General features: G+C 45.8%; 1 pseudogene; it reads right to left on the bottom strand.

Annotated features, from left to right (window-relative positions):
• Positions 1–216: 216 nt before the first annotated feature.
• LOC139257698 (probable G-protein coupled receptor 139) lies at positions 217–8320 on the bottom strand (annotated as a pseudogene).
• Positions 8321–143613: the final 135293 nt, after the last annotated feature.

The raw sequence follows: 143613 nt of genomic DNA, 5'->3' as shown, positions 1-143613 counted from the left end.
AGAGTTCAGAGAGAATGCTCGTGTGGTACTTTCCCAAAAGACCAAGTAGGAATTTTCAATCAGAAATATTACCGTGTCCGACACAGAGTGCTTGCCCCACCACTGGCTGTATGATCAGAACACCAGCCATTCCTGGTGTAATTCAATGGAATGAATTCTGCTACTAAATATTAAATTCCTGGACTGCAAACACTGGGTCCCGCCTCTGGACAGCGATCAGTCGTTCTGTTTATTAATTAATTGTAAAATTGAGGTAACCGGATATTTCACTGCGCTCTTCAACTGCTCTCTGAACTTGGACTGGGTCACCCCGTAAATAAATGTGTTTGTGCAGCAACTTATATTCTGCAGTATGAATCCGACCTGTGTAAATTGATATAAAGAATCACTGTAATCACTGGGAATTATTCCTGTAATGCTATAATAAAATAAATCTATAACATATACCAGCCACAGCAGTATGAAGCTGCCGGATATGGTGAAGAGTAAAATGACAGACTTCCTCCTGCTCTCCATCTCGGGGTCACTGCCCTTCTCCCCCTTGCTCTCACCCCTCAGTCCTTTACGGACTCGACTGGCCACTAAAATGTGTCTGACTGTCAGAGCGTTGAGCAACAATATAACAGCGAATGGGAGCAGTGGGTTTAAAACCGTATCAAACCAGTCAAATCCCACCCATACGGGCTCAGTAAAATATGCTGGCATTGTGGAACAGTACCAGTGAACATTGTCGATTATATATACAGGTTCAATTGTAAAGTAGAAGGGAATGTTTTTTGAACAGAGCAGAATGCAGCTTGTGGCCAGAACCACAGCCGCAGTTCTCCCGGTGCAATATTTGGTTTTCAGCTTCTGCCAACAAACGGCCACAAATCGATCAAAGGTGAAAGTGACGGTGAACCAGACAGAACAGTCTGTGGCTGCACGGGCCAGGACATACATAACAGTACACACAGGGGTGATATGCAGCAAAGACCACGGGAAATAATACCAACTGATCCGGTACAGTATCACCTCAGTGATGACCACCAGTAGATCCGCCGCTGCCATGGCCACCAGTTAGCGAGTGGTGCTGGTGGACAGTCCGCACTTTCCCCGGGATAGGATCACAATCGCCACTAAATTCACTGTAATAAGCAGAATGGAAAAGAGACGGTCAATTATTGGTCACACATTCTCGGTGACTGAGCCCAGAGAGTAAGACCTGTCATTTAGCTCAAAAACGGCCGTGTGGACGTCGGGTCAGGGGTCAACATGTAAAGTATATCATCCAAACCGGGAGTATTGTGTCGAGTCCTAACGTGAGGAAGGACATTCTTGCTATTGAGCGAGTGCAGCGAAGGTTCACCAGACTGATTCCCGGGATGGCGGGACTGACCTATCAAGAAAGACTGGATCAACTCGGCTTGTATTCATTAGAGTTCAGAAGAATGAGAGGGGATCTCATAGCAACATATAAAATTCTGACGGGTTTAGACAGGTTAGATGCAGGATGAATGTTACCAATGTTGGGGAAGTCCAGAACCAGGGGTCACTGTCTAAGGATAAGGGGTAAGCCATTTAGGACCGAGATGAGGAGACACTTCTTCATCCAGAGAGTGGTGAACCTGTGAAATTCTCTACCACAGAAAGGCCAATTCACTAAATATATTCAAAAAGGAGTTAGATGTAGTCCTTACGACTGGGGGTAACAAGAGGTATGGCGAGAAAGCAGGAAGGGATACTGAAGTTGCATATTCAGCCATGAACTCATTGAATGGCGGTGCAGGCTCAAAAGGTCGAATGGCCTAATCCTGCACCTATTTTCTATGTTTTTAGGTTTCTGTAACCCAACCTACCTCCAAGCCACTGCTTCCGAGTTTAGCAGCGACGGGGCAGTGGGAAGGAACCGAGCAATCCCAGCGGGCGGGTGGCAATCTAAATGTACTAATGCGAATGGTAGCTTCTGATTTAAACTATTTTACGAGTTTAACTTATTTTACGGGTTTAACTGTGGTCGGCTGTGTTTCCCAGGCTTCGGGATACACGGCAGCTAAAGTGAGCCGAGGACAGCTTCAGGGACAATGGAAGTGCCTTCACAGCCCCGGTTGTGGGCCAGGAGCTGCAGGTGTTCCTTCCCCAAGGCTCCACACGCTCTCTCTCTCTCTCCCTCTGCTTAGACTACCCCCATACAAACGGTTGTAAATCTGATAAAATACAGAGTACGCTAAAAACACGCAGTATGCCAGGCAGCATCTGTGGAGAGAGAAACAGAGTTAACGTTTCAGGTGATAACCTTTCTTCAATACTGGAATCCGCGAGAGATGAACAGTTTTAAGGCAATGTTAGAGGCAGATAAAGTTGTGGTAGGAAGTGGAAAGAACAAAGTTGAATGTCTTTGATGGGACGGAGTGATTCAACGAGAAAAGGGATGATGGTGGAAGACAAATGGGACAACTAAAGGAACAGGAAATTAGTCCAGAGGAGATGTAAGTGGATAGAGCAGGATTACAGAGTTGGGCGGTGGGACGGGGGGGGGGGGGGTGGGGGGCGGTGGGGGGGGAGCAAGGATAATCAACCAGAGGGTGTGGGGGACCGGGGAACCATCCCACCACTGTAGACTCTCAGCCCGAGGTATTGACACAACTTTTCACTGTCTCCATGACTCTGCTTCGCCCCTCCTCTCCTACCCACTCCACGATAGGTTACAGGCTCACAGGATCATGACCACAGAGGATGGGTATTCTCAGCTCAGAAAAAGGAAGACATGTTGTAAGCACTTGTGTGGGAGGTGGCTTCATCGGAACAAATGAAACGCAGGCAGCAACATTTTTCGACTATAATAGAATCCGTCCAGCAAGCTGGGTGAGAAGTCATATAATCAAGTTAGCTGTCAGAGTCGGCCGCTTTGTGGTTGACATTGGTCGAGAGCCAATCTTCGGAAATGGACTTAGAGATGTTGAGGAAGGGAAGGGAGTAATAGACGGAGCATGAGAAGGAGAGAGTGTGTCGCAAATTTAAAGCAAATTTGATCACATAATTATAATTATAATAATTATTATTAATAATTATATTTATAATAATTAATATTATTATAAATAATAATAACAATAACTTTTATTTATATCGCACGTTTAAACTAGTTAACCGTCCCAAGGTGCTTCAAAGCAGTTTTAACAGGACAACACAGATTCATATGACAACGAGACAAAAAAGAAGATATTAAGGCATATGACCATAAGCTTGCTAAAAGGGTTGATTTTAAGGAGCGTCTTTAAAATGGAAAGATGGTTAGAGAAGCTTAGATGTTCAGGGAGGGATTCCAGAGTTGAGGGCCCAAACAACTGAAGGTAATGCCACCGATGGTTCAGCAGTATAATGAGGGATGTTCGAGAGGGAAGCATTTGAAGAGCAGAGATATCTTGAGGGGTTGTGACGCTAAAAAAGAGTACAGTGGTACTGAGGTGCAAGGCCATGGAGAGATTTGTAAACAAGGATGCAAATTTTCAAAATCGTGGGGTTCTTTTACCGGGAGCCAATGTAGGACAGAGAGCATCAGGGTAAGGTGATGTGTGATCATGACTTTGTGCGATATAGGACATTTTCCAGTTCATGGCAAGAAAAGGAAATTGCGCGAACACAGTCATCAATGTACATGTATAATATTTGAAGGAGGGGACCGGAGTAGAATTGGAACAGCGAAGGTTCCTTTTATCCCAAGAAAAAGCAGCATAGCTAGGAACCATCTGAGCTCCCATACCGATACCATTGGAGTGTGGAGATGGAACATTTTTCAGACCAGAGGTCCAGCACTTGTATTTTCAGCAGGGGTAGTGCACTGGGGTCAGGATCAGGATCAGCAACCTGCAAGGGTTTTCATTCCCAGCCCAAACCCGGTGAGGGCGAGAGGACTTCAAGTGTGAATGGCGAGTGAATTAAATCGTAAATGGGGCACTCAGAATGTATTAGCGGGGATAGGCGCAGGGAAACTCGCCATCCGCTTTAGGTGAACTCGGGATTACTGGGCTATACACTGTACAATGTGGACCATTTTCCACACCTCGGGAGCCTACTGTCAACAAGGGCAGACTTTGATGGCAAAGTCCAAAACTGCTTTCAGTGTGCCAGTACAGCCTTCGGATGCCTGAGGAAGCAAGTGATTGAAGACCAGGACCTCACACCCCGGACCAAACTCATGGTCCACAAGGCAGGACTGATACCCGCCCTCCTATCTGTTTCAGAGACATGGAATATTTACAGCAGGCACCTCAAAGCACTAGAGAAGTACCAACGCTGCCTCCGTAATTTCCTCTAAATTAATTGGCCGGAGTGGTGCACCAACGTCAGTGTTCTCGGTTAGGCCAACATCCCCAGCATCGAAGCATTAACCACAGTCGTTCAGCTCTGTCGTCCGGCCACATCGTTGGTGTGCCTGACATGAGATTCAAAAAGCCAACGCTCTACTCGGTGATTCGTTATTGCAAACGAGCCACCGGTGGGCAGAGGAAACGCACAATGACACACTCAAAACCTCCTTGAATAATTGTAACGTCCCCACCGACACCTAGCAATCCCCTGGCTCAAACCAGCACAAATTGGAGGAAAAGAATCCGCATGGTGCAGAGCACCTCGAGTCTTATTGCCCAGAGCAAGCTGAAGCCAGGCGTAGATAGCAGAAGGAGCGCGCACCAAACCAAGCACCCAACACTTCCGTTCGTTCAACCACGGTCTGCCCCACCTGTGACAGAGAACGCAGGTCAAGCATTGGACTTTTCAGCAGTCAGGGAACTAATTTGTAGTGTGGAATCGAGGCATCCTCGATTCCGAGGTTACGCCTCAGAAGCGGAAGTACAAGAAATAGTGACCCACACTGAGTACATAGAAACGTATAATATTCTGACGGGTTCAGACAGGTTAGATGCAGGAAGAATGTTCCCAATGTTGGGAAGTCCAGAACCAGGGGTTACAGTCGAAGGATAGGGGTAAGCCATTTGGAGATGTGGAGAAACCTCTTCAACCAGAGAGTGGAGAACCTGTGCTATTATCTACCACAGATGTTATTGAGGCTAATTCACTAAATACATTCAAAAATGAGTTAGATGTCGTCCTTCCCACTCGGGGAATCAAGCGGCATGGCGAGAAAGCAGGAATGGGGTACTGAAGTTGCATGTTCAGCCATGAACTTATTGAATGGCGGTGCAGGATCGAAGGGCCGGATGGCCAAATCCTGCACCTATTTTCTATGTTTCCATGTTTCTACGACAGGACTGTGACCCCTGTGGGACTGGATTGTGACCCCTGTGGAACTGGATGTGATCTCTGTGGAACTGGACTGTGATCCCTGTGGGACTGTACTGTGACCCCTTTGGGATTGGACTGTGACCTCTGCGGGACTGGACTGTGATCTCTGTGGGATGTACTGTGATCCATGTGGGAATGGACTGTGACCCCTGTGGGACTGGACTTTGATCTCTGTGGGACTTGACTGTGATCCTTGTGGGACTGGACTGTGATCTCTGATGGACTGGACTGTGATACCTGTGGGTTTGTTCTGTGATCCCTGTGGGTCTGGACTGTGATCCCTGTGGAGCTGGACTGTGATCTATGTGGGCGGGGACTGTGACCCTGTGGGACTTCACTTTGATCCCTGTGGGACTGGACTGTGATCCATGTGGGACTGGACTGTTCTCCCTGAGGGTCTGGACTGTGACCCATGTGGGACTGGACTGTAGTCCCTGAGGGTCCGGACTGTGACCCCTGTGGGATTGGACTGTGACCCCTGTGGATTGCACTGTGTTCCCTGTGGGACTGGACTGTGATCCCTGTCGGACGTCACTGTGATCCCTGTGGGACTGGACTGTGACACCTGTGGGACTGGACTGTGATCCCTGTGGGACTGGACTGTGACGCCTGTGGGACTGGACAGGGATCCCTGTGGGACTGGACTGTGATCCCTGTGCGACAGGACTGTGATCCCTGCGGGACTGGACTGTGATCCCTTTGGGACTGTACTGTGATCCCTGTGTGACTGGACTGTGACCCCTGTGGGACTGGACTGTGATCCCTGTGGGACTGGACTGTGAACCCTGTGGGATTGGACTGTGATCTCTGTGGGACTGCACTGTGACCCCTGTGGGACTAGACTGTTATCCCTGTGGGACTCGACTGTGATCCCTGTGGGACTGGACTGTGATCCCTGTGGGACAGGAACGTGACACCTGTTGGGACTGGACTGTGATCCCTGTGGGACTGGAATGTGATCCCTGTGAGACAGGACTGTGATCCTTGTGCGACTGGACTATGATCCTTGTGGGACAGGGCTTTGAACCCTGTTGGATGGGACTGTGATCCGTGTGGGAAAGGGTTGAAATCCCTGTGGGACTGGACTGTTATCCCTGTGGGACAGGACTGTGATCCCTGTGGGACTGGACTGTGATCTCTGTGGGACTGGACTGTGATCCCTGTGCGACTGAATTGTGACCTCTGTGGGATTGGACTGTAATCCCTGTGGGACTGGACTGTGACCCCTGTGGGACTGGACTGTGATCCCTGTGGGACTGGACTGTGAATCCTGTGGGACTGTACTGCGACCTCTGTGGGATTGGACTGTGATCCCTGTGGGACTGGACTGTGATCCCTGTGGGACTTGACTGTGATCCCTGTGTGACAGGACAGTGATCCTTGTGCGACTGGACTGTGGTCCCTTTGGGACAGGACCGTGATCCCTGTGGGACTGGACTGTGATCCCTGTGGGACAGGGCTGTGATCCCTGTGGGACTGGACTGTGATCCCTGGGGGACTGGACTATGGTCACTTTGGGACTGGACTGTGATCCCTGTTGGACTGGACTGTGATCCCTGTGGGACCGGAGTTTGACCCCTGTGAGACTGAAATGCGACCGCTGTGGGACTGGACTGTGATCCCTGTGGGACTCGCCTGCGATCCCTGTGGACTGGTCTGTGATCCCCGTGTGACTGGACTGTGATCCCTGTGGGACTGGACTGTGATCCTTGTGGGACTGGACTGTAATCTCTGTGGGACTGGATTGTGATTCCTGTGGGACTTGACTGTGACCCCTGTCGGACTGGACTGTGATCCCTGTGGGACTGGACTGTGACACCTGTGGTACTGGACTTTGACCCCTGTGGGATTGGACTGTTATCGCTATGGGACTGCACTGTGATCCCTGTGGAACTGGACTGTGATCCCTGTGGGACTGGACTGTGATACCTGTGGGACTGGACTGTAATCTCTGTGGGACTGGATTGTGATTCCTGTGCGACTTGACTGTGACCCCTGTGGGACTGGACTGTGATCCCTGTGGGACTGGACTGTGACAACCGTGGTACTGGACTTTGACCCCTGTGGGATTGGACTGTGATCCCTATGGGACTGCACTGTGATCCCTGTGGAACTGGATTGTGATCCATGTGGGACAGGACTGTGATCCGTGTTGGACTGGACTGTGATCCCTGTGGGACTGGACTGAACTGCGACCACTGTGGGACTTGACTGTGATCCCTGTGGGACAGGGGTTTGATCCCCATGCGACAGGCCGGTAATCCCCGTGGACTGGACTGTATTCCGATAACTCCACAGGACCTGATGGACTTCATCCCAGAGTGCTTAAGGAGGTGGCCTTGGAAATAGCGGATGCATTGACAGTCATTTTCCAATATTCGCCAGACTCTGGATCAGTTCCGATCGAGTGGAGGGTCGCCAATGTAACCCCACTTTTAAAAAAAGGAGGGAGAGAGAATACAGGGAATTATCAACCGGTCAGTCAGGCCTCAGTAGTGGGTAAAATGAAGGATTCAATTATTAAGGATGTCATAACCGCGCATTTGGAAAGAGGTGACATGATAGGTCCAAATTTAGCATGGATTTGTGAAAGAGAAATCATGGTTGACAAAACTTCTGGAATTTTTTGAGGATGTTTCCAGTAGAGTGGGCAAGGGAGAACCAATTGATGTGGTGTATTTGGACTTTCAGATGACTTTCGACAAGGTCCCTCACAAGAGATTAATGTGCAAAGTTAAAGCACATGGGATTTGGTGTAGTGTGCTGACATGGATTGAGAACTGGTTGTCAGACAGGATGCAAAGAGTCGGTGCAAATAGGTACTTTTCAGAATGGCAGGCAGTGACTAGTGGTGTACCGCAAGGTTCTGTGCTGGGGCCTCAGCTGTTTACATTGTACATTAATGATGTCGACGAGATGATTAAATGTAGTATCTCCAAATTTGCGGATGACACAAAGTTGGTTGGCAGTATGAGCTGAGAGAAGGATGCAATGAGGCTGCAGAGTGACTTGGATAGTTTAGGTGAGTGGGCAAATGCATGGCAGATGAGGTATAATGTGCATAAATGTGAGTTTATCCACTTTGGTGGTAAAAACAGAGAGACAGACTATTATCTGAATGGTGACAGATTAGGAAAAGGAGAGCTGCAACGAGACCGGGGTGTCTTGGTGCATCAGTCATTGAAGGTTGGCATGCCGGTACAGCAGGCGGTTAAGAATTCAAATGGCATGTTGGCCTTCAAATCGAGGGGATTTGAGTACAGGGGCAGGGCTGTGTTACTACAGTTGTACAGGGCCTTGATGAGGCCACACCTGGAGTATTGTGTATAGTTTTGGTCTCCTAACTTGAAGAAGGATATTCTTGCTATTGAGGGAGTGTAGCGAAGGTTCACCAGACTGATTCCCGGGATGGCAGGACTGACATATCAAGAAAGACTGGAACAACTGGGCTTGTATTCACTGGAGTTCAGAAGAATGAGAGGGGACCTCATTGAAATGTTTAAAATTCTGATGGGTTTAGACAGGTTAGATGCAGCAAAAATGTTCCCAATGTTGGGGCAGTCCAGGACCAGGGGTCACAGGCTAAGTATAAGGGCTAAGCCATTTAGGACCGAGATGAGGAGAAACGTCTTCACCCAGAGAGTGGTGAACCTGTGAATTCTCCACCACAGAATGTTGTTAATGCCAATTGACTAAATATATTCAAAAAGGAGTTCGATGGAGTCCTTACTACTCGGGGGATCAAGGGGTATGGTGAGAAAACAGGACTGTGGTACTGAAATTGCATGTTCAGCCATGAACTTATTGAATGGCGGTGCAGGCTCGAAGGGCCGAATGGCCTAGTCCTGCACCTATTTTCTAAGTTTCTATGTTTCTGTGTTCCTATTCTTCAAAACTCCAGTGGATACAAGCCCAGTTGATCCTCATATGTCAGTCCTGCAATCGCGTGAATCAATCTGGTGAACTTTCGCTGTACTCCCTCAAAAGCAAGAAAATCCTTGCTAAGATAGGAGACCAAAACTGAACACAATATTCCAAGTGTGTCCTCAACAAGGCCCTGTACAACTGCAATAAGATCTTCCTGCTCCTACACTCAAATCCCCTCGCTTTGAAGGCCAACATGCCATTTTCCTCTTCACCGGCTGCTGTACCTGCATGCCAAATCTCAATGACTGATGTACCATGACACGCAGTTCTCGTTCCACCTCCCCTTTTCCTAATCTGTTACCATTCAGATAATATTCCGTCTTCCTGTTTTTGCCACCGAAGTGGATAACCTCACATTTATCCACATTATACTGCATCTGCCATGCATTTGCCCATTCAATTAACCTGTCCAAGTCTCCCTGCAGTCTCTCGCATCATCCTGACAGCTCACAGCGCCACCCAGCTTAGTGTCATCTGCAAATTTGGAGATATTCCATTCCATTCCTTCATCTCAATCATTGATTTACATTGTAAAAGGCTGGTGTCCCAGCACTGAATCCTCCGGCACCCCACTGGGCACTGCCTGCATTTCTGAAAAGGACCCGTTTATTCTGACTCGCTCCTTCCTGTCTGCCAACTAGTTCTCTATCCACGCCAATACATTACCCCCAATAAAATGTGATTTAATTTTACACGCTAGTTTCTTGTGTGGGACCTTGTCAAAATCCTTTTGAAAGTTTAAATACACCACATTCACTGGTTCTCCCTTTTCCACTCTACTAGTTACATCCTAAAAACATTCTAGAAGATTTGTCAAGCATGATTTCCCTTTCATAAATCCATGCTGACTGGGACCGTTCCAGCCACTGTTTCCAAAACGGCTGCTATTTCATCATTAATAATTGATTCCAACATTTTCCCCACCACCGATGTTTGCCAAACCGATCTATAATTTCACGTTTTCTCTCTCCCTCCTATTTTAAAAAGTGGTGTTGCATTAGCTACCCTCCAATTCATAGGAACTGATCCAGAGTCAATGGAATATTGAAAAATGATCACCAATGCATCCACTATTTCGAGTGCCACCTCCTTTATTACTCTGGGATACAGCCTATCAGGCCCTCGTGATTTATCGACCTTCAATCCTGTCAAATTCCCGAACATAATTTTCTGACTAATAAGGATTTCCTTTCCTTCCTCCTTTTCAATGGACCCTCGAAGCACTAGTATTTCTGGAAGGTTATTTCCGTCTTCGTTAGTCGAGACAGATCGAAAGTTTTTTTTCAATTGCTCTGTCATTTCTTTGTTCCCCATTATAACTTCATCTGATTCTGTCTGCAAAAGACCTACGTTGGTCGTCACTAATCTTTTTTCTCTCCACGCATCTATAGAAGCTTTTGCAGTCAGTTTTTATATTCCAAGCAAGCTTCCTCTCATGCACTATTGTAATACCCCTAATTAAACACTTTGTACTCTGATGAATTCTAAATTACACCCTGTCCTCAGGTTTACTGGTTATTCTCGCCAATTTATATGCCTCTTCCTTAGATTTAACAGGAACTCTAATTTCCCTTGTCAGTCACGGTTTTCTACCTTCCCCTATATTTTTACTCCAGACAGGGATGTACAATTGTTGAAGATCATCCATTTAATCTGTAAATGTCTGCCATTGCGTATCCACTGTCAAACCTTTAAGTATCATTTGCCAATCTATCCTAGCCAATCCACGTCTCATACCATCGAAGTAAACTTTCCTTAAATTCAGGACCCTCGTCTGTGAATTAATATTTCACTTTCCATCTTAAAAAGAATTCTACATTATTGTTGTCACCCTTCCAGGGGGCCTCGCACAACAAGATTACTGATTAATCCTCTCTCATTACACAACACCCAGTCTCGGTTGGCCAGCTCTCCAGTTGATTCCTCGACATATTGGTCTCTAAGGCTATCACTAATATACTCCAGGAATTCCTCCTCCACCGCATTGCTACCAGTTTGGTTAACCCAATCTATCTGTAGATTAAAGCCGCCCCTGTTAACTGCCGTACCTTTATTGCAAACATACCTAATTTCTTGTTTGATGCCATCTCCAACCTCGTTACTACTGTTTGGTTGTCTGGATACAACTCTCACTCGCGTTTTCTGTCCTTTGATATTCCGTAGCTATAACTATACAGATTCCACATCATTCAAGTTAATGTCCTTTCTTACTATTGCGCTTATTTTCTCTTTAACAAGCAACGCCAATCCATCTCCCTTTCCTTTCTGTCTGTGCTTCCTGAATGTTGAATACCCCTGGATGTTGAGTTCCCAGCCTTGGTCACCCTGGAGCCATGTTTCCGTGATCCCAAATATGTTATTATCATAAAGAGCTACCTGTGCAATTAATTTATCCACCTTATTCTGAATACTCCTCGCATTGAGGCACTGAGCCTTCTGACTTGTCTTTTTATCCCTCTTTTTCCATTTAGAATTTTTCTGTAATGTGGTCCTTTTTATTTTTGCCTTGGGTTTCTCTGCCCTCCACTTTTGCTATTCTCTTTTCTATCTTTTGCTTCTGCCCCCATTTTACTTCCCTCTGAAACCCTGCTTTGGTCCACATTCCCCTGCCATATTAGTTTAACCCCTCCTCAACAGCACGAGCAAACACTCCCCGTATGACATTGGTTCTGGTCCTGCCCAGGTGCAGACCATCCGGTTTGTACATGTTCCACCTCCCCCAGAACCGGTTCCAATATCCCAGGAATTTGAATCGCTCCCTCTTGCACCACTCCTTAAGCCACGGATTCATCTGAGCTATCCTGCGATTCCAACACTGACTACCACGTGGCACTGGTAGCAATCCTGAGGTCCTATTTTTAATTTGCTCCGAGCTCCCTAAATTCGTTTCATAGGACCTCATCCCGTTTTTTAGCTATATCATTGGTACCTATATGCACCACGACAACTAGCTTTTCACCCTCCCTCTTCAGAATGCCCTGCATCCGCTCTGAGACATCCTTGACCCTTGCACCAGGGAGGCAACACACCATCCTGGAGTCTTGGTTCACCTTACAATCAAATCCCCTATCACTATCGCTATGCCACTCTTTTTCCTGCCCTCCTGTGCAGCTGAGCCACCCACGGTGCCATGAACTTGGCTGCTGCGTCCTTCCCCTCGTGGTGCGATGACACACTCTTGCTTGTCCCTGGTCCATATGTGGAATGGTTCTGTGGTGGATGCCTTGACCGGGAGCACGGCTTACATTTCATCCTGCAGAAGGTGGAGCATGGTGACAAATCTTGAAGTGCAGCCGAATCTGAGGAGGACGCTCCATAAACCCTCATGGTTGACAGCGTTGGAGGCTTTCGTGAGTTTAAAATATGCCATGTTCAAGTATTGGTGTTATTTGCTGCATTTCTCTAGTATCTGCCGTGTGGTGAAGATGATATCCATTGTGCCAATTAGTGGGCGTAATCCACATTGCGAAACTGGGAGGAGTTCTTCAACCACAGGGAGAAGGTGGTTGAGAAGAATACTTGCGATGACTTTGCCTTTGGTTGAGAGCAGCGAGATTCCTCTGTCGTTACCGCAGTCAGACTCGTCACCTTTCTTCAAGATCATCGCAATTAAATCTACTCCGAGATCTCCTGGCATGATCTCCTCCTTCCAGTTAAGGTCATGAATACGTGCCATGAGTGCTTCGCCGCCAAGCTTCAGTAGTTCCAAGGGGATTCATTCTGCTCCATAGACCTTGTGGTTTTTCGTTGTCGGAAGGCCTTTGCAAATTCGTGCCGAGCTGCGCTTGTGCCAAGGAGGTGATGGTCGCATCTTGTGGGATGAAGTCAAGGACACTCACGTCGAAGTCGGATTCTTTGTTGCGATGATCCTCGAAGTGTTCTTTCCAACTAGCACCGGCAGCCTCACTGTCCTTGATGTGCAGTTTTCTGTTCTTGGCTTTCCGTGGAATAAGACCTTGGGCCACCTGTTCTACTCCACTGAAAAATCCACCCACTTCGTGATTGTCGGCTAGATGCTAAATCTCCTGCGATATTAATTATCTATTAGTTATAATTTCTTTATTACATTCACGTTCTCTATTAGTATGAGGGTCTATAATAGTTTGAGGGGCTGTATTAATTTGAATGTCTGTATTAGATTCAGTTTCTCTAATAGTTTGAGGTGTATTATTTTAGGTGGCTGTATTTGTTTGAGGTTCTCATATTGGTTGAGTTTCTTTCATAGTTTGAGGTTGTATATTAGCTTGAGTTTCTATAAATGGTGGAAATGTTACATTATTTGACGCTGCTGCATTTATTTGAGATTCTGTATTAATTTGAGGGTATCTGTTTCATGGGCTGAAGTATTTTGAGGTTCTCCAGTAGTTTGCGGTTATTTTTTAGTTTGAGGATCTTTATTGTTTTAGCGGCTGTATTTGTTTCACATTCTCTATTAGTTCTAAGGGCTGTATTAGTTTGATAGACTGATTTATCGGAAATGCTGTGTGAGTTTCAATGACTGTATGAATATAACTTTCTGTGTGTGGTAGAGTTGCAGTATTGGGTTTAGGTCCTCTATTAGCTTGAGGTTCTCTGTTAGTTTGACGTTCTCTATTTATTGTATTATTTTGAGGTTTTCTATTACTTTAAGGGTCTGCATTAATTAGATGTTCTCTATTAGTTTGAGGTTTTCTATTATGTTGAGTTCTCCATAGCTTCAACAATTACATTAGTTTGAGCTTCTCTATTGTTTTGAGGAAATATATTAATTTCTGCTTCTGGAAAAGTTTATATTCTTGTATTATTTTAAGCGGCTGTATTTGTCCAAGGTCCACTACAGTAAGTAGTACATCTATTAATTTGAGGTTCCTGTTTAGTTTTAGCAGCTGTATTAGTTTGAAGGTCTGTATTATGTTGAGGGGCTGTATTATTTTGTGGGGCTGTATTAGTTTGAGAGGCAGTATTTGTTTGAGGGACTATATTAGTTTGAGGGTCTGTATTAGTTTGAGATTCACGTTGAGTTTGAGGTTCTCTATTAGCTTGACGGACTGTATTAGATTGAGGGACTGTATTAGTTTGAGTTTCTCGATGAGTTTGAGGTTCTCTATTAGTTTGACGGTCTGTATTAGTTTGAGGGGTTGTATTAGTTTGAGGGGCTATATCAGTTTGAGGGGCTGTATTAGTTTGAAGGACTATATTAGTTTGAGTGGTTGTATTAGTTTGAGGGACTGTATTTGTTTGATGGACTATATTCGATTGAGGTTCTGTATTACTTTGATGGACTGTATTAGTTTGAGGGATTGCATTCGTTTGTGGGATTGTATTAGGTTAAGGGGCTGTATTAGTTTGAGGGTATGTATTAGTTTGTGGGGCTGTATTAGTTTGAGAGGCTTTATTAGTTTGAGGGAATGTATTAATTTGAGGGTCTGTATTAGTTTGAGATTCACGATGAGTTTGAGGTTCTCTATTAGGTTGACAGCTTGTATTAGTTTGAGGGATTGTATTAGTTTGAGATGCTATATTTGTTTGAGGGGCTGTATTAGTTTGAGAGACTATATTAGCTTGAGGGGCTGTATTAGTTTGACGGACTGTATTTGTTTGAGGGTCTGTATTAGTTTGAGAGAGTGTATTAGTTTGAGGGACATTATTAGTTTGGGGGGCTGTATTAGTTTTATTTTCTCCCTTAGCTTGAATATTTGGCTTATTTGATCCTCCCTATTAGTTTCTCCATTAGTTTGAGTGGATTATTTTGAGACTCCCTATAAGTTTAAGTTTATCAGTTTCAGATTCACTCTTAATTTGAATTTAAATATTAGTGTGAGTTTCATTAATAGTTTAAGTGTCTCGGTGTTTTTGAGGGTCTGTATTAGTTTCAGATTCATTATTATTTTGAGTGTCCATTTTATGTTGAGGTTATCTCGAGATTTATTAAAATTTAGTTTGATATTCTTTAATGGTTTCAGGTTCTGTATTACTTTGAGGTTCTCTTTTAGTTTGAGGTTATCTTTTAGTTTGAGGTGTTGTATTAGTTTTAGTATTAGTTTGAGGTACTTTGTAATATTAAAGTATTGTGTTAGTTTGAGGTTCTCTTGGTTTGTGGCGATGTACTAGTTTGAAGATCTCTATTAGTTTGATGTGCTGTATTATTTTCAGTGCCTGCATGATGAGAAATGCTGTATTAGTTTGCATTGTTTTTGCTGTATGAGTTTGTGGTGCTGTATTATGTTTAGGTAATCTACGAGCATAAGGCACCACATGTGTATGAGGTGATGTATGGGTATGAGAGGCTTAATGAATATGAGGGCCGATATTAGTTTGAGAACTATCATAGAAATTCATCACTTTAATTGTTTAACTGGATTTCCAAAGTTAAAGAGATCAGTCATTTCCTGGACCGCACGAAAACAGCGTTGAGAAGGACTTTCTATCATTTGTAATTTATGGACTGAATGCCTGCATTGAAAGGTGCAAACACGACCCCCTTTGTAGTACAGCAGCCCTGAGAGGGAAACTCGAACATTGTAAATGTAATTACTGAATAGCTACAGTTAAAGAAGGCAGCCACATCACAGAGTGCAGTAGAGCAGCCCTGAGAGGGAAACTCGAACATAGTAAATGTAATTACTGAATAGCTACAGTTAAAGAAGGCAGCCACATCACAGAGTGCAGTAGAGCAGCCCTGAGAGAGAAACTCTAACATTGGAAATGTAATTACTGAATAGCTACAGTTAAAGAAGGCAGCCACATCACAGAGTGCAGTAGAGCAGCCCTGAGAGAGAAACTCTAACATTGGAAATGTAATTACTGAATAGCTACAGTTAAAGAAGGCTGCCACATCACAGAGTGTAGTACAGCAGCCCTGAGAGGAAAACTCGAACATTGGGAATATAATTACTGAATAGCTACAGTTAAAGAAGGCAGCCACATCACAGATTGCAGTAGAGCAGCCCTGAGAGGGAAACTCGAACATTGGGAATGTAATTTCTGAATGAACACAGCAGTGCAAAAGATATTACCAGAAATTAGATTCGATCTCCAGTTGGCCTGATGGTTATTGAAACAACAACCCAATTGCTGGGAGAATACAGCTGGAAACATTCATTTGTTAATTAATGTGAGCAGAATTGGCCAGCCTTCGCAGTTTCAAATTTGAATCACAACAGGGACATAAATTGGCTGTCATAATCTGTTTGTTCAAGTTTTAACAATAACTATTTTGAGCGATGTTGCAACCTCAAAGTCCCCGTGGAGAGTCCGCAGTGTATAACTTAAAGGCGCTGGAATTGTACCGCCTGAGAGTATAATTCAGGGAGATTGCCTGCAGCACAAAAGGGCACATCTTTTCACTCAGAAAATGCTTCCAATTCAATATGCCCTGCGAATATGCTACATGATCATTGCCATCATTGGTGTTCCTGGTAAGTGACTAACTGCCGAACAGAACGCAGAGAGTCGGGATAAATGGATCCTTCTCAGGTCGGAAATCGGTGGTTAGTGGTGTGCCACAGGGATCGGTGCTGGCACCACAACTGTTTACAATATATATAGATGATCTGGAAGATGGGACAGAGTGTAGTGTTACAACATTTGCAGATGACACAAAAATTGGTGGGAAAGCGGACAAAGAGAGGCTGCAAAGAGATTTAGATAGGTTAGGCGAATGGGCTAAGGTTTGGCAGATCGAATACAAGGTCGGAAAATGTGAGGGCATCCACTTTGGAAAAAAAAACAATAAACGGGAATATTATTTGAATGGGGAAAAATTACATCATGCTGCGGTGCAGAGGGACCTGGGGGTCTTTGTGCATCAATCCCAAAAAGTTAGTTTGCAACTGTACAGGGAATTGGTGAGGCCGCACCTGGAGCACTGCGTGCAGTTTTGGTCACCTTTCTTAAGGAAAGATATACTAGCCTTGGAGGGGTTACAGTGACGATTCACTCAGCTGATTCTGGAGATGAGGGGGTTACCTTATGATGATAGATTGAGTAGACTGGGTCTTTACTCGTTGGAGTTCAGAAGGATGAGGGGTGATCTTAGAGAAACATTTTAAATAATGAAAGGGATAGACAAGATAGAGGCTGAGAGGTTGTTTCCACGGGTTGGGGAGACTAGAACTAGGGGGTAGAGCCTCAAAATACGCGGGAGCCAATTTAAAACCGAGTTGAGAGGAAATATCTTCTCCCAGAGGGTTGTGAATCTGTGGAAATCTCTGTCCAGGGAAGCAATTGAGGCGATCTCATTGAGTGTATTGAAATCTCAGATCGATAGATTTTTAACCAATAAGAGAATTAAGGGTTACGGGGAGTGGGCGGGTAAGTGGAGCTGAGTCCACGGCCAGATCAGCCATGATCTTGTTGAATGGTGGAGCAGGCTCGAGGGGCTAGATGGCCTACTCCTGTTCCTAAATCTTATGTTCTTATGTTCTTATGTTCTTATGTTTATATTTCAGTGATAACCACTTTGTGGAAGCGCAGTTTCCGAAGGCATGTGTGCTTGGTAAGTCGATGTAAGACCACTTCTCCCTGTAAATGGACTGTGTGTATGGTCTGGACCTCCTGCTCAGTCTGGCACGTCATACAGTGCACCTCTGCCTTATTCAGTTTCTTACTTTCTAATCTAGTGCTAAGCATACTCAGCAGCACACACTGGTTGGGCCGAATAGCCTGATTCTCTGCTCTATGTTCGATATAATATAACCCACTGAACTAGAGCTCAGCCCTTCCTGCCTACCTATTGTCGAGGCTCTCAATCTGAAAGATGCAATGTCTAGCTGCACTAAATAGCTGCAGTGACCCGAAGCAGAAGATTTCAGAGAGAATGCTCGTGTGCTACTTTCCCAAAAGACTATGAGGGAATTTTCAATCAGAAATATTGCCGTGTCCGACACACAGTGCTTTTCCCGCCATCGGGTTTATGATCAGATCACCAGCCATTCCTGGTGTAATTCAATGGAAGGGATTCTGCTGCTAAATATTACATTCCTGGTCTGCAAACACTGGAACCCGCCTCTGGGCTGCGGTCAGTCGTTCTGTTTATTAATTAATTGTACAATTGATGTAACCGGATATTTCATCGCGCTCTTCAACTGCTCTCTGAACTTGGACTGGTTCACCCCGTAAATAAATGTGTTTGTGTAGCAACTTAAATTCCGCAGTATAAATCCGACCTGTGTAAATTGATATAAAGAATCACTGTAATCACTGGGATTTATTCCCGTAATTCTATAATAAAATAAATCTATAACAATTACCAGCCACAGCAGTATGAAGCTGCCGGATATGGTGAAGAGTAAAATGATAGAGTTCCTCCTGCTCTCCATTTCTGGGTCACTGCCCTTGTCCCCCTTGCTCTCACACCTCAGTCTTTTACGGACTTGACTGGCCACTAAAATGTGTCTGACTGTCAGAGCGTTGAGCAACAAAATTACAGCGAATGGGAGCAGTGGGGTTAAAACCGTATCAAACCAGTCAAATCCCACCCATCTGGGCTCAGTATAATAGGCTGGGATTGGGACACAGTACCAGTGAACATTGTCGATTATATATCCAGGTTCTAATGTAAAGTAGAAGGGAATGTTTTTTGCAGAGAGCAGAATGCAGCTTGTGGCCAGAACCACAGCCGCAGTTCTCCCGGTGCATTATTTGGTTTTCAGCTTCTGCCAACAAATGGCCACAAATCGATCAAAGGTGAAAGTGACGGTGAACCAGACAGAACAGTCTGTGGCTACACGGGTCAGGAGATACATAACAGTACACACAGGGGTGATATCTAGGAAAGATCCCGGGAAATAATACCAACAGATCTTCCACAGTATGACGTCAGTGATGACCACCAGTAGATCCGCCGCTGCCATGGCCACCAGGTAGCGAGTGGTGCAGGTGGACAGCCGCACTTTCCCCGGGACAGGACCATAATCGCCACTAAATTCACTGTAATAAACAGAAGGGAAAAGAGACGGTAAATTATTGGTCACACATTGTCGGTGACTGAGCCCAGAAATTAAGACCTGTGATTTAGCACAACACTGGTCGGGTGTACGTCGGGTCAGGGGTGAATATGTAAAGTATATCATCCCAACCCAACCTAGACTCCAACCCGCTGCTTCCAAGTTTAGCAGCGACGGGACAGTGGGAGGGATGTCGAGCCATCCCAGCGGGCGGGTGGGCAATATAAATGTATTAATGCGGATGGCAGCTTCTGGTTTAAACTATTTTACGGGTTTAAGTTATTTTATGATTTAACTGTGGTTGGCTGTGTTTCCCAGGCCTCGGGATACCGGGCATTTAAAATGAGCCGAGGACAGTTTCGGGGACAATGGAAGTGCCTTCACGGCCCTGGTTGTGGGCCAGGAGATACAGGTGTGCCTTCCACAAGACTCCACACTCTCTCCCTCTCTCGCCCTCTGCTTAGACTACCCCCATACAAACGGTTGAAAATCTGATAAAATACAGAGTAAGCTAAAAACACTCAGTATGTCAGGCAGCATCTATGGTGAGAGAAACAGAGTTAACGTTTCAGGTGATAACCTTTCTTCAATACTGGAATCCGCGAGAGATGAACAGTTTTAAGGCAATGGCAGAGGCAGAGAAAGTTGTGGTGGGAGGAGGAAAGAACAAAGTTGAAGGTCTTTGATGGGATGGTGGGCAGGAGTGATTCAAAGACAAAAGGGATGATGGTGTAAGACAAATGAGACAACTAAAGGAACAGGAAATAGGTCCAGATTAGATGTAAATTGATAGAGCAGGATTACAGAGTGGGGCGGTAGGACCGTGGGGAGCAAGGTAAATATGGCAAAGATCAGAAGGCTCCCATGGCCCAGGAATGTGGCGGAGAAAGGTCAGTAGATCCAACGGGTGCGGACCTGCCCGCCTGCCGTACACCAAAAGTTAGTCCCAACCACCAGCTCACACCTCCTCCACTCCCAGTGGCTCTACTGAAGACATCCTTCATTACCAGCACATGCTGTCTGAGGAAACGGGAGCGGTCGTAATGATCTGAAAAGTTTCATCTCAGTTTTATGGCCGGGTTGCAATAAATGGATAATGGAAACATGTGGTGCTGTTCCCCATTGAGTTACAAAGGGGAACATTTTAGACTGTGGAAGGTGGAGATGTCAGACTGGGAGTGGGATGTAGAATTGAAGGTGCAAGTGAGCCGGGCAGTGTGAGACAGAGAGAGGGAGAGAGACACGTTTTCAAACACAATGGAGAAGTTCAGGAATATAATCACACAATCTCTGTTTAATCCTCCCCAATTTGCAGGAGACAGCATCGTGAACAGCAAATACAGTATACTACATTGGAAGAAATACAAGTCTATTACTGTTTCAGATTGATGGGCCTGGACGATGGAATGAATGGAGGTGAAAGGGCAGGTGTTGCACCTCGTAGGTTTTACATAGGAAGGTCCGGTGGTTGGGGAGAACTGTTGCGGGCGATTCAGGAGTGGTCCAGGTTGTCGTGGAGGGACTGATCCATTGGGAATGCTGAAAGGGGATATGTCTGGTGGTGGGACTAAGAAGGAAGGGACAGCAATTGAATGTGGGGGTTGGTTGAGACCAATTTGAGGACATGGGGACCCCATCATGGTTCTAGCAGGGACGATCATATGCGATGAAAGTAAGGCAGCAAATTGGATTGACACTGCGGTGTGCCTTGTCCACCACAGTGATGGTGAATCTTCGGTTGAGGATAAATGCGAGAAATTGGATTGAGGACCCTGTCCATAGAAACATAGAATATAGGTGCAGGATTAGGCCATTAGGCCCTTCGAGCCTGCAGCACCATTCAATAAAATCATGGCTGATCATTCCCTCAGAACCCCTGTCCTGCTTTCTATCCAGACCCCTTGGTCCCTTTAGCGTAAGAGACATAGCTAACACCCTCTTAAATACATCCAATGAACTGCATCAACAACTCTCTGCGGTAGGGAATTCCTCAGGTTAACAACTGTCTGAGTGAAGAGGTTTCTCTTCATCTTGATCCTAAATGGCTTACCCATGATCCTCAGACTATGTCGCCTGGTTCTGGACTTCCCCAACATCAGGAACATACTTTAACTCTATCCCCAAGTTCTAGATTTCCCCATGAGGGGAAACACCCTCTCTGCATCTACCCTGTCGAGCCACCTCAGAATCTTATACGTTTCAATATCATAAGTCAACACCTTCATCTCAGGAACCAGCCTGGTGAAACTTCTCTGAACAGGGCATGTTCACTGCAGGAAGATAATCAACCAGACGGTGTGGGGGACTGGGGAACCACCCCACTACTGTCGCCTCTCAGCCCGAGGTATTGACTCAACGGTTCACTGTCTCCATGACTCTTATTCCTCCCTCCTCTCCAACCCACTCCACGCTAGGTTACAGGCTCACAGGATCATGACTACTGAGGATGGGTATGCTCAGCTCAGTAAAAGGAAGACATGTTGTAAGCACTGGTGTGGGAGGTGGCTTCCTCGGAACAGATGCAACGCAGGCAGCGACATTTGGAGAGTATAATAGAGTCCTTGCAGCAAGCTGGGTGAGAGGTCATATAATCAAGCTATCTGTCAGAGTCGACCGCAGTATGATAGATATTGGTAGAGAGCCGATCCTCGGAAATGGACTCAGAGATGTTGCAGACGGGAAGGGAAGTGACAGACGGAGCATGAGAAGGAGAGAGAGTGGCGCAAATTAGAAGCAAGTTTGATCACATAATTAAAATTATAATTATAATTATAATTATTAATAATAATATTTATAATAATTAATATTATGATTATTAATCATTACAATAACTTTTAAATATATCGCACGTTTAACCAAGTTAAACGTCCCAAGGCGCTGCAAAGCAGTGTTAACAGGACAACACAGATAGATATGACACTGACAGAAAAATAATAAATTAAGGCATATTACCAAAAGCTTGCTAAAAGGGTTGATTTTTAGGATATTTTTAAAATGGAAAGATGGTTAGTGAAGCGGAGAGGTTCAGGAGGGATTCCAGAGTTTAGGTCCCAAACAGCTGACGATAAGGCCACCGATAGTTGAGCAGTATAATGAGGGATGTTCGAGTGGGCAGCATTTGAAGAGCGGAGATATCTTGAGGGGTTGTGAGGCTGAAAAAAATTATAGAGGTAGGGAGATGCAAAGCCATGGAGAGATTTGTAAACAAGGAGGAGAACTTTCAAAATCGTGGCGTTCTTTAACTGGGAGCTAATATTGTCAGAAACAAGGGTGAGGTGATCATTACTTTGTGCGAGTTAGGTCATTTTCCAGTTCATGGCTAGAAAAGGAAATTGCGGAAACACAGTCATCAATGTACCTGAACAATATGGGAAGGAGGGGACCGGAGTAGAATTGAAACATCGAAGGTTCCTCCTATCCCAAGAAAAGGCAGCATAGCTAGGGACCATCCGAGCTCCCATTGCAACACCATTTGAGTGTGGGGATACAACATTGTTCAGACCAGATATCCAGTACTTGTACTTTCAGCAAGGGCAGTGCACTGGGATCAGGATCAGCAATCTGCAATTTGCAACGGTTTACATCCCAGCCCAAAGCCGGTGAGGGCGAAAGGACTTCCAGTGTGAATAGTGAGTTAATTAAATTGTAAATGTAGCCCTCAGAATGTATCAGCGGCGATAGCTGGAGGGAAACTCGTCATCCGTTGTGAGTTCCAGGGGAGCTCGGGTTTACCTGGCTATACACTGTACAATGTGGACCATTTTCCGTACATCGGGAGCCTACTGTCAACAAGGGCAGACTTTGATGGCAAAGTATAACACTGCCTTCAGTGTGTCAGTGCAGCCTTCGGATGCCTGAGGAAGGAAGTGATTGATGACCAGGACCTCAAACCCCGGACCAAGCTCATGGTCTACAGCGCAGTAGTGATACTCACAACTCCTATAAGCTTCAGAGACATGGAATATTTACTCCAGGCACCTCAAAGCACTGGAGAAGTACCAACGCTGCCTCCTCAATTTCCTTTAAATTAATTGGCCGGAATGGCGCACCAACATCAGTGTTCTCGGTCAGGCAACATCCCCAGCATCGAAGCATCGTCGGCATGCCTGACATGAGATTCAAAAAGGAAACGCTCCACTCGGTGATTCGTTATTGCAAGCGAGCCACAGGTGCGCAGTGGAAACGTAACATGACACACACAAAACCTGCTTGAAGAAATGCAACGTCCCCACCTACACCTGGCAATCCCTGGCCCAAGCCAGCGCAAATTGGAGGAAACGCATCCGCACGGCGCAGAACACCTCCAGTATTGTCGCCGAGAGCAAACTAAAGCCAAGCGTAGATCGCGGAAGGAGGGCGCAGAAACCCAGGCACCCCACACTACCGTTCGTTCAACCACCGTCTGCCCCACCTGTGACAGAGAATGGAAGTCATGCATTGGACTCTTAAGCCCTCAGGGAACTAAGTTTTAGTGTGGAATCGAGTCATCCTTGATTCCGAGGGTGCGCCTCAGAAGGGGCAGGAGAAGTAATAAGGATAAGTGGTAAGTAATTTAGGACCGAGATGAGGAGAAACTTCACCCAGAGAGTGGTGAACCTGTGGAATTCTCTACCACAGAAAGTAGTTGAGGCCAATTCACTAAATTTATTCAAAAAGGATTTAGATGAAGTCCTTACTACTCGAGGGATCAAGGGGTATGGCGAAAAAGCAGGAATGGGGTACTGAAGTTGCATGTTCAGCCATGAACTCATTGAATGGCGGTGCAGACTAGAAGGGTCGAATGGCCTACTCCTGCACCTATTTTCTATATTTCTATGTTTCTCTGAACCACAGTCAGTTCATCCGACAGTGACAGAAACTCCCACTAATATATGATTACTGCGGTACTGTCTTCCACTCTGGTTAGTGACCCACGCTCAGTATATCCTACAGTGACACACACTCCCAGTTATACATGGTCACTGGTGTAGAGTGTTCCACACTGATTAGTCACCCACACTCAATCGATGATACAATGACAGACACTCCTAGTATACATTGTCACTGGGGCACGGTGTTCCACAACGGTTAGAGACCCACACTCAGTATTATGGACAGTGGCAGACACTCCCAGTAATACATGGTCACTGGGGTACGGTGTTTCACTCTCGCTAGTGACCCACACTGAGTATACCCTACAGTGACACACACTCCCAGTAATACATGGTCACTGGGGTACAGTGTTCCAGACAGGTTAGTTACCCACACTCAGTATATACTACAGTGAAACACACTCCTAGTAATACATGATTACTGCGGTACGGTCTTCCACTCTGGTTAGTGACCCACGCTCAGTATATCCTACAGTGACACACACTCACAGTAATACATGGCCACTGGGATACAGTGTTCCACAACGGTTAGTGACCCACACTCAGTATATCGGACAGTGGCAGATACTCCCAGTAATACTTGGTCACTAGGGTAAGGTAGTTCACTCGAGTTAGAGACCCATACTCAGTATATCATACCGTGACACACACTTCCAGTAATACATGGTCACTGGGCTACGGTGTTCCACAACGGTTAGTTACCCACACTCAATATATCCTACAGTGACACACACTCCCAGTAATGCATGGTCACTCGGATACAGTGTTCCACACCGGTTAGTGACCCACACTCAATATATCCGACAGTGAAATATACTCCCAGTCATACATGGTCACTAGGGTACGGTTTTCCACACCGGTTAGTGACCCACACTGAATATATCCTACAGTGAAACACACTCCCAGTAATACATGGTGACTCGGGCACAGTGTGCCACACAGGTTAGTGACCAACAGTCAGTACAGTTCTACAGTGACCAACACTCCCAGTAATACATGGTCACTGGGGTATCATGTTCCACGCTGGGTAGTGACTCACACTTAGTAAATCCTACTGTGACAAACATTCCTACTAATACCTTCTCTCAGATAATTGCGCGGAGTAAGGACTGATTGAAAAGTACACAACATTTCATTAAAGAAAATAGCTTGATAATACAATCAGCCAGTTGTTTAAACACACAATATATGTTCAGATGGATCAATTGAATCAAACTGCCGTGGTTATTCAGGCCGTTTGACTGAACGGAATGAATTCACCAATCATGCATCTATACCGGTGACCACGAATCCAGGATGTAACATTATCAGTCACAGAGCAAAACCAGAGACCAGCTCAAACACAGATTTGCAAAACTTCAATCGTTATAGTCACGTACCAGGAACACCAATGACGGCAATGAATGTGTAGCATATTTTCTTGGCATGTTGAATTGGAAAAATTTTCTGTGTGAAACGATGTGCCCCTTCGTGCTGTAGGTAATCTCCCTGAATTATACTCTGAGGCGGTACAATTACGGTGCCTTTAATTTATATCCTGCGGTCTCTCCGCGGGGACATTGAGGTTGCAACATCGATCAAAATAGTTATTTTTAAAACTTGAACAAACAGATTACGACAGCCGATTTAATTCCCAGTTTTGAACGAATATATTTACTGCAGCGATTCAAATTGGAAATCCCAAAGATTGGACAATTCTGCTCGCATTAATTAACTCTTGAACGTTTCCAGCTGTATTCTCCCCGCAATTGGATTGTTGTTTCAAAAACCATCAGGACAAACTGGAGATCGCATATTGTTTCGGGTGATGACCTTTACTCTGCTGTGGCCATTCTATAATTACATTCCCAATGTTGAGTTTCCCTCTGAGGGCTTGTCTACTGCTCTCTGTGATGTGGGTGTCTTCTTTAACTGTCGATATTCAGTAATTACATTCCCAATGTTAGAGTTTCTCTCTCAGGGCTGCTGTACCAGAATGGGGGTCGTGGCTGCCCTTTTAAACGCACGCATTCAGTACTTCAATTACAAAAGTTAGAATGTCCTACCCAAGGATCTTCTACTGCGGGCTAGGAAGTGGCTGATCTCTTTAACTACGGAAATCCAGTTAAACAATTAAGTGGGAAATGTCGATGATAGTCCTCAAACTAATACAGGCCCACATATTATTTAAGCCGCTCATACCCATACAGCATTTCATACACAGGCGGTGCCTCATACTCGTAGATTACCTAAAAATAATACAGCACCACAAACTCATACAGCAAAAACAATGCAAACTAATACAGCACTTCTCATCATACAGTCACTCAAAATAATACAGTGCATCAAACTAATAGAAAAACTCCAGCTAGTACAGCACCTCTAATCAATAGAACCTTAAACGAAAACAACCATTTAAAATTACATGGTACCTCAAACTAAAACTAAAACTAATACATCCCTCCAAACTAAAAACAACATCAAACTAAAAGAGAACCTCGAAGAAATAGGGAACCTCAAATGAGTAAAGAATATCAAACTAATGTTTAATAAATCTATAGAGAACATCAAAATAAAACGGACCCTCAACGTAATAAAGAAACTAAAACTAATACAGACCCTCAAACTAACAGAGACACTAAACTATTCGCGAAATTCACACTGATATTGAAATTCAACTCAGAGAGAAGCTGAAACTAATCTTCAAAAATAATAGGGGCCCTCACAATAATCCACTCTAACTAATAGAGAACCTTAAACTAATAGGGTGGCTCAAAATAATACAAATATTCAAACAAATAGAGAAACTCAAAGTAATACAGTCCCTTAAAGTAATAAAGAACATGAAACTAATATCAAACGTCAAAATAAGACAGCCCAATCAAAGGCAGCACCTCAGACTAACAGAGAAACTTAACCTAACACAGCCCATCAATTTAATACACTCCCTCAAGCTATTAGAGAAACTCAAATTAATAGAGAAACTAAAAATAATAGAGTAACCCAAACGAACAAAGAAACTCAAACGAATACAGAAACTCAAACTAATATAAAACCTCAAACAAATGCAGCCCCTCAAACTAATACAGTCCCTCAAACTAATACAACCCCTCAAACTAATACAGACTCTCAAACTAATACATTACCTCAAACTAATACATTCCCTCAAACTAATACAGCCCCTCAAGCTAATAAAATCCCTCAAACTAATACAGCCCCTAAAACTAATACAGTCCCTCAAACTAATACAGTACCTCAAACTAATACAGACCCTCAAACTAATACAGCCCTTCAAACTGATACAGACCCTCAAGATAATACAGTCCATCAAACTAATACATTCCCTCAAACTAATACATTCCCTCAAACTAATACTGTCCCTCGAACTATTACAGTCCCTCAAACTAATACAGGCCCTGGACCAAATACAGCCCCCGAAATAAAACAGTCCCTCAACCGAATACAGTCCCTCAAACTAATACAGACCCTCAATCTAATACAGTGCCTAAAACTAACATAGTCCCTCAAACTAATACATATCCTCAATCTAATGTAGTCGCAAAAACCCATACAGTCCCTCAAGCTAATACAGACCCTCAATTAATACAGTCCCTCAAACTAATACAGCCCCTCAAACCAATACAGTCACTCAAAATAATACGGACCCAGAAACTAATACAGCCCCTCCAAGTAATACAGTCCCTCAAACTAATACAGACCTTCAAACTAATGCAACCCCTCAAACTAATACAGCCCCTCAAACTAATACAGACCCTCAATCTAATACAGCTCCTCAAACTAATACAGCCCCTCAAACTAATACAGTCCCTCAAACTAATATAGACTCTGAATCTAATACAGTCCCTCAAACTAATACAGTCCCTACAAACTAATACAGTCCATCAAACCAATACAGCCCCTCAAACTAATACAGTCCCTCAAACTAATGCAGTCCCTGAAACTAATACAGCCTCTTCAACTAATACAGTCCCTCAAACTAATACAGACCTTCAAACGAATGCAGCCCCTCAAACTAATACAGCCCCTCAAACTAATACAGACCCTGAATCTAACACAGTCCCTCAAACTAATACAGCCACTCAAACCATTACAGTCCCTCAAACTAATACAATCCCTCAAACCAATACAGACCCTCAAAAAATACAAAACCTCAAACTAATACAGCTTCTCAAACTCATAGAAAACCTCTAATTAATGCAGACCCTAAAACTAATAGAGAACCTAAAAATAATACAATAAATAGAGTGCATCAAACTAACAGAAAACCTCAAGCTAATGGAGGACCTACAACTCATACAGCAAGTCCACCGCACACAGCAAGTTATATTGATACAGCCTTTGAAACTAACACAGTATTTCCGATAAAACAGACTATCAAACTAATACTGCCCCTGTAACTAAGAGTGAACGTGAAACAAATACAGCCCCTAAGACAATAAAGATCCTCAAACTAATAGGTAACCGCAAACTACTAGAGAACCTCAAAATACTACAGCCCCTCCAACTGATAAATACCCTCAAATTAATACAGACTCTGAAATAAATACAGCACCGTCAAATAATATAACATTTCCAACATTTATAGAAACTCAAGCTCATATGCAACCTCAAACTATGAAAGAAACTCAAACCAATATGAGAACCTCAAACAAATACAGCCACCTAAAATAATATACCTCAAACTATTACAGAAACTGAAACTAATACAGCCCTTCAAATTAATACAGTCCCTCAAACTATTATAGAACCTCATACTAATCGAGAACGTGAATGTAATAAAGAAACTACAACTAATAGACAATTAATAGCGCGGGAGATTTAGCATCTAATCGACAATCACGAAGTGGGTTGATTTTTCAGTGGAGTAGAACCGGTAGCCCAACGTCTTATTCCACTGAAAGCCAAGAACAGAGAACTGCTCATCAAGGACAGTGAGGCTGCCGGTGCTGGCTGGAAAGAACAATTCGAGGATCATCGCAACAAAGAATCCGACTTCGACGTGAGTGTCCTTGACTTCATCCCACAGCATGCAACCCATCACCTCCTTGGCACAATCACAGCTCGGCACGAGTTTGCAAAGGCCTTCCGACAACTAAAAACAACAAGGCCTGTGGAGCAGAATGAATCCCATTGGAAGTACTCAAGCTTGGCGGCGAAGCACTAATGGCACGAATTCATGACCTTATCTGGAAGGAGGAGATCATGCCAGGAGATCTCGGAGTAGATTTAATTGCGATGATCTTGAAGAGAGGTGACTGCGGTAACGAAAGAGGAATGTCGCTGCTCTCAGCCACAGGCAAAGTCATCGCAAGTATTCTTCTCAACCACCTTCTCCCTGTGGCTGAAGAACTCCTCCCAGATTCACAATGTGGATTCTGCCCACTCTTTGGCACAATGGATATCATCTTCACCACGCGGCAGATACTAGAGAAATGCAGCGAATAGCACCAATATTTGTACATGGCCTGTTTTAATCTCACGAAAGCATCCAACGCTGTCAAACATGAGTGTTTATGGAGCGTCCTCCTCAGATTCGGCTGCACTTCAAGGTTTGTCACCATGCGCCACCTTCTGCAGGATGAAATGCAAGCCATGCTCCCGGTCAAGGCATCCACCACAGATCCATTCCACAAACGGTCCGGGGTCAAGCAAGGCTGTGTCATCGCAGCACGAGTGGAAGACAGCAGCAACCAAGCAACCAAGCGCAACCACAAGAGGGCAGATTAAAAAGTGGAAGAGCTGCAGTGATAGGGGATTATATTGTAAGGGGAATAGATAGGCGTTTCTACGGTCGCAACCTAGACTCCAGGATCGTATGTTGCCTCCCTGGTGCAAGGGTCAAGGATGTCTCGGAGCGGATGCAGGGCATTCTGAAGAGGGAGAGTTAAAAGCTAGTTGTCGTGATGCATATAGGTACCCATGATATCGAAAAAAAAGGGATGAGGTCCAACGAGAAGAATTTAGGGAGCTCGGAGCAAATTAAAAAGTGGGACCTCAAAGCTAATAATCTCAGCATTGCTACTAGTGCCACGTGGTAGTCAGTTTCGGAATCGCAGGATAGCTCAGATGAATACGTGACTTGAGGAGTGGTGCTAGATGGAGCGACTCAAATTCCTGGGATATTGGAACCGGTTCTGGGGGAGGTGGGACCAGTACAAACCGGACGGTCTGCACCTGGGCAGGACCAGAAACAATGTCATGGTGGGGGTGTTTGCTCGTGCTGTTGGGGAGGGGTGAAACTAATATGGCGGGGGAATGGGGATCCAAACAGGGATTCAGAGGGAAGTAAAATGGAGGCAGAAGCAAAAGATAGAAAGGAGAATAGCAAAAGTGGAGGGCAGAGAAACCCAAGGCAAACATGAAAAGGGCCACATTACAGAAAAAATTCGAAATGGAAAAAGAGTGTTTAAAAGATAAGCCTGAAGGCTCTGTGCCTCAATGCGAGGTGTATTCGGAATAAGGTGGATGAATTAACTGCACAGGCAGCTATTAATGATTATGATATTATTGGGATTACGGAGATATGGCTCCAGGGTGACCAAGGCTGGGAACTCAACATCCAGGGGTATTGAACATTCAGGGAGCACAGACAGAACGGAAAGGGGGTGGATTGGCGTTGCTTGTTCAAGAGGAAATAAGCGCAATAGTAAGAAAGGATATTAACTTGAATGATGTGGAATCTGTATAGTTATAGCTACAGAATACCAAAGGACAGAAAACGCGAGTGAGAGTTGTGTCCAGACAACCAAACAGTAGTTACCAAGGTTGGAGATGGCATCAAACAAGAAATTAGGTATTTTGCAATAAAGATACGGCAGTTAACATGGGCGGCTTTAATCTACAGATAGATTGGGCTAACCAAACTGGTAGCAATGCGGTGGACGAGGAATCCTGGAGTTTATTAGTGATGGCTTTAGAGACCAATATGTCGAGAATTCAACGAGAGAGCTGGCCAACATAGACTGGGTGTTATGTAATGAGAGAGGACTAATCAGCAATCTTGTTGTGCGAGGCCCCCTGGAAGGGTGACCATAATATTGTAGAATTCTTTTTAAGATGGAGAGTGAAATGTTAATTCATAGACTAGGGTCCTGAATTTAAGGAAAGGTTACTTCGATGGGATGAGACGTGGATTGGCTAGGATAGACTGGCAAATGATACTTAAAGGGTTGACAGTGGATACGCAATGGCATACATTTATAGATTACATGGATGAACTTCAACAATTGTACATCCCTGTCTGGAGTAAAAATAAATAGGGGAAGTTGAACAACCGTGGCTAACAAAGGGAAATTAGAGATAGTGTTAAATCCAAGAAAGAGGCATATAAATTGCCGAGAATAACCAGCAAACCTGAGGATTGTTTGAAATTTAGAATTCATTAGAGGACAAGCGGTTTAATTAGGGGCATTACAATAGAGTATGAGAGGAAGCTTGCTGGGAATATAAAAACTGACTGCAAAAGCTTCTATAGATGCTTGGAGAGAAAAAAGATTAGTGACGACCAACGTAGGTCTTTTGCAGACAGAATCAGATGAAGTTATAATGGGGAACAAAGAAATGACAGAGCAATTAAACAAAAACTTTCGATCTGTCTCCACTAACGAAGACGCAAATAACGTTTCCGAAATACTAATGTTTCGAGGGTCGAGTGAAAAGGAGGAAGGGAAGGAAATCCTTATTAGTCAGGAAATTGTGTTAGGGAATTTGATCGGATTGAAGGACGATAAATCACCAGGGCCTGATAGGCTGCATCCCAGAGTAATAAAGGAAGTGGCACTCGAAATAGTGGATGCATTGGTGATCGTTTTTCAATATTCCATTGATTCTGGAACAGTTCCTATGAACTGGAGGGTAGCTAATGCAACACCACTTTTTAAAATAGGAGGGAGAGTGAAAAGGAGAAATTATAGATCGGTTTGCCTAACATCGGTGGTGGGGAAAATGTTGGAATCTATTATTGAAGATGAAATAGCAGCCGCTTTGGAAGCAGTGCCAGGATCGGTCCTAGTCAGCATGGAATTATGAAAGAGAAATCATGCTTGACAAATCTTCTAGAATGTTTTTAGTTTGTAACTGGTAGAGTGGAAAAGGGAGAACCAGTGGATGCGGTGTATTTGGATTTTCAAAAGGCTTTTGACAAGGTTCCACACAAGAAACTAGCGGGTAAAATTAAAGCACATTGTATTGAGGGTAATGTATTGACGTGGACAGAGAACGAGTTGGCAGGCAGGAAGGAGCGAGTCAGAATAAACGGGTCCTTTTCAGTAATGCAGGCAGTGGCCAGTGGGGTGCCGCAGAGTTCAGTGCTGGGACACCAGCCTTTTACGACGTAAATGAATGATTGAGATGAAGGAATTGAATGTAATATCTCCAAATTTTCAGATGATACTAAGCAAGGTGGCGGTGTGAGCTGTGAGAATGATGCGAAGAGACTGCAGGGAGACTTGGACAGGTTAACTGAGTGGGAAAATGCATGGCAGATGCAATATAATGTTGATAAATGTGAGGTTATCCACTTCGGTGGCAAAAACAGGAAGACGGAATATTATCTGAATGGTTACAGATTAGGAAAAGTGGAGGTGCAACGAGACCTGGGTGTCATGGTGCATCAGTCATTGAAGTTTGGCATGCAGGTACATCAGGTGGTGAAGAGGCAAATGTCATGTTGGCCTTCAGAGCAAGTGAATTTGAGTATAGGAGCAGGAAGGTCTTACGGCAGTTGTACAGGGCCTTGGTGAGGACACACCTGGAATATTGTGTTCAGTTTTGGTCTCCTATCTCAGCAAGGATGTTCTTGCTTTCGAGGGAGTAGAGCGAAAGTTCACCAGATTTATTCCTGCGATTGCAGGTCTGACATATGTGGATCAACTGGGCTTGTATCCACTGGAGTTTAGAAGAATAGAAACATAGAAACATAGAAATTTAGAAAATAGGTGCAGGATTAGGCCATTCAATGAGTTCATGGCTGAACATGCAACTTCAGTACCCCATTCCTGCTTTCTCGCTATACCCCTTGATCCCACTAGTAGTAAGGACTTCATCTAACTCCTTTTTGAATATATTTAGTGAGTTGGCATCAACAACTTCCTGTGGTAGAGAATTCCACAAGTTCACCACTCTCTGGGTGAAGAAGTTTCTCCTCATCTCGGTCCTAAATGGCTTACCCCTTGTCCTTCGACTGTGACCCCTGGTTCTGGACTTCTCCAATATTGGGAACATTCTTCCTGCATCTAACCTGTCCAAACCCATCAGAAATTTAACGTTTCTATGAGAGCCCTTGTCATTCTTCTGAACTCCAGTGAATACATGACCAATTGTTCCAGTCTTTCTTGATATGTCAGTCCTGCCATCCCGGTAATCAGTATGGTGAACCTCCGCTGCACTCCCTCAATAACAAGAATGTCCTTCCTCAAGTTAGGAACCAAAACTGTACACAATACTCCAGGTGTGGCCTCACCAAGGCCCTGTACAACTGTAGCAAGACCTCCCTGCCACTGTACTCAAATACCCTCGCTATGAAGGCTAACATGCCATTTGCATTCTTAACCGACTGCTGGACCTGCATGCCAACCTTCAATGACTGATGTACCATGACACCCAGGTCTCGTTCCACCTATTCTTTTCCTAAGCTGTCACCTTTCAGATAATAGTCTGTCTCTCTGTTTTGTACCACCAAAGTGGATAAACTCACATTTATCCACATTATACTTCATCTGCCATGCATTTGCCCACTCACCTAGCCTATCCAAGTCACTCTGCAGCCTCATAGCATCCTCCTCGCAGCTCACACTTCCACCCAACTTTGTGTCATCCGCAAATTTGGAGCTACTACATTTAATCTCCTACTCTAAATCATTAATGTACAGTGTTATCAGCTGGGGCCCCAGCACAGAACCTTGCGGTACCACATTAGTCACTGCCTGCCATTCTGAAAAGTAGCCATTTCCTCCTACTCTTTGCTTCCTGTCTGACAACCAGTTCTCTGTCCATGTCAGCACACTACCCCCAATCCCATGTGCTTTAATTTTGCACATTAATCTATTGTGTGGGACCTTGTCGAAAGTCTTCTGAAAGTCCAAATATACCACATCAACTGGTTCTCCCCTTGTCCACTCGACTGGAAACATCCTCAAAAATTCCAGAAGATTTGTCAAGCATGATTTCCCTTTCACAAATCCATACTGACTTGGACCTATCATATCACCTCTTTCCAAGTGCGCTGCGATGATATACTTAACAATTGATTCCATCCTTTTACGCACTACTGAGGTCAGGCTGACCGGTCTATTATCACTTTTTTTCTCTCTCACTCCTTTTTTAAAAAGTGACGTTACATTGGCTACCCTCCATTTCATCGGAATTGATCCAGAGTAGAGGGAATGTTGGAAAATGACTGTCAATGCATCCGCCATTTCCTTAAACACTCTGGGATGCAGTCCATTAGGCTCTGGGGATTTATCGGCCTACAGTCCAGTCTCACAGTGAACACAGACCTGTCCCACAGGCATCACAGCCCTGTCCCACAGGGATCACAGTCAAGTCCCAGAGGGGTCACAGTCCAGTCCAGTCACACAATGATCACAGTCCTGTCCCACAGGGATCACAGTCCAGTTCCACAGGGATCACAGTGCAGTCCCATAGGAATCACAGTGCAATCCCACAGGGGTCAAAGTCCAGTACCACAGGGGTCACAGTCCAGTCCCACAGGGATCACGGTCCAGTCCCACAGGGGTCACAGTCAAGACACACAGGGATCAAAATCCAGTCCCACAGAGATTGCCGTCCAGTCCTACAGGGATCAAAGAACGGTCCCACAGGGATCACAGTCAAGTCCCACAGGGGTCACAGTCCAGTCCCATAGGGGTCACAGTCCAGTCGCATAGGGATCACAGTCCATTCCCACAATGATCACAGTCCAGTCCCACAGGAATCACAATACAATCCACAGGGATCGGAGGCTAATCCCATAGGGGTCGCCGTTCAGTACCATACTGGTCAAACTCCGGTACCACAGGGATAGCAGTTCAGTCCCACAGCGGTCACAGTCCAGTCCCAAAGGGATCACAGTCCAGTCCCACAGGGATCACAGTCCAGTCCCAAAGGGATCACAATAACGTCCCTCAGCGATCACAGTCCAGTCCCACAGGGATCACAGTCCATTCCCACACGGATCACAGTCCAGTCCTACAGCAATCACAGTGCAGTCCCTCAGGGATCACAGTCCAGTCCCACAGAGATCACAGTCCAGTGCCACAGGAATCACAGTCCAGTCCCACAGGGATCACAGTCCATTCCCACACGGATCACAGTCCAGTCCGACAGGAATCACAGTGCAGTCCCTCAGGGATCACAGTCCAGTCCCTCAGCGATCACAGTCCAGTCCCACAGGGATCACAGTCCATTCCCACACGGATCACAGTCCAGTCCTACAGGAATCACAGTGCAGTCCCTCAGGGATCACAGTCCAGTCCCACAGAGATCACAGTCCAGTGCCACAGGAATCACAGTCCAGTCCCACAGGGATCACAGTCCTGTCCCACAGGGATCACAGTCCCGTCCCAGTGACTACAGTCCAGTCCAACCGGGATCATAGTTCAGTCCCACAGGAATCACAGTCCAGTCGCACAGGAATCACAGTCCAGTCGCACAGGAATCACAGTCCAGTCGCACAGGAATCACAGTCCAGTCGCACAGGAATCACAGTCAAGTCGCACAGGAATCACAGTCCAGTCGCACAGGAATCACAGTCCAGTCGCACAGGAATCACAGTCCAGTCGCACAGGGATCACAGTCCAGTCGCACAGGAATCACAGTCCAGTCGCACAGGGATCACAGTCCAGTCCCACAGGCGTCACAATCCAGTCGCACAGAGTCTACAGTCCAGTCCCACAGGGATCACAGTCCAGTTCCACGTGGATCCCAGTCCAGTCCCACAGAGATCACAGTCCAGTCCCACAGGGATCAAAGTCCAGTCCCACAGGGGTCACATTCCAGTACCACATGAATCACAGTCCAGTCCCACATGGATCACAGCACAGTCCCACAGGGATCACAGTCCAGTCACACAGTGATCAAAGTCCAGTCCCATTTGGATCACAGTCCAGTCCCACAGGTATCACAGTCCAGTCCCACACGCATCACGGTCCAGTCCCACAGGGGTCAGAGTCCTGAACCACAGCAGTCAGAATCCACCCCCACAGGGATCACAGTCCACTCCCACATGGTCACAGTTCAGTTCCACAAGGATCACAGTCCAGTTCTACAGAGATCACAGTCCAGTCGAACAGGGATCATTGTCCAGTCCCACTGGGATCACATTCCAGTCCCACAGGGGTAACAGTCCTGTCTCACAGTGGTCACAGTCCAGTCCCACAGGGATCACAGTCCAGTCTCACAGGGATCATAGTCCAGTCCCACACGCATCACGGTCCAGTCCAACAGGGGTCAGAGTTCTGACCCACAGCAGTCAGAATCCACCCCCACAGGGATCACAGTCCACTCCCACAGGGTCACAGTTCAGTTCCACAGGGATCACAGTCCAGTTCCACAGGGATCACAGTCCAGTCACAAAGGGATCATTGTCCTGTCCCACGGGGCACACAGTCCACACGCACAAGTATCACAGTCCTGTCCCACAGGGATCATATTCCAGTCCCATTGGGGTCACATTCCTATCCAACAGGGATCACAGTCCAGTCCCATAGGGATCACAGTCCAGTTCCACAGGGGTCACAGTCCAGTCTCACAGGGACGACAGTCCAGTCCCACAGGGTCACAGTCCTGTCATAGAAACATGGCATGGAAACATAGAAAATATGTGCAGGAGTAGGCCATTCGGCCCTTCTATACTGCACCACCATTGAATGAGTTCATGGCCGAACATGCAACTTCAGTACCTCATTCCTGCTTTCTCGCCATATACTAGATCCCCCTTGTAGTGAGGACGACATCTAACTCCTTTTTGAATATATTTCGTGTATTGGCCTCAACAACTTTCTGTGGTAGAGAATTCCACAGGTTCACCACTCTCTGGGTGAAAATGTTTCTCCTCACATCGGTCCGAAATGGCTTTCCCCTTATACTTAGAATGTGACCCCTGGTTCTGGACTTCCCCAACTTCGGGAACATTCTTCCTGCATCTAAGCTGTCTAAACCCATCAGAATTTTAAACGTTTCTATGAGATCCCCTCTCATTCATCTGAACTCCAGTGAATACAAGCCCAGTTGATCCAGTCATTCTTGATATGTCAGTCCCGCTATCCCGGGAATCAGTCTGGTGAGCCTCCACTGCACCCCGTCAATAGCAAGAATGTCCTTCCTCAAGTTAGGAGACCAAAACTGTACACAATACTCCAGGTGTGGCCTCACCAATGCCCTGTACAACTGCAGTAACACCTCCCTGCCCCTGTACTCAAATCCCCTCGCTATGAAGGCCAACATGATATTTGCTTTCTTAATCGCCTGCTGCACCTGAATGTCAACCTTCAATGACTGATGTACCATGACACCCATGTCTCGTTGCACCTCCCCTTTTCCAAATCTGTCACATTCAGATAATAATGTATCTCTCTGTTTTTACCACCAAAGTGGATAATCTCACATTTATCCTCATTATACTTCATCTGCCATGCATTTGCCCAATCATCTAACCTATTCAAGTCACTCTGCAGCCTCACAGCATTCTCTTTGCAGCTCACACTGCCACCCAACTTAGCGTCATCCGCAAATTTAGAGATATTACATTTAATCCCATTGTCTAAATCATTACTGTACAATGTAAATAGCTGGGACCCCAGCATAGAACCTTGCGGTACCCCACTAGTCACTGCCTGCCATTCTGAAATGGCCTGCCACTCCTACTTTTTGCTTCCTGTTTCACAACCAGTTCTCAATCCACGTCGGCACAGTACCCCCAAATTCCATTTCTGCTTTAACTTTGCACATTTATCTCTTGTGTGGGACCTTGTCGAAAGTCTTCTGTAAGGCCAAATAGACCACATCAACTGGTTCACCATTGTCCACTCTGCTGGAAACATCCTCAAAAAATTCCAGAAGCTTTCCCTTTCACAAATCCATGCAGAATTGGACATATCATTTCATCTCTTTCGAAATGCGCTGCTATGGCATCCTTAATAATTGATTCCATCATTTAACCCACTATCAGTGTCAGATTAACCGCTCTATAATTCCCTGTTTTCTCTCTCCCTCCTTTTTTAAAAAGTGGGTTTACATTGGCTACCCTCCACTCCATAGGAACTGATCCAGAAGCTATGGAATGTAGGAAAATGACTGTCAATGCATCCGCTATTTCCAAGGCCACCTCCTTAGCTACTCTGGGATGCAGTCCATCAGACCCTGGGGATTTATGGGCCTTCAATCCCATCAATTTCCCCAACACAATTTCCCGACTAATAAGGATTCACCTCAGTTCCTTTTCTCACTAGATCCTCTGACCCCTTTTATATCCGTAAGGTTGTTTGTGTCCTCCTTACTGATTACCGAAACAAAGTAATTTTTCAATTAGTCTGCCATTTCTTTGCTCCCTGTTATGACTTCCACTGATTCTGACTGCAGGGGACCTACATTTCTCTTTACTAACCTTTTTCTCTCTACATATCTATAGAAGCTTTTGCAATCCGTCTTAATGTTCCCTGCAAGCTTCCACTCATGCTCTATTTTCCCTGCCCTAATCAAATCCTTTGTCCTCCTCTGGTGAGTTCTAAATTTCTCCCAGTCCCCGGGTTCACTGCTATTTCTGGACAATGTGTATGCCACTTCCTTGGCTTTAATACTATCCCTGATTTCCCTTGATAGCACCGGTTGAGCCACCTTCCTTTTTTATTTTTTATGCCAGACAGGGATGTACAATGGTTGTAGTTCATCCATGCGGTCTCTAAATGTCTGCCATTGCCCATCCACTGTCAACCCCTTAAGTTTCATTCGCCAATCTATCCTAGCCAATTTACGCCTCATACCTTCAAAGTTATCCTTCTTTATGTTCTGGAACATGGTCTCTGAATTATTGACGGTTTCATTCCCCATCCTAATGTAGAATTCCACCATATTATGGTCACTCTTCCCCAAGGGGCCTCGCACAATGAGATTGCTAATTAATCCTCTCTCATTACACAACACCCATTCTAAGATGGCCTCCCCCCTAGTTGGTTCCTCGACATATTGGCCTAGAAAACCATCCCTTATGCACTCCAGGAAATCCTGCTCCATCGTATTGCTTCCAGTTTGGTTCGCCCAATCTCTATGCATGTTAAAGTCACCCATGTTAACTGCTGCACCTTTATTGCATGCACCCCTAATTTCCTGTTCGATGCCCTCCCAAACATCACTACTGCATTTTGCAGTTCTGTACACAACTGCCACTAACGTTTCTCGCCATATCCCAGTCGTAACATAAGAACATAGAACATAAGAATTAGGAATATGAGTAGGCCATCTAGACCCTCGAGCCTGCTTCGCCATTCAACAAGATCATGGCTGATTTGGCCGTGAACTCAGCTCCACTTACCCGCCCGCTCCCCATAACCCTTAATTCCCTTATTGGTTAAAAATCTATCTGACTTTGATTTGAATGCATTCAATGAGCTAGCCTCAACTGTGTCCTTGGGCAGAGAATTCCCCAGATTCACAGCCATCTGTGAGAAGAAATTCCTTCTCAACTCGGTTTCAAGTTGGCTCCCCAGTATTTCAAGGCTGTGCCCCCTAGTTCTAGTCTCCCCAACCAGTGGAAACAACCTCTCTGCCTCTATTTTGTCTATCCCTTTCATTATTTTAAATGTTTCTATAAGATCACACCTCATCCTCCTGAACTCCAACAAATAAAGACCCTGTCTACTCAATCTATCATCATAAGGTAACCCACTCATCTCCGGAATCAGCCTAGTGAATGGTCTCTGTACCCCCTCCAAAGCTCGTCTCTCCATTTTTAAGTAAGGTGACCAAAACTGCACACAGAACTCCAGGTGCGGCATCACCAATACGCTGTACAATTGCAGCAGGACCTCCCTGCTTTTTACGCCATCCCTCTCGCAATGAAGGACAACATTCCATTCGCCTTCCTGATTACCTGCTGCACCTGCAAACTAATTGTTGGGTTTCGTGCACAAGGAACCCAGGTCCGTCTGCACCGCAGCATGATGTAATTTCTCACCATTCAAATAATATTCCCTTTTACTGTTTTTATACCAAGGTGGATGGCCTTACATTTTGCGACAATGTATTCCATCTGCCAAACCCTAGCCCATTCGCTTAACCTATCTAAATCTCTTCGCAGCCTCTCTGTGTCCTCCACACAACCCGCATTCCACTAATCTTTGTGTCATCTGCAAATTTTGTTACACAATACTCTGTCACCTCTTCCAGGTCATCTCTGTACATGGTAAACAGTTGTTGTCTCAGCACCTATCCCTGTGGCACATCACTAACCACAGATTGTCAACCCGAAATGGACCCATTTATCCCGACTCTGTTAGCCGGCCATTTCTCGATCAAGCTAATACATTTCCTGTGACTCTGCGTATCTTTACCTTCGGCAGTAACCTTTTGTGTGGCACCTTATCGAATGCCTTTTGGAAATCTAAATACACCAGATCCATCGGTACACCTCTATCCACCAAGCTCGTTATATCCTCAATGAATTCCAGTAATAGTTAAACATGATTTCCCCTTCATGAATTCATGTTGCGTCTGCTTGATTGCACTATTCCTATCTCGATGTCCCGCGATTTCTTCCTGAATGATAGCTTGAAGCATTTTCCCCACTGCAGATGTTAAACTAACCGGCCTATAGTTACCTGCCTTTTGTCGATCCTCTTTTTTAAACAGAGGCGTTACATTAGCTGCTTTCCAATCTGATGGTACCTCCCCAGAATCCAGAGAATTTTGGAAGATTATAACGAATGCATCTGCTATAACTTCCGCCATCTCTTTTAATACCCTGAGATGCATTTCATCAGGACCCAGGGACTTGCCTACCTTGAGTCGCATTAGCCTGTCCAGTATTACCCCCTAGTGATAGTGATTATCTCAAGGTCCTTCCTTCCCACATTCCCGTGACCAGCAATTTTTGGCATGGTTTTTGTGTCTTCCACTGTGAAGACAGAAGAAAAATTATTGTTTAATGTCTCAGCCATTTCCATATTTCCCATTATTAAATCCCCCTTCTCATCTTCTAAGGGACCAACATTTTCTTTAGTCACTCTTTTCCATTTTATATATCTGTAAAAGCTTTTAGTATCTGTTTTTATGTTTTGCGCAAGTTTATTTTTGTAATCTATCTTTCCTTTCTTTATTGCTTTCTTCGTAATTCTTTGCTGTCGTTTAAAATGTTCCCAATCTTTTAGTTTCATACTAACCTTGGCCACCTTATACGCATTGGTTTTTAATTTGATACTCTCCTTTATTTCCTTGGTTATCCACGACTGGTTATCCCTTCTCTTACCACCCTTCATTTTCACCTAAATATATTTTTGCTGAGCACCATGAAATAGTTCCTTTAAAGTCCTCCAATGTTGCTCAATTGTGCCACAGTTTAATCTGTGTTGCCAGTCTACTTCAGCCAAATCTACCCTTTTCTCACTGTAGGCCCCTTTGTTTAAGCATAGTACGCTCGTTTGAGACACTACTTCCTCACCCTCTGGGCATTCGTTTCTTTAAAAAACTGTATCCTGAGCGTTGATGTCATAAAAATATGGTCGGGCGGTTAAATTAACTCTCAGCGTTAACTTGATGCCTAAACTAATGCTAGTAGTAAATGGGTAATAAATGGGTGATGAATGGAAGTTAGTTACCATTTGTGGGTAAATAGGAGATAAACAGGCGTTGTAACATCAGAGCTTTTAAATGGGAGGCAAGTGGTCGCTAACGGGCAGAAAGTAATGGGAAGTCTAGCTCTAAATCATTGATGTATAAAACAAACGCAAGGGACCTATTACTGAGCGCAGCCGAACCCCACTGGAGACAGTCTTGCAGTCACAAACACCCGTCAACCATTACCCGTTGCTTCCTGCCACTGGGACAGTTATGGATCCAACTTGACAGTTTCCTTTCGATCCCAAGGTTTCTAATTTTATTCCATGTGGGAGTTTATTTCAAGCAATGGATACAATCCATGCAGACGACATCTGACGCACTGCCCTCATAGATTCTCCTTGTTACCTCCTCAAAAAATGCAATCAAATTAGTTAGGCTTGTCTGTCCCTTAACAAATCCATGCTGACTGTCCTTGATTAATCCGTGCCTTTTCACATGATGATTAATACTGTACCTCAGACTTTTTTCCAATTATTTTCCCACTGTCTATGTTAGGCTAGATGAATACCTTTCTCCATTTTAAACAATGGTGCAACTTTAGCAATCCACCAGTGTTCCGGCACCACACCTTTACCCAGCGCGGATTGGAAATTGATGGTCAGAGCCTACGCTATTTCCTCCATTGATTATCTTAACAGCCTGGGATACATTTCTTCTGAGCCTCGTGAAGAATATTCTTTCATATATGATAAACTCCATAACATTTCCTTTTTCACTACGTTCATCTAATCGAATATTTCACACACCAACCTCTTAACTGATATGTCTGCATCGTGTCCGTTGTGAAGATTGCTGCAAATTATTAATTGAGGAACATTCCCACGTCTTCCAAATCCATACAAATGCTAGTTTTTTGGTCTCTAATAGACCATACACTTTCTTTAGCTCGGCTTTTGCCCTTTATGTATTTATAAAACATGTTTGTGTTAGCTTTGATTGCACTTGCCAATGTTTATTCATGCTTTCTCAATTTCCTTTTTAAATCCACGTTCTGCACTCCGCTGGGATTTCTGCAGTATTTAGATTTCTGTATCTGCCATAAGCTTCCTTTTTGCATTATCTTATTAATTGACTACAGGAGGCTCTAGATGTTGAGTCCCACGCTTTTTCATTATAGGAAGATATTTTCTCTGAACCCTCACTATTTCCTCATTGAATGCCTCACAATATTCCGATACTGGTTTACCTTCAGTAGTTTCCATTACACGTTCCATCAATCACATCCCACCTCAGTAAAATTGGCCATTCCCCAATAGGAAAATGACTCTCCTAGTCTATCTTTCTCCTTTTATATAACTACTATAAATCTTACTGAATTATGATCAATACCACCAAAATACTCTCAATCACCCACCCAACTTCATTCACTGAAACTAAGTTCAGAACTTCTCCCTGTCTTGTTTGTCTTGCTAAGTGCTGGCTAAAATTGCTCGCGTCAATATATTTTACAAATACCGCGCCCTTTATTCATTCACAATAATGCTATGCCAATTAATACCCCGGATTTTGAGGTTGGTGGCAAAGGAAAGCCTTCACCCCTGGCCAGAATTATTCTCTGCACAAGTATCTAGCAACCTCTGTGTCGAGAATTTCGAGTCCTAAGACGTGTAATACAAATCAGCGGATATAAGTGGGGAACCCTAGATTTTTTTATTCATTATGGTCATCGCAGGCAAAGCCAGCATTAATAGCCCATCGAGTAATTACCCTTGTGAAGGTGGTGGTTAAGCGTCTTCTGGAACTGTTGCTGTGTTGGTGACAAAAGTACTATTGGGGAGTGAGTTCCAGAATTTTGACTCTGCGACGATGGAGGAACGGCAAAATATTACCATATCAGGTTGCTGTGTAGCTTGGAGGGGGACTTCCAAGTGATGATGTTCCAATGCACCTGCGGCCCTTGTCCTTCCAACTGGTAGATGTTGCGGGGTTGCGAGGTGCTTTTGAAGAAGCCTCGGCGCGTTGCTGCAGTGCATCTTGTAGATGGCACACACTGCAGCCACGGTCCACTGGTCTTGGAGTGAGTGAATCTTTAGGTGGTGTCTGCTTTGCCAATCAAACTGGCTGCTTTTTCCTGAATGGTTTCGAGCTTTTTGAGTGTTGTTGAAGCTGCACTCATCCAGGGCAAGTGGAGCGTATTCCATCACACACATGTCATGTGCCTTGTAGATGGTAGTAAATCTGATTGAGGAGGTGTGAAACTCGCCAAGAATACCCAGCCTCCTACGTGCTGTTGTTGCCACATTATTTATGTAGCTGGCCAAGTTAAGTTTCTCCTCAATAGTGACCCCCAGGATTTGATAGTCGGGGAATCCGCTATGGTAATGCTGTTGAATGTCAAGGGAAGGTGGTTCGACTCTCTATTGTTGGAGGTTGACATTGCACGCCACTTTTGTGTTGCGAAAGGCCAGTCTGGCAACTATGACCTTCAAGACCCGTCCAGCACGGTAAATAATGGTGCTACTGAGCCACTCGTGGTGATGGTCATTCAAATCCCGTACCCAGATTACATTCTGTGCCCATTGTATGCTCAGTGCTTCTTCCAAGTGGTGTTCAACATGAAGAAGAATTGATTCATCAGCTGAGGGAGGGCGGTAATTGGTAATCAGCAGAAGGTTTTCTTCCCATTATTTGACCTGATGTAGTTGATTTTGTATCTATGGATGTTGCGAATGTATTCGACAAAGTGACACACCAGAGGTCCTTAAGAACATCGAAGCGCAGGGAGTTAAATGGAAAGTGACGGTATGCATGCAAAATTAGCTCAGTAACACCATCAATGTAGGGTGGTGCGTCGTTGTTTTTCAGACTGTGAGGTGGTTTACGTCGTGTTCCCCAGGTGCCAATTTTAGATCCATTATTTTTAAATTTTTATAAACGTCCTGTAGGAAAGGAATTGTAAACGTTACTGATAATACAAAACTTGGCAGAGTAATTTGTAGTGATGTCGATAGTTATAGGATGATTGAGATAGGATGTTGAAATGGGCAGACGCATGGCAGATGGACTTGAAATTGGGATACCCCTTGGGAACACGAATCTGGAAATATATTAAACTATCATTGGCACGACTTAGAAAATTCTAGATGAGCAACGAGACCTTGGTGTCCATATCCACAAATCCTTAAAGGTGGCAGAGAAAGTTCAGAAGTTGGTTAAAATGGATATCGGTTCCTTTGGTTTGTAAAGAAATGAATAGAATATAAAGGCAAACAGATCATGTTTTCAAGTATATATCCAATATCCTTTTGAAAGTTTGTATTGTATCTGCTTGCTCACCTTCTCAGGTGTTGTGTTCCAGATCAGCACAAGGCGATGCATAAAATCAATCCTCCTCATGTTCTTTCTGGATTTTGGGGAAATGTTACCTGCTGTAGCATCTTGCTACCGACCCTCCTTCCAGTGGAAGCAGTTTCTCCCTATCTAATCTATAAAAACGTTCATGATAGTGTCTTTCTTTGTCAAAACACGGCTTAAACTTATCTGCCGAAGGAGAACATTCCCAGTTCCTCTGATCTCTCCATACAAATGTCGTGCCTGGCAACAATTAAGGGTTTAAGACTGATGAGAATCCCCTTTAATTTGTGTTCCTGTTAGTCTGTCCTGGAAGTGGGATCATAACTGCAACATATTCCTGGGAGTGAGTTGTTTGCAGTGGTTCTGTGGAACAGTTTGTATATGCAGATGGGTTCTCAGGAATTGTGCCATAAATCCCGGAAGTCTCTTGAAATTGTAAATCTTTATTCAGATAACAATGATTGCATCACCATTTACAGGGATGAGGCACTTGGACACGTGTCGTGCAGGCTCCTGGATGTGTATCAACATTGGTGGGAAGCCCTCAGGGATGTTTTAATATTTAGAGCAGGTACATGTTCATATCTGACATTGTATAGGGTCAATGGTTGTACATTTCTGGGAACGATTCATCGGCATGGCTACAATTTCGTTATCGTCTCGAGGAGCGTGTCAGCATTTTAAGGGCTGTCGAAATAGGGCAATGTTCGCTATCGGTCATCAGAAACGATATAAAAATATTACCGGGGGTTCAACCACATAATCTGGTTTCACTGGCTAAACTTAAAGTGCACACTGAGAATTAGAGAGAAATGTTCTGAAATAACCGAACCACATTATAAAAGAATTAATCATAATCCTGAAGCAAACCTGTTCTCGACCACCCAGTGCTGTCGGACTGAAAATTTCACAAAGTCTTTTCTTCCTTAGACTTTGGGGAGATTTACTTTCCATCTGTGCAATATCTGACTAAATGTAAATGTGATATTGCAACATTTATTCTAAAAAGTGATGATGTTAATCTGTTTGTTTAGTCGCAGCAACTAATATCATTCTCCTTACATCCTAATGATATCAGTGGAGATTTATCCCGCCTGACACAAGGGCATTCACTCAATATGTTAACCCAAATTGTCTCTCGCAGTTTGGTCTGCAGAACAAACCGAAGCAGCGTTCTGCAGGTGTAGAACGAATGGATCGGAGTCAGTCAGTTGGATATAAGATATGGAGGATAATTAAACGTACACAGAAAATGTATTTTCCAGCCCTCGCTTTTACTGGTGTTCCTGGTAAGTCTCAGGTTCCAGATACTAATTCTGTCACCATTTTAATTGCATTCCGGTTTTAACGTTAAAATCCCAGTTTCTGTCGATGTTCCTTGCAAATTACCATATCTCTATTTCATTATGTAAATATATTTAACTGTAAACATTGTGTTCATTATAAAAGTCTCCATATACAACAATTCATTGTATTCAGTTTATTCCTCTTGTTATGTGAATGAAAGTATATTGTTCCCTCGACATTGTCACTGGGTGATTGACTTCATCAATAGTTCATCGTCTGCTGTCTACTCTGAGTCCTGGAAGCAGATTTGAATCGTTATCATCTTGGCGTTAAACGACAACTGATAAGGCCAGTGGAATCAAAAGGGAGTGGAGAATGATTTCCATAATATAGAAACATAGAAAATAGGTGCAGGAGTAGGACATTCGTCCATTCGAGCCTGCACCGCCATTCAATGAGTTCATGGCTGAACATCCAACTTCAGTACCCCATTCCTGCTTTCTCGCCACAATCTTGATCCCCCGAGATTTAAGGACGACATCTAACTCGTTTTTGAATATATTTAGTGAATTGGCCTCGACAACTTTCTGTGGTAGAGAAGTCCACAGGTTGACCAATCTCTGGTTGAAGAATGTTCTCCTCATCTCGGTCCTAAATGGCTTACCCCTCATCCTCAGACTGTGACCCCTGGTTCTGGACTTCCCCAACATTGGGAACATTCTTCCTGCATCTAACCTGTCTAAACCCGTCAGAATTGTAAACGTTTCTATGAGATCCCCTCTCATTCTTCTGAACTCCAGTGAATACAATCCCCATTGATCCAGTCTTTCTTGATATGTCAGTCCCGCCATCCCGGGAATCAGTCTGGAGAACCTTCCCTGCACTCCCTCAATAGCAAGAATCTCCTTCCTCAAGTTAGGAGAGCAAAACTGTACAAAATACTCCAGGTGTGGCCTCACCAAGGCCCTGTATAAATGTAGGAACACATCGATGCCCCTTTACTCAATGAAAGCCAACATACCATTTGTTTCTTAACCGCCTGCTGTACCTGCATGCCAACTTTCAATGACTGATGTACCATGACACACAGGTCTCGTTACACCTCCAATTTTCCTAATCTGTCACCATTCAGATAATAGTCCGTCCCTTTTATTAACCAGCCATAGTCCTTGCATTGAATTTAAAGGAAGGTGAATGGGAAGTGTTCTATTATTGCTGAGCGGTCTGTTCCCCGTCCGATTATCATTGGGTGCTCCGGACAGGGGTATTAATTGTTAGACAGTGAAAACTATATCACTTCAAATCAGACAGTTATTCATTCCTTTAAGGATATTGTTTTTATACCTACTGGGGAAACTGAATGATACAGCTCTGCAATTGGCCAAAAATCATTCCGCTTGATTTTACTTCCAATTGATTGTAAATGGAGTAATGTTTAGACTAAATTCCATTATGATTTAGTCGCTTTATATTCCATCGATCAACTTGTAACCCATTCCGTTATTACCCACAGTTGGAAAACAGCAGAATAGCATCGATCCGCTTCCATTCAGATACCTACTCAATTTCAAGTTGGAAGTTCACATTGTTAGTTTCACCCTCAGCCCAATCATAGTAACTGGCGTGACTAGCTTTGCGATATCAGTGGAAATTCTCATATTAAAGGAATTATTAGAAAGAGATAGATAGAGTTAAAGGGATGGGAAGAGAGATAGATAGACAGACAGACAGAGAGACAGACCGTCAGACAGATGCAGTTTTATTGACAGATTGACAGAGATACAGAAAGTGAGATAAGGAGGGAGAGACAGATATTTTTATCTATATGGACAGATAGATAGATATTTTATGGAGATAGAGACATGGAGATATAGAGAGATAGCGATTAATGCGGATATAGACAAACATTTAGACATACAGACAGACAGATTGTGCACAGCTCAGTAATTTCCTTTTCATTGATTTAAATGGGTAGCAAAACCGAGTAGAGTTTTAGAATCATTGGCTCATGCGAGAGCATCCGGTATACCTTTCGCCAAAGTTGAAAGGTTGCCCCAATGATCAATGACTGAAATGGGGCAAAGGAGAAACCCCTCAGTCAATCCACTACTGGCATTAAATAGCAAGGAGCAAAAGGGAAAATTCCGCTATTATTTCGAATACCCATTTTTTGAAATATGTCTCCCTCTTCCTGCCCCAAAGGATTTGAGACCTTTTTGAGTTTTCACAATAGACTTACCTCATGTGCCACAGGTGATTTCATAATATTCTCATTTGGTGCATTTTGCTGGTCTTATATCACACCCCAGATGTTTCTTGCCTCGAAAGACAACATTCAGCCTTACTCTGTCTATGCTGCTTGCTGGAGTTTGACCGCACAAACAGACCACTCACTCCTCATGGCCCGGTGTCCTCCTCTGTACTTTGTGCTGAAGTCTTTAGTTAGAAGTATATCCTCTGAGAATGATTAGCGCTCTCACCTATTTCGACCCATCTCATGGCTGATGTTTATTTTCAAATGTCTAAATAACAGTTTTAATTCACTCATTTTCTCTGACATTTCCATCTGATTTCAGATAAAACTTGAACCACAACATCCAGACGGGAACAAGGCGAATTCTGGTCGGACAAATTTTACAGGCCGGCCGCTTTGCTTCCCATTGAATTCAATGTTGTGTGCAATTGGATGGGGAGTAAAGCCGGTGTCAGACTTGATCCCGACCCATTCTCGCTGGCCGGGTGAGTTTAAATCGGAATTTAAACAGGTCCTTGCTTAATTTCGGATCCAAGGCCCACTCTGAAATTACCATTCTTAAAGTTTGAGGCGAGGCACCCGCTGTAACAGGTCCATCTGCCACGGCACTTAACCTTGCTGATCAAACATTTATCTGCTCGAACATTCAAACATTTTGCAGCAGAATGCTTTGCACACCGATCAGCATCAGCCCCCAAGTGATTAGCTCAATATTTCACAGCATCTCTGATCAGGACCAGGACAGAGGAGATTAGCCGAAAAATATTCTCGTGTCACTGATCAAGAGCAGGACCCAGGGGATTGACCAAATAAATACCAGCATCACTGATCAGGAGCAGGACCAAGAGGATTGCCCCAATATATACCAGCGTCACTGATCAGGGGCAGGACCCAGGGGATTGCCCCAATATATACCAGCATCACTGATCAGGAGCAGGACCCAGGGGATTGCCCCAATATATAACAGCATCACTGATCAGGAGCAGGACACAGGGGATTGCCCCAATATATACCAGCATCACTGATCAGGAGTAGGACTCAGGGGATTGCCCCAATAAATACCAGCATCACTGATCAGTGGCAGGACCCAGGGGATTGACCAAATATGTACCAGCATCACTGATCAGGGTCAGGACCCATGGGATTGCCCCAATATAACTCAACATCACTGATCAGGGGCAGGACCCAGGGGATTGCCCCAATATATCCCAGCATCACTGATCGGGGGCAGGACCCAGGGGATTGCCCCAATAATTACCAGCATCACAGATCAGTGCCATGACCCAGGGGATTACCCCTATATATACCAGCATTACTGATCATGGTCACGACCCAGGGGATGACCCCAATAACTACCAGAATCACTGATCAGGTGCTGGACACAGGGGATTACCCCAATATATACCAGCATTACTGATCAGGGGCATGACGCTGGGGATTACCCCAATATATACCAGAATCATGATCAGGGGCAGAACTCAGGGGATTGCCCCAATATATAACAGCATCAGTGATCAGTGGCAGGAACGAGGGGATTGCCACAATATATACCAGCATCACTGATCAGGAGTAGGTCCCAGGTAATGGCCCCAATATATACCATCATCACTGATCAGGAGCGGTATCCTGGGGAGTGCCCCAATATATACCAGCATCACAGATCAGGAGCAGGACCCAGGGTATTGCCCCAATATATACGAGCATCATTGATCAGGAGCAGGACACAGGGGATTACGCCAATATATCCCAAACTTCACTGATCAGGGTCAGGACCCAGGGGATTGCCCCAATATATACCAGCATCACTGATCAGGAGCAGGACCCAGGGGATTACGCCAATATAACCCCAAACTTTACTGATCAGGGTCAGGACCCAGGGGATTGCCCCAATATATACCAGCATCACTGATCAGGTGATGGACACAGGGGATTAGCCCAATATATCCCAAAATCACTAAGCAGGAGCAAGACCCAGGGGATTGCCCCAATATATACCAGCATCACTGATCAGGAGCAGCACGCAGGGGATTCCCCCAATATACAGCAGCATTTTTGATCAGGAGCAGGACGCAGGGGATTGCCCCAATATAGCCTAGCGTCATTGATCAGCGGTAGGACCCAGGGGATTGCCCAATATATACCAGTATCACTGATCAGGGGTAGGACCCAGGGGATTGCCCCAATATATAGCAGCATCACTGATATGGGGCAGGACGCAGGGGATTGCCCCAATATATACCAGCATCACTGATCAGGATCAGGACCAAGGGGATTGCATCAATATATACCAGCATCACTGATCAGGAGCAGGTCCCAGATGATTGCCCCGATATATTCCAGCATCACTGTTAAGGTGCAGGACCCAATGGATTGCCCCAATATATACCAACATCACTGATCAGGAGCAGGACCCAGGGCATTACCCCAATATATCCCAACATCACTGATCAGCAGCAGGACACAGGGGATTACCCCAATATATCCCAACATCACTGATCAGTGGTAGGACCCAGAGTATTGCCCCAATATATCCTAGCATCACTGATCATGGGGAGGAACCAGCGGAATGCCCATTATATCCCAGGATCACTGATCAGGAGCAGGACACAAGATATTACTCAAATTTATCCCAGCATCACTGATCAGGGGCAGGCCCCAGGACATTGCCACAATATATATCCCAGCTTCACTGATCAGAAGCAGGACCCAGGACATTGCTCAATATATCCCCGTGTCACTGAGCAGGAGCAGGACCCAGGGGATTGCCCCAAGATATACCAGCATCACTTTTCAGGTGCAGGACCCAAGGGGTTACCCCAATATATACCAGCATCACTGATCAGGAGCCGAACACAGGGGATTGCATCAATATATAGCAGCATCACTGATGAAGGGCACGATCCAGGGGATTGCCCCAATATATATCAGCATCACTGATCAGGATCAGGACCAAGGCGATTGCACCAATAAATATCAGCAACACTGATCATGGGCAAGACCCAGGTGATTGCTCCAATATATCCCTGATTCACTGATCAGGTGAAGGACCCAGGGGATTATCCCAATATATACCAGCATCACTCATCAGGAGCAGGACCCAGCGATTGCTGCAATATATACCCCTGAGCAGAAGCAGGTCCCAGGGGATAGCCCCAAGATATACCAGGATCACTGATCAGGGGCAGAACCCAGGTGATTACGCCAATATATACCAACATCACTGATCAGGAACAGGACCCAGGGGATTGCCCCAATATATCCGAAAATCGCTGATCAGTGGCAGGACCCAGGGGATAGCCCGAATATATCCCAGCATCACTGATCAGGGACAGGACCCAGGGGATTGCCCCAAATTATAGAAAACATCACTGATCAGGAACAGGACACAGGGCATTGCACCAATATATCCCCGTGTCGCTGATCAGGAGCAGGATCCAGGGGATCGCCCCAATATATCAAAGCATCACTGATCAGGAGCAGGACCCAGGGGATTACCCCAATATATAAGAGCATCACTCATCCGGAGCATTACCCAGCGCATTGCCCTAATATATACCAACATCACTGATCAGCAACAGGACCCAGAAGATTGCTCCAATATGTCCCCGTATCACTGTTCAGGTGCAGGACCCAAGTGATTGCCACAATATATACCAATATCACTGATGAGGAGCAGGAGCCAGGACAATTTCACAAGAAATCCCAACATCATTGATCAGGAGCAAACCCATGGGATTACCCCAATATATCCCAACATCACTGATCAGGGGAAGGACCTAATGGATTGCCCCAATATATACCAGCATCAATGATCAGGAGCAGGACCCAGGGGATTGCTACAATATATATCAGCATCACTGATCAGGAGCAGGACACAGGGGATTGACCAAATATATACTAACATCATTGATCAGGAGCAGGACACATGGAATTGCTCCAATATATACCAGCATCACTGATCAGGAGCAGGACCCAGGAGATTGCCACAATATATACCAGCATCACTGATCGGGAGCTGGACCCAGGTGATTGCCCCAATAGACACCAGGATCACGGTCAGGAGCAGGACACGAGGGAATGCCCCAATATATACAAGCATCACTGATAGGGAGCAGGAACCAGGTGATTGCCCCAATATATACCAGCATCACTGAGCAGTAGCATGGCCCAGGGGATTAACCCAATATATCCCAGCGTCACTGATCAGTGGCAGCACCCAGTGGATTACCCCAATATATACCAGCATCATTGATCAGGGGCAGGACCCAGTGGATTACACCAATATATACCAGCATCACTGATCAGGAGCAGGACCCAGCGCATTGCCAATATATACGAGCAACACTGATCAGGAACAGGACCCAGGGGATTGCCCGAAGATAATCCAGCATCACAGATCCGGAGCAGGACCCAGATGATTACCCCAAAATAGCCCAACATCACTGATCTGTGGCAGGTCCCACTGGATTGCACCAATAAATATCAGTATCACTGCTCAGGAGCAGTACCCAGGGAAATAACCCCAATATATCCCATCATCATTGATCAGGAGTAGGACCCAGAGGACTACCAAAATATATCCCAGCATCACTATGCAGGAGCAGGACCCAGACGATGACCACAATATATCCCACCATCACTGATCAGGAACAGGATCCAGGGAATTGCCCCAATATAAACCAGCATAAAATATCAGGTGCTGTGCCCAGGGGATTGCCCCAATATATACCAGCATCACTGATCAGGGACAGGACCCACGAGTTTGCCTCAATATGTCCCAACATCACTGATCAGCAGCAGGAACCAGGGGCTTGTCCCAATATGTGCCAGCATCACTGATCAGGAGCAGGACCCAGGGGATTGTCCCAATATATACCAGCATCACTGATCGTGAGCAGGACCCAGATGATTGCCCCAATATATTCCAGCATCACTGATCAGGAGCAGGACCAAAGGGACTGCCCCAATATATACCAGCATCACTGATAAGGAGCAGGACCCAGGTGATTGCCCCAATATATACCAGCATCACTGATCAGGAGCATGGCCCAGGGGATTACCCCAATATATCCCAGCATCACTGATCAGGGGCAGGACCCAGTGGATTACCCCAATATATACGAGCATTACTGATCAGGGGCAGGACCTAAAGGAATTCCCCAATATATACCAGCATCACTGATAAGGAGCAGGACCCAGTGGATTACCCAAATATATACCAGCATCACTGATCAGGGGCAGGACCCAGTGGATTACCCAAATATATACCAGCATCACTGATCAGGGTCAGGACACAGTGGATTACCCCAATATATACCAGCATCACTGATCAAGGGCAGGACCCAGTGGATTACCCCAATATATACAAGCGCCACTGATCAGGGTCAGGACCCAGTGGATTACCCCAATATCTACAAGCATCACTCATCATGAGCAGGATCCAGCGCATTGCCCCAATATATACCAGCATCACTGATCAGGAGCAGGACCCAGTGGATTGCCCCAATATATCCCAGCATCTCTGATCAGGAGCAGGACCCAGCTCATTGCCCCAATATATACCAGCATCACTGATCAGGGTCCGGACCCAGTGGATTAACCCAATATATACCAGCATCACTCATCAGGAGCAGGACCCAGCGCATTGCCCCAATATATACAGGAATGACTGATCAGGGTCAGGACCCATTGGATTACCCCAATATATACCAGATTCACTGATCAGGAGCAGGACCCAGCTCATTGCCCCAATATATACCAGCATCACTGATCAGGAGCTGGACACAGGGGATTGCCCCAATATATACCAGCATCACTGAGCAGGAACAGGACACAGTGTATTGCCCCAAGATATACCAGCATCACTGATCAGGTGCAGGACCGACGAGATTGACACAACATATCCCAACATCACTGATCTGGAGCAGGAACCAGGGGATTGTCCCAATATATCCCAGCATCACAGATCAGGAGCATGACCAAGGGGATTAACCCAATATAACCCAGCATCACTGATCAGGAGCAGGACCCAGAGAATTATCCCAATATATCCCAGCATCACCGATCAGAGGCAGGAGCCAGGGATTTCCCCAATATATACCAGCATCACTGATCAGGAGCTGGACACAGGGGATTGCCCCAATATATACCAGCATCACTGAGCAGGAACAGGACACAGTGTATTGCCCCAAGATATACCAGCATCACTGATCAGGTGCAGGACCGACGAGATTGACACAACATATCCCAACATCACTGATCTGGAGCAGGAACCAGGGGATTGTCCCAATATATCCCAGCATCACAGATCAGGAGCATGACCAAGGGGATTAACCCAATATAACCCAGCATCACTGATCAGGAGCAGGACCCAGAGAATTATCCCAATATATCCCAGCATCACCGATCAGAGGCAGGAGCCAGGGATTTCCCCAATATATCCCAGCATCACTCAACAGGAGCAGGACCCAGCGCATTGACCGAATATATACCAACATCATTGATCAGGAACAGGACCCAGGTGATTGCCCCAAGATATCCCAACGTCACTAATCAGGAGCAGGACCCAGGGGATTGCCCGAAGATATCCCTGCATCACTGATCCGGAGCAGGACCCAGGGGATTAACCCAATATATCCCAGCATCACTGATTAGTGGCAGGACCCAGTGCATTACCCCAATATATACCAGCATCACTGATCAGGGGCAGGACACAGTGGATTACACCAATATATACCAGCATCACTGATCAGGAGCAGGACCCAGCGCATTGCCCCAATATATACCAGCATCACTGATCAGGGGCAGGACCCAGTGGATTACCCCAATATATATCAGCATCACTGATCAGGAACAGGACCTAGTGTATTAAGCCAGTATATACCAGCATCACTGATCAGGGTCCGGACCCAGTGGATTACCCCAATATATACCAGCATCACTCATCAGGAGCACGACCAAGGGAATTAACCCAATATATACCAGCATCACTGATCAGGAGCTGGACCCAGGGGATCGCCCAAATATATACCAGCATCACTGAGCAGGAACAGGACACAGTGGATTGCCCCAAGATATACCAGCTTCACTGATCAGGAGCAGGACCCACGGAATTACCCCAATATATCCCAGCATCACTGATCAGAGGCAGGACCCAGGGATTTCCCCAATATATCCCAGCATCACTCATCAGGAGCTGGACCCAGGGGATTTCCCGAAGATATCCCAGCATCACTGATCCGGAGCAGGACCCAGGGGATTACCCCAAAATAGCCCAACATCACTGATCTGTGGCAGGGCCCAGTGGATTGCACCAATATATACCAGTATCACTGCTCAGGAGCAGTACCCAGGGAAATAACCCCAATAAACCCCATCATCATTGATCAGGAGTAGGACCCAGAGGACTACCACAATATATCCCAGCATCACTATGCAGGAGCAGGACCCAGGCGATGACCACAATATATCCCACCATCACTGATCAGGAACAGGATCCAGGGAATTGCCCAAATATAAACCAGCATAATATATCAGCTGCTGTGCCCAGGGGATTGCCCTAATATATACCAGCATCACTGATCAGGGAAAGGACCCAGGAGTTTGCCTCAATATGTCCCAACATCACTGACCAGGAGCAGGAACCAGGGGCTTGTCCCAATATGTGCCAGCATCACTGATCAGGGGCACGACCCAGGGAATTGCCCCAATATATACCAAAATCACTGATCAGGTGCAGGACACAGGGAATTGCTCCAATATATGCCAGCATCGCTAATCAGGGGCAGGACCTAGGGGTTTGCCCCAATATATCACAACATCACTGAACAGGAGTAGGACCCAGGGGATTAACCAATATATCCCAGCATCTCTGATCAGGAGCAAGACCCAGGTGATTGCCCCAATATATACCAGCATCACTGACCAGGGGCAGGCCCCAGATGATTGCCCCAATATATACCAGCATCATTGATCAAGAGCAGGACCCAAGGGAATGCCCCAATATATACCAGCATCACTGATACGGAGCAGGACCCAGGTGATTGCCCCAATATATACCAGCATCACTGATCAGGATCGTGCCCCAGGGGATTACCCCAATATATCCCAGCATCACTGATCAGGGGCACGACCCAGTGGATTACCCCAATATCTACCAACATCATTCATCAGGAGCAGGACCCAGCGCATTGCCCCAATATATACCAGCATCACTGATCAGGAGGAGGACCCAGTGGATTGCCCCAATATATCCCAGCATCTCTGATCAGGGGCAGGACCCAGCGGATTGCCCCAATATATACCAGCATCACTGATCAGGAGCAGGTCCCAGGAGATAGCCACAATCTATCCCAGCATCACAGATCAGGAGCAGGATCCAGGGGATTGCTCCAATATATCCCAGCATCACAGATTAGGAGCAGGGCCCAGGGAATTATCCCAATATATCCCAGCATCACTCATCAGGAGCAGGACCCAACGCATTGACCGAATATACACTAACATCACTGATCAGGAACAGGACCAAAGGGATAGCCCCACGATATCCCAGCATCACTGATCAGTAGCAGGGCAAAGGGGATTATCCCAATGTATCACAAAATCACTGATCTGTGGTAGGACCCATTGAATTGCACCAATATATACCAGCATCACTGATCAGGAGTAGGACCCAGAGGACTACCATAATATATCGCAGCATCACTAAGCAGGGGCAGGACCCAGGCGATGACCACAATATATCCCACCATCTCTGATCATGAACAGGATCCAGGCAGCTGCCCCAATATACACCAGCATCACGGATCATGGTCAGGACCCAGGAGTTTGCCACAATATATCCCAACATCACTGAGCAGGAGAAGGAACCAAGGGATTGTCCCAATATGTACCAGCATGACTGATCAGGAACAGGGTCCAGGGAATTGCCCCAATATATATAAGCATCACTGATCAGGAGCAGGAATCCTATGAATGCCCCAATATATCCCAGCATCACTGATCAGGAGCAGGACACAGTGGATTGCCCCAATAGAGACCAGCATCACTGATCAGGGGCAGGACCCAGTGGACTACCCCAATATATATCAGCATCACTGATCAGGAGCAGGACCCAGGTGATTGCCCCAATATATACCAGCATCACTGATCAGGAGCAGGACCCAGTGGATTGCCCCAATATATCCCAACATCACTGATCTGGAGCAGGAACCAGAGGATTGTCCCAATATATATCAGCATCACTGATCAGGTGCAGGAACCAGGACATTGCCACAATATAACCCAGCATCACAGATCAGGAGCAAATTCCAGGGGATTGCTGCAATACATCCCAGCATCACAGATTAGGAGCAGGACCCAGGGAATTACCCCAATATATCCCAGCATCACTCATCAGTCGCAGGACGCAGGGAATTATCCCAATATATCCCAGCATCACTCATCAAGAGCAGGACCCAGCCCATTGACCGAATATACACTAATATCACTGATCAGGAACAGGACCCAGGAGATAGCCCCACGATATCCCAGCATCACTGATCAGTAGCAGGACCCAGGGGATTATCCCAATATATACGAGCATCACTCATCAGGAGCAGGACCCAGCGCATTGTCCTAATATATACCAACATCACTGATCAGCAACAGAACCCAGGAGATTGCCCCAATATGTCCCCGTGTCAATGTTCAGGTGCTGGAACCAAGTGATTGCCACAATATATACCAACATCACTGATGAGGAGCAGGACCCAGGACACTGCCACAAGAAATCCCAACATCATTGATCAGGAGTAAACCCAGGGGATTACCACAATATATCCCAACATCACTGATCAGGGGCAGGAATTAGTGGATTGCCCCAATATATACCAGCATCAATGATCAGGAGCAGGACCCAGGGGATTGCCCCAAAATATACCAGCATCACTGATCAGGAGCAGGACCCAGGGGATTGACCCAATATATACCAACATCACTGATCAGGAGTAGGACTCAGGGGATTGTCCCAATATATACCAACATCACTGATCAGGAGCAGGACACAGGGAATTGCTCCAATATATACCAGCATCACTGATCAGGAGCAGGACTCAGGAGATTGCCCCAATATATCCCAACATCACTGATAAGGAGCAGGACCTAGGAGATTGCCACCATATATAACAGCATCACTGATCGGGAGCAGGACCCAGGTGATTGCCCTAATATATACCAGGAGCACTGGTCAGGAGCAGGACACAAGGGAATGCCCCAATATATACCAGCATCACTGATAGGGAGCAGGAACCAGGTGATTACCCCAATATATACCAGCATCACAGATCAGGAGCTTGACCAAGGGGATTAACCCAATATATCCCAGCATCACTGATCAGGAGCAGGACACACGGAATTACCCCAATATATCCCAGCATCACTGATCAGAGGCAGGACGCAGGGATTTCTCCAATATATCCCAGCATCACTCATCAGGAGCAGGACCCAGCGCATTGACCGAATATATACCAAAATCACTGATCAGGAACAGATCCCAGGTGATTGCCCGAAGATATCCAAACGTCACTAATCAGGAGCAGGACCCAGGGTATTGCCCGAAGATATCCCAGCATCACTGATCCGGAGCAGGACCTAGGGGATTACCCCAAAATAGCCCAACATCACTGATCTGTGGCAGGGCTCAGTGGATTGCACCAATATATACCAGTATCACTGCTCAGGAGCAGTACCCAGGGAAATAACCCCAATATATCCCATCATCCTTGATCAGGAGTAGGCCCAGAGGACTACCACAATATATCCCAGCATCACTATGCAGGAGAAGGACCCAGGCGATGACCGCAATATATTCCACCATCACTGATCAGGAACAGGATCTAGGGAATTGCCCCAATATAAACCAGCATAAAATAGCAGGTGCTGTGCCCAGGGGATTGCCCCAATATATACCAGCATCACTGATCAGGGACAGGGCCCAGGAGTTTGCCTCAATATGTCCCAACATCACTGATCAGGAGCAGGAACCAGGGGTTTGTCCCAATATGTGCCAGCATCACTGATCAGGGGCAGGACCTACGGAATTGCCCCAATATATACCAACATCACTGATCAGGAGCAGGAACCAGGGGTTTGTCCCAATATATGCCAGCATCGCTAATCAGGCGCAGGACCCAGAAGTTTGCCCCAATATATCCCAACATCACTGAACAGGAGTAGGAACCAGGGGATTAACCAATATATCCCAGAATCTCTGATCAGGAGCAGGACCCAGGGGATTGCCCCAATATATACCAGCATCACTGATCAGGAGCTAGACTCAGGAAATTGTCACAATATATCCCAACATCACTGATCGGGAGCAGGACCCAGATGATTGCCCCAATATATACCAGCATCATTGATCACGAGCAGGACCCAAGCGAATGCCCCAATATATACCAGCATCACTGATAAGGAGCAGGACCTAGGTGATTGCCCCAATATATACCAGCATCACTGATCAGGAGCATGGCCCAGGGGATTACCACAATATATACCAGCATCACTGATCAGGGGCAGGACCCAGTGGATTACCCCAATATATACCAGCATCACTGATCAGGGCAGGATCCAAGGGACTGCCCCAATATATACCAGCATCACTGATAAGGAGCAGGACCCAGGTGATTGCCCCAATATATACCAGCATCACTTATCAGGAGCATGCCCCAGGGGATTACCCCAATATATACCAGCATGAGTGATCAGTGGCACGATCCAGTGGATTACCCCAATATATACCAGCATCACTGATCAGGGGCAGGACCCAGTGGATTACCCCAATATATACCAGCATTACTGATCAAGGGCAGGACCCAGTGGATTACCCCAATATATACAAGCGTCATTGATCCGGGGCAGGACCCAGTGGATTACCCCAATATATACAAGCGTCATTGATCCGGGGCAGGACCCAGTGGATTAACCCAATATCTACCAGCATCAATCAACAGGAGCAGGCCCGGCGCATTGCCCCAATATATACCAGCATCACTGATTAGGAACAGGACCCAGGGGATTGTCGCAATATATACCAGCATCACTGATCAGGAGCAGGTCGCAGGAGATAGCCACAATATATCCCAACATCACTGATCTGGAGCAGGAACCAGCGGAGTGTCCCAATATATACCAGCATCACTGATCAGGTGCAGGAACCAGGACATTGCCACAATATATCCCAGTATCACAGATCAGGAGCAGGATCCAGGGGATTGCTCCAATATATCCCAGCATCACAGATTAGGAGCAGGACCCAGGGAATTACCCCAATATATCCCAGCATTACTCATCAGGAGCAGGACCCAGGGAATTATCCCAATATATCCCAGCATCACTCATCAGGAGCAGGACCCAGCGCATTGACCGAATATACACTAACATCACTGATCAGGAACAGGACCAAGGGGATAGCCCCACGATAGCCCAGCATCACTGATCAGTAGCAGGACACAGGGGATTACCTCAATATATCCCAAAATCACTGATCTGTGGCAGGACCCTTTGGATTGCACTAATATATACCAGCATCACTGATCAGGGGTAGGACCCAGAGGACTACCACAATATATCGCAGCATCACTAAGCAGGAGCAGGACCCAGGCGATGACCACAATATATCCCACCATCTCTGATCAGGAACAGGATCCAGGGAATTGCCCCAATATATACCAGCATCACTGATCAGGGTCAGGACCCAGGAGTTTGCCACAATATATCCCAACATCACTGATCAGGAGAAGGAACCAAGGGATTGTCCCAATATATGCCAGTATCACTGATCAGGGGCAGGACCCAGGGAATTGCCTCAATATATACCAGCATGTGTTGGGATATGTGATGGTCACTGGGTCAGTTTCTGGGTCTGCGGCAGGTTACATGTTGTGGGTTCGGTGATGGTCATTTTGTCAGTTTCTGGGTGGTGGGTCAGTTTACGTGTGCTGGGTTCGGTGATGGTCAATGGCCCACAGTCCCCTATTAATTTGGATGTGCCTTGCTTATTTGCAGGACCAATATTCTCTTACCTTCGGAGTCGTGGGATTAAGATGCTAATTGGCGGTTTGAGCTTTTGCTTATTAGCCTGACTTCAGAGGCGATCCCCAGCTCTAATTTGCTCGCAAAGATTTCAAGAAATTATTTATATCAATGCGATTCAACATCAGTTTCAGCGCATCTCTCCCTGACTCGAAGCCCTCTCCATCATCTCCCTGCTAAAGATCGAATTTGCTTTATTTTTACCCACAGCTCTGAGTCATTTCGGCTCATTTAGACATCGGGCTGTTGGCCGCTTCTTGATCTATTGGTGTGAGAAAACAAGGGCTAATTTGTATTGTATACACTTCTGGTTTCCAAGCATAAGGAAGGAAATAAGTGGCTTTAAATGGTGGGCAATCAGTATTGACCATGTTGATTCCTGTGATGTGGGGTCTGTCCTATGAGCAGAGACTACGTAAAATGTGCAAATATTCTGGATTTGAGAAGAATGAGAGCTGATGTGCTTGAATGAATAAAGGTCATAGCGGTCCTGAACATTCTGACTAAGAGGCGAGATCGCTCCCAGCAGAGCAATATCAAACAGATGGCGATTAAACAATATTTAAGTCAGTGGTGCACATTGCACCTCAGAAAGATCAATTCCTCTGCTTCGGGAGACGGAGAGTTTCATTAATTGTTAAAATCCACCTTGGTGTTTGCCGTCACCCTGTTCAAGTTCTCCCGATGTCTGTCTCCAGGACATTTTCGTGCGTTGTGTTCCTTTTGACACTTTGGAGCGGCTGCTCTGACACCATTCGTGGTGATAAATACAAGTGTCATTCAATTCTCTATCTCCCGTGGTCACTCAGACTGAGACCACCAGACAATCTCTTTAATGACAGCGGTTCCCCTGCACTTTCTCGAGGCCTCCTTGCCTGTAGCTGTTCACACAGCCAGAATTACACTTCTAGAATGTGCTCAAGATTCCCAGAATGACTTCTTGAACATTCAGTGTTAACTTTCCTTTCAGTAAATTAAACCTTCAAGGAAACTCAGCTCCATTAGCAGAACAATAATCCAGGATTCCATCCAATCTTTTTTTGTCCTTAAAAGCGGTATTGAAATGTTTAAAACCCTCTGGGAAAGCAGATAAAAGAATACAAATTATTGCAGGATTTGGTTCCAACATTGAGTCCGTCGACTGCGAGCAAGGCTCAAACCTGCCCGTGTAAACCAAGGCGGTGCTCAAATGTTACATTCTCAAATCTCTCACCCTGCATTGTGTGTTAAATCTCCTCAATGACTATTGCGCAGCTCTTGGTCGTGGGTTTATATCGTTGTCCAATTTCCAGCTCAGTAAGGAACAAATTTGGTTTATGTTCTCATTCCCTTACAATAAAAACTTAGGAATAAGAATCGGGATTTGGACACACGACACATCGAGCCTGTTCCCAGATTCAATGAGTTACTGGCTGATAATGGAATTCAACACCACTCTCCCGCCCAATCCCCCTACTCCTTAATTCGCTCCGAGTCTAGAAGCATGACATTTATAAGTCTGCCGACCTGACTGGCGCTAAAAGGATAATCCAACCTGAGCGTCTCTGTGCAGATTTCCTTTGTGTGCAAATTAGCCATCCAGTCAAGTGTTCTGCAGCTGTGCATGGAGCACATAAATCAGTACTTCTCACTGGGAAAGCAGCCAAAATGGATGGATATTGGGACTAAAGACGATTTCTACCTTAAGCAATCAAGCTCTCTGGTCAGTCAGTGTTTCAAACAATCTCTAACTGTGTAAATACTTATCGACGGTATGACGGTTTATGTCCCGTCTGTTTTATGGGTTCTACCCGATAGTTCTGAGCTGTTTCTTTCAGAGGATGGCAAAATGTTCGCGTGGTGGATAATTAACATGTGTTGTGTTTGGTGATGGTCACTTCGTCAGTTTCTGGGTGATAGATCAGTTTACTTGTGTTGGGTTATGTGAGCGTCAGTCGGTCAGTTTCTGGATGATGGGTCAGTTTACATGTTTTGGGTTATGTGATGGTCACTTGGTCAGTTTCTGGGTGATGTTTCAGTTTACATGTGTTTGGTTATGTGAGGGTCACTTGGTCAGTTTCTGGGTGATGGGTCAGTTTACATGTGATGCTTTTGGTGGCGGTCAATTGGTCAGTTTCTGGGTGATGCGTCAGTTTACATCTTTTGGGTTATGTGCGGGTCACTAGTTCAGTTTCTGGGTGATGGGTCAGTTTACATGTGTTGGGTTATGTGCGAGTCACTTGGTCAGTTACTGGGTGATGGGTCTGTTTACATGTGTTTGATTCGGTGATGGTCAATTGCCCAGTCTCCACTATTGGTTTGGGCCTGGCTGGCTTATTCGTTGTGGCAATATTCCCTTACTTTCAAAGATTCGTGGGATTAAGGTGCTGTTTGACGGTATGAGCTTTAGAAAATTAGGCTGATTTCACGGGCAATCCCCAGCTCTGAATTGCTGTGCAAAGATTTCCAGCGTGGTTATATATATCCGATTCAACATCAGTTTCATGGAACTTCTCATTGATGAGGTATCTCTTTTATCTCGCCGCTAAAGATTGAATTGGCTTTAATTTGACCCGCAGCTTGGTGTCATTTCGCTCGCTGTGACTTCGGACTGTCGATCCCTTCATGATCCATCGGTGCGAGAAAACAACAGAAAATTCTTACTTCTCTTCACCTAGCACAAGGAAATAAAATAAGTTCCTTCAGATAGTGTGCAATCTGTGTTCACCATATTGATTCCTGGGTTGTTGGGTCCGTCCTCTGACAGTATTACGTAAAATATGCCATATTCTGGATTTTAGAATATTGATAGTTGATGTGATTGAAATGAGTAATATTCATAGCGGGCTTACAGCCAATATTTGTGTCCTAACTCAGAGGCGAGTTCGATCGAAGAAAATCCATGGCAGACAGATGGTGCTTCAGGCAATATTTCAATCATTGTTGAAAGGCGAACTCCTCTGTTCGGGAGACGGAGAGTTTCATTACTTGTTAATATCCACCTTGGTGTTTGTCTTCACCCTCTTCAAGGTCTGCTCCCGATGTCTGCCTCCGGGACACTGCCCTGGGCTGATTTCCCTTTGTCACTTTGGAACGTCTGCTCTGACACCATTCCTGCTGACAGAAAGCAGTGTGTCTCAATTCTCTTTCCCCCATGGTTACACAGACTGACGCTACCAGACAGCGTCTGTTGCTGACAGCTGTTCCCCACGGTCTCTCGAGTCCTTCTTGCATGTAGCCTGAATAACACTTTGCGAATTTGGTCAAGATTCCCAGTATGCCTTCTTGAACAGTCAGCTTAACATTTCCTTTGTAGAAGTTAACCTTCAACTAACTCCAGCTCCATTTGTAGATCAGTAATGCAGATTACAGCCAATATTTTAGTATCCTTAACAGCAGTAATGAAATGGCTACAAAGCTACAATAGGAAGCGGATTAAAGAATACAAACTCTTGTCGGCATTCAGTCCAACAGTGAGCAGATCCGCTGAGAGGAAGTTTGAAACCTGCCCGGGTAAACAAAGGCAGTGCACAACATTAACTTTCTCAAATCGCAGACCCTGCACAATGTTTTAAATCTCCTCAATGACCATTGTACTGCAAATTTATCAAATCGCAAAGAATCGCAGCCATCAGTAAAATAATCTAACCACTCCGATATTTACCTGTTATATAACATAGAAACATAGAAAATAGGTGCAGGAGTAGGCCATTCGGCCCTTAGAGCCTGCACCACCATACAACAAGAACATTGCTGATTATTCACCTCAGTACCCCTTTCCTGCCTTCTCTCCATACACCTTGATTCCTTTTGCCGTAAGGGCCATATCTAACTCCCTCTTGAATATAGCCGACGAACTGGCATCAACAACTCACTGCTGTAGTGAATTCCACAGGTTAACAACTCTCTGAGTGAAGAAGTTTCTCTTCATCTCAGCCCTAAATGGGTTACCGCTTATCCTTAGTCGCTGACCGCTGGTTTTTGACTTCCACAACATCAGGAACATTCTTCCCACATCTAACCTGTCCAGTCCCGTCAGAATGTTATATGTTTCTATGAGATCTCCTCTCATCCTTCTAAACCCCAGTGAATAAAGTCCCAGGCAATCCAGTCTCTCCTCATGTCAGTCCTGTCATCCCTGGAATCAGTCTGTTGAACCTACGCTGCAGTCCCTCAATAGCAAGAACGTCCTTCCTCAGATTAGGAGCCGAGACCTGAAGGCAATATTCCAGGGGATACCTCAACAAGACCCTGTACAACAGCATAAGGCCTCCCTGCTCCTAAACACACATCCCGTAGCTATGAAGGCCAACAACCATTTGCCTTCTTCACCGCCTGCTGTACCTGCTCGCCAACTTTCAATGACTGATGAACCATGACACCCAGGTCCTGTTGCCCCTCCCCTTGTCCTCATCTGCCACCATTCAGATAATATTCTGCCTTCGTGTTTTTGCCACCAGAGTGGTTAACCTCACATTTAGCCACATAATACCGCATCTGCCATGCATTGCCAACAGAGCTAACCTGTCCAAGTCAACCAGTAGCCTCTTAGCATCCTCCTCACAGCTCACACCGCCACCCAGCTTAGTGCCTCTGCAAACCTGGAGATATTACATTCAATTCCTTCATCTAAATCATTGACGTATAATTTAAATAGCTGGCATCCCAGCAATGCAACCTGCGGCACCCGACTATTCACTACCTGCCATTCAGAAAATGACCTGTTTATCCAGACACTCTGCTTCCTATCTTCCAACCAGCTCTCTATCCACGTCAGTACATTACCCCAAATACCATCTGCTTTAATTTTGCACACCAATCTCTTGTGTGGAACCTTGTCAAAAGCCTTTTGAAAGTCCAGAAACACCACATCCACTGGTTCCCCCTTGCCGACTCTACTAGTTACATCCTCAAAAATCCCAGAAGGGTTGTCAAGCATAATTTCCCATTCATAAATCCATGCTGACTTGGACCGATCATGTAACTGCTTTCCAAATGCGCTGCTATTTCACCTTTAAGTATTGATTCAAATATGTTCCCCACTAATGATGTCAGGTTAACCGGTCTATTATTCCTTGTTTTTTCTCTCCCTCATGTTTTAAATAGAAGTGTTACATTAGCTACCCTACAATCTATTGGAACCGATCCAGAGTCTCTAGACTGCTGGAAAATTATCACGAATGCATCAACTATTTCTCGGGCCACTTCCTTAAGTAATCTGGGATGCAGACTATCAGGCACCGGGGATTTATCGGCCTCCTTCTCGCTAGATCCTCGGTCCCCTCGTATTTCTGGAAGGTTATTTTAATTTCCTTCGTGAAGATATGATGACATGATGAGAACAGTTGCATTTCGACTTTGCTTGTAATTCATATCTGATGCGATGTGAAATCCAGCACATCGATTTGTGGTACCTCTTTTTTATCCACAGGTACACAGATGAGAATCTATTTCCCTGTAATGAATGTACCTGACGCTGAGCTGGCAGCTTTCCAGCAGGAAAGGGTCTCCCTGCAGCTATTACTGGTGGGTTTAAATCGTTTTTTATTTTCAGCAAAATAAAGACTGAGTTTGGTTTAAGTTCTCATTCCCTGAGACATTAAGTACATAAGAACGTAAGAATTTGGAGCGGTAGTTGGTCATACGGCCCATCGAGGCTGCTCCTCCATTCAACAAGATTATGGCTTATCATCGAATTCAAACCCACATTCCTGCCCGATCACCATAATCATTCATTCACTTACAGTCCAAACATTACTTTTCTAAAGCTGTTTTAAAGAACTGTTCCAGAATTGCACAGATTTGAATCTTCATTACTGAGCCTGACTGTCGCGGGTAAACAGGTCAGGTTGCCTGTCGCAGTCTGATCTAAATCCCGTCGAGTTGTGCAGTCAGGGACTTTGAAGATTGAATGGATATTTATTAAATTATTGGATTGCTCTGAGTGGTCATGCTCATGATCTCTATTGAACTATATTCTATTCCATTGTAACCATGAAACGGAATAAAGTTTCACACTGCTGTGCCCAGCAGACTGGCACTAATAGGATAAATGTAAACTGAGGGTCTCAGTGCAGGTTCCCTTTGTTTGCAAATCAGGCATTCAGTCAAGCGATCAACAGCTGTCCATGAAGGATACAAAGCACCACTACTCACGGAGAATGAAGCCAGATCTGATGGATATTAGAACTCATGATGGTTTTTACCTTACACAATCAATTCTGTGGTCAGTCAATGTCTCAGAGCAATCTCTAACTGAGTAAATATGTATCTATGGTATGACGGTTGCTGTCCCGTCTGTTTGTGCGTTCCGCCCGATTGTTCTGAGCTTTTTCTTGCACAGGCCAAGCGCTGGCATCATAATCGGGTGGTGGATAAATAACATCTGTTGGGTTCAGTGAGGGTCACTTGATCAGTTTCTGGTTGATGGGTCAGTTTACATGTGTTGGGTTATGTGAGGGTCGCTTGGTCAGTTTCTGTGTGATGGGTCAGTTTACATGTGTTGAGCAATGTGATGGTCACTTGGTCACATTCTGGGGGATGGGTATGTTTACATGTGATGGGTTAAGTGAGGGTAACTTGGTCAGTGTCTGGGTGATGGATCAGTTTACATGTGTTGGGGTATGTGATGGTCATTTGGCCAGTTTCTGCGAGATAGTCAATGTCAAATATTTAAAGTTCAAATGGATGAACTTCAAAAATTGTACATCCCCGTCTGGAGTTAAATTATAACGGGGAACGAGGCTCAACCGTGACGAACAAGGCAAATTAAGGATAGTGTTAAATCCAAGGAAGAGGCATAATAATTTATCAGAAAAAGCAGTCAACCTGAGGACTGGGTGAAATTTAGAATTCAGCGGAGGAGGAAAAGGTTTTAATTGGGAATGGGAAAATAGAATATGAGAGAAAGCTTGCTGGGAACATAAAAACTGATTGCAAAATTCTGTAGATATGTGCAGAGGAAAAATAGTTAGACAAACGTTGGTCCCTTGCAGTCAGATTCAGGTGAATTTATAATGGGGATCAAAGAAATGGCAGACCAGTTGAAAAAAATACTTTGGTTCTGTCTTCAAGAAGGAATACCCAAATAATCTTCCAGAAATACTAGGGGTACTAGGGTCTAGAGAGAAGGGGGAACTGAAGGAAATCCGTATTAGGCAGGAAATTATTTCGGGTAATTGATGGTATTGAAGGCCAATAAATCCCCGGGGCCTGATATTCTGCATCCCAGAGTACTTACGAAAGTGGCCCTCGTAATAATGGAGGCATTGGTGATCATTTTCCAACAGTCTATAGAATATGGATCAGTTCCTATGTACTGGAGGGTAGCTAATGCAACACTTTAAAAAAAATGATGGAGAGAGAAAACGGGTAATTATAGACCGGTTAGGCTGACATCAGCAGTTGGGAAAATGTTGGAATCATTTGTTAAAAATGAAATGGCAGCGCATTTGGATTGCAGTGACAGGATCGGTCCAAGACAGCATGGTTTATGAAAGGGAAACCATGCTTGACAAATCTTCTGGAATTTTTTGAAGATGTAACTAGTAGAGTGGACAAGGGAGAACTAGTGGACGTGGTGTATTTGGACTTTCAAAAGGCTTTTGACAAAGTCCCACACAAGAGATTGGTGTGCAAAATTAAAGCACATGGTATAATCGGTAAGGTACTGATGTAGATAGAGAACTGGTTGGCAGACTGGAAGCAGAATGTCGAGATAAACGCGTCATTTTCAGAATGGCAGGCAGTGACTAGTTGGGTGCCACTGGTTGCATTGCTGGGACGCCAGCTATTTACAATATACATCACTGATTTAAATGAAGGAATTGAGTGAAATATCTCCAAGTCTGCAGATGACACTAAACTGGGTGGTTGTGTGAGCTGGGAGGAGGACGCTTAGAGGCTGCTGGGTGAGTGAGCAGGTTAGATGAGTGGGCAAATGCATGGCAGATGCAGTATAATGTGGATACATGTGAGGTTATCCATTTTGGGGGCAAAAACGCGAAGACATAATAATATCTGAATGGCGGCAGATTAGGAAAATATGAGGTGCAACGACATCTGGGTGTCATGGTACATCAGTCATTGAAAGTTGGCATGTAGGTACAGCCGGCGGTGAAGAAGGCAAATGGTATGTTGGCCTTCATAACTAGGGGATTTGACGATAGGAGCAGGCCGGTCTTACTGCAATTATACAGGGCCTTGGTGAGGCCTCACCTTTGATATTGTGTTTAGTTTTGTTCCCCTAATCTGAGGAACGATGTTCTTGCTATTGAGGCAGTGCAGCGAAGGTTCACCAGACTGATTCCCGGATGGCTTGACTGACATTTTATGAGCTACTGGATCGACATTGCCTGTATTCACTGGAGTTTAGAAGGATTAGAAGGGATCATATAGAAAGATAATAAAAACTCTGAGGCGACTGGACAGGTTAGATGCAGGTAGAATGTTTCTGATTTTGGGGAATTCCAGAACTAGGGGACACAGACTAAGGATAAGCAGTAAGCCATTTAGGACTGAGATGAGGAGATCTGCTTCTATCAGAGAGTTGTTATCCTCTGGAATTCCCTACCGCAGAGGGTTGTTGAGTCCAATTCATTGGATATGTTCAAGAGGGAATTCGATAAGGCCCGTACGGCTGAAGGGATCAAGGGATATGGAGCGAAAGCAGGAAACGGGTACCGAGATGAATGATCAGCCATGATCTTATTGAATGGTGGTGCAGGCTCGTAGGGCCGAATGGCCGACTCCTGCACTTATTTTCTTTGTGTCTATGGACTGGTTTGGAAAATGTAGATTGTCTGTGCCAATGGATTAAATGCTGTATTTCATAAAATCATAGAAATTTACTGCACAAAAGGATCCCATTTCGTGCCATCGTGTCCGCGCCGGCCGAACAGGAGCACTCCTGCCGAATCCCATTTTCCAGCTATTTGTCCGTAATCTTATTACGGCATTATTGCACATCCAAGAATTTTTGCAATGTTGTTGTGTTTTCTTCCTCTCCCATCCTTTCAGGCCGTGAGTTCTAGAACACCGTCACCATCTGGAAGACTATATTTCCCATCATATCTCCTCTAATACTCCACCTAATTACTTTCAATCTATGCTGTCTGGATGTTGATCCCTCTGACAAGGGAAACAGGTCCTTTTTATCCACTCTGTCCAGGACCTTCATATTTGTATACAGCTCAATCAATTCTCCCCTCAGCCTCCTCTGTTCCAAAGTACAAAGACCCAGCATCAACAATCTTATCTCATGGCTAACATTCTTGGAAATCTCCTCTACTCTTTTCGAGTGCAATCACATCTGTCCTGTGATGTAGCGACCAGAGTTTTAAACAGTTCAGTCTCAACTACCGTGCTCTTGTATTCATTGCCTGTACTAATAAAGGCAAGTATCCCATATGCCTTCTTAAACACCTGAATTACCTGGGCTGCTTTCGTACGGGTTCAGTGGAACTGAACTTCAAGTTCATAAGAAGAACAGAATAACATAGAAATAGGAGCAGGAATAGGCCGATTGGCAAGTCGAGCCTGCTCTGCCATTGAATAAGATCATGGCTGATCTGACAATGCACTCAGCTCCAGTTCCGTGCCCACTCCCCAGAACCCTTTATGTCCGTATCATTCAAAAATTTGTCTATCTCCGCCTTAAATATATTTAATGACCGGCCTGCACTGTTTTCTGGGGCAATGAAAACAACAGATTTGTTCCCTTTATCCCTTTGTTCCACTAAACTTCTCAGTGTCCTAAATTTAATGTGTATTCCTTTACATTGTTAGACCTCCCGAAATGCATTACCTCTTATTTCTCTGGAGTGAATATAATTTGCTACTGTTCTGCCAACCAGACAGTTACATTGATATGTACCTGCCGTCCGCAGCTTTCTTCTTAATTTTCAACCATGCAGCCTATTTTAGTGTCATCTCCAAACTTCGTAATCATACCGCCAACATTCAAGTCCATGTAATTGAATTACATCATAAAAAGCAAGGAACCCAAAACTGAGCCCTGCGCAACCCCACTGGATACAGATTTTCCGGAACACCAATCAACCATTGCTCTTTGCTTCCTGTCTCTGAGCGAATTTTGGATCTAACTTGCCACTTTTCCATGAATCCCTTGGGCAGTTACTTTCGTGACCAGTCTGCCTTATGGGACATTATCAAAAGCTTTTCTAAAATCCATATAAACCACATCATACGCGCTGCCCTCATCGCCCCTCCAGGTAACCTCCTCGAAAAATGCAATCAAGTTTGCATTTCAGAAATCTGTGCTGTCTTTCCTTGATTAATCCATGTCTTTCCAAATTAATATTTATACTCGCCATCATGTTTTTTCCAATAATTATCCAACCACTGAGATCAAGCTATAATTACTTGGTGTATCGCTTTCTTCCTTTTTCAACAAGTGTACAACATTAGCAGTCCTCCGCACCCTTGGCACCACAGCGTTAGCCAGAGAGCACTGCAAACTGAGGGTCAGAGCATCTGCAATTTGCTCGCTTGCTTCTCTTAAAAGCCTGGGATACATTCAGAAACATAGAAACAGAAACATAGAAAATAGCTGCAAGATTAGGCCATTCGGCCATTCGAGTCTGCACCGCAATTCAATAAGATCATGGCTGATCATTCCCTCAATACCTTTTTCCTGCTTTTTCTCCATATCTCTGATCCCCTTCACCGTAAGGGCCATATCTATCTCCATCTTGAATATATCCAATGAACTGGCATCAACAACTCTCTGCGGCAGCTAATTTCACCGGGTAACAACTCTCTGAGTCAAGAAGCTTCTCCTTATCTCATTCCTAAATGGCGTACCCTTTATCCGAAGACTGTGCACCCAGGTATGGACTTCCCCAACATCGGGAACAATCTATCCGCATGCAACCTATCCAGTCCCGTCAGAACTTTATACGTTTCTTTGAGATCCCCTCTCATCCTTCGAAACGCCAATGTATAAAGGCCCAGTTGATCCATTACCTCCTCATATGTCATTCCAGCCATCCCGGGAATCAGTTTGGTGAACTTTCGCTGCACTCCCTCAATACCAAGAACGTCTTTCCTCAGATTAGTAGACCAAAACTGAACACAATATTCCAGGTGAGGCCTCACCAAGGCCCTGTACACCTGCTGTACGACCTGCCTGCTCCTATACTCAAATCACCTAGCTATGAAGGCCAACATGCCATTTGCCTTCTTCACCACCTGCTGTTCCTGCATGCCAACTTTCAATGACTGATGTACAATGACACGCAGGTGTCGTTGCACATCCCTTTTCATAAACTGCTGCCATTTGGATAATATTCTGTCTTCGTGTTTTTGCCACCGAAGTGGATAACCTCACGTTTATCCAAATTTACTGCATCTGCCATGCATTTGCCCACTCACCTAACCTGTCCAAGTCAAACTGCAGCCTTTTGCGGCCCCCTCACAGCTCACACCGCCACCCAGTTTAGTGTCATCTGCAAACTTGTAAATATTCAACTCAGTTCATTCATTTAAATCATTGATGTATGTTGTAAAAGTTGGGGCCCCAGCACTGAGCCCTGTGAAACTCCACCCGTCACTGCCTGCCATTCTGAAAAAACGCGTTTATCCCGACTCTCTGCTTCCTGTCTGCCAAACAGTTCTCTAACCACGTCAGTATATTACCCTCAATACCATGTGCTTTGATTTGCACGCCAACCTCTTGTGTGGGACCTTGTCAAAAGCCTTTTGAACGTCCAAATACACCACATCCACTGGTTCTCCCTTGTCCACTCTACCAGTTACATTCTCAAAAAATTCTAGAAGATTTGCCAAGCATGATTTCCCTTTCATAAATCCATGCTGTCTTGGACCGAACTTCTGACTGCTTTCCAAATGCGCTGTTATTTCATCTTTATTATAATTGATTACAATATTTTCCAAACTACTGATGTCAGGCTAACCTGTCTATAATTACCCCTTTTCACTCTCCCTCCTTTCTGCTGTTTCTATAGTTATCCTTCAGTCCATAGGAACTGATCCAGATTCACTGGACTGTTGGAAAATGATCACCAATGCATCCACTATTTCTAGGACTACTTCTTTAAGTTCTCTGGGAGGCATACTATCAGGCCTCTGGGAATTATCGGCCTTCAATCGCATCAATTTCCCAAACACCATTTCCCACCTAATAAGGATTTCCTTCAGATCCTCCTTCTCACGAGACCCTGGGTCCCCTAGTATTTCCGGAAGTTTATTTGTGTCTTCCTTCGTGAAGACACAACTAAATTATTTATTCAACTGGTCTGCCATTTCTTTCTTCCCCATTATAAATTCACCCGAATCTGACTGCAAGGGACCTACGTGTCTTCACAAATCTTTTTCTCTTCACATATCTATAGAAGTTTTTGCAGTTAGTTTTAATGTTCACAGCAAGCTTCCTCTCATACTCTAGTTTACCCCTCCAAATTAAACCCTTTGTCCTCCTCTGCTAATTATAAAATTATCCCTGTCCTCAGGTTTGCTGCATTTTCTGCCAATGTATATGGCTTTTCCTTAGATTAAACACTTTCCTTTTTTTCCCTTGTTAGCCACGGTTGAGCGACCTTCCCCGTTTTATTTTTACTCCAGAGAATGAACGTTGTATCCAGAATATATTTTTTCTGTAGGTTAGCCAATCATCTGTGAATGTATATTACCCCCAGCCGCGTGAACTTTTATCTTGTGCAGGCACCTTGTTAAATGCCTTCTGGTAGTCCAAATAAACCACTTCCAGTGGCTCCCCTTTATCCACCCGATACGTTTCTTCTTAAAATAATTCAAGCAAATTGGTCAAACATGAATTCCCCTTCCCAAATCCATGCTGACCGTGCCTGACTGCATTATGCTTTTCCACATGTCCTGCTATTGCTGATTTAATAATGGATTCCACATTTTCCCAAACACCGATGTTATGATAACTGGTCTATACGTCCCTGCTTCTTATTCTGCCTTCTTTTTTAAATAGAGGCGTTAGTGTTTCCAGTTTTCCAATCTGCTGGGATTTCCCCAGAATCCAAGAAAGTTTGCTAAATTACAACCAAGGTACCCAGTATCCCTTCCCAGAATTCTCTACTGACCCTCGGATGGAAGGCATCAGGTCCATTTGATTTTTCCGCATTTAGTTCCATTATCTTACCTAGTACCACCTATTTAGTGATTGTGATTGTGTTAAGGCACACCCCCACCCCACCCTATAGCCCCTTGACGATCCACTGTTGGGATATTTTTAGTGTCCTCTACCATAAAGACTGATACCAAATATTTGTTCAAATTTTCTGCCATCTCCATGTTATTCATCATTATTTCCCGATCTCGTCCTCTCATCGATTAAAATTTACTTTAGCCACTCTTTTCCTTTTTATATACCTGTAGAGACTCTTGCTATCTGTTATTTGTATTTCCTGCTAGTTTAGTTTCATAGTCTATCCTGCCTTTCCTTGTTTACCTGCCTTTGTTTCAACCATGTCTAAGTAATAGCTATAATACCGGACTCCCAATTTTCTATCTATGGTCTCAGCTCATCTGCCTTATTCCTTTTAGTACATCCATTGACGTATATAACAGTTAGTTGTGTTTATTTTCCAGCTCTTGCTTCCTCTGTTTTCTAAATTCACTTTCTACTTTATTTCAGGCCAATTCAATATTTGCTTCTCTCCCCACTGATTCTATTTTCAGCTTCTACTCCCCCTGGGTTGTGTAGTAACTAGTGGCTATCTGTGCCCAAGTCAAACCTTTCTGCTTCTGTGCAGTAGCTGTCGGGATTGTGTCGTCGCACACTGGGCCTGTTTGTCTCTGCCGATTCGCTGTCTGCTTTATATAGTAGCTGTCTGTGGCCAAATAGGACCTGTCTGGGTCTGTGTACTAGCCCTATGTTTCTGTGTAGTAGCTGGCTGGTTTGTGTAGTTGATAGCTGCACCGATTTTCACCTGTCTGCGTCTATGGAATAGCTGTATTGGTCAGTGAGGTAGCGGCCTGGGCCCGAGTAGGTCCTGTGAAGATCTGTGTAGTAGTTGTCTGGGTCAGTTAATTGCTGTCTATTTCGTGTAAGACCTGTCTGTGTCTATGTCTTAGTTGGCTGGGACGATGCAGTTGTTGTATGGATCTGTGAAGTAGCTTTGTCCGTTGTGCAGTAGCTGTCTGGTCGCGAATAGGAGCAATCTGGATTAAGTACTTGTTGTTTGATTCTGTATAGTAGCAATATGGGTTGTTTATTAGTTGCCTGGGTCTGTATAGCTGTCTGGATCTGTGTGGTGGTTGTCTGTGTTTGTTTAGGGGTTTCCTGTTTGTGTGTCAGCTCTCTGGGAGCCAATAGTAGCGGTCTGTTTTGTGTAGTGTCTGTCTGGGACTGTGTCTGAGCTGTATGTTTATGTGCATTAATTTCTGGATCTATGCAGTAGCTGTCTGCGCCTCTTAATTATATGCCTAAGCCTGTTTGTTGTTGTCTGTGTCTGTGTAGTAGGTCTGTTTGTTTTGTAGTAGCTATCTGGCTCTGTGTAGTAATTTTCTGTGTTGACTTAGAACGTGCTTGGTTTGTCCAGCAGCTATCTGCCCCCGAGCAGGAGCTATCTGATCTGTGTCATTGTTATCTGCATTTGGGCATTAGTTCTTTGGGTCTGTATCCTAGTTGTATGGGTTGTGTAGTAGCTGCCTGGGTCCGAGTAGGACCTGTGTGAGATTGTTAAGTAGCGGTCTCGTTCTGTTTAGTAACTGATTGTTTTGTGTAGGAGCTCTCTCCCGTGTAGTAGATGTCGGGGCCTGATTACGACTTGTGTGGTTCTGTGAAGTAGATGGCTGGTCTGTTTAGCAGCTGTCTGTGTTGTGTAGGGGCTGCCTGTGTCTGTGTAGTTGATGTCTGGATGGTCCAGTTGATGCCTGCGCCCGAGGAGGCCCTGTCTGGGTCTGTGTGGGAACTATATGTTTCTGTGTTGTAGCTCGCTGCCTTGTGTAACAACTGTCTGTTCCCGAATAGGACCTGTCTGAGTATGAGTAGTAGCTGTCTGCCTCCGAGCATGACCTGTCTCTGTCGATGTAGCAGCAGACTGTGTCTGTGCAGCAGTTTGTCTTGGTTTGTTTAATAGCTGCCTGTATATTAGCAGCTGTCTGGGTCCCAGCGTAGCGGTCTGGTTAGTGCAATATCTCTCAGGGCCGAGTATGTTCTGCCTGTTACTGTATGATTGTTGTCATTGTTATGTAGTATCTGTCTGGGCCCCAGTGGGACCTGACTGAGTCTGTATCGTTACTGCCCGGGTCTGTGTAGTAGCTGTCTGCGCACGTGTAGTACATGTCTCGTTCTCTGTCGTAGCTGTTTAGCTCTGTGTGTTAGTTGTATGATTCTGTGCAGTAGCAGTAGGAGCCGTAGAAAGAGCTATCTGGTTGCGGTATAGGAGCGGTCTGGGTCTGTGTAATCGTTGTCAAGGTCTGTGCAGTTGCTGTCTCGGTTGTGTAGAAGATAAGTGTGTCTGTGATGGAGCTGTTTGGGTTGCGTAGTATTGTCTGGGTCTGTGTAAGCGTGGTCTAGGTTATGTATTAGTTCTCTGTATCAGCATAGTAGCTGTTGGCATTGTTTAGTAGTGTCTGGACACGACTCGGTTCAGTCAGTGTCTGTGCAGTAGCTGTCTCGGTCTGTCTAGTAGTTTTATGGGTTGTGTTTTAGTCCACCTTGGACCTGTCTGGGCCTGTGCAGTAGCTGAATGGGCCGAAGTTGGATCTGCCTGGGCACGATTAGGACCTGTCTGGCCTGCAAAATAGCAGGAGAGTAAGCGATTCTACAGGTATATAAAAAGGAAAAGAGTGGCTTACATATATGTAGGTCCATTAGAGGATCAGCCTCAGCAATTAATAATGGGAAACAGGGAAATCGTAGAGAGTTTGAACAAATATTTTGTAGCGTTCTTCACGGTGCAATAATCTAAAGACATCCGAATAATGGATAATCAAGGGGCTATAGATAGGAAGGGTATTCAAGTTATCACGCTCACTGAAGAAACTTTTTCAGCAAAATAATGGAACTAATGATGGGCAAGTCTCCTATACCTGATGGGTTGCATCCTATTGTCTTAAAAGTTAAGTGTCAGCAATGATCGTGAATGCATTGGTTGTAATCTACCAAAAGGTCCTTAAATTCTGGTGAGGTCCCAGCGGATTAGAAAACCGCAAAGGAGGCAGAGAGAAAGCAAGAAACTGTAGACCAGTTACCCTTATATCTATCGTTGGTAAGATGCTGCACTCCGTGATCTATATCAATGAATTCGATGACGGGACCGATTGTAATGCAGTCAAGTTTGCTGATGATATAAAGATGGGTGGAAATGCAAATTCTGAGGACTACACAGAAATACTGCAAACTGATGTAGATTTATTACTTTATCACTCAAAAATAAGAACCTGTGTAAGTTGTTCTAGTTGCGTTTAGTTGGGTTCGTTAGTTCTGTGTAGGAGGTCCTCTGTCAGCAGAGGTCATTCATGCGTCAGCGTGGATGGTCCTGGGTCTGTGTGGGTGGTTCCTGGGTCAGTAAGCGTTTTCCCCGGCTCTGTTTGTGTGGTCCTGGGTCTGTGTGCATGGACCTCGGTCGGTGCGGGTTGTCCCTGGGTCAGTGTGGGTGGTCCCTGGATCTGTGTGGATGGTCCTGGGCCTGTGTGCATGGACCTCGGTCGGTGCGGGTGGTCCCTGGGTCAGTGTAGGTGGTCTTTGGTGCTATGTGTGTGGTCACTGGGTCTGTGTGTGTGGTCCCGGGCTGTGTAGGTGGTCCTGTGTCAGTATATGTGGCCCCTCGTTCTGTGTGGGTGGACTTGTGTCAGTATAGGTGCTCCTGTATCAGTGTAAGTGTTCCGTGGCTCTGTGTCGGTGGTCCTTGTTCTTTTTGGATAGTCTTGGGTCAGTATAGGGGTTCCCTGGGTCTGTGTGGTTGGTTCCTGTGTCAGAATTGATGTCCCCTGGGCCTGATTGAGTGGTCCTTGTTCAGTATAAATTTACCCTGGATATGTGTGGGTGGGCCTGGTTCTGTGTGTGAAGTCCTGGGTCAGTTTAGGGGCTACCTGGATCTGCGTTGGTGGTCCCTGGGTCAGTAAACATGTTCCCTGTATATGTCTGGTTGTTCCCTGAATCTGACTGTGTTGTCCTGGTTCAGTATAGGGGCTCCCTGAATCTGTGCGGGAGGTCATGCGTCAGTATAGGGGCTCCCTGGGTCTGACTGTGTTGTGCTGCTTCAGTATAGGGGCACCCTGTGTCTCTGGGGTTGGTCCTGGGTCAGTATAGGGGATCCCTGAGTCTGCGCGGGTGTTCCTGTGTCAGTATAGGGGATCCCAGAGTCTGTGCGGATGGTCCTGAGTCAGTATAAGGGCTCCCTGAGTCTGTGCAGGTGGTCCAGGGTCATTATAGATGCTCCACGGGTCTAAGTGGGTGATAATGTATCAGTACAGGTGTTGCCGGTTTCTGTAAGTTTGGTCTCGGGTTTGTGTGGGTGTTCCCGAGGTCTGGGTGCTCCCTGGGTCGGACTGGGTTGTCCTGGGTCTGTATAGATGTTCACTGGACCAGTATAGGTGGTCCTTGGGCCTGGCTAGCTTGTCATCAGTCAGTATCGGGGCACCTGCGATCAGTAGAGGTTAACACTTTATTTAAATTAGAAAATATACTTTATTCATCTAAAATTTGTATAGTACATTCAAAAGCAGTTCAGTACATTTAGCTGCGGTCAGCAATCCCATACTTTACATTTGGGAGCTGACGGCAGTTCCGTTCGATACATTTCCTTGCTTTTCATTTCAAGTATAGGTTAATACTGTGTCAGTATTGGTGCTCGCTGTGCCTGTGTGGGTCATCCTGCGTCTGTGTGGGTGGTCCATGGGTCTTTGTCAATGGTCCATGGGTTTGTGTTGGTGACCCACACAATTGTCCACAGTACTAACCTATGGCTCTGTGTCAATGGTTCATGTGTTTGTGTGGGTGGTCCCTGTGTCTGTATGAATGGTCCTGAGTCTGTGTCTGTGGTCCTGCGTCTGTGTGGGTGGCTCTGAGTCTGTATGGGTGGTCCTGGGTCTGTGTGGGTGGTCCTGGTCTGTGTGTGTGGTCCTGGGTCTGTGTGCGTGGTCCTGAGTCTGTATGGGTGGTCCTGGGTTTGTATGTGTGGTCCTGTGTCTGTGTGGGTGGTCCCTGTGTCTGTGTGCGTGGTCCTGAGTCTGTATGGGTGGTCCTGCGTCTGTATGTGTGGTCCTGAGTCTGTATGTGTGGTCCTGTGTCTGTGTGGGTGGTCCCTGTGTCTGTGTGCGTGGTCCTGGGTCTGTGTGGGTGGTCCTGGGTCTGTGTGGGTGGTCCTGGGTCTGTGTGGGTGGTCCTGGGTCTGTGTGGGTGGTCCTGGGTCTGTGTGGGTGGTCCTGGGTCTGTGTGGGTGGTCCATGGGTCTGTGTGGGTGGTCCTGGGTCTCTGCGGGTGGTCCATGGGTCCCTGCGGGTGGTCCATGGGTCTCTGCGGGTGGTCCATGGGTCTCTGCGGGTGGTCCATGGGTCTGTGTGGGTGGTCCTGGGTCTGTGTGGGTGGTCCTGGGTCTGTATGGGTGGTCCATGTGTCTGTGTGGGAGGTCCTGGGTCTGTGTGGGTGGTCCTGGGTCTGTGTGGGTGGTCCATGGGTCTGTGTGGGTGGTCCTGGGTCTGTGTGTGTGGTCCTGGGTCTGTGTGGGTGGTCCTGGGTCTGTGTGGGTGGTCCTGGGTCTGTGTGGGTGGTCCTGGGTCTGTGTGGGTGGTCCTGGGTCTGTGTGGGTGGTCCATGGGTCTGTGTGGGTGGTCCATGGGTCTGTGTGGGTGCTTCTGACTCTGTTTGGGTGGTCCTGACTCTGTTTGGGTGGTCCATGGGTCTGTGGGTGGTCCTGGGTCTGTGTGGGTGGTCCATGGGTCTGTGCGGGTGGTCCATGGGTCTGTGTGGGTGGTCCATGGGACTGTGTGGGTGGTCCTGGGTCTGTGTGGGTGGTCCATGGGACTGTGTGGGTGGTCCTGGGTCTGTGTGGGTGGTCCTGGGTCTGTGTGGGTGGTCCATGTGTCTGTGTGGGTGGTCCTATGTCTGTGTGGGTGGTCATGGGTCTGTGTGGGTGGTCCATGGGTCTGTGTGGGTGGTCCTGGGTCTGTGTGTGTGGTCCTGGGTCTGTGTGTGTGGTCCTGGGTCTGTGTGTGTGGTCCTGGGTCTGTGTGGGTGGTCCTGGGTCTGTGTGGGTGGTCCTGGGTCTGTGTGGGTGGTCCTGGGTCTGTGTGGGTGGTCCTGTGTCTGTGTGAGTGGCCCATGGGTCTGTATGGGTGGTCCATGGGTCTGTGTGGGTGGTCCTGGGTCTGTGTGGGTGGTCCTGGGTCTGTGTGGGTGGTCCATGGGTCTGTGTGGGTGGTCCTGGGTCTGTGTGGGTGGTCCATGGGTCTGTGCGGGTGGTCCTGGGTTTGTGTGGGTGCTCCCTGGGTCAGTATAGATGCTTCCTGGGTTTGTGTGGGTGGTCATGTGTGTGAGTTTCAGCTCCCTCGTTCAAGAGTGCTGCTGTCTGTCTCTGGATAGGACCAGCTAGATCTGTGTAGGAGCTTCCGGTGTATGTCTTGAAGCTGTCTGCGTCTGGCTGTTTGTCGGTGCAGCCTAGTCTGTGGAGAAGTTGTGCCCTTTTGTGTGGGAGTTCCCTCAAACAGTGTAGGGATTGTCTGGGTTTGTGCAGGTGAAGTCTGGATCGCGTGCTACCTTCCCGTCCGTCTCAACGTTTTTTCTCTGCCTGTCATGCAAATCTTTCTCCCAAGTCCATCTGCCTCGCTATCATTCCATTCTGTCTACTCCGTAATCTCTCTCTCTGTCTCCCCTGTCTCCCTCCTGTATCTCTGTCCCCGTTGTCTCTCCCCCCTCTCTGTCTCCCCTCTCTCCATCCCGTATCTCTTTCCCCGTCTCTCTCTCTCTCTCTCTCTCTCTCTCTCTCTCTCTCTGTCTCCCCTGTCTCGCTCCTGTATCTCTATCCCCGTCTGTCTCTCTCCCTCCCTCTGTCTCCCCCATCTCCCTCCAGTTTCTGTCCCTGTCTCTGTCTCTCACTCTGTGTCTCCCCTGTCTCCATCCCTTATCTTTATCTCTCTCTCTCCCTCTCTCTCTGTCTCTCCTCTCTCCGTTCCGTATCTCTCTGCCCGTCTGTCTCTCTCTCTCTCACCTTCTTTATATCTCTCCCTCCCGTATCCCTGTCCCCGTCTCTCTCTCGCTCCTTCTCTGTCTCCCCTCGCTCCCTCCAATATCTCTGTCCCCATCTCTCTCCCTCTCTCTCTCTGTCTCCCCTCTCTCCCTCCCGTAACATTGTCCCCGTCTGTCTCTCTGTCTCTCCCTCTCTTTCTCTCTCTCACTGTCTCCCCTCTCTCCCTCCCGTATCTCTGTTCCCGTCTCTCTCTCTCCCTCTCACTGTCTCCCCTCTCTCCCTCCCTTATCTCTGTCGCCGTCTCTCTCTCTCTGTTGGTCAGTTTCTGGTTTCTAGGTCAGTCTGAGGTTAGTTTGTCAGTTACTGATTCCTAGATCGGACTGTGGTCAGTTGGTCAGTTTCTGGTTCCTAGGTCGGACTGTGGTCAGTTGGTCAGTTTCTGGTATCTAGGACAGACTTTGGTCAGTTGATCAGTTTCTGTTTGTTTCGGTCAGACTTTGGTCAGTTGGTAAGGTTCTGGATTGTAGGTCAGACTGTGGTCAGTTGGTCAGTTTCTGGTTCCTAGTTCAGACTGTGGTCAGTTGGTCAGTTTCTGGCTTCTAGTCAGACTGTGGTCACTTCGTCAGTTTCTTGTTCCTAGCTCAGACTGTGGTCAATTGGTTAGTTTCGGGATGCTAGGTCAGTCTGAGATCAGTTTGTCAATTTCTGGTTGCTAGTTCAGAATGAGGCCAGTTTGTCAATTTCTGGTTCCTAGGTCGATCTGTGGTCAGTTGGTCGGTTTCTGGTTCCTAGGTCAGACTGTGGTCAGTTGTCAGTTTCAGGTTTCTAGGTCTGTCTGAGTTCAGTTTGTCAGTTTCTGGTTTCTAGGTCAGTCTGAGTTCAGTTGGTGAATTTCTGGTTTCTAGTTCAGACTGTGGTCAGTTGGTCAATTTCTGGTTTCGAGGTCAGACTGTGTTCAGTTGGTGAATTTCTGGTTTCTAGGTCAGGCTGTGGTCAGTTGGTCAGTTTCGGGTTGCTAGGTCAGACTGTGGTCAGTAGGTCAGTTTCTTGTTTCTCCGTCAGATAGTGGTCAGTTGGTCAGTTTTGGCATTCTAGATCAGACTGCGGAAAGTTGGTCAGTTACTAGTTGCGAGGTCAGTCTGTGGCCAGTTGGTCAGTTTCTGGATGCTCGATCAGACTGTGGTCAGTTGGTCAGTTTCATGTTCCTGGTTCAGTCTGAGGTCAGTTTGTCAGTTTGTGGTTTCTAGGAGAGATTGTGGTCAGTTGGTCAGTTTCTGTTTTCTTGGTCAGACTGTGCTCAGTTGGTCAGTTTCTGGTTTCTAGGTCAGACTGTGGTTATTTGGTCAGTTCGTGGTTGCTAGGTCAGACTGCGGTCAGTTGATCAGTTTCTGGTATTTTTGGTCAGAATGTGGTCAGCTGGTCAATTTCATGTTTCGAAGTCAGACTGTGGTCAGTTGGTCAATTTCTGGTTTCAAGGTCAGTTTGTGGTCAATTGGTCAGTTTCGGGTTACTAGGTCAGAATATGGGCAGTTGCTCAGTTACTCGCTGCACGGTCAGACTGTGGTCAGTTGGTCAGTTTCACGTTTCTAGCTCACACTGTGGCCAGTTGGTCAGTTTCGGTTGTCTCGGTTAGACTGTGATCAGTTCTTCAGTTTCTGGTTTCTCGATCAGTCTGTGATCTGTTGGTCAGTTTTTCGTTTCTAGGTCAGACTGCGGTCAGAAGCTCAGTTTCTGGTTTCGAGGTCAGACTATGCTCAGCTCTTCAGTTTCTGGTTTCTAGGTCAGACTGTGGTCAGTTGGTCAGTTTCTTGTTTCTACGTCAGATTGTGGTCAGTTGCTCAGTTTCGGCTTTCTAGGTCAGACTGCGGAAAGTTGGTCAGTTACTGGTTGCTAGGTCAGACTGTGGCCAGTTGGTCAGTTTCTGGTTGCACGGTCAGACTGTGGTCAGTTGGTCAGTTTCTGGTTTCTAGTTCAGACTGTGGTCAGTTGGTCAATTTCTGATTTCTAGGTCAGACTGTGATCAGTTGGTCAGTTTCTGGTTTCAAGGTCGGTCTGTGGTCAGTTGGTCAGTTTCGGGTTACTAAGTCAGAATTTGGTCAGTTGCTCAGTTACTGGCTGCTCGGTAAGACTTTGGTCAGTTGGTCAATTTCTGGTTTCTAGTTCACACTGTGCTCAGTTGGTCAGTTTCTGGTTTCTATGTCAGACTGTGGTCAGTTGGTCAGTTTTTGGTTTCTCGGTCAGACTGTGGTCAGTTGGTCAGTTTCTGGTTTCTAGTTCAGACTGTGGTCAGTTGGTCAATTTCTGATTTCTCGGTTATACTGTGGTTAATTGGTCAGTTTCTGGTTCCTAGGTCAAACCGTGGTAAGTTGGTCAGTTTCTAGTTTCTGCGTCAGATTGCAGTCAATTGCTCAGTTTCGGCTTTCTATATCAGACTGCGACAGTTGGTCAGTTACTGGTTGCTAGGTTAGTCTGTGACCAGTTGGTCAGTTTCTGGTTCCTATGTCAGTCTGATGTCAGTTTGTCAGTTTCTGGTTTCTAGTTGAGACTGTCGTCAGTTGGTCAGTGTCTGGTTTCGAGGTCAGACTGTGCTTGGTTGGTAAGTTTCTGGTTGCTAGGTCAGACTGTGGTCAGTTGGTCAGTTACTGGTTGCTGGTCAGACTGTGGTCATTACTTCAGTTTCTTGTTTCTCGGTCAGAATGTGGTCAGTTGCTCAGTTACTGGCTGCTCAGTCAAACTGTGGTCAATTGGACAGTTTCTGGTTTCTAGGTCACACTGTGGTCAGTTGGTTACTTTCGGGTTGTCTCGGTTAGATTGTGATCAGTTATTCAGTTTCTGGTTTCTAGGTCAGTCTGCGGTCAATTGGTCAGTTTCTGGTTTCTAGTTCAGACTGTGTCTGTTGGTCAGTTTCTGGTTTCTAGGTCAGACTGTGGTCAGTTGTTCAGTTTCTGGTTTGTCGGTCAGACTGTGGTCAGTTGGTCAGTTTCTGTATTCCAGGTCAGACTGTGGTCAATTGGTCAGTTTCTGGTTTCTAGTTCAGACTGTGGTCTGTTGGTCAGTTTCTGGTTTCTCGGTCAGACTGCGCTGAGCTCTTCAGTTTATGGTTTCTAGGTCAGAATATGGCCAGTTAGCCAGTTTCTGGTAGCTAGGTCAGACTGTGGTCAGTTGGTCAGATTCTGGTTTCTAGGTCAGTCTGTGGTCAGTTGGTCAGTTTCGAGTGTCTAGGTCAGATTGAGGTCAGTTGCTCAGTTTTTCGTTTCCTGATCAGACTGTGGTCATTTCTTCATTATTTGTTTTCTAGGTCAAAATGTGGTCATTTGCTCAGTTACTGGCTGCTCGGTCAGACTGTGGTCAATTGGTTAGTTTCTGTTTCGAGATCACACTGTGATCAGTTGGACAGCTTGAGTTTGTCTCGGGTAAATTTTGACCAGTTCTTCAGTTTCTGGTTTCTAGGTCAGTCTGTAGTCAGTTGGTCAGTTTCTGGTTCCAAGGTCAGACTGTGGTCAGTTGGTCAGTTACTCGTTGCAAGGTCAGACTGTGGTCAGTTGGTCAGTTTCTGGTATTTTCGGTCAGACTGTGGTCAGCTGGTCAATTTCAGGTTTCGAGGTCAGACTGTGGTCAGTTGGTCAATTTCAGGTTTCGAGGTCAGACTGTGGTCAGTTGGTCAATTTCTGCTTTCAAGATCAGTCTGTGGTCAGTTGCTCAGTTACTCGCTGCTCGGTCAGACTGTGGTCAGTTGGTCAGTTTCAAGTTTCTAGGTCACACTATGGTCAGTTGGTCAGTTTCTGGTTGTCTCGGTTAGACTGTGGTCAGTAGCTCAGTTTCTGGTTTCTAGGTCAGACTATGCTCAGCTGTTCAGTTTCTGATTTCTAGGTCAGAATGTGGTCAGTTGGTCAGTTTTTGGTTTCTCGGTCAGACTGTGGTCAGTTGGTCAGTTTCTGGTTTCTAGTTTAGACTGTGGTCAGTTGGTTAATTTTTGATTTCTAGGTCATACTGTGGTCAGTTGGTTAGTTTCTGGTTCCGAGGTCAGACTGTGGTCAGTTGGTCAGTTTCTGCTTTATACGTCAGATTTTTATCAGTTGCTCAGTTTCGGCTTTCTAACTCAGACTGTGGTCAGTTGGTCAGTTTCTGGTTTCTAGTTCAGAATGTGGTCAGTTGGTCAATTTCTGATTTCTACATCAAACTGTGGTTAGTTGGTCAGTTTATGGTTTCTCGGTCAGAATGTGGTCAGTTGCTCAGTTACTGGCTGCTCGGTCAAACTGTGGTCAGTTTGGACTGTTTCTGGTATCTAGGTCACAATGTTGTCAGTTGGTCAGTTTCGGGTTGCCTCGGTTAGATTGAGATCAGTTCTTCAGTTTCTGGTTTCTAGGTCAGTCTGTGGTCAGTTGGTCAGTTTCTGGTTTGTCGGTCTGACTGTGATCAGTTGTTCAGTTTCTGTATTCCAGGTCAGACTGTGGTCAGTTGGTCAGTTTCGGGTTTCTAGTTCAGTCTGTTGTCTGTTGGTCAGTTTCTGGTTTCTAGGTCAGACATTGGTCAGTTGGTCAGTTTCTGTATTCCAGGTCAAACTGTGGTCAGTTGGTCAGTTTCGGGTTTCTAGTTCAGTCTGTGGTCTGTTGGTCAGTTTCTGGTTTCTAGGTCAGACTGTGGTCAGTTGGTCAGTTTCGGGTTGCTAGGTCAGACTGTGGTCAGTTGGTCAGTTTCTGATTTCTACGTCAGATTGTGGTCAGTTGCTCAGTTTCGGATTTCGAGGTCAGACTGCGGAGAGTTGGTCAGTTACTGGTTGCCAGATCAGAATGTGGCCAGTTGGTCAGTTTCTGGTTGCTATGTCAGACTGTGGTCAGTTGGTCAGTTTCTGGTTCCTAGGTCAGTTTGAGGTCAGTTTGTCAGGTTCTGGTTTCTAGGTCAGACTGTGGTCAGTTGGTCAGTTTCTGGTTTCTTGGTAAGACTGTGGTCTGTTGCTGAGTTTCTGGTTTCTTGGACAGAAAGTGGTCAGTTGGACAGATTCTGTTTTTTAAGTCAGACTATGGACAGTTGGACAATTTCTGGTTTCTAGGCCATACTGTGGTCCGTTGGTCAGTTACTGCTTGCAAGGTAAGATTGTGGTCAGTTGCTCAGTTTCTGGTATTCTCGTTCAGACTGTGGTCAACTGGTCAATTTCAGGTTTCTATGTCGAAATGTGGTCAGTTGGTCAGTTCCTGATTCTTAGGCTAGATTGTGGTCAGTTGGTTAGTTTCGGGTTGCTAGGTCTGACTGTGGTCAGTTAGACATAGAAACATAGAAAATAGGTGCAGGAGCAGGCCATTCAGCCCTTCTAGCCTGCACCGCCATTCAATGAGTTCATGGCTGAACATGAAACTTGAGTACCCCCTTCCTGCTTTCTCGCCATAACCCTTGATCCCCCGAGTAGTAAGGACTTCATCTAACTCCCTTTTGAATATATTTAGTGAATTGGCCTCAACTACTTTATTTGGTAGAGAATTCCACATGTTCACCACTCTCTGGGTGAAGAAGTTTCTCCTCATCTCGGTCCTAAATGGCTTACCCCTTATCCTCAGACTGTGACCCCTGGTTCTGGACTTCCCCAACATTGGGCAAATTCTTTCTGCATCTAACCTGTCCAAACCCGTCAGAATTTTAAACGTTTCTATGAGGTCCCCTCTCATTCTTCTAAACTCCAGTGAATAAAAGCCCAGTTGATCCAATCTTTCCTGATAGGTCAGTCCCGCCATCCCGGGAATCAGTCTGGTGAACCTTCGCTGCACTCCCTCAATATCAAGAATGTCCTTCCTCAAGATAGGAGACCAAAACTGTACACAATACTCCGGGTGTGGCCTCACCAAGGCCCTGTACAACTGCAGCAACACCTCCCTGCCCCTGTATTCAAATCCCCTCGCTCTGAAGGCCAACATGCCATTTGCTTTCTTAACCGCCTGCAGTACCTGCATGCTAACCTTCAATGACTGATGTACCATGACACCCAGGTCTCGTTGCACCTTCCCTTTTCCTAATCTGTCATTTTCGGATAATAGTCTGTCTCTCTGTGTTTACCACCAAAGTGGATAACCTCACATTTATCCACATTATACTTCATCTGCCATGCATTTTCCCACTCACCTAACCTATCCAAGTCACTCTGCAGCCTAATAGCATCCTCCTCGCAGCTCACACTGCCACCCAACTTAGTATCATCCGCAAATTTGGAGATACTGCATATAATCCCCTCGTCTAAATCATTAATGTACAATGTAAACAGCTGGGACCCCAGCACAGAACCTTGCGGCACTCCACTAGTCACTGCCTGCCATTCTGAAAAGTACCCGTTTACTCCTACTCTTTGCTTCCTGTCTGACAACCAGTTCTCAATCCACGTCAGCACACTACCCCCAATCCCATGTGCTTTAACTTTGCACATTAATCTCTTGTGTGGGACCTTGTCGAAAGCCTTCTGAAAGTCCAAATATACCACATCAACTGGTTCTCCTTTGTCCACTTTACTGGAAACATCCTCAAAAAATTCCAGAAGATTTGTCAAGCATGATTTCCCTTTCACAAATCCATGCTGACTTGGACCTATCAAGTCACCATTTTCCAAATGCACTGCTATGACATCCTTAATAATTGATTCCATCATTTTACCCACTACTGAGGTCAGGCTGACCGGTCTATAATTCCCTGTTTTCTCTCTCCCTCATTTTTTAAAAAGTGGGGTTACATTGGCTACCCTCCACTCCATAGGAACTGATCCAGAGTCAATGGAATGTTAGAAAATGACTGTCAATGCATCCGCTATTTCCAAGGCCACCTCCTTAAGTACTCTAGGATGCACTCCATCAGGCCCTGGGGATTTATCGGCCTTCAATCCCATCAATTTCCCCAACACAATTTCCCGACTAATAAAGATTTCCCTCAGTTCCCCCTCCTTACTAGAACCTCTGACCCCTTTTATATCCGGAAGGTTGTTTGTATCCTCCTTAGTGAATACCGAACCAAAGTACTTGTTCAATTGGTCTGAAATTTCTTTGTTCCCCGTTATGACTTCCCCTGATTCTGACTGCAGGGGACCTACGTTTGTCTTCACCAACCTTTTTCTCTTTACATACCTATAGAATCTTTTGCAATCCGCCTTAATGTTCCCTGAAAGGTTCTTCTCGTACTCCATTTTCCCTGCCCTAATCAAACCCTTTGTCCTCCTCTGCTGAGTTCTAAATTTCTTCCAGTCCCCAGGTTCGCTGCTATTTCTGGCCAATTTGTATGGCACTTCCTTGGCTTTAATACTATCCCTGATTTCCCTAGATAGCCACGGTTGAGCCACCTTCCCTTTTTTATTTTTACGCCAGACAGGAATGTACAATTGTTGTAATTCATCCATGCGGTCTCTAAATGTCTGCCATTGCCCATCCACAGTCAACCCCCTAAGTATCATTCGCCAATCTAGCCTAGCCAATTCACGCCTCATACCTTCAAAGTTACCCTTCTTTAAGTTCTGGACCATGGTCTCTGAAATTACTGTTTCATTCTCCATCCTAATGCAGAATTCCACCATATTATGGTCACTCTTCCCCAAGGGGCCTCGCACAATGAGATTGCTAATTAATCCTCTCTCAATGCACAACACCCAGTCTAAGATGGCCTCCCCCCTAGTTGGTTCCTCAACATATTGGTCTAGAAAACCATCCCTTATGCACTCCAGGAAATCCTCCTCCACCGTATTGCTTCCAGTTTGGCTAGCCCAATCTATGTGCATATTAAAGTCACTCATTATGACTGCTACACCTTTATTGCATGCACCCCTAATTTCCTGTTTGATGCCCTCCCCAACATCCCTATTACTGTTTGGAGGACTGTACACAACTCCTACTAACGTTTTTTGCCCTTTGGTGTTCTGCAGCTCTACCCATATAGATTCCACATCATCCAAGCTAATGTCTTTCCTAACGATTGCATTAATCTCCTCTTTAACCAGCAATGCTACCACACCTCCTTTTCCTTTTATTCTATCCATTCTGAATGTTGAATACCCCTGAATGTTGTGTTCCCAGCCCTGATCATCCTGGAGCCACGTCTCCGTAATCCCAATCACATCATATTTGTTAACATCTATTTGCACAATTAATTCATCCACCTAATTGCGGATACTCCTTGCATTAAGACACATAGCCTTCAGGCTTGTTTTATTAACACCCTTTGTCCTTTTAGAATTTTGCTGTACAGTGGCCCTTTTTGTTCTTTGCCTTGGGTTTCTCTGCCCTCCACTTTTCCTCATCTCCTTTCTGTCTTTTGCTTTTGTCTCCTTTTTGTTTCCCTCTGTCTCCCTGCATTGGTTCCCATCCCCCTGCCATATTAGTTTAAATCGTCCCCAACAGCAGTAGCAAACACTCCCCCTAGGACATTGGTTCCGGTCCTGCCCAGGTGCAGACCGTCCGGTTTGTACTGGTCCCACCTCCCCCAGAACCGGTCCCAATGCCCCAGGAATTTGAATCCCTCCCTGCTGCACCACTGCTCAAGCCACGTATTCATCTGCGCTAACCTGCGATTCCTACTCTGACTATCACGTGGCACTGGTAGCAATCCCGAGATTACTACTTTTGAGGTCCTACTTTTTAATTTAGCTCCTAGCTCCTTAAATTCGTTTCGAAGGACCTCATCCCTTTTTTTAACCTATGTCGTTGGTTCCAATGTGCACCACGACAACTGGCTGTTCTCCCTCCCATTTCAGAATGTCCTGCACCCGCTCCGAGACATCCTTGACCCTTGCACCAGGGAGGCAACATACCATCCTGGAGTCTCGGTTGCTGCCGCAGAAACGCCTATCTGTTCCCTTCACAATTGAATCCCCTATCACTATCGCTCTCCCACACTTTTTCTTGCCCTCCTGTGCAGCAGAGCCAGCCACAGTGCCATGAACTTGGCTGCTGCTGCCCTCCCCTGATGAGTCATTCCCTCAACAGTACCCAAAGCAGTGTATCTGTTTTGCAGGGGGATGACCACAGGGGACCCCTGCACTACCTTTCTTGCACTACTCTTCCTGCTGGTCTTCCATTCCCTATCTGGCTGTGGACCCTTTCCCTGCGGTAAGACCAACTCGCTACACGTGATACTCACGTCATTCTCAGCATCGTGGATGTTCCAGAGTAAATCCACCCTCAGCTCCAATTCCGCGACGTGGACCGTCAGGAGCTGGAGGCGGATACACTTCCCGCACACGTCGTCGTCAGGGACACCGGAAGTGTCCCTGAGTTCCCACATGGTACAGGAGGAGCATAACACCCGACCGAGCTCTCCTGCCATGTCTTAACCCTCAGATACACTTAAACTGTTAATAACAATGTTAAAAGTTACTGACCAATATAAGAAGAAAAAGAAAAACTACTCACCAATCACCAGCCAATCACTTACCCCCTAGGCTGTGACGTCAACTTTGTATCTTTGCCTTCTACCTGTAGCTGCACCGGTACGCTTCTCGCTGACCCCGGACTCGCGCTGCTCCGAGCTCCCGTCTCCTCGACTGACTGCTCGAACTGCTCGACTCCCGCTGGCCTTTATAGGCCTCTCGCCGACCCCGGACTCGCGCTGCTCCGAGCTCCCGCCTCCTCGACTGACTCAGTTGGTCAGTTTCTAGTTCCGAGGTCAGACTGGGGTCAGTTAGTCAGATTCTTGTTCCTAGGTCAGACTGTTGTCAGTTGGTCAGTTTGGGGTTGCTAGATCAGTCTGAGGTCAGTTTGGCAGTTTCTGTTTGCTAGGTCAGAATGTGGCCAGTTGGTCAGTTTCTGCTTGCTAGGTCAGACTGAGGTCAGTTGGTCAGTTTTTGGTTCCTAGTTCAGTATGAGTTCATTTTGCAGGTTCTGGTTTCTAGGTCAGACTGTGGTCAGACGGTCAGTTTCTGGTTTCTAGGTCAGACTGCGTTCGGTTGGTAAGTTTCTGGATTCTAGGTGAGACTGAGGTGAGTTGGTCGGTTACTGATTTCTAGGTCAGACTGTGGTCAGTTGGTCAGTTTCGGGTTGCTAGGTCAGACTGTGGTCAGTTGGTCAGTTTCTGATTTCTACGTCAGATTGTGGTCAGTTGCTCCTTTTTCGGGTTTCGAGGTCAGACTGCGGAGAGTTGGTCAGTTACTGGTTGCCAGATCAGAATGTGGCCAGTTGGTCAGTTTCTGGTTGCTATGTCAGACTGTGGACAGTTGGTCATTTTCGGGTTACTAGGTCAGAATGTGGTCAGTTGCTCAGTTGCTCGCTGCTCGGTGAGACTGTGGTCAGTTGGTCAGTTTCAAGTTTCTAGGTCACATTATGATCAGTTGATCATTTTCGGGTTGTCTCGGTTAGACTGTGGTCAGTAGCTCAGTTTCTGGTTTCTAGGTCAGACTATGCTCAGCTCTTCAGTTTCTGGTTTCTAGGTCAGAATGTGGTCAGTTAGTCAATTTATGGTTTCTCGGTCAGACTGTGGTCAGTTGCTCAGTTACTGGCTGCTCGGTAAGACTGTGGTCAGTTGGTCAATTTCTGGTTTCTAGGTCAGACTGTTGTCAGTTGGTCAGTTTCGGGTTGCTAGATCAGTCTGAGGTCAGTTTGGCAGTTTCTGTTTGCTAGGTCAGAATGTGGCCAGTTGGTCAGTTTCTGGTTGCTAGGTCAGACTGTGGTCAGTTGGTCAGTTTCTGGTTCCTAGATCAGTATGAGTTCAGTTTGCAGGTTCTGGTTTCTAGGTCAGACTGGTCAGACGGTCAGTTTCTGGTTTCTAGGTCAGACTGAGGTGAGTTGGTCGGTTACTGATTTCTAGGTCAGACTGTGGTCAGTTGGTCAGTTTCGGGTTGCTAGGTCAGACTGTGGTCAGTTGGTCAGTTTCTGATTTCTACGTCAGATTGTGGTCAGTTGCTCAGTTTCGGGTTTCGAGGTCAGACTGCGGAGAGTTGGTCAGTTACTGGTTGCCAGATCAGAATGTGGCCAGTTGGTCAGTTTCTGGTTGCTATCTCAGACTGTGGTCAATTGGTCAGTTTCTGTTTCTAGATCACACTGTGATCAGTTGGACAGTTTGAGGTTGTCTCGGGTAAACTGTGACCAGTTCTTCAGTTTCTGGTTTCTAGGTCAGTCTGTAGTCAGTTGGTCAGTTTCTGGTTCCAAGGTCAGACTGTAGTCAGTTGGTCAGTTACTGGTTGCAAGGTCAGACTGTGGTCAGTTGGTCAGTTTCTGGTATTTTCGGTCAGACTGTGGTCAGCTGGTCAATTTCAGGTTTCGAGGTCAGACTGTGGTCAGTTGGTCAATTTCTGCTTTCAAGATCAGTCTGTGGTCAGTTGGTCATTTTCGGGTTACTAGGTCAGAATGTGGTCAGTTGCTCAGTTACTCGCTGCTCGGTCAGACTGTGGTCAGTTGGTCAGTTTCAAGTTTCTAGGTCACACTATGGTCAGTTGGTCAGTTTCGGGGTGTCTCGGTTAAACTGTGGTCAGTAGCTCAGTTTCTGGTTTCTAGGTCAGACTATGCTCAGCTCTTCAGTTTCTGGTTTCTAGGTCAGAATGTGGTCAGTTAGTCAGTTTATGGTTTCTCGGTCAGACTGTGGTCAGTTGCTCAGTTACTGGCTGCTCGGTAAGACTGTGGTCAGTTGGTCAATTTCTGGTTTCTAGGTCACACTGTGCTCAGTTGGTCAGTTTCTGGTTTCTAACTCAGACTGTGGTCAGTTGGTCAGTTTTTGGTTTCTAGTTCAGACTGTGGTCAGTTGGTCAATTTCTGATTTCTAGGTCATACTGTGTTCAGTTGGTCAGTTTCTGGTTCCGAGGTCAGACTGTGGTCAGTTGGCCATTTCTGCTTTCTACGTCAGATTTTTATCCGTTGCTCAGTTTCGGCTTTCTAACTCAGACTGTGGTCAGTTGGTCAGTTTTTGGTTTCCCGGTCAGACTGTGGTCAGTTGGTCAGTTTTTGGTTTCTAATACAGACTGTGGTCAGTTGGTCAATTTCTGATTTCTAGGTCATACTGTGGTCAGTTGGTCAGTTTCTGGTTTCTAGGTCAGACTGTGGGCAGTTGGTCAGTTATTGGTTGCTAGGTCAGACTGTGGTCATTTCTTCAGTTTATGGTTTCTCGGTCAGAATGTGGTCAGTTGCTCAGTTACTGGTTGCTCGGTCAAACTGTGGTCAGTTTGGACAGTTTCTGGTATCTAGGTCACAATGTTATCAGTTGGTCAGTTTCGGGTTGTCTCGGTTAGATTGAGATCAGTTCTTCAGTTTCTGGTCTCTAGATCAGTCTGTGGTCACTTGGTTAGTTTCTCGTTACTAGTTAAGTCTGTGGTCAGTTGGTCAGTTTCTGGTTTGTCGGTCTGACTGTGATCAGTTGTTCAGTTTTTGTATTCCAGGTCAGACTGTGGTCAGTTGGTCAGTTTCGGGTTTCTATTTCAGACTGTGGTCTATTGGTCAGTTTCTGTTTCTAGGTCAGACTGCGCTCTGTTGGTAAGTTTCTGGATTCTAGGTCAGACTGAGGTGTGTTGGTCGGTTACTGATTTCTAGGTCAGACTGTGGTCTGTTGGTCAGTTTCTGGTTTCTAGGTCAGACTGTGGTCAGTTGGTCAGTTTCGGGTTGCTAGGTCAGACTGTGGTCAGTTGGTCAGTTTCTGATTTCTACGTCAGATTGTGGTCAGTTGCTAAGTTTCGGGATTCGAGGTCAGACTGCGGAGAGTTAGTCAGTTACTGGTTGCCAGATCAGAATGTGGCCAGTTGGTCAGTTTCTGGTTGCTATGTCAGACTGTGGTCAGTTGGTCAGTTTCTGGTTCCTAGGTCAGTTTGAGGTCTGTTTGTCAGGCTCTGGTTTCTAGGTCATACTGTGGTCAGTTGGTCAGTTTCTGGTTTCTTGGTTAGACTGTGGTCTGTTGCTGAGTTTCTGGTTTCTAGGACAGAAAGTGGTCAGTTGGTCAGATTCTGGTTTTTAAGTCAGACTATGGACAGTTGGTCAATTTCTGGTTTCTAGTCCATACTGTGGTCCGTTGGTCAGTTACTGCTTGCAAGGTCAGACTGTGGTCAGTTGCTCAGTTTCTGGTATTCTCGTTCAGACTGTGGTCAACTGGTCAATTTCAGGTTTCTATGTCTAAATGTGGTCAGTTGGTCAGTTCCTGAGTCTTAGGTTAGATTGTGGTCAGTTGGTTAGTTTCGGGTTGCTAGGTCTGACTGTGGCCAGTTGGTCAGATTCTAGTTCCGAGGTCAGACTGGGGTCAGTTAGTCAGTTTCTTGTTCCGAGGTCAGACTGTTGTCAGTTGGTCAGTTTCGGGTTGCTAGATCAGTCTGAGGTCAGTTTGGCAGTTTCTGTTTGCTAGGTCAGAATGTGGTCAGTTGGTCAGTTTCTGGTTGCTAGGTCAGACTGTGGTCAGTTGGTCAGTTTCTGGTTCCTAGATCAGTATGAGTTCAGTTTGCAGTTTCTGGTTACTAGGTCAGACTGTGTTCAGACGGTCAGTTTCTGGTTTCTAGGTCAGACTGCGCTCGGTTGGTAAGTTTCTGGATTCTAGGTCAGACTGAGGTGAGTTGGTCGGTTACTGATTTCTAGGTCAGACTGTGGTCAGTTGGTCAGTTTCGGGTTGCTAGGTCAGACTGTGGTCAGTTGGTCAGTTTCTGATTTCTACGTCAGATTGTGGTCAGTTGCTCAGTTTCGGGTTTCGAGGTCAGACTGCGGAGAGTTGGTCAGTTACTGGTTGCCAGATCAGAATGTAGCCAGTTGGTCAGTTTCTGGTTGCTATGTCAGACTGTGGTCAGTTGGTCAGTTTCTGGTTCCTAGGTCAGTTTGAGGTCAGTTTGTCAGGTTCTGGTTTCTAGGACAGACTGTGGTCAGTTGGTCAGTTTCTGGTTTTTTGGTTAGACTGTGGTGGTCTGTTGGTGAGTTTCTGGTTTCTAGGACAGAATGTGGTCAGTTGGTCAGATTCTGGTTTTTAAGTCAGACTGTGGTCAGTTGGTCAGTTTCTGGTTTCTATGCCATACTTTGGTCAGTTGGTCAGTTACTGATTGCAACGTCAGATTGTGGTCAGTTGCTCAGTTTCTGGTATTTTCGGTCAGACTTTAGTCAACTGGTCAATTTCAGGTTTCTAGGTCTAAATGTGGTTAGTTGGTCAGTTTCTAGTTGCTAGGTTGGACTGTGGTCAGTTGGTTAGTTTCGGGTTGCTAGGTCTGACTGTGGTCAGTTTGTCAGTTTCTGGTTCCGAGGTCAGACTGGGGTCAGTTAGTCAGTTTTTGGTTCCGAGGTCAGACTGTTGTCAGTTGGTCAGTTTCGGGTTGTGAGATCAGTCTGAGGTCAGTTTGGCAGTTTCTGGTTGCTAGGTCAGAATGTGGCCAGTTGGTCAGTTTCTGCTTGCTAGGTCAGACTGTGGTCAGTTGGTCAGTTTCTGGTTCCTAGATCAGTATGAGTTCAGTTTGCAGGTTCTGGTTTCTAGGTCAGACTGTGGTCAGACGGTCAGTTTCTGGTTTCTAGGTCAGACTGCGCTCGGTTGATAAGTTTCTGGATTCTAGGTCAGACTGAGGTGAGTTGGTCGGTTACTGATTTCTAGGTCAGACTGTGGTCAGTTGGTCAGTTTCTGTTTTTTTGGTTAGACTGTGGTGGTCTGTTGGTGAGTTTCTGGTTTCTAGGACAGAATGTGGTCAGTTGGTCAGATTCTGGTTTTTAAGTCAGACTGTGGTCAGTTGGTCAGTTTCTGGTTTCTATGCCATACTGTGGTCAGTTGGTCAGTTAATGCTTGCAAGGTCAGACTGTGGTCAGTTGCTCAGTTTCTGGTATTTTCGGTCAGACTGTGGTCAACTGGTCAATTTCAGGTTTCTAGATCAAAATGTGGTCAGTTGGTCAGTTTCTTGTTGTCTCGGTTAGACTGTGGTCAGTAGCTCAGTTTCAGGTTTCTAGGTCAGACTAAGCTCAGCTCTTCAGTTTCTGGTTTCTAGGTCAGAATGTGGTCAGTTAGTCAATTTCTGGTTTCTCGGTCAGACTGTGGTGAGTTGCTCAGTTACTGGCTGCTCGGTAAGACTGTGGTCAGTTGGACAATTTCTGGTTTCTAGGTCAAACTGTGCTCAGTTGGTCAGTTTCTGGTTTCTAGTTCAGTCTGTGGTCTGTTGCTCAGTTTACTGGTTTCTAGGTCAGACTGTGGTCAGTTGGTCAGTTTCTGTATTCCAATTCAGACACTGGTCAGTTGGTCAGTTTCGGCTTTCTAGTTCAGTCTGTGGTCTGTTGGTCAGTTTCTGGTTTCTAGGTCAGACTGTGGTCAGTTGGTCAGTTTCGGGTTGCGTGGTCAGACTGTGGTCAGTTGGTCAGTTTCTGATTTCTACGTCAGATTGTTGTCAGTTGCTCAGTTTCGGGTTTCGAGGTCAGACTGCGGAGAGTTGGTCAGTTACTGGTTGCCAGATCAGAATGTGGCCAATTGGTCAGTTTCTGGTTGCTATGTCAGACTGTATTCAGTTGGTCAGTTTCTGGTTCCTAGGTCAGTTTGAGGTCAGTTTGTCAGTTTCTGGTTTCTAGGTCAGACTATGGTCAGTTGGTCAATTTCTGGTTTCGAGGCCATACTGTGGTCCGTTGGTCAGTTACTGCTTGCAAGGTCAGACTGTGGTCAGTTGCTCAGTTTCTGCTATTCTCGTTCAGACTTTGGTCAACTGGTCAATTTCAGGTTTCTAGGTCTAAATGTGGTCAGTTGGTCAGTTTCTGGTTGCTAGGTTAGATTGTGGTCAGTTGGTTAGTTTCGGTTTGCTAGCTCTGACTGTGGTCAGTTGGTCTGTTTCTAGTTCCGAGGTCAGACTGGGGTCAGTTAGTCAGATTCTTGTTCCTAGGTCAGATTGTCGTCAATTGGTCAATTTCTGTTTCCTCGGTCATACTGTGGTCAATTGGTCAGCTTCTGGTTCTGAGGTCAGACTGTGGTCAGTTGGTTTGTTTCGGGTTGCTCGGTCAGACTTTGGTCAGTTGGTCAGTTTCTGGTTTCTACGTTAGATTTTGGTCAGTTGCTCAGTTTTGGCTTGCTAGGTCAGACTGCGGACAGTTGGTCAGTTTCTTGTTGCTTGGTCAGACTGTGACCAGTTTGTCAGTTTCTGGTTGCTCAGTCAGACTGTGGTCAGTTGGTCAAATTCAGGTTCCTGGGTCAGTCTAATGTCAGTTTTTCAGTATCTGCTTTCTTGGTGGAACTAAGGTCAGTTGGTCAGTTTCTGGTTTCTAGGTCAGACTGTGCTCAGTTGGTCAGTTTCTGGTTTCTAGGTCAGACTGTGCTCCGTTCTTCAGTTTCTGGTTTCTAGATCAGACTGTGTTCAGACGGTCAGTTTCTGGTTTCTCGGTCAGACTGCGCTCGGTTGGTAATTTTCTGGATTCTAAGTCAGACTGAGGTGAGTTGGTCGGTTACTGATTTCTAGGTCAGACTGTGGTCAGTTGGTCAGTTTCGGGTTGCTTGGTCAGAATGTGGTCAGTTGGTCAGTTTCTGATTTCTACGTCAGATTGTGGTCAGTTGCTCAGTTTCGGGTTTGGAGGTCAGACTGCGGAGAGTTGGTCAGATACTGGTTGCCAGATCAGAATGTGGCCAGTTGGTCAGTTTCTGGTTGCTATTTCAGTTTGAGGTCAGTTTGTCAGGTTGTGGTTTCTAGGTCAGACTGTGGTCAGTGGGTCAGTTTCTGATTTCTACGTCAGATTGTGGTCAGTAGCTCAGTTTCGGGTTTGGAGGTCAGACTGCGGAGAGTTGGTCAGATGCTGGTTGCCAGATCAGAATGTGGTCAGTTGGTCAGTTTCTGGTTCCTAGGTCAGTTTGAGGTCAGTTTGTCAGGTTGTGGTTTCTAGGTCAGACTGTGGTCAGTTGGTCAGTTTCTGGTTTTTTGGTTAGACTGTGGTCTGTTGGTGAGTTTCTAGTTTCTAAGACAGAATGTGGTCAGTTGGTCAGATTCTGGTTTTTAAGTCAGACTGTGGTCAGTTGGTCAGTTTCTGGTTTCTAGGCCATACTGTGGTCAGTTGGTCAGTTACTGCTTGCAAGGTCAGACTGTGGTCAGTTGCTCAGTTTCTGGTATTTTCGGTCAGACTGTGGTCAACTGTTCAATTTCAGGTTTCTAGGTCTAAATGTGGTTAGTTGGTCAGTTTCTAGTTGCTAGGTTGGACTGTGGTCAGTTGGTTAGTTTCGGGTTGCTAGGTGTGACTGTGGTCAGTTTGTCAGTTTCTGGTTCCGAGGTCAGACTGGGGTCAGTTAGTCAGTTTCTGGTTCCGAGGTCAGACTTTTGTCAGTTGGTCAGTTTCGGGTTGCTAGATCAGTCTGAGGTCAGTTTGGCAGTTTCTGGTTGATCGGTCAGAATGTGGCCAGTTGGTCAGTTTCTGCTTGCTAGGTCAGACTGTGGTCAGTTGGTCAGTTTCTGGTTCCTAGATCAGTATGAGTTCAGTTTGCAGGTTCTGATTTCTAGGTCAGACTGTGGTCAGACGGTCAGTTTCTGGTTTCTAGGTCAGACTGCGCTCGGTTGATAAGTTTCTGGATTTTAGGTCAGACTGAGGTGAGTTGGTCGGTTACTGATTTCTAGGTCAGACTGTGGTCAGTTGGTCAGTTTCGGGTTGCTAGGTCAGACTGTGGTCAGTTGGTCAGTTTCTGATTTCTACGTCAGATTGTGGTCAGTTGCTCAGTTTCGGGTTTCGAGGTCAGACTGCGGAGAGTTGGTCAGTTACTGGTTGCCAGATCAGAATGTGGCCAGTTGGTCAGTTTCTGGTTGCTATGTCAGACTGTGGTCAGTTGGTCAGTTTCTGGTTCCTAGGTCAGTTTGAGGTCAGTTTGTCAGGTTCTGGTTTCTAGGGCAGACTGTGGTCAGTTGGTCAGTTTCTCGTTTTTTGGTTAGACTGTGGTCTGTTGATGAGTTTCTGCTTTCTAGGACAGGATGTGGTCAGTTGGTCAGATTCTGGTTTTTAAGTCAGACTGTGGTCAGTTGCTCAGTTTCTGGTATTTTCGGTCAGACTGTGGTCAACTGGTCAATTTCAGGTTTCTAGGTCTAAATGTGGTTAGTTGGTCAGTTTCTGGTTGCTAGGTTGGACTGTGGTCAGTTGGTTAGTTTCGGGTTGCTAGGTCTGACTGTGGTCAGTTTATCAGTTTCTGGTTCCGAGGTCAGACTGGGGTCAGTTAGTCAGTTTCTGGTTCCGAGGTCAGACTGTTGTCAGTTGGTCAGTTTCTGGATTCCATGTCAGATTGTGGTCAGCTGCTCAGTTTCGGGTTTCTAGGTCATACTGAGGTCAGTTGGTCGGTTTTTGTTTCTAGGTCAGACTCTGGTCAGTTGGTCAGTTTTGGGTTGCTAGGTTAGACTGTCGTCAGTTGGTCAGTTTCGGGTTTCTCGGTCAGACTGCGGTCAACTGGTCAATTTCAGGTTACTAGGTCTAAATGTGGTCAGTTGGACAGTTTCTGTTTACTCGATCATTCTGTGGTCAGTTGGTCAGTTTCTGGTGTCTAGGTCAGACTGTGATCAGTTGCTCAGTTTTTGGTTTCTAGCTCAGAATATGGTTATTTCTTCAGTTTCTTTTTTCTAGGTCAGAATTTCATCAGTTGCTCAGTTACTGCTGCTCGGTCAGCCTTTGGTCAGCTTGTCAGTTTCTCGTTTCTAGTTTACACTGTGGTCAGTTGGTCAGTTTCGAGTTGTCTCGGTTAGACTGTGACAGTTTTTCAGTTTCTGGTTTCGAGGATAGTCTATGGTTAGTTGGTCAGTTTTTGGTTTCTAGGTCAGATTGTGGTCAGTAGGTCAGTGTATTTTTGTTTCGGTCAGACTGTGGTCAGTTGGTAATTTTCTGGTTTGTAGGTCAGACTATGGTCAGTTGGTCAGTTTCAGGTTTCAAGGTCAGACTGTGGTCAGTTGGTGATTTTCTGCTTTCTAGGTCAGACTGTGGTCAGTTGATCAGTTCGTCGTTTTTAGTTCAGACAGTGGTCAGTTGGTTAGTTTCTGGTTCCAAGGTCAGTCTGAGGTCAGTTGGTCAGTTTCTGGTTTCTTGTTTAGACTGTGGTCTGTTGGTCAGTTTCTGGTTCCGAGGACAGAATGTGGTCATTTGGTCAGATTATGGTTTCTAAGTCAGTCTGTGGTCAGTTGGTCAGTTTTAGGTTCCTGGTTCAGTCTGAGGTCAGTTTTTCAGTTTGTGGTTTCTAGGAGAGATTGTGGTCAGTTGGTCAGTTTCTGTTTTCTAGGTCAGACTCTGCTCAGTTGGTCAGTTTCTGGTTTCTAGGTCAGACTGGGTTATTTGGTCAGTTAGAGGTTGCTAGGTCAGACTGCGGTCAGTTGATCAGTTTCTGGTATTTTTGGTCAGAATGTGGTCAGCTGGTCAATTTAAGTTTTCGAGGTCAGACTGTGGTCAGTTGGTCAATTTCTGGTTTCAAGGTCAGTTTGTGGTCAATTGGTCAGTTTCGGGTTACTAGGTCAGAATATGGGCAGTTGCTCATTTTCTCGCTGCTCGGTCAGACTGTGGTCAGTTGGTCAGTTTCACGTTTCTTGCTCACACGGTGGTCAGTTGGTCAGTTTCGGTTGTCTCTGTTAGACTGTGATCAGTTCTTCAGTTTCTGGTTTATCGATCAGTCTGTGATCTGTTGGTCAGTTTCTGGTTTCTAGGTAAGACTGTGGTCAGTAGCTCAGTTTCTGATTTCTAGCTCAGACTATGCTCAGCTCTTCAGTTTCTGGTTTCTAGGTCAGACTGAGGTCAGTTGGTCAGTTTCTTGTTTCTACGTCAGATTGTGGTTAGTTGCTCAGTTTCGGCTTTCTCGTTCAGACTGCGGAATGTTGGTCAGTTACTGGTTGCTAGGTCAGACTGTGGCCAGTTGGTCAGTTTCTGGTTGCTCGGTCAGACTGTGGTCAGTTGGTAAGTTTCAGGTTCCTGGTTCAGTCTGAGGTCAGTTTGTCAGTTTCTGTTTTCTTGGTGAGAATGTGGTCAGTTGGTCAGTTTCTCGTTTCTCGGTCAGACTGTGCTCAGTTGGTCTGTTTCTGGTTGCTAGGTCGGACTGTGGTCAGTTGGTCAGTTGCTGATATTTTCGGTCAGACTGTGGTCAGCTGGTCAGTTTCAATTTTCGAGGTCAGACTGTGGTCAGTTGGTCAGTTTCTGGTTTCAAGGTCAGTCTGTGGTCAGTTGGTAAGTTCCAGGTTATTAGGTCAGAATGTGGTCAGTTGCTTAGTTACTGGCTGCTCGGTAAGACTGTGGTCAGTTGGTCAATTTCTGGTTTCTAGTTCACACTGTGCTCAGTTGGTCAGTTTCTGGTTTCTAAGTCAGACTGTGGTCAGTTGGTCAGTTTTTGGTTTCTCGGTCAGACTGTGGTCAGTTGGTCAGTTTCTGGTTTCTAGTTCAGACTGTGGTCAGTTGGTCAGTTTCTGGTTCCGAGGCCAAACCGTGGTCAGTTGGTCAGTTTCTATGCTCTATGTCAGATTGCAATCAGTTGCTCAGTTTTGGCTTTCTAGGTCAGACTGCGACAGTTGGTCAGTTACTGGTTGCTAGGTTAGTCTGTGACCAGTTTGTCAGTTTCTGGTTCCTAGGTCAGTCTGAGGTCAGTTTGTCAGTTTCTGGTTTCTAGGTGAGACTGTGGTCAGTTGGTCAGTTTCTGGTTTCGAGGTCAGACTGTGCTCGGTTGGTCCGTTTCTGGTTTCCAAGTCAGACTGTGGTCAGTTGGTCAGTTACTGGTTGCTGGTCAGACTGTGGTCATTACTTGAGTTTCGTTTTTCTCGGTCAGAATGTGGTCAGTTGGTCAGTTTCTGGTTTGTCGGTCAGACTGTGATCAGTTGGTCAGTTTCTGTATTCCAATTCAGACTGTGGTCAATTGGTCAGTTTCTGGCTTCTAGTTCAGACTGTGGTCTGTTGGTCAGCTTCTGGTTTCTAGATCAGACTGTGGTCAGTTGTTCAGTTTTTGGTGTCGAGGTCAGACTGCGCTCAGCTCTTCAGTTTATGGTTTCTAGGTCAGAATATGGCCAGTTAGCCAGTTTCTGGTAGCTAGGTCAGACTGTGGTCAGTTGGTCAGATTCTGGTTTCTAGGTCAGTCTGTGGTCAGTTGGTCAGTTTCGAGTTTCTAGGTCAGACTGAGGTCAGTTGCTCAGTATTTCGTTTCCAGGTCAGACTGTGGTCGTTTCTTCATTATTTGTTTTCTAGGTCAAAATGTGGTCATTTGCTCAGTTACTGGCTGCTCGGTCAGACTGTGGTCAATTGGTCAGTTTCTGTTTCTAGATCTCACTGTGATCAGTTGGACAGTTTGAGGTTGTCTCTGGTAAAGTGTGACCAGATCTTTAGTTTCTGGTTCCTATGTCAGACTGTGGTCAGTTGGTCAGTTACTGGTTGCGAGGTCAGACTGTGGTCAGTTGGTCAGTTTCTGGTATTTTCGGTCAGACTGTGGTCAGCTGGTCAATTTCAAGTTTCGACGTCAGACTGTGGTCATTGAATCAATTTCTGCTTTCAAGATCAGTCTGTGGTCAGTTGGTCAGTTTCGGGTTACTAGGTCAGAATGTGGTCAGTTGCTCAGTTACTCGCTGCTCGGTCAGACTGTGGTCAGTTGGTCAGTTTCGAGTTGTCTCGGTTAGACTGTGGTCAGTAGCTCAGTTTCTGGTTTCTAGGTCAGACTATGCTCAGCTCTTCAGTTTCTGGTTTCTAGGTCAGACTGTGGTCAGTTAGTCAATTTCTGGTTTCTCGGTCAGACTGTGGTCAGTTGCTCAGTTACTGGCTGCTCGGTAAGACTGTGGTCAGTTGGTCAATTTCTGGTTTCTAGGTCACACTGTGCTCAGTTGGTCAGTTTCTGGTTTCTAACTCAGACTGTGATCAGTTGGTCAATTTCTGGTTTCTAGGTCACACTGTGCTCAGTTGGACAGTTTCTGGTTTCTAACTCAGACTGTGGTCAGTTGGTCAGTTTTTGGTTTCTCGGTCAGACTGTGGTCAGTTGGTCAGTTTCTGGTTTCTAGTTCAGACTGTGGTCAGTTGGTCAATTTCTGATTTCTAGGTCATACTGTGGTCAGTTGGTCAGTTTCTGGTTCCGAGGTAAGACTGTAGTCAGTTGGTCAGTTTCGGATTGCTAGATCAGTCTGAGGTCAGTTTGGCAGTTTCTGGTTGCTAGGTCAGAATGTGGCCAGTTGGTCAGTTTCTGGTTGCTAGGTCAGACTGTGGTCAGTTGGTCAGTTTCTGGTTCCTAGATCAGTATGAGTTCAGTTTGCAGGTTTTGGTTTCTAGGTCAGACTGTGGTCAGACGGTCAGTTTCTGGTTTCGAGGTCAGACTGCGCTCGGTTGGTAAGTTTCTGGATTCTTGGTCAGACTGAGGTGAGTTGGTCGGTTACTGATCTCTAGGTCAGACTGTGGTCAGTTGGTCAGTTTCGGGTTGCTCGGTCAGACTGTGGTCAGTTGGTCAGTTTCTGGATTCCATGTAAGATTGTGGACAGCTGCTCAGTTTCGGGTTTCTAGATCATACTGAGGTCAGTTGGTCGGTTTCTGTTTCTAGGTCAGACTCTGGTCAGTTGGTCAGTTTCGGGTTGCTAGGTCAGACTCTGGTCAGTTGGTCAGTTTCGGGTTTCTAGGTCAGACTGCGGACAGTTGGTCAGTTACTGGTTGCAAGATGAGAATGTGGTCAGTTGGACAGTTTCTGTTTCCTCGGTCAGTCTGTGGTCAGTTGGTCATTTTCTGGTGTCTACGTCAAACTGTGGTCAGTTGCTCAGTTTTTGGTTTCTAGCTCCGAATATGGTTATTTCTTCAGTTTCTTTTTTCTAGATCAGAATGTCATCAGTTGCTCAGTTACTACTGCTCGGTCAGACTGTGGTCAGCTTGTCAGTTTCTCGTTTCTAGGTTACACTGTGGTCAGTTGGTCAGTTTCGAGTTGTCTCGGTTAGACTGTGACAGTTCTTCAGTTTCTGGTTTCGAGGTTAGTCTATGGTCAGTTGTTCAGTTTTTGGTTTCTAGGTCAGATTGTGGTCAGTTGGTCAGTTTCTGTTTGTTTCGGTCAGACTGTGGTCAGTTGGTCAGTTTCTGTTTTCTAGGTCAGACTATGGTCAGTTGGTCAGTTTCAGGTTTCAAGGTCAGAATGTGGTCAGATGGTGAGTTTCTGCTTTCTAGGTCAGCATGTGGTCAGTTGATCAGTTCGTCGTTTTTAGTTCAGACAGTGGTCAGTTGGTTAGTTTCTGGTTCCTAGGTCAGTCTGAGCTCAGTTGCTCAGTTTCAGGTTTCTTGTTTAGACTGTGGTCTGTTGGTCAGTTTCTGGTTCCGAGGACAGAATGTGGTCAGTTGGTCAGATTATGGTTTCTAAATCAGACTGTGGTCAGTTGGTCAGTTTCTGTTTTCTAGGCTAGACTGTTGTCAGTTGGTCAGTTACTGGTTGCAAGGTCAGACTGTGGTCAGTGCTCAGTATCTGGTACTATCGGTCAGACTGTTGTCAACTGGTCAATTTAAGGTTTCTAGGTCTAAATGTGATCAGTTGGTCAGTTTCTGGTTCCTAGGTCAGACTGAGATCAGTTGGTCAGTTACTGGTTGCGAGGTCAGACTGTGGTCAGTTGGTCAGTTTCTGTTTCCTAGGCGAGACTGTAGTCACTTGGTGAGTTTCTGGTTTCTAGGTCAGACTGTGGTCACTTCGTCAGTTTCTGGTTTCTCCTTCAGAATGTGGTCAGTTGGTCAATTTCTAGTTTCTAGGTCAGACTGTGGTCAGTTGGTCAGTTACGGGTTACTAGGTCAGAATGTGGTCAGTTGCTCAGTTACTCGCTGCTTGGTCAGACTGTGGTCAGTTGGTCAGTGTCAAGTTTCTAGGTCACACTGTGGTCAGTTGGTCAGTTTCGGTTGTCTCGGTTAGACTGTGATCAGTCCTTCAGTTTCTGGTTTCCATGTCAGTCTGTTGTCAGTTGGTCGGTTTCGTGTTGCGAGGTCAGACTATAGTCAGTTGGTCAGTTTCTGGTTTTAGGTCAGTATGAGATCAGTTTGCAGGTTCTGATTTCCAGGTGAGATTGTGGTCAGTTAGTCAGTTTCTGGTTTCTATGTCAGACTGCGCTCAGTTGGTCAGTTTCTGGTTTCTAGGTCAGACGAAGTCAACTGGTCAGTTTCTGATTTCTAGGTCAGACTTTGGTCAGTTGGCCACTTTCTGGATTGGTCGTCAGATTGTGGTCAGTTGCTCAGTTTCGGGTTTCTAGGTCAGACTGCGGACAGTTGGTCAGTTACCGGTTGCTATGTCAGAATGTGGCCAGTTGGTCAGTTTTTGGTTGCTAGATCAAACTGTGGTCAGTTGGCCAGGTTCTGGTTTCTCGGTCAGTCTGAGGTCAGTTGGTCAGATTCTGGTTTCTAAGTCAGACTGTGGTCAGTTGGTCCGTTTCTGGCTTCTAAGCCAGATTGTGGTCAGTTGGTCCGTTACTGGTTGCAAGGTCTGACTGTGGTCAGTTGGTCAGTTTCTGGTATTCTCGGTCAGACTGCGGTCAACTGGTCAATTTCTGGTTTCTAGGTCTAAATGTGGTCAGTTGGTCAGTTTCTTTTTCCTAGATCAGTCTGTGGTCAGTTGGTCAATTTCTGGTTTCTAGCTCAGACTGTGGTTATTTCTTCAGTTTCTGTTACCTTGGTCAGAATGTCGTCAGTTGCTCAGTTACTGCTGCTCGGTCAGACTGTGGTCAGCTGGTTAGTTTCTGGTTTCTAGTTCACACTATGGTCAGTTGGTCAGTTTCGAGTTGTCTCGGTAAAACTGTGACAGTTCTTCAGTTTCTGGTTTCGAGGTTAGTCTATGGTCAGTTGGTCACTTTCGGGTTCCTAGGTTAGACTATGGTCAGTTGGTCAGTTTCTGGTTTCTAGGTCAGACTGTGGTCAGTTGGTCAGTTTCTGGTTTCTTGGTTAGGCTGTGGTCTGTTGGTCACTTTCTGGTTTCTCGGACAGAATGTGGTCAGTTGGTCAGTTTCTGTTTTCCATGTCAGACTGTGATCAGTTGGTCAGGTTCTGGTTTCTAGGCCAGACTGTGGTCAGTTGGTCAATTACTGGTTGCAAGGTCAGACTGTGGTCAGTTGCTCAGTTTCTGATTTTCTCGGTCAGACTGTGGTCAACTGGTCAATTTCAGGTTTCTAGGTCTAAATGTGGTCAGTTGTTCAGTTTCTGGTTGCTAGGTCAGACTGTGGTCAGTTGATCAGTTACTGGCTGCTCGGACAGACTGTGGTCAGTTGGTCAGTTTCTGGTTTCTAGGTCAGACTGTGGTCACTTCGTCAGTTTCTGGTTTCTAGTTCAGACTGTGGTCAATTGGTCAATTAAAGGTTTCTAGGTCATACAGTGTTCATTTGGGCAGTTTCTTGTTGCTCGGTCAGACTGCGGTCGTTGTTCAGTTTATGGTAATCTCGCTCAGACTGTGGTCAGCTGGTCAATTTCAGGTTTCTATGTTAGACTGTGGTGAGTTGGTCAGTCTCTATTTCAGAGGTCAGTCTGTGGTCAATTGGTCAGTTTCGGGATTCGAGTTCAGACTGTGGTCCATTGCTCAGTTTATGGTTTCTTGGTCAGACTGTGGTAATTTCTTCAGTTTCCGGTTCCTCGGTCAGTCTGAGCTCAGTTTGTCAGTTTCTGGTTTCTTGGTCAGACTGTGGTCAGTTGGTCAGTTTCTGGTTTCTTGGTCAGAATGTGGACAGTTGGTCAGATTCTGGTTGTTTCAGTCAGACTGTGGTCAGTTGGTCAGTTACTGTTTACTAAGTCAGACTGTGGTTGTTGGTCAGTTTCTGGTATTCTCGGTCAGACTGTGGTCAGCTGGTCAATTTCAGGTTTCTAGGTCAGACTGTGGTCAATTGGTCAGTTTCTGATTGCGAGGTCAGACTGTGTTCAGTTCGTCAATTTCTGCTTTCTAGGTCAGAATTTGGTCAGTAGGTCAGTTTCTGGTTTCTAGTTCAGACTGTGGTCAGTTGGTCAGTTTCTGGTTCCTAGGTCAGACTGTGTTCAGTTGGTCAATTTCTGGTTTCTAGGTCAGACTGTGGTCAGTTGGTCATTTTCTGGTTCCTAGGTCAGACTGTGTTCATTTTATCAATTTCTGGTTCCTAGTTCAGCCTGTGTTCAGTTGGTCAATTTCTGTTTTCTAGGTCATACAGTGGTCAATTAGTCAGTTCCTGGTTCCGAGGTCAGACTGTGGTCAGTTGGTCAGTTTCGGGTTGCTACGTTAGATTCTGGTCAGTTAGACAGTTTCTGGTTTCTCCGTCAGATTGTGGTCAGTTGCTCAGTTTCGGCTTTTTAGTTCAGACTGCAGACAGTTGGTCAGTTACTGTTGCTAGGTCAGACTGTGGCCAGTTGGTCAGTTTCTAGTTGTTCGGTCAGACTGTGCTCAGTTGGTCAGTTTCAGGTTCCTGGGTCAGTCTGAGGTCAGTTTTTCAGTTTGTGGTTTCTAGGTGAGGTGAGACTGTAGTCATTTAGTCAATTTCAGGTTTCTTGATCAGACTGTGGTCAGTTGGTCAGTTTCTGGTTGTCTCGGTCAGATTGTGGTCAGTTGGTCAGTTTCTGGTTCCAAGGTCAGACTGTGGTCAGTTGTACAGTTATGGTTTCTCTATCAGACTCTGGTCAGTTGGTCAGTTTCAAGGCTCCTAGGTCAGACTGTTATCAGTTGGTCAGTTTCTGGTTCTCACGTCGGAGTGTGGTCAGTTGGTCATTTTGTGGTTTCTAGGTCAGACTGTGGTCAATTGCTATGATTCGCATTGTCTCGGTCAAAGTGTGGTCATTTGGTCAGATTCGGGTTTCTAATTCAGGCTGTGGTCAATTGTTCAGTTTCTGGTTCAGAGGTCAGACTGTGGTCAGTTGGTCATTTTCTGGTTCCGAGGTCAGACTGTAGTCAGTTGGTCAGTTTCTGGTTTCTAGTTCAGACTATGGTCAGTTGCAATGTTTTGAGTTGTCTCAGTCAGACTCTGGTCAGTTGGTAAATTTCTGGTTTTTTGTCATACTGTGGTCATTTGGTCAGTTTCTGGTTCCTAGGTCAGGCTGTGGTCAGTTGGTCAGTTTCTTGTTTCTGCGTCAAATTGTGGCCTGTTGCTCAGTTTCGGCTTTCTCCTTCAGACTGCGGAAAGTTGGTCAGTTACTGGTTGCTAGGTCAGACTGTGGCCTGTTGGTCAGTTTCTGGTTGCTCGGTCAGACTGTGGTCAGTTGGTCAGTTGCAGGTTCCTGGGTCAGTCTAAGGTCAGTTTGTCAGTTTCTGGTTTCTAGGTGAGACTGTGGTCAGTTGGTCAGTTTCTGGTTTCTAGGTCAGACTGTGGTCAGTTGGTCAGTTTCTGGTTTCTAGTTCAGACTGTAGTCAGTTGGTCAATTTGTGTTTTCTAGGTCATACAGTGGTCAATTAGTCAGTTTCTGGTTCCGAGGTCAGATTGTGGTCAGTTGGTCAGTTTCTGGTTGCTCGTTCAGACTGTGGTCAGTTGGTCAGTTTCAGGTTCCTGGGTCCGTCTGAGGTCAGTTTGTCAGTTTCTGGTTTCTAGGTGAGACTGTGGTCAGTTGGTCAGATTCTGGTTTCTCGGTCAGACTGTGGTCAGTTGGTCAGTTTCTGGTTTCTAGTTCAGACTGTAGTCAGTTGGTCAATTTGTGTTTTCTAGGTCATACAATGGTCAATTAGTCAGTTTCTGGTTCCGAGGTCAGATTGTGGTCAGTTGGTCAGTTTCTGGTTTCTCCGTCAGATTGTGGTCAGTTGCTCAGTTTCGGCTTTCAAGGTCAGAATGCGGACAGTTGGTCAGTTACCTTTGCTAGGTCAGACTGTGGCCAGTTGGTCAGTTTCTAGTTGCTCGTTCAGACTGTGGTCAGTTGGTCAGTTTCAGGTTCCTGGGTCCGTCTGAGGTCAGTTTGTCAGTTTCTGGTTTCTAGGTGAGACTGTGGTCAGTTGGTCAGTTTCTGGTTTCTAGGTCAGACTGTGGTCAGTTGGTCAGTTTCTGGTTGTCTCGGTCAGACTGTGGTCAGTTGGTCATTTTCTGGTTCCTAGGTCAGACTGTAGTCAGTTGGTCAGTTTCTGGTTTCTAGGTCAGACTGTGGTCAGATGGTCAGTTTCTGGTTTATAATTCAGACTATGGTCAGTTGCAATGTTTTGCGTTGTCTCGGTCAGAGTGTGGTCATTTGGTAAAAATCTGGCTTCTAGTTCATACTGTTGTAATTTGGTCAGTTTCTGGTTCCTAGGTCAGACTGTGGTCAGTTGGTCAGTTTATTGTTACTACGTCAAATTGTGGTCTGTTGCTCAGTTTCGGCTTTCTAGGTCAGTCTGCGGAAAGTTGGTCAGTTACTGTTTGCTAGGTCAGACTGTGGCCAGTTGGTCAGTTTCTGGTTGCTCGGTCAGACTGTGGTCAGTTGGTCAGTTACTGGTTCCTAGGTCAGACTGCGGTCAGTTGGTCAGTTTCTTGTTACTACGTCAAATTGTGGTCTCTTGCTCAGTTTCGGCTTTCAAGGTCAGACTGTGGTCAGTTGGTCAGTTTCTGGTTTGTCGGTTAGAATTTGATCAGTTGGTCATTTTCTGTATTCCAGGTCAGACTGTGGTCAGTTGGTCAGATTATGGTTTCTAATTCAGACTGTGATCAGTTGGTCAGTTTCTGGTTTCTAGGTCAGTCTGTTGTCAGTTGGTCAGATTCTGGTTTCTAAATCAGACTGTGGTCAGTTGGTCAGTTTCTGGATTCTAATCAGACTGTGGTCAGTTGGTCCGTTACCGGTTGCTAGGTCAGACTGTGTTAATTTCTTCAGCTTCTGGTTTCTCGGTCAGAATGTGGTTAGTGGCTCAGTTACTGGCTGCTCGGTCAAACTGTGGTCAGTTGGTCAGTTTTTGGTTTCTTGGTCACACTGTGGAAAGTTGGTCAGTTTCAGGTTGTCTCGGTTAGATTGTGAGCAGTTCTTCTGTTTCTGGATTTATAGGTCAGTCTGTGGTCAGTTTATGTACTCCAGGTCAGACTGTGGTCAGTTGGTCAGTTTCTGGTTTGTCGGTTAGACTGTGATCAGTTGGTCATTTTCTGTATTCCAGGTCAGACTGTGGTCAGTTGGTCAGATTATGGTTTCTAATTCAGACTGTGATCAGTTGGTCAGTTTCTGGTTTCTAGTTCAGTCTGTCTTCAATTGGTCAATTTCTGTTTTCTCGATCAGAATGTGGTCAGTTGGTCAGTTTCGGGTTGCTAATTCAGACGGTGGTCAGTTGGTCAGTTTCTGATTTGTACTTCAGATTGTAGCCAGTTGCTCAGTTTTGGCTTTCTAGGTCGGACTGCGGGCAGTTGGTCAGTCTCTGGTTGCTAGGTCGGACTGTGGCCAGTTGGTCGTTTTCTGATATTTTCCGTCAATTTGATTTCAGCTGGACAATTTGAGGTTTCTAGTTCAGACTGTGGTCATTTGGTCAATTTCTGGTTTCGAAGTCATACTGTGATCATTTGGTCATTTTCCGTTTCCTAGTTCAGACTGTGTTCAGTTGGTCAGTTACTGGTTGCTAGGTCAGAATGTGGCCAGTTAGGCAATTTCTGGTTGCTAGGTCAGACTGTGGTCAGTTGGTCAGTTTCTGGTTGCTAGGTCAGAATGTTGTCAGTTGGTCAGATTCTGGTTTCTAGGTCAATCTGTGGTCAGATGGTCAGTTTCGAGTTTCTCGGTCAGACTGAGGACAGTTGCTCAGTTTTTCGTTTCCAGGTCAGACTGTGGTCATTTCTTCAGTATCTGTTTTCTCGGTCAAAATGTGGTAATTTGCTCAGTTACTGGCTGCTCGGTCAGATTGTGGTCAGTTGGTCAGTTTCTGGTTTCTAGGTCAGTTAATGGTCAGTTGGTCAGTTTCTTGTTCCGAGATCAGACTGTGGTCAGTTGTTCAGTTTCTGGTTTTCACAGTCAGAATGTGGTCAATTGGTCAGTTTCTGGTATCTAGGTCAGACTGTGGTAAGTGGATCAGTTTCTGGTTTCTGGGTCAGACGGTGGTCAGTTTCTGTTTCATAGGTCAGACTATGGTCAGTTTTTCAGTTTCGGGTTTCTAGGTCAGGCTGTGGTCAGTTGCTCAGTTTCTGGTTTCTCGGTCAGACTGTTGTCAGTTGGTCAGATTATGGTTTCTAATTCAGACTGTGATCAGTTGGTCAGTTTTTAGTTTCTAGGTCATACTGTGGTCAATTGGGCCGTTTCTGGTTCCGAGGTCAGACTGTGGTCAGTTGGTCAGTTTCGGGTTGCTGGGTCAGACTGTGGTCAGTTGGTCAGTTTCTGGTTTCTACGTCAGATTGTGGTCAGTTGCTCAGTTTCGGCTTTCTAGGTCAGATTGCGGGCAGTTGGTCAGTTTTTGATTGCTAGGTCGGACTGTGGCCAGTTGGTCGGTTTCTGGTTGCTCGGTCAGACTGTGGTCAGTTGGTCAGTTTCAGGTTCCTGGGTCAGTCTGAGGTCAGTTTGTCAGTTTCTGGTTTCTAGGTCATACTATGGTCATTTTGTCAATTTCAGATTTCTCGGTCAGACTGTGGTCAGTTGGTCAGTTTCTGGTTGTCTCAGTCAGACTGTGGTCAGTTGGTCAGTTTCTGGTTACAAGGTCAGACTGTGGTCAGTTGTTCAGTTATGGTTTCACTTTCAGACTCTGGTCAGTTGGTCAGTTTCAAGGCTCCTAGGTCAGACTGTGATCAGTTGGTCAGTTTCTGGTTCCCACGTCGGACTGTGGACAGTTAGTCATTTTCTGGTTTCTAGGTCAGACTGTGGTCAGTTGCTTTGTTTGGCATTGTCTCGGTCAAAGTGTGGTCATTTGGACCGTTTCGTGTTTCTAAGTCAGGCTGTGGTTAATTGTTCAATTTCTGGTTCCGAGGTCAGACTGTCGTCAGTTGGTCATTTTCTGGTTCCTAGGTCAAACTGCAGTCAGTTGGTCAGTTTCTGGTTTGCAGGTCAGACTGTGGTCAGTTGGTCAGTTTCTGGTTTCAAGGTCATACTGTGGTCATTTGGTCATTTTCTGGTTCCTAGTTCAGACTGTGTTGAGTTGGTCAGTTTCTGGTTCCTGGGGCAGACTGTGTTCAGTTGGTAAGTTTCTGGTTCCTCGGTGAGACTCTGTTCAGTTGGGCAGTTTCGGGTTGCGAGGTCAGACTGTGATCAGATGGTCAATTTCTGCTTACAAGGTCAGACTGTGTTCAGTTGGCGAATTTCTGGTTTCTAGGTCAGACTATGGTCAGTTGGTCAGTTTCTGGTTTTGTAGTTGAGAATGTGATCAGTTGGACAGTTTCTTGTTCCTAGGTCAGAATGTGTTCAGATGGTCAATTTCTGGTTTCTCGGTCAGACTTTGGTCAGTTGTTCAGTTTCTGGTTCCTAGCTCAGACTGTGTTCAGTTGGTCAGTTTCTGGTTTCTAGTTCAGACTGTGGTCAGTTTGTCAATTTCTGTTTTCTCGGTCAATTAGTCAGTTTCTGGTTCCGAGGTCAGACTGTGGTCAGTTGGTCAGTTTCGGGTTGCTAGGTCAGAATGTGGTCAGTTGGTCAGTTTCTGATATTTTCGGTCAATTTGATTTCAGCTGGACAATTTGAGGTTTCTAGTTCAGACTGTGGTCATTTGGTCAATTTCTGGTTTCGAAGTCATACTGTGATCATTTGGTCAGTTTCCGTTTCCTATTTCAGACTGTGGTCAGTTGGTCAGTTACTGGTTGCTAGGTCAGAATGTAGCCAGTTAGGCAGTTTCTGGTTGTTAGGTCAGACTGTAGTCAGTTGGTCAGTTTCTGGTTTCTAGGTCAGAATGATGTCAGTTGGTCAGATTCTGGTTCTTAGGTCAATCTGTGGTCAGTTGGTCAGTTTCGAGTTTCTCGGTCAGACTGAGATCAGTTGCTCAGTTTTTCGTTTCCAGGTCAGACTCTGGTCATTTCTTCAGTATCTGTTTTCTAGGTCAAAATGTGGTAATTTGCTCAGTTACTGGCTGCTCGGTCAGATTGTGGTCTGTTGGTCAGTTTCTGGTTTCGAGGTCACACTGTGGTCAGTTGATCAGTTTGAAGTTGTCTCGGTTACACTGTGATCAGTTCTTCAGTTTCTGGTTTCTAGGTCATACTGTGGTCAGTTAGTCAGTTTCTGCTTCCGAGGTCAGACTGTGGTCAGTTGGTCAGTTTCGGGTTGCTAGGTCAGACTGTGGTCAGTTGGTCAGTTTCTGGTTTCTACGTCAGATTGTGGTCAGTTGCTCAGTTTCTGCTTTCTCGGTCAGACTGCGGGCAGTTGGTCAGTTTTTGGTTGCTAGGTCGGACTGTGGCCAGTTGGTCGGTTTCTGGTTGCTCGGTCAGACTGTGGTCAGTTGTTCAGTTATGGTTTCACTTTCAGACTCTGGTCAGTTGGTCAGTTTCAAGGCTCCTAGGTCAGACTGTGATCAGTTGGTCAGTTTCTGGTTCCCACGTCGGACTGTGGACAGTTAGTCATTTTCTGGTTTCTAGGGCAGACTGTGGTCAGTTGCTTTGTTTTGCATTGTCTCGGTCAAAGTGTGGTCATTTGGACCGTTTCGTGTTTCTAAGTCAGGCTGTGGTTAATTGTTCAGGTTCTGGTTCCGAGGTCAGACTGTCGTCAGTTGGTCATTTTCTGGTTCCTAGGTCAGACTGCAGTCAGTTGGTCAGTTTCTGGTTTCCAGGTCAGACTGTGGTCAGTTGGTCAGTTTCTGGTTTCTAGGTCATACTGTGGTCATTTGGTCATTTTCTGGTTCCTAGTTCAGACTGTGTTCAGTTGGTCAGTTTCTGGTTTCTAGGTCAGATTGTGATCAGTTCGTCAGTTTCTGGTTCCTAGGGCAGACTGTGTTCAGTTGGTAAGTTTCTGGTTCCTAGGTGAGATTCTGTTCAGTTGGCCAGTTTCGGGTTGCGAGGTCAGACTGTGATCAGTTGGTCAATTTCTGCTTACAAGGTCAGACTGTGTTCAGTTGGCGAATTTCTGGTTTCTGGGTCAGACTGTGCTCAGTTGGTCAGTTTCTGGTTTCTAGTTGAGAATCTGATCAGTTGGACAGTTTCTTGTTCCTAGGTCAGACTGTGTTCAGTTGGTCAATTTCTGGTTTCTAGGTCAGACTTTGGTCAGTTGTTCAGTTTCTCGTTCCTAGCTCAGACTGTGTTCAATTGGTCAGTTTCTGGTTTCTAGTTCAGACTGTGGTCAGTTGGTCAATTTCTGTTTTCTCGGTCAATTAGTCAGTTTCTGGTTCCGAGGTCAGACTGTGGTCAGTTGGTCAGTTTCGGGTTGCTAGGTCCGAATGTGGTCAGTTGGTCAGTTTCTAGTTTCTACATCAGATTTTGGTCAGTAGCTCAGTTTCGCCTTTCTAGTTCAGACTGCGGAAAGTTGGTCAGTTACTGGTCGCAGGTCAGACTGTGGCCAGTTGGTCAGTTTCTGGATGCTCGATCAGACTGTGGTCAGTTGGTCAGTTTCAGTTCCTGGTTCAGTCTGAGGTCAGTTTGTCTGTTTCTGGTTTCTAGGTGAGACTGTGGTCAGTTGGTCAGATTCTGGTTTCTCGGTCAGACTGTGCTCAGTTGGTCAGTTTCTGGTTTCAAGGTCAGTCTGTGGTCAGTTGGTCAGTTTCGGTTGTCTCGGTTAGACTGTGATCAGTTTTTCAGTTTCTGGTTTCTAGGTCAGTCTGTGGTCAGTTGGTCAGTTTATGGTTCCGAGGTAAGACTGCGATTTGTTGGTCAGTTTCTGCTTTCTAGGTCAGACTGTGGTCAATAGCTCAGTTTGTGGTTTCTCGGTCAGACAATGCTCAGCTCTTCAGTTTCTGGTTTCTAGGTCAGAATGTGGTCAGTTAGTCAATTTCTGGTTTCTCGGTGAGACTGTGGTCAGTTGCTCAGTTACTGGCTGCTCGGTAAGACTGTGGTCAGTTGGTCAATTTCTGGTTTCTAGGTCACACTGTGCTCAGTTGGTCAGTTTATGGTTTCTAAGTCAGTCTTTGGTCAGTTGGTCAGTTTTTGGTTTCTCGTTCAGACTGTGGTCAGTTGGTCAGTTTCAGTTCCTGGTTCAGTCTGAGGTCAGTTTGTCTGTTTCTGGTTTCTAGGTGAGACTGTGGTCAGTTGGTCAGATTCTGGTTTCTCGGTCAGACTGTGCTCAGTTGGTCAGTTTCTGGTTTCAAGGTCAGTCTGTGGTCAGTTGGTCAGTTTCGGGTTACGACGTCAGAATGTGGTCAGTTGCTCAGTTACTCGCTGCTCGGTCAGACTGTGGTCTGTTGGACAGTTTCAAGTTTCTAGGTCACACTGTGGTCAGTTGGTCATTTTCGGTTGTCTCGGTTAGACTGTGATCAGTTCTTCAGTTTCTGGTTTCTAGGTCAGTCTGTGGTCAGTTGGTCAGTTTATAGTTCCGAGGTAAGACTGCGATTTGTTGGTCAGTTTCTGCTTTCTAGGTCAGACTGTGGTCAGTAGCTCAGTTTGTGGTTTCTCGGTCAGACAATGCTCAGCTCTTCAGTTTCTGGTTTCTAGGTCAGAATGTGGTCAGTTAGTCAATTTCTGGTTTCTCGGTCAGACTGTGGTCAGTTGCTCAGTTACTGGCTGCTCGGTAAGACTGTGGTCAGTTGGTCAATTTCTGGTTTCTAGGTCACACTGTGCTCAGTTGGTCAGTTTATGGTTTCTAAGTCAGTCTTTGGTCAGTTGGTCAGTTTTTGGTTTCTCGTTCAGACTGTGGTCAGTTGGTCAGTTTATGGTTTCTAGTTCAGACTGTGGTCAGTTGGTCAAATTCTGATTTCTAGGTCATACTGTGGTCAATTGGTCAGTTTCTGGTTCCGAGGTCAGACTGTGGTCAGTAGGTCAGTTTCTGTTTCTACGTCAGATTGTGCTCAGTTGCTCAGTTTCGGCTTTCTAGTTCAGACTGCGGACAGTTGGTTAGTTACTGGTTGCTAGGTCAAACTGTGGCCAGTTGGTCAGTTTCTGGTTGCTCGATCAGACTGTGGTCAGATGGTCAGTTTCAGGTTCCTGTGTCAGTCTGAGGTAATTTGGTCAGTTTCTGGTTTCTAGGTGAGACAGTGGTCAGTTGGTCATTTTCTGGTTTCTAGGTCAGACTTTGCTCAGTTGGTCAGTTTCTGGTTTATAGGTCAGAATGTGGTCAGTTGGTCAGTTACTGGTTGATAGGTAAGACTGTGGTCAGTTGGTCAGTTTCGGGTTACTAGATAAGAATGTGGTCAGTTGCTCAGTTTCTGGTTTCTAGGTCAGACTGTGGTCAGTTGGTCAGTTACTGGTTGCTAGGTCAGACTGTGGTCAGTTGGTCAGTTTCGGGTTACTAGGTCAGAATGTGGTCAGTTGCTCAGTTACTCGCTGCTCGGTCAGACTGTGGCCAGTTGGTCAGTGTCAAGTTTCTAGGTCACACTGTGGTCAGTTGGTCAGTTTCGGGTTGTCTCGGTTAGACTGTGATCAGTCCTTCAGTTTCTGGTTTCTAGGTCAGTCTGTTGTCAGTTGGTCAGTTTATGGTTCCTAGGTAAGACTGTGATCTGTTGGTCAGTTACTGGTTTCTAGGTCAGACTGTGGTCAGTCGCTAAGTTTCTGGTTTCGAGTTCAGACTATGCTCAGCTCTTCAATTTCTGGTTTCTAGTTCAGAATGTGGTCAGTTAGTCAATTTCTGGTTTCTCAGTCAGACTGTGGTCATTTGCTCAGTTACTGGCTGCTCGGTAAGACTGTGGTCACTTGGTCAATTTCTTATTTCTCGGTCACACTGAGCTCAGTTGGTCAGTTTCTGGTTTCTATGTCAGACTGTGGTCAGTTGGTCAGTTTTTGGTTTCTCGGTCAGACTGTGTTCAGTTGGTCAGTTTCTGGTTTCTAGTTCAGACTGTGGTCAGTTGGTCAATTTCTGATTACGAGGTCATACTTTGGTGAATTGGTCATTTTTTGGTTCCGATGACAGACTGTGGTCAGTTGGTCAGTTTCTAGTTTCGTGGTCAGATTGTGCTCAGCTCAAGTTTCTGGTTTCTCGGTCAGACTGTGGTCAGTTGCTCAGTTATTGGCTGCTCGGTAAGACTGTGGTCAGTCGGTCAATTTCTGGTTTTTAGGTCACACTGTGGACCGTTGGTCAGTTTCTGGTTTCTAGGTCACACTGTGCTCAGTTGGTCAGTTTCTGGTTTCGAGATCAGACTGTGCTCAGTTTGTCACTTTCTGGTTTCTAGGTCAGAATGTGGTCAGTTGGTCAGATTCTGGTTTCTAAGTCAGACTGTGATCAGTTGGTCAGTTTTTGGTTTCTAGGTCAGACTCTGGTCAGTTGGTCAGTTTCTGTTACTTTCGGTCAATTTGTGTTCAGCTGGACAATTTCAGGTTTCTAGTTCAGACTGTGGTCATTTGGTCAATTTCTGGTTTCTAAGTCAGACTGTGGTCATTTGGTCAGTTTCCGTTTCCTAGGTCAGACTGTGGTCAGTTGTTGAGTTACTGGTTGCTAGGTCAGAATGTGGCCATTTATCCAGTTTCTGGTTGCTAGGTCAGACTGTGGCCAGTTGGTCAGTTTCCGGTTTCTAGGTCAGAATGTGGTCAGTTGGTCAGATTCTGGTTGCTAGGTCAGTCTGTGGTCAGTTGGTCAGTTTCGAGTTTCTTGGTCAGATTCTGGTCAGTTGCTCAGTTTTTCGTTTCCAGGTCAGAATGTGGTCATTTCTTCAGTATCAGTTTTCTAGGTCAAAATGTGGTCATTTGCTCAGTTACTGGCTGCTGGGTCAGACTGTGGTCAGTTGGTCAGTTTCTGGTTTTCTCAGTCAGAATGTGGTCAATTGGTCAGTTTCTAGTTTCGAGTTCAGTGGAAGGTCAGTTGGTCAGTTTCTTGTTTCTAGATCAGACTGTGGTAAGTTGATCATTTTCTGGTTTCTGTATCAGACTGTGGTCAGTTGGTCATTTTCTATTTGTGAGGTCAGACTGTGGTCATTTGGTCAGTTTCTGTTTCATAGGTCAGACTATGGTCAGTTTTTCAGTTTCGGGTTTCTAGGTCAGGCTGTGGTCAGTTCTTCAGTTTCTAATTTATCGATCAGAATGTAGTCAGTTTGTCAGTTTCTGGTTTCGAGATCAGACTGTGGTCAGTTGGTCAGTTTCTGGTTTCTAGTTCAGACTGTCGTCAGTTGGTCAATTTCTGTTTTCTCGGTCATACTGTGGTCAATTGGTCAGTTTCTGGATCCGAGGTCAGACTGTGGTCAGTTGGTCAGTTTCTGGTTTCTGTGTCAGATTGTGGTCAGTTCCACAGTTTCGGCTTGCTAGGTCAGACTGCGAGCAGTTGGTCAGTTTCTGGTTGCTAGGTCAGACTGTGGCCAGTTGGTCGGTTTCTGGTTGCTCAGTCAGACTGTGGTTAGTTGGTCAGATTCAGGTTCCTGGGTAAGTCTGAGATCAGTTTGTCAGTTTCTGGTTTCTATGTGGGTCGATGGACAGTTGGTCAGTTTCTGGTTTCTAGTTCAGACTGTGCTCAGTTGGTCAGTTTCTAGTTTATATGTCAGACTGTGGTCAGTTGGTCAGATTCTGGTTTCTAAGTCAGACTGTGGTCAGTTGGTCAGTTACTAGTTGCTAGGTCAGACTGTGGTCAGTTGGTCAGTTTCTGGTATTGTCGGTCAGACTCTGGTCAGCTGGTCAATTTCAGGTTTCGAGGTCAGACTGTGTTCAGTTGGTCAAATTCTGGTTTCTAGGTTAGTCTGTGGTCAGTTGGTCAGTTTCGGGTTACTAGGTCAGGCTGTGGTCAGTTGCTCAGTTTCTGGTTTCTAGGTCAGTTTGTTGTCAGTTGGTCAGTTTCTTCTTTGTCGGTCAGAATGTGATCAGTTGGTCAGTTTCTGTTTTCCAGGTCAGAATGTGGTCAGTTAATCAGTTACTGGCTGCTCGCTCAGACTGTGGTCAGTTTGTCATTTTTTTGGTTTAGAGGTCAGAATATGGTCAGTTAGTCAGTTTCTCGTTTCTAGGTCAGACTGCGGTCAGTTGCTCAGTTACTGGCTGCTCGGTCAGACTGTGGTCAGTTGCTCAATTTCTGGTTTCTAGGTCAGACTGTGCACAGATTGTCAGTTTCTGGTTTCTAGGTCAGACTGTGGACAGCTGGTCAGTTTCTGGTATTTTCGGTCAGACTGTGTTCAGCTGGTCAATTTCAGGTTCCAAATCAGACTGTGGTCTCTTGGTCTGTTTTTGGTTGTACAGTCAATCAGTGGTCAGTTTCTCAGTTTCTGTTTTCGAGGTCAGACTGTGGTCATTTGTTCAGTTTCTGGTTTCTAGGTCAGAATGTGGTCAGTTGGTCAGTTTCTAGTTTCTAGGTCAGAATGTGGTCAGTTGGTCAGTTTCTGGTTTCTAGTTCAGACGGTGGTCAATTGGTCAATTTCTGGTTTCTAAGTCATACTGTTGTCATTTTGTCAGTTTCTGTTTCCCAGGTCAGACTGTGGTCAGTTGCTCAGTTTCGGGTTTCTAGTTCAGACTGCGGACAGTTGCTCAGTTTCTGGTTTCTAGGTCAGAATGTGGTCAGTTGGTCAGATTCTGGTTTCTAGGTCAGTCTGTGGTCAGTTGGTCAGTTTCGAGTTTCTAGATCAGGCTCTGGTCAGTTGCTCAGTTTTTCGTTTCCAGGTCAGAAAGTGGTCATTTCTTCAGTATCAGTTTTCTAGGTCAAAATGTGGTCATTTGCACAGTTACTGGCTGCTCGGTCAGACTTTGGTCAGTTGGTCAGTTTCTGGATTCTAGGCCACACTGTGGTCAGTTGGACAGTTTGAATTTGTCTCGGTTAGACTGTGATCAGTTCTTCAGTTTCTAGTTTCTGGGTCAGTCTGTGGTCAGTTGGTCAGTTTCTCGTTCCTAGTTCAGACTGTGGTCAGTTGGTCAGTTTCTGGTTTTCTCAGTCAGAATGTGGTCAATTGGTCAGTTTCTGGTTTCGAGGTCAGAGTGTGGTCAGTTGGTCAGTTTCTTGTTTCTAGGTCAGACTGTGGTCAGTTGCTCAGTTTCTGGTTTCTCCGTCAGTCTGTGGTCAGTTGCTCAGTTACGGGCTGCTCGATCAGACGGTGGTCCGTTGGTCAATTTGTGGTTTCTAGGTCACACTGTGCTCAGTTGGTCAGTTTCTGGTTTCTAGGTCAGACTGTGCTCAGTTGGTCAGTTTCTGGTTTCTACGTCAGAATGTGGTCAGTTGGTCAGATTCTGGTTTCTAGGTCAGTCTGTGGTCAGTTGGTCAGTTTCGAGTTTCTAGATCAGACTCTGGTCAGTTGCTCAGTTTTTCGTTTCCAGGTCAGAAAGTGGTCATTTCTTCAGTATCAGTTTTCTAGGTCAAAATGTGGTCATTTGCACAGTTACTGGCTGCTCGGTCAGACTTTGGTCAGTTGGTCAGTTTCTGGATTCTAGACCACACTGTGGTCAGTTGGACAGTTTGAATTTGTCTCGGTTAGACTGTGATCAGTTCTTCAGTTTCTAGTTTCTGGGTCAGTCTGTGGTCAGTTGGTCAGTTTCTGGTTCCTAGGTCAGACTGTGGTCAGTTGGTCAGTTTCTGGTTTTCTCAGTCAGAATGTGGTCAATTGGTCAGTTTCTGGTTTCGAGGTAAGAGTGTGGTCAGTTGGTCAGTTTCTTGTTTCTAGGTCAGACTGTGGTCAGTTGCTCAGTTTCTGGTTTCTCCGTCAGTCTGTGGTCAGTTGCTCAGTTACGGGCTGCTCGGTCAGACGGTGGTCCGTTGGTCAATTTGTGGTTTCTAGGTCACACTGTGCTCAGTTGGTCAGTTTCTGGTTTCTAGGTCAGACTGTGCTCAGTTGGTCAGTTTCTGGTTTCTACGTCAGAATGTGGTCAGTTGGTCAGATTATGGTTTCTAATTCAGACTGTCGTCAGTTGGTCAATTTATGTTTTCTCGGTCATACTGTGGTCAATTGGTCAGTTTCTGGTTTCTAGGTCAGACTGTGGTCAGTTGGTCAGTTTCGGGTTGCTAGGTCAGACTGTGGTCAGTTGGTCAGTTTCTGGTTTCTACGTTAGATTGTCGTCAGTTGCTTAGTTTCGGCTTGCTAGGTCAGACTGCGAGCAGTTGGTAAGTGTCTGGTTGCTAGGTCAGACTGTGGCCAGTTGGTCAGTTTCTGGTTTCAAGGTCAGACTGTGGTCAGTTGGTCAGATTCTGGTTTCTTTGTCAGATTGTGGTCAGTTGGTCAGTTTCTGGGTTCTAAATCATAATCTGGTCAGTTGATCAGTTCCTGGTTGCTAGGTCAGACTCTGGTCAGTTGCTCAGCTTTTCGTTTCCAGGTCAGAATATGGTCATTTCTTCAGTATCAGTTTTCTAGGTCAAAATGTTGTCATTTGCTCAGTTACTGGCTGCTCGGTCAGACTGTGGTCAGTTGGTCAGTTTCCGGTTTCTAGGTCACGCTGTTGTCAGTTGGACAGTTTGAAGTTGTCTCGGTTAGACTGTGATCAGTTCTTCAGTTTCTGGTTTCTAGGTCAGTCTGTGGTCAGTTGGGCAGTTTCTCGTTCCTAGGTCAGACTGTGGTCAGTTGGTCAGTTTCTGGTTTTCTCAGTCAGAATGTGGTCAATTGTTCAGTTTCTTGTTTCGAGGTCAGAGTGTGATCATTTGGTCAGTTTCTTGTTTCCAGGTCAGACTGTGGTCAGTTGCTCAATTTCTGGTTTCTCGGTCAGTCTGTGGTCAGTTGCTCAGTTACGAGCTGCTCGGTCAGAAGGGTGGTACGTTGGTCAATTTGTGCTTTCTAGGTCACATTGTGCTCAGTTGGTCAGTTTCTGGTTTCTAGGTCAGACTGTGCTCAGTTGGTCAGATTATGGTTTCAAATTCAGATTGTGATCAGTTGGTCAGATTTTAGTTTCTAGATCAGACTGTGGTCAGTTGGTCAGTTTCTGGTTTCTAGGTCAGAATGTGGTGAGTTGGTCAGATTATGGTTTCTAATTCAGATTGTGATCATTGGTCAGTTTTTAGTTTCTAGATCATACTGTGGACAGTTGGTCAGTTTCTGATTTCTAGTTCAGACTGTCGTCAGTTGGTCAATTCCTGTTTTCTCGGTTATACTGTGGTCAATTGGTCAGTTTCTGGTTCCGAGGTCAGACTGTGGTCAGTTGGTCAGTTTCGGGTTGCTAGGTCAGACTGTGGTCAGTTGGTCAGTTTCTGGTTTTTACGTCAGAGTGTGGCCAGTTGCTCAGTTTCGGCTTGCTAGGTCAGACTGCGAGCAGTTGGTCAGTGTCTGGTTGCTAGGTCAGACTGTGGCCAGTGGTCTGTTTCTGGTTGCTCAGTCAGACAATGGTCAGTTGGTCAGATTCAGGTTCCTGGGTCAGTCTGAGGTCAGTTGGTCAGTTTCTGGTTACTAGGTCAGTCTGTGTTCAGTTGCTCAGAATCGGGTTTCTAGTTCAGACTGCGGACAGTTGCTCAGTTTCTGGTTTCTAGGTCAGAATGTGGTCAGTAGGTCCGATTCTGGTTTCTAGGTCAGTCTGTGGTCAGTTGGTCAGTTTCGTGTTTCTAGATCAGACTCTGGTCAGTTGCTCAGTTTTTCGTTTCCAGGTCAGACAGTGGTCATTTCTTAGGTATCAGTTTTCTAGGTCAAAATGTGGTCATTTGCTCAGTTACTGGCTGCTCGGTCAGACTGTGGTCAGTTGGTCAGTTTCTATTTTCTAGGTCACACTGTGGTCAGTTGGACAGTTTGAAGTTGTCTCGGTTAGACTGTGATCAGTTCTTCAGTTTCTTGTTTCTAGGTCAGTCTGTGGTCAGTTGGTCAGTTTCTGGTTCCTAGGTCAGACTTTGGTCAGTTGATCAGTTTCTGGTTTTCTCAGTCAGAATGTGGTCAATTGGTCAGTTTCTGGTTTCGAGGTCAGAGTGTGGTCAGTTGGTCAGTTTCTTGTTTCTAGGTCACACTGTGGTCAGTTGGACAGTTTGAAGTTGTCTCGGTTAGACTGTGATCAGTTCTTCAGTTTCTTGTTTCTAGGTCAGTCTGTGGTCAGTTGGTCAGTTTCTGGTTTCTAGGTCACACTGTGCTGAGTTGGTCAGTTTCTGGTTTCTAGGTCAGACTGTGATCAGTTGGTCAGTTTCTGGTTTCTAGGTCAGAATGTGGTCAGTTGGTCAGATTATGGTTTCTAATTCAGACTGTCGTCAGTTGGTCAATTTCTTTTTCTTGGTCATACTGTGGTCAATTGGTCAGTTTCTGGCTTCTAGGTCAGACTGTGCTCAGTTGGTCAGTTTCTGGTTTCTAGGTCAGAATGTGGTCAGTTGGTCAGATTATGGTTTCTAATTCAGACTGTCGTCAGTTGGTCAATTTGTTTTTCTCGGTCATACTGTGGTCAATTGGTCAGTTTCTGGTTTCTAGGTCAGACTGTGGTCAGTTGGTCAGTTGCTGGTTGCTAGGTCAGACTGTGGTCAGTTGGTCAGTTTCTGATTTCTTCGTTATATTGTCGTCAGTTGCTCAGTTTCGGCTTGCTAGGTTAGACTGCGAGCAGTGGTCAGTGTCTGGTTGCGAGGTCAGACTGTGGCCAGTTGGTCGCTTTCTGGTTGTTCACTCAGACAGTCGTCAGTTGGTCAGTTTCTTGTTTCTAGGTCACACTGTGGTCAGTTGGACAGTTTGAAGTTGTCTCGGTTAGACTGTGATCAGTTCTTCATTTTCTAGTTTCTAGGTCAGTCTGTGGTCAGTTGGTCAGTTTCTGGTTCCGAGGTCAGACTGTAGTCAGCTGGTCAGTTTCTGGTTTTCTCAGTCAGAATGTGGTCAATTGGTCAGTTTCTGGTTTCGAGGTCAGAGTGTGGTCAGTTGGTCAGTTTCTGGTTTCTAGGTTAGACTGTGGTCAGATGCTCAGTTTCTGGTTTCTCAGTCAGTCTGTGTTCAGTTGCTCAGTTACGGGCTGCTCTGTCAGTCAGTGGTCCGTTGGTTAATTTGTGGTTTCTAGGTCACAATGTGCTCAGTTGGTCAGTTTCTGGTTTCTAGGTTAGACTGTGCTCAGTTGGTCAGTTTCTGGTTTCTAGGTCAGAATGTGGTCAGTTGGTCAGATTATGGTTTCTAATTCAGACTGTCGTCAGTTGGTCAATTTATGTTTTCTCGGTCATACTGTGGTCAATTGGTCAGTTTCTGGTTTCTAGGTCAGACTGTGGTCAGTTGGTCAGTTTCGGCTTGCGAGGTCAGACTGTGGTCAGTTGGACAGTTTCTGGTTTCTTGGTCAGACTGAGGTCAGTTGGTCAGATTCTGGTTTCTAAGTCAAACTTTGGTCAGTTGGTCAGTTTCTGGGTTCCAAGTCAGACTGTGGTCAGTTGGTCAGTTCCTGGTTGCTAGGTCAGACTCTGGTCAGTTGCTCAGCTTTTCGTTTCCAGGTCAGAATGTGGTTATTTCTTCAGTATCAGTTTTCCAGGTCAAAATGTTGTAATTTGCTCAGTTGCTGGCTGCTCGGTCAGACTGTGGTCAGTTGGTCAGTTTCTGGTTTCTAGGTCACACTGTGGTCAGTTGGACAGATTGAAGTTGTCTCGGTTAGACTGTGATCAGTTCTTCAGTTTCTGGTTTCTAGGTCAGTCTGTGGTCAGTTGGGCAGTTTCTCGTTCCTAGGTCAGACTGTAGTCAGTTGGTCAGTTTCTGGTTTTCTCAGTCAGAATGTGGTCAATTGGTCAGTTTCTGGTTTCGAGGTCAGAGTGTGGTCAGTTGGTCAGTTTCTTGTTTCTAGGTCAGACTGTGGTCAGTTGCTCAGTTTCTGGTTTCTCCGTCAGTCTGTGTTCAGTTGCTCAGTTACGGGCTGCTCGGTCAGACGGTGATCCGTTGGTCAATTTGTGGTTTCTAGGTCACACTGTGCTCAGTTGGTCAGATTCTGGTTTCTAGGTCAGACTGTGCTCAGTTGGTCAGTTTCTGGTTTCTAGGTCAGAATGTGGTCAGTTGGTCAGATTATGGTTTCTAATTCAGACTGTCGTCAGTTGGTCAATTTCTGTTTTCTCGGTCATACTGTGGTCAATTAGTCAGTTTCTGGTTTCTAGGTCAGACTGTGGTCATTTGGTCAGTTTAGGGTTGCTCGGTAAGACTGTGGTCAGTTGGTCAGTGTCTGGTTGCGAGGTCAGACTGTGGCCAGTTGGTCGGTTTCTGGTTGCTCACTCAGTCAGAGGTCAGTTGGTCAGATTCAGGTTTCTGGGTCAGTCTGAGGTCAGTTGGTCAGTTTCTGGTTTCTAGTTCAGACTGTGTTCAGTTGGTCAGTTTCTGGTTTCTAGGTCAGACTGTGGTCAGTTGGTCAGATTCTGGTTTCTAAGTCAGACTGTGGTCAGTTGGTCAGTTTCTGGGTTCTAAGTCAGACTGTGGTCAGTTGGTCAGTTCCTGGTTGCTAGGTCAGACTCTGGGCAGTTGCTCAGCTTTTCGTTTCCAGGTCAGAATGTGGTCATTTCTTCAGTATCTGTTTTCTAGGTCAAAATGTTGTCATTTGCTCAGTTACTGGCTGCTCGGTCAGACTGTGGTCAGTTGGACAGTTTGAAGTTGTCTCGGTAGACTGTGATCAGTTCTTCAGTTTCTGGTTTCTAGGTCAGTCTGTGGTCAGTTGGGCAGTTTCTCGTTCCTAGGTCAGATTGTGGTCAGTTGGTCAGTTTCTGGTTTTCTCAGTCAGGATGTGGTCAATTGTTCAGTTTCTGGTTTCGAGGTCTGGGTGTGATCATTTGGTCAGTTTCTTGTTACTAGGTCAGACTGTTGTAAGTTGCTCAATTCTGGTTTCTCGGTCAGTCTGTGGTCAGTTGCTCAGTTACGAGCTGCTCGGTCAGAAGGGTGGTCCGTTGGTCAATTTGTGCTTGCTAGGTCACACTGTTCTCAGTTGGTCAGTTTCTCGTTTCTAGGTCAGACTGTGCTCAGTTGGTCAGTTTATTTCTTCTAATTCAGATTGTTATCAGTTGGTCAGTTTTTAGTTTCTAGATCAGACTGGTCAGTTGGTCAGTTTCTGGTTTCTAGGTCAGACTGTCGTCAGTTGGTCAATTTCTGTTTTCTCGGTTATACTGTGGTCAATTGGTCAGTTTCTGGTTCCGAGGTCAGACTGTGGTCAGTTGGTCAGTTTCGGATTGCTAGGTCAGACTATGGTCAGTTGGTCAGTTTCTGGTTTTTACGTCAGATTGTGGCCAGCTGCTCAGTTTCGGCTTGCTAGGTCAGACTGCGAGCAGTTGGTCAGTGTCTGTTTGCTAGGTCAGACTGTGGCCAGTGGTCGGTTTCTGGTTGCTCAGTCAGATAGTGGTCAGTTGGTCAGATTCAGGTTCCTGGATCAGTCTGAGACAGTTGGTCAGTTTATGATTTCTAGGTCAGTCTGTGTTCAGTTGCTCAGTTTCGGGTTTCCAGTTCAGACTGCGGACAGTTGCTCAGTTTCTGGTTTCTAGGTCAGAATGTGGTCAGTTGGTCAGATTCTGGTTTCTAGGTCAGTCTGTGGTCAGTTGGTCAGTTTCGAGTTTCTAGATCAGACTCTGGTCAGTTGCTCAGTTTTTCGTTTCCAGGTCAGAAAGTGGTCATTTCTTCAGTATCAGTTTTCGAGGTCAAAATGTGGTCATTTGCTCAGTTACTGGCTTCTCGGTCAGACTGTGGTCAGTTGGTCAGTTTCTTGTTTCTAGGTCACACTGTGGTCAGTTGGACAGTTTGAAGTTGTCTCGGTTAGACTGTGATCAGTTCTTCAGTTTCTAGTTTCTAGGTCAGTCTGTGGTCAGTTGGTCAGTTTCTGGTTCCGAGGTCAGACTGTAGTCAGCTGGTCAGTTTCTGGTTTTCTCAGTCAGAATGTGGTCAATTGGTCAGTTTCTGGTTTCGAGGTCAGAGTGTGGTCAGTTGGTCAGTTTCTGGTTTCTAGGTCAGACTGTGGTCAGATGCTCAGTTTCTGGTTTCTCAGTCAGTCTGTGTTCAGTTGCTCAGTTACGGGCTGCTCTGTCAGTCAGTGGTCCGTTGGTTAATTTGTGGTTTCTAGGTCACAATGTGCTCAGTTGGTCAGTTTCTGGTTTCTAGGTTAGACTGTGCTCAGTTGGTCAGTTTCTGGTTTCTAGGTCAGAATGTGGTCAGTTGGTCAGATTATGGTTTCTAATTCAGACTGTCGTCAGTTGGTCAATTTATGTTTTCTCGGTCATACTGTGGTCAATTGGTCAGTTTCTGGTTTCTAGGTCAGACTGTGGTCAGTTGGTCAGTTTCGGCTTGCGAGGTCAGACTGTGGTCAGTTGGACAGTTTCTGGTTTCTACGTTAGATTGTCGTCAGTTGCTCAGTTTCGGCTTGCTAGGTCAGACTGCGAGCAGTTGGTCAGTGTCTGGTTGCTAGGTCAGACTGTGGCCAGTTGGTCGGTTTCTGCTTGCTCACTCAGACAGTGGTCAGTTGGTCAGATTCAGGTTCCTGGGTCAGTCTGAGGTCAGTTGGTCAGTTTCTGGTTTCTAGGTCAGACTGTGTTCAGTTGGTCAGTTTCTGGTTTCTAGGTCAGACTGTGGTCAGTTGGTCAGATTCTGGTTTCTAAGTCAGACTGTGGTCAGTTGGTCCGTTTCTGGGTTCTAATTAAGACGGTGGTCAGTTGGTCAGTTCCTGGTTGCTAGGTCAGACTCTGGTCAGTTGCTCAGCTTTTCGTTTCCAGGTCAGACTGTGGTCATTTCTTCAGTATCTGTTTTCTAGGTCAAAATGTGGTAATTTGCTCAGTTACTGGCTGCTCGGTCAGACTGTGGTCAGTTGTTCAGTTTCTGGTTTCTCGGTCACACTGTGGTCAGTTGGTCAGATTCAGGTTCCTGGGTAAGTCTGAGATCAGTTTGTCAGTTTCTGGTTTCTATGTGGGTCGATGGACAGTTGGTCAGTTTCTGGTTTCTAGTTCAGACTGTGCTCAGTTGGTCAGTTTCTAGTTTATATGTCAGACTGTGGTCAGTTGGTCAGATTCTGGTTTCTAAGTCAGACTGTGGTCAGTTGGTCAGTTACTAGTTGCTAGTTCAGACTGTGGTCAGTTGGTCAGTTTCTGGTATTGTCGGTCAGACTCTGGTCAGCTGGTCAATTTCAGGTTTCGAGGTCAGACTGTGTTCAGTTGGTCAGATTCTGGTTTCTAGGTTAGTCTGTGGTCAGTTGGTCAGTTTCGGGTTACTAGGTCAGGCTGTGGTCAGTTGCTCAGTTTCTGGTTTCTAGGTCAGTCTGTTGTCAGTTGGTCAGTTTCTTCTTGGTCGGTCAGAATGCGATCAGTTGGTCAGTTTCTGTTTTCCAGGTCAGAATGTGGTCAGTTAATCAGTTACTGGCTGCTCGCTCAGACTGTGGTCAGTTTGTCATTTTTTTGGTTTCGAGGTCAGAATGTGGTCAGTTAGTCAGTTTCTCATTTCTAGGTCAGACTGCGGTCAGTTGCTCAGTTACTGGCTGCTCGGTCAGACTGTGGTCAGTTGCTCAATTTCTGGTTTCTAGGTCAGACTGTGCACAGATTGTAAGTTTCTGGTTTCTAGGTCAGACTGTGGACAGCTGGTCAGTTTCTGGTATTTTCGGTCAGACTGTGTTCAGCTGGTCAATTTCAGGTTCCAAATCAGACTGTGGTCTGTTGGTCAGTTTTTGGTTGTACGGTCAATCAGTGGTCAGTTTCTCAGTTTCTGTTTTCGAGGTCAGACTGTGGTCATTTGTTCAGTTTCTGGTTTCTAGGTCAGAATGTGGTCAGTTGGTCAGTTTCTAGTTTCTAGGTCAGAATGTGGTCAGTTGGTCAGTTTCTGGTTTCTAGTTCAGACGGTGGTCAATTGGTCAATTTCTGGTTTCTAAGTCATACTGTTGTCATTTTGTCAGTTTCTGTTTCCCAGGTCAGACTGTGGTCAGTTGCTCAGTTTCGGGTTTCTAGTTCAGACTGCGGACAGTTGCTCAGTTTCTGGTTTCTAGGTCAGAATGTGGTCAGTTGGTCAGATTCTGGTTTCTAGGTCAGTCTGTGGTCAGTTGGTCAGTTTCGAGTTTCTAGATCAGACTCTGGTCAGTTGCTCAGTTTTTCGTTTCCAGGTCAGAAAGTGGTCATTTCTTCAGTATCAGTTTTCTAGGTCAAAATGTGGTCATTTGCACAGTTACTGGCTGCTCGGTCAGACTTTGGTCAGTTGGTCAGTTTCTGGATTCTAGGCCACACTGTGGTCAGTTGGACAGTTTGAATTTGTCTCGGTTAGACTGTGATCAGTTCTTCAGTTTCTAGTTTCTGGGTCAGTCTGTGGTCAGTTGGTCAGTTTCTGGTTCCTAGGTCAGACTGTGGTCAGTTGGTCAGTTTCTGGTTTTCTCAGTCAGAATGTGGTCAATTGGTCAGTTACTGGTTTCGAGGTCAGAGTGTGGTCAGTTGGTCAGTTTCTTGTTTCTAGATCAGACTGTGGTCAGTTGCTCAGTTTCTGGTTTCTCCGTCAGTCTGTGGTCAGTTGCTCAGTTACGGGCTGCTCGGTCAGACGGTGGTCCGTTGGTCAATTTGTGGTTTCTAGGTCACACTGTGCTCAGTTGGTCAGTTTCTGGTTTCTAGGTCAGACTGTGCTCAGTTGGTCAGTTTCTGGTTTCTACGTCAGAATGTGGTCAGTTGGTCAGATTATGGTTTCTAATTCAGACTGTCGTCAGTTGGTCAATTTATGTTTTCTCGGTCATACTGTGGTCAATTGGTCAGTTTCTGGTTTCTAGGTCAGACTGTGGTCAGTTGGTCAGTTTCGGGTTGCTAGGTCAGACTGTGGTCATTTGGTCAGTTTCTGGTTTCTACGTTAGATTGTCGTCAGTTGCTCAGTTTCGGCTTGCTAGGTCAGACTGCGAACAGTTGGTAAGTGTCTGGTTGCTAGGTCAGACTGTGGCCAGTTGGTCGTTTTCTGGTTGCTCACTCAGACAGTGGTCAGTTGGTCAGATTCAGGTTCCTGGGTCAGTCTGAGGTCAGTTGGTCAGTTTCTGGTTTCTAGGTCAGACTGTGTTCAGTTGGTCAGTTTCTGGTTTCAAGGTCAGACTGTGGTCAGTTGGTCAGATTCTGGTTTCTAAGTCAGATTGTGGTCAGTTGGTCAGTTTCTGGGTTCTAAATCAGAATCTGGTCAGTTGGTCAGTTCCTGGTTGCTAGGTCAGACTCTGGTCAGTTGCTCAGCTTTTCGTTTCCAGGTCAGAATATGGTCATTTCTTCAGTATCAGTTTCCTAGGTCAAAATGTTGTCATTTGCTCAGTTACTGGCTGCTCGGTCAGACTGTGGTCAGTTGGTCAGTTTCCGGTTTCTAGGTCACGCTGTGGTCAGTTGGACAGTTTGAAGTTGTCTCGGTTAGACAGTGATCAGTTCTTCAGTTTCTGGTTTCTAGGTCAGTCTGTGGTCAGTTGGGCAGTTTCTCGTTCCTAGGTCAGACTGTGGTCAGTTGGTCAGTTTCTGGTTTTCTCAGTCAGAATGTGGTCAATTGTTCAGTTTCTTGTTTCGAGGTCAGAGTGTGATCATTTGGTCAGTTTCTTGTTTCTAGGTCAGACTGTGGTCATTTGCTCAATTTCTGGTTTCTCGGTCAGTCTGTGGTCAGTTGCTCAGTTACGAGCTGCTCGGTCAGAAGGGTGGTACGTTGGTCAATTTGTGCTTTCTAGGTCACATTGTGCTCAGTTGGTCAGTTTCTGGTTTCTAGGTCAGACTGTGCTCAGTTGGTCAGATTATGGTTTCAAATTCAGATTGTGATCAGTTGGTCAGTTTTTAGTTTCTAGATCAGACTGTGGTCAGTTAGTCAGTTTCTGGTTTCTAGGTCAGAATGTGGTGAGTTGGTCAGATTATGGTTTCTAATTCAGATTGTGATCATTGGTCAGTTTTTAGTTTCTAGATCATACTGTGGACAGTTGGTCAGTTTCTGATTTCTAGTTCAGACTGTCGTCAGTTGGTCAATTTCTGTTTTCTCGGTTATACTGTGGTCAATTGGTCAGTTTCTGGTTCCGAGGTCAGAGTGTGGCCAGTTGCTCAGTTTCGGCTTGCTAGGTCAGACTGCGAGCAGTTGGTCAGTGTCTGGTTGCTAGGTCAGACTGTGGCCAGTGGTCGGTTTCTGGTTGCTCAGTCAGACAATGGTCAGTTGGTCAGATTCAGGTTCCTGGGTCAGTCTGAGGTCAGTTGGTCAGTTTCTGGTTACTAGGTCAGTCTGTGTTCAGTTGCTCAGAATCGGGTTTCTAGTTCAGACTGCGGACAGTTGCTCAGTTTCTGGTTTCTAGGTCAGAATGTGGTCAGTTGGTCCGATTCTGGTTTCTAGGTCAGTCTGTGGTCAGTTGGTCAGTTTCGTGTTTCTAGATCAGACTCTGGTCAGTTGCTCAGTTTTTCGTTTCCAGGTCAGACAGTGGTCATTTCTTAGGTATCAGTTTTCTAGGTCAAAATGTGGTCATTGGCTCAGTTACTGGCTGCTCGGTCAGACTGTGGTCAGTTGGTCAGTTTCTATTTTCTAGGTCACACTGTGGTCAGTTGGACAGTTTGAAGTTGTCTCGGTTAGACTGTGATCAGTTCTTCAGTTTCTTGTTTCTAGGTCAGTCTGTGGTCAGTTGGTCAGTTTCTGGTTCCTAGGTCAGACTTTGGTCAGTTGATCAGTTTCTGGTTTTCTCAGTCAGAATGTGGTCAATTGGTCAGTTTCAGGTTTCGAGGTAAGAGTGTGGTCAGTTGGTCAGTTTCTTGTTTCTAGGTCAGACTGTGGTCAGTTGCTCAGTTTCTGGTTTCTCAGTCAGTCTGTGGTCAGTTGCTCAGTTACGGGCTGCTCGGTCAGACGGTGGTCCGTTGGTCAATTTGTGGTTTCTAGGTCACACTGTGCTGAGTTGGTCAGTTTCTGGTTTCTAGGTCAGACTGTGCTCAGTTGGTCAGTTTCTGGTTTCTAGGTCAGAATGTGGTCAGTTGGTCAGATTATGGTTTCTAATTCAGACTGTCGTCAGTTGGTCAATTTCTTTTTCTCGGTCATACTGTGGTCAATTGGTCAGTTTCTGGTTTCTAGGTCAGACTGTGCTCAGTTGGTCAGTTTCTGGTTTCTAGGTCAGAATGTGGTCAGTTGGTCAGATTATGGTTTCTAATTCAGACTGTCGTCAGTTGGTCAATTTGTTTTTCTCGGTCATACTGTGGTCAATTGGTCAGTTTCTGGTTTCTAGGTCAGATTGTGGTCAGTTGGTCAGTTGCTGGTTGCTAGGTCAGACTGTGGTCAGTTGGTCAGTTTCTGATTTCTTCGTTATATTGTCGTCAGTTGCTCAGTTTCGGCTTGCTAGGTTAGACTGCGAGCAGTGGTCAGTGTCTGGTTGCTAGGTCAGACTGTGGCCAGTTGGTCGCTTTCTGGTTGTTCACTCAGACAGTCGTCAGTTGGTCAGATTCAGGTTCCTGGGTCAGTCTGAGGTCAGTTGTTCAGTTTCTGGTTTCTAGGTCAGACTGTGTTCAGTTAGTCAGTTTCTGGTTTCTCGGTCAGACTGTGGTCAGTTGGTCAGATTCTGGTTTCTAAGTCAGACTGTGGTCAGTTGGTCAGTTTCTGGGTTCTAAGTCAGACTGTGGTCAGTTGGTTAGTTCCTGGTTGCTAGGTCAGACTCTGGTCAGTTGCTCAGCATTTCGTTTCCAGGTCAGAATGTGGTCATTTCTTCAGTATCAGTTTTCTAGGTCAAAATGTTGTTATTTGCTCAGTTGCTGGCTGCTGGGTCAGACTGTGGTCAGTTGGTCAGTTTCTGGTTTCTCGGTCACACTGTGGTCATTTGGACAGTTTGAAGTTGTCTCGGTTAGACTGTGATCAGTTCTTCAGTTTCTGGTTTCTAGGTCAGTCTGTGGTCAGTTGGGCAGTTTCTCGTTCCTAGGTCAGACTGTGGTCAGTTGGTCAGTTTCTGGTTTTCTCAGTCAGAATGTGGTCAATTGGTCAGTTTCTGGTTTCGAGGTCAGAGTGTGATCATTTGGTCAGTTTCTTGTTTCTAGGTCAGACTGTGGTCAATTGCTCAGTTTCTGGTTTCTCAGTCAGTCTGTGTTCAGTTGCTCAGTTACGGGCTGCTCGGTCAGACGCTGGCCCGTTGGTCAATTTGAGGTTTCTTGGTCACACTGTGCTGAGTTGGTCAGTTTCTGGTTTGTAGGTCAGACTGTGCTCAGTTGGTCAGTTTCTGGTTCCTAGGTCAGAATGTGGTCAGTTGGTCAGATTATGGTTTCTAATTCAGACTGTCGTCAGTTGGTCAATTTCTGTTTTCTCGGTCATACTACAGTCAATTGGTCAGTTTCTGGTTTCTAGGTCAGACTGTGGTCAGTTGGTCAGTTTCTGGTTGCTAGTTCAGACTTTGGTCAGTTGGTCAGTTTCTGATTTCTACGTTATATTGTCGTCAGTTGCTCAGTTTCGGCTTGCTCGGTCAGACTGCGAGCAGTTGGTCAGTGTCTGGTTTCTTGGTCAGACTGAGGTCAGTTGGTCAGATTCTGGTTTCTAAGTCAGACTTTGGTCAGTTGGTCAGTTTCTGGTTTCTTGGTCAGACTGAGGTCAGTTGGTCAGATTCTGGTTTCTAAGTCAGACTTTGGTCAGTTGGTCAGTTTCTGGGTTCCAAGTCAGACTGTGGTCAGTTGGTCAGTTCCTGGTTGCTAGGTCAGACTCTGGTCAGTTGCTCAGCTTTTCGTTTCCAGGTCAAAATGTTGTCATTTGCTCAGTTGCTGGCTGCTCGGTCAGACTGTGGTCAGTTGGTCAGTTTCTGGTTTCTAGGTCACACTGTGGTCAGGTGGACAGATTGAAGTTGTCTCGGTTAGACTGTGATCAGTTCTTCAGTTTCTGGTTTCTAGGTCAGTCTGTGGTCAGTTGGGCAGTTTCTCGTTCCTAGGTCAGACTGTAGTCAGTTGTTCAGTTTCTGGTTTTCTCAGTCAGAATGTGGTCAATTGGTCAGTTTCTGGTTTCGAGGTCAGAGTGTGGTCAATTGGTCAGTTTCTTGTTTCTAGGTCAGACTGTGGTCAGTTGCTCAGTTTCTGGTTTCTCCGTCAGTCTGTGTTCAGTTGCTCAGTTACGGGCTGCTCGGTCAGACGGTGATCCGTTGGTCAATTTGTGGTTTCTAGGTCACACTGTGCTCAGTTGGTCAGATTCTGGTTTCTAGGTCAGAATGTGGTCAGTTGGTCAGATTATGGTTTCTAATTCAGACTGTCGTCAGTTGGTCAATTTCTGTTTTCTCGGTCATACTGTGGTCAATTAGTCAGTTTCTGGTTTCTAGGTCAGACTGTGGTCATTTGGTCAGTTTAGCGTTGCTAGGTAAGACTGTGGTCAGTTGGTCAGTGTCTGGTTGCGAGGTCAGACTGTGGCCAGTTGGTCGGTTTCTGGTTGCTCACTCAGTCAGAGGTCAGTTGGTCAGATTCAGGTTTCTGGGTCAGTCTGAGGTCAGTTGTTCAGTTTCTGGTTTCTAGTTCAGACTGTGTTCAGTTGGTCAGTTTCTGGTTTCTAGGTCAGACTGTGGTCAGTTGGTCAGATTCTGGTTTCTAAGTCAGACTGTGGTCAGTTGGTCAGTTTCTGGGTTCCAAGTCAGACTGTGGTCAGTTGGTCAGTTCCTGGTTGCTAGGTCAGACTCTGGTCAGTTGCTCAGCTTTTCGTTTCCAGGTCAAAATGTTGTCATTTGCTCAGTTGCTGGCTGCTCGGTCAGACTGTGGTCAGTTGGTCAGTTTCTGGTTTCTAGGTCACACTGTGGTCAGGTGGACAGATTGAAGTTGTCTCGGTTAGACTGTGATCAGTTCTTCAGTTTCTGGTTTCTAGGTCAGTCTGTGGTCAGTTGGGCAGTTTCTCGTTCCTAGGTCAGACTGTAGTCAGTTGTTCAGTTTCTGGTTTTCTCAGTCAGAATGTGGTCAATTGGTCAGTTTCTGGTTTCGAGGTCAGAGTGTGGTCAGTTGGTCAGTTTCTTGTTTCTAGGTCAGACTGTGGTCAGTTGCTCAGTTTCTGGTTTCTCCGTCAGTCTGTGTTCAGTTGCTCAGTTACGGGCTGCTCGGTCAGACGGTGATCCGTTGGTCAATTTGTGGTTTCTAGGTCACACTGTGCTCAGTTGGTCAGATTCTGGTTTCTAGGTCAGAATGTGGTCAGTTGGTCAGATTATGGTTTCTAATTCAGACTGTCGTCAGTTGGTCAATTTCTGTTTTCTCGGTCATACTGTGGTCAATTAGTCAGTTTCTGGTTTCTAGGTCAGACTGTGGTCATTTGGTCAGTTTAGGGTTGCTAGGTAAGACTGTGGTCAGTTGGTCAGTGTCTGGTTGCGAGGTCAGACTGTGGCCAGTTGGTCGGTTTCTGGTTGCTCACTCAGTCAGAGGTCAGTTGGTCAGATTCAGGTTTCTGGGTCAGTCTGAGGTCAGTTGTTCAGTTTCTGGTTTCTAGTTCAGACCGTGTTCAGTTGGTCAGTTTCTGGTTTCTAGGTCAGACTGTGGTCAGTTGGTCAGATTCTGGTTTCTAAGTCAGACTGTGGTCAGTTGTTCAGTTTCTGGGTTCTAAGTCAGACTGTGGTCAGTTGGTCAGTTCCTGGTTGCTATGTCAGACTCTGGGCATTTGCTCAGCTTTTCGTTTCCAGGTCAGAATGTGGTCATTTCTTCAGTATCTGTTTTCTAGGTCAAAATGTTGTAATTTGCTCAGTTACTGGCTGCTCGGTCAGACTGTGGTCAGTTGGACAGTTTGAAGTTGTCTCGGTAGACTGTGATCAGTTCTTCAGTTTCTGGTTTCTAGGTCAGTCTGTGGTCAGTTGGGCAGTTTCTCGTTCCTAGGTCAGATTGTGGTCAGTTGGTCAGTTTCTGTTTTTCTCAGTCAGGATGTGGTCAATTGTTCAGTTTCTGTTTTCGAGGTCAGAGTGTGATCATTTGGTCAGTTTCTTGTTTCTAGGTCAGACTGTGGTAAGTTGCTCAATTCTGGTTTCTCGGTCAGTCTGTGGTCAGTTGCTCAGTTACGAGCTGCTAGGTCAGAAGGGTGGTCCGTTGGTCAATTTGTGCTTGCTAGGTCACACTGTTCTCAGTTGGTCAGTTTCTGGTTTCTAGGTCAGACTGTGCTCAGTTGGTCAGTTTATGGTTTCTAATTCAGATTGTTATCAGTTGGTCAGTTTTTAGTTTCTAAATCAGACTGGTCAGTTGGTCAGTTTCTGGTTTCTAGGTCAGACTGTCGTCAGTTGGTCAATTTCTGTTTTCTCGGTTATACTGTGGTCAATTGGTCAGTTTCTGGTTCCGAGGTCAGACTGTGGTCAGTTGGTCAGTTTCGGATTGCTAGGTCAGACTATGGTCAGTTGGTCAGTTTCTGGTTTTTACGTCAGATTGTGGCCAGCTGCTCAGTTTCGGCTTGCTCGGTCAGACTGCGAGCAGTTGGTCAGTGTCTGTTTGCTTGGTCAGACTGTGGCCAGTGGTCGGTTTCTGGTTGCTCAGTCAGATAGTGGTCAGTTGGTCAGATTCAGGTTCCTGGATCAGTCTGAGACAGTTGGTCAGTTTCTGGTTTCTAGGTCAGTCTGTGTTCAGTTGCTCAGTTTCGGGTTTCCAGTTCAGACTGCGGACAGTTGCTCAGTTTCTGGTTTCTAGGTCAGAATGTGGTCAGTTGGTCAGATTCTGGTTTCTAGGTCAGTCTGTGGTCAGTTGGTCAGTTTCGAGTTTCTAGATCAGACTCTGGTCAGTTGCTCAGTTTTTCGTTTCCAGGTCAGAAAGTGGTCATTTCTTCAGTATCAGTTTCGAGGTCAAAATGTGGTCATTTGCTCAGTTACTGGCTGCTCGGTCAGACTGTGGTCAGTTGGTCAGTTTCTTGTTTCTAGGTCACACTGTGGTCAGTTGGACAGTTTGAAGTTGTCTCGGTTAGACTGTGATCAGTTCTTCAGTTTCTAGTTTCTAGGTCAGTCTGTGGTCAGTTGGTCAGTTTCTGGTTCCGAGGTCAGACTGTAGTCAGCTGGTCAGTTTCTGCTTTTCTCAGTCAGAATGTGGTCTATTGGTCAGTTTCTGGTTTCGAGGTCAGAGTGTGATCATTTGGTCAGTTTCTTGTTTCTAGGTCAGACTGTCGTCAGTTGCTCAATTTCTGGTTTCTCGGTCAGTCTGTGGTCAGTTGCTCAGTTACGAGCTGCTCGGTCAGAAGGGTGGTCCGTTGGTTAAATTGTGCTTTCTAGGTCACACTGTGCTCAGTTGGTCAGTTTCTGGTTTCTAGGTCAGAATGTGGTCAGTTGGTCAGATTATGGTTTCTAATTCAGACTGTCGTCAGTTGGTCAATTTCTGTTTTCTCGGTCATACTGTGGTCAATTGGTCAGTTTCTGGTTTCTAGGTCAGACTGTGGTCAGTTGGTCAGTTTCGGCTTGCGAGGTCAGACTGTGGTCAGTTGGACAGTTTCTGGTTTCTGCGTTAGATTGTCGTCAGTTGCTCAGTTTCGGCTTGCTAGGTCAGACTGCGAGCAGTTGGTCAGTGTCTGGTTGCTAGGTCAGACTGTGGCCAGTTGGTCGGTTTCTGCTTGCTCACTCAGACAGTGGTCAGTTGGTCAGATTCAGGTTCCTGGGTCAGTCTGAGGTCAGTTGTTCAGTTTCTGGTTTGTAGGTCAGACTGTGTTCAGTTGGTCAGTTTCTGGTTTCTAGGTCAGACTGTGGTCAGTTGGTCAGATTCTGGTTTCTAAGTCAGACTGTGGTCAGTTGGTCCGTTTCTGGGTTCTAAGTCAGACGGTAGTCAGTTGGTCAGTTCCTGGTTGCTAGGTCAGACTCTGGTCAGTTGCTCAGCTTTTCGTTTCCAGGTCAGACTGTGGTCATTTCTTCAGTATCTGTTTTCTAGGTCAAAATGTAGTAATTTGCTCAGTTACTGGCTGCTCGGTCAGACTGTGGTCAGTTGTTCAGTTTCTGGTTTCTCGGTTACACTGTGGTCAGTTGGACAGTTTGAAGTTGTCTCGGTTAGACTGTGATCAGTTCTTCAGTTTCTGGTTTCTAGGGCAGTCTGTGGTCAGTTGAGCACTTTCTCGTTCCTAGGTCAGATTGTGGTCAGTTGGTAAGTTTCTGGTTTTCTCAGTCAGAATGTGGTCAATTGTTCAGTTTCTGGTTTCGAGGTCAGAGTGTGATCATTTGGTCAGTTTCTTGTTTCTAGGTCAGACTGTCGTCAGTTGCTCAATTTCTGGTTTCTCGGTCAGTCTGTGGTCAGTTGCTCAGTTACGAGCTGCTCGGTCAGAAGGGTGGTCCGTTGGTCAATTTGTGCTTTCTAGGTCACACTGTGCTCAGTTGGTCAGTTTCTGGTTTCTAGGTCAGACTGTGCTCAGTTGGTCAGATTGTGGTTTCTAATTCAGATTGTGATCAGTTGGTCAGTTTTTAGTTTCTAGATCAGACTGTGGTCAGTTGGTCAGTTTCTGGTTTCCAGGTCAGAATGTGGTGAGTTGGTCAGATTATGGTTTCTAATTCAGATTGTGATCAGTTGGTCAGTTTTTAGTTTCTAGATCAGACTGTGGTCAGTTGGTCAGTTTCTAGTTTCTAGGTCAGACTGTGGTCAGTTGGTCAGTTTCTGGTTTCTAGTTCAGACTGTCGTCACTTGGTCAATTTCTGTTTTCTCGGTTATACTGTGGTCAATTGGTCAGTTTCTGGTTCAGAGGTCAGACTGTGGTCAGTTGGTCAGTTTCGGGTTGCTAGGTCAGACTGTGGTCAGTTGGTCAGTTTCTGGTTTTTACGTCAGATTGTGGCCAGTTGCTCAGTTTCGGCTTGCTAGGTCAGACTGCGAGCAGTTGTTCATTGTCTGGTTGCTAGGTCAGACTGTGGCCAGTGGTCGGTTTCTGGTTGATCAGTCAGACAGTGGTCAGTTAGTCTGATTCAGGTTCCTGGGACAGTCTGAGGTCAGTTGGTCAGTTTCTGGTTTCTAGGTCAGTCTGTGTTCAGTTGCTCAGTTTCGGGTTTCTAGTTCAGACTGCGGACAGTTGCTCAGTTTCTGGTTTCTAGGTCAGAATGTGGTCAGTTGGTCAGATTCTGGTTTCTAGGTCAGTCTGTGGTCAGTTGGTCAGTTTCGAGTTTCTAGATCAGTCTCTGGTCAGTTGCTCAGTTTTTCGTTTGCAGGTCAATAAGTGGTCATTTCTTCAGTATCAGTTTTCGAGGTCAAAATGTGGTCATTTGCTCAGTTACTGGCTGCTCGGTCAGACTGTGGTCAGTTGGTCAGTTTCTTGTTTCTAGGTCACACTGTGGTCAGTTGGACAGTTTGAAGTTGTCTCGGTTAGACTGTGATCAGTTCTTCAGTTTCTAGTTTCGAGGTCAGTCTGTGGTCAGTTGGTCAGTTTCTGGTTCCTAGGTCAGACTGTAGTCAGTTGGTCAGTTTCTGGTTTTCTCAGTCAGAATGTGGTCAATTGGTCAGTTTCTGGTTTCGAGGTCAGAGTGTGGTCAGTTGGTCAGTTTCTGGTTTCTAGGTCAGACTGTGGTCAGATGCTCAGTTTCTGGTTTCTCAGTCAGTCTGTGTTCAGTTGCTCAGTTACGGGCTGCTCTGTCAGACAGTGGTCCGTTGGTTAATTTGTGGTTTCTAGGTCACACTGTGCTCAGTTGGTCAGTTTCTGGTTTCTAGGTTAGACTGTGCTCAGTTGGTCAGTTTCTGGTTTCTAGGTCAGAATGTGGTCAGTTGGTCAGATTATGGTTTCTGATTCAGACTGTCGTCAGTTGGTCAATTTCTGTTTTCTCGGTCATACTGTGGTCAATTGGTCAGTTTCTGGTTTCTAGGTCAGACTGTGGTCAGTTGGTCAGTTCCTGGTTGCTAGGTCAGACTCTGGTCAGTTGCTCAGCTTTTCGTTTCCAGGTCATTTCTTCAGTATCTGTTTTCTAGGTCAAAATGTGGTAATTTGCTCAGTTACTGGCTGCTCGGTCAGACTGTGGTCAGTTGTTCAGTTTCTGGCTTCTCGGTCACACTGTGGTCAGTTGGACAGTTTGAAGTTGTCTCGGTTAGACTGTGATCAGTTCTTCAGTTTCTGGTTTCTAGGGCAGTCTGTGGTCAGTTGAGCACTTTCTCGTTCCTAGGTCAGACTGTGGTCAGTTGGTCAGTTTCTGGTTCTCTCAGTCAGAATGTGGTCAATTGTTCAGTTTCTGGTTTCGAGGTCAGAGTGTGATCATTTGGTCAGTTTCTTGTTTCTAGGTCAGACTGTCGTCAGTTGCTCAATTTCTGGTTTCTCGGTCAGTCTGTGGTCAGTTGCTCAGTTACGAGCTGCTCGGTCAGAAGGGTGGTCCGTTGGTCAATTTGTGCTTTCTAGATCACACTGTGCTCAGTTGGTCAGTTTCTGGTTTCTAGGTCAGACTGTGCTCAGTTGGTCAGATTGTGGTTTCTAATTCAGATTGTGATCAGTTGGTCAGTTTTTAGTTTCTAGATCAGACTGTGGTGAGTTGGTCAGTTTCTGGTTTCTAGGTCAGAATGTGGTGAGTTGGTCAGATTATGGTTTCTAATTCAGATTGTGATCAGTTGGTCAGTTTTTAGTTTCTAGATCACACTGTGGTCAGTTGGTCAGTTTTTGGTTTCTAGTTCAGAATGTCGTCACTTGGTCAATTTCTGTTTTCTCGGTTATACTGTGGTCAACTGGTCAGTTTCTGGTACCGAGGTCAGACTGTGGTCAGTTGGTCAGTTTCCGGTTGCTAGGTCAGACTGTGGTCAGTTGGTCAGTTTCTGGTTTTTACGTCAGATTGTGGCCAGTTGCTCAGTTTCGGCTTGCTAGGTCAGACTGCGAGCAGTTGGTCAGTGTCCGGTTGCTAGGTCAGACTGTGGCCAGTGGTCGGTTTCTGGTTGATCAGTCAGACAGTGGTCAGTTGGTCAGATTCAGGTTCCTGGGACAGTCTGAGGTCAGTTGGTCAGTTTCTGGTTTCTAGATCAGTCTGTGTTCAGTTGCTCAGTTTCGGGTTTCTAGTACAGACTGCGGACAGTTGCTCAGTTTCTGGTTTCTAGGTCAGAATGTGGTCAGTTGGTCAGATTATGGTTTCTAATTCAGACTGTCGTCAGTTGGTCAATTTCTGTTTTCTCGGTCATACTGTGGTCAATTAGTCAGTTTCTGGTTTCTAGGTCAGACTGTGGTCATTTGGTCAGTTTCGGGTTGCTTGGTAAGACTGTGGTCAGTTGGTCAGTGTCTGGTTGCTAGGTCAGACTGTGGCCAGTTGGTCTGTTTCTGGTTGCTCACTCAGTCAGAGGTCAGTTGGTCAGATTCAGGTTCCTGGGTGAGTCTGAGGTCAGTTGGTCAGTTTCTGGTTTCTAGGTCAGACTGTGTTCAGTTGGTCACTTTCTGGTTTCTAGGTCAGACTGTGGTCAGTTGGTCAGTTTCTGGGTTCTAAGTCAGACTGTGGTCAGTTGGTCAGTTCCTGGTTGCTAGGTCAGAATGTGGTGAGTTGGTCAGATTATGGTTTCTAATTCAGATTGTGATCAGTTGGTCAGTTTTTAGTTTCCAGATCAGACTGTGGTCAGTTGTTCAGTTTCTGGTTTCTAGTTCAGACTGTCGTCAGTTGGTCAATTTCTGTTTTCTCGGTTATACTGTGGTCAATTGGTCAGTTTCTGGTTCCGAGGTCAGACTGTGGTCAGTTGGTCAGTTTCGGATTGCTAGGTCAGACTGTGGTCAGTTGGTCAGTTTCTGGTTTTTACGTCAGATTGTAGCCAGCTGCTCAGTTTCGGCTTGCTAGGTCAGACTGCGAGCAGTTGGTCAGTGTCTGGTTGCTAGGTCAGACTGTGGCCAGTGGTCGGTTTCTGGTTGCTCAGTCAGACAGTGGTCAGTTGGTCTGATTCAGGTTCCTGGATCAGTCTGAGACAGTTGGTCAGTTTCTGGATTCTAGGTCAGTCTGTGTTCAGTTGCTCAGTTTCGGGTTTCCAGTTCAGACTGCGGACAGTTGCTCAGTTTCTGGTTTCTAGGTCAGTCTGTGGTCAGTTGATCAGTTTCGAGTTTCTAGATCAGACTCTGGTCAGTTGCTCAGTTTTTCGTTTCCAGGTCAGAAAGTGGTCATTTCTTCAGTATCAGTTTTCGAGGTCAAAATGTGGTCATTTGCTCAGTTAATGGCTGCTCGGTCAGACTGTGGTCAGTTGGTCAGGTTCTTGTTTCTAGGTCACACTGTGGTCAGTAGGACAGTTTGAAGTTGTCTCGGTTCGACTGTGATCAGTTCTTCAGTTTCTAGTTTCTAGGTCAGTCTGTGGTCAGTTGGTCAGTTTCTGGTTCCTAGGTCAGACTGTAGTCAGTTGGTCAGTTTCTGGTTTTCTCAGTCAGAATGTGGTCAATTGTTCAGTTTCTGGTTTCGAGGTCAGAGTGTGGTCAGTTGGAAAGTTTCTGGTTTCTAGGTCAGACTGTGGTCAGATGCTCAGTTTCTGGTTTCTCAGTCAGTCTGTGTTCAGTTGCTCAGTTACGGGCTGCTCTGTCAGACAGTGGTCAGTTGGTCAGTTTCTGGTTTCTAGGTCAGAATGTGGTCAGTTGGTCAGATTATGGTTTCTAATTCAGACTGTCGTCAGTTGGTCAATTTCTGTTTTCTCGGTCATACTGTGGTCAATTGGTCAGTTTCTGGTTTCTAGGTCAGACTGTGGTCAGTTGGTCAGTTTCGGCTTGCGAGGTCAGACTGTGGACAGTTGGACAGTTTCTGGTTTCTACGTTAGATTGTCGTCAGTTGCTCAATTTCGGCTTGCTAGGTCAGACTGCGAGCAGTCGGTCAGTGTCTGGTTGCTAGGTCAGACTGTGGCCAGTTGGTCGGTTTCTGCTTGCTCACTCAGACAGTGGTCAGTTGGTCAGATTCAGTTTCCTAGGTCAGTCTGAGGTCAGTTGGTCAGTTTCTGGTTTCTAGGTCAGACTGTGTTCAGTTGGTCAGTTTCTGGTTTCTAGGTCAGACTGTGGTCAGTTGGTCAGATTCTGGTTTCTAAGTCAGACTGTGGTCAGTTGGTCCGTTTCTGGGTTCTAAGTCAGACGGTGGTCAGTTGGTCAGTTCCTGGTTGCTAGGTCAGACTCTGGTCAGTTGCTCAGCTTTTCGTTTCCAGGTCAGAATGTGGTCATTTCTTCAGTATCAGTTTTCTAGGTCAAAATGTTGTCATTTGCTCAGTTACTGGCTGCTCGGTCAGACTGTGGTCAGTTGTTCAGTTTCTGGTTTCTCGGTCACACTGTGGTCAGTTGGACAGTTTGAAGTTGTCTCGGTTAGACTGTGATCAGTTCTTCAGTTTCTGGTTTCTAGGGCAGTCTGTGGTCAGTTGGTCAGTTTCTGGTTTTCTCAGTCAGAATGTGGTCAATTGTTCAGTTTCTGGATTCGAGGTCAGAGTGTGATCATTTGGTCAGTTTCTTGTTTCTAGGTCAGACTGTGGTGAGTTGCTCAATTTCTGGTTTCTCGGTCAGTCTGTGGTCAGTTGCTCAGTTAGGAG

The sequence above is a fragment of the Pristiophorus japonicus genome, unplaced genomic scaffold (genome assembly GCF_044704955.1).
Source record: "Pristiophorus japonicus isolate sPriJap1 unplaced genomic scaffold, sPriJap1.hap1 HAP1_SCAFFOLD_90, whole genome shotgun sequence".
NCBI lineage: Eukaryota > Metazoa > Chordata > Chondrichthyes > Pristiophoridae > Pristiophorus > Pristiophorus japonicus.
This window is presented reverse-complemented; position numbering and strand designations above follow the sequence as displayed.